Source organism: Cetorhinus maximus, chromosome 1 (assembly GCF_964194155.1).
Source record: "Cetorhinus maximus chromosome 1, sCetMax3.hap1.1, whole genome shotgun sequence".
NCBI classification, from domain to species: domain Eukaryota; kingdom Metazoa; phylum Chordata; class Chondrichthyes; order Lamniformes; family Cetorhinidae; genus Cetorhinus; species Cetorhinus maximus.
Genome location: NC_135879.1, coordinates 74,416,336 through 74,560,514, shown reverse-complemented (window position 1 = coordinate 74,560,514; position 144,179 = coordinate 74,416,336). Strand labels below are relative to the sequence as shown.

The 144,179-nt window shown below is 43.0% G+C and overlaps 2 protein-coding genes and 1 long non-coding RNA gene across 3 annotated transcripts; 1 reads left to right on the top strand and 2 right to left on the bottom strand.

Annotated features, from left to right (window-relative positions):
- Window positions 1-46,669: 46,669 nt before the first annotated feature.
- Window positions 46,670-50,887, bottom strand: hmx4 (H6 family homeobox 4). The gene is made up of 2 exons (XM_078542499.1): window positions 50,508-50,887; window positions 46,670-50,130 (listed from the first exon to the last, which is right to left on the bottom strand). The coding sequence occupies exons 1-2, from the start codon at window positions 50,710-50,712 to the stop codon at window positions 49,586-49,588; spliced, it is 750 nt and encodes a 249-aa protein (XP_078398625.1). The 5' UTR covers window positions 50,713-50,887; the 3' UTR covers window positions 46,670-49,585.
- Window positions 50,888-67,033: 16,146 nt separating this feature from the next.
- LOC144680915 (homeobox protein HMX1-like) lies at window positions 67,034-70,380 on the bottom strand. The gene is made up of 2 exons (XM_078542465.1): window positions 69,833-70,380; window positions 67,034-68,717 (listed from the first exon to the last, which is right to left on the bottom strand). The coding sequence occupies exons 1-2, from the start codon at window positions 70,134-70,136 to the stop codon at window positions 68,110-68,112; spliced, it is 912 nt and encodes a 303-aa protein (XP_078398591.1). The 5' UTR covers window positions 70,137-70,380; the 3' UTR covers window positions 67,034-68,109.
- A 428-nt stretch (window positions 70,381-70,808) lies between these two features.
- LOC144680928 (uncharacterized) lies at window positions 70,809-136,613 on the top strand. The gene is made up of 4 exons (XR_013576647.1): window positions 70,809-70,939; window positions 71,505-71,569; window positions 81,530-81,683; window positions 136,490-136,613. It is a non-coding gene; the product is annotated as an uncharacterized LOC144680928 (long non-coding RNA).
- The last annotated feature ends 7,566 nt before the right edge of the window (window positions 136,614-144,179 follow it).

Below are 144,179 nucleotides of genomic sequence, written 5' to 3'. Positions count from 1 at the left end.
TGTAGGTGGGTCTTTTTCTGGTTGGCAGGATGTGATGGATGGTGTGCCACAGGGATCAGTGCTGGGGCCTCAATTTTTTACAATTCATAAAAATGACTCGGATGAAGGGTCCGAAGGAATGTTTGCTAAATTTGCTGATGACACAAAAATAGGTAGGAAAGTAAATTGTGAAGAGGACATAAGGAGGCTACAAAGTGACATAGATAGGTTAAGTGAGTGGGCAAAGATCTGGCAAAATGGAGTATAATGTGGGCAAATGTGAAATTGTTCATTTTCGCAGGAAGAATTAAAAAGAAGCTTATTATCCAAATGGTAAGAGATTCAGGAGCTCTGGAATTCAGAGGGATCTGGGTGTTCTAATGCATGAATCATAAAAGGTTAGCATGCAGGTACAGCAGGTAATTAAGAAAGCTAATAGAATTATCATTTATTGATAATATTGATAATATAATATGGTTTATTGTGAGGGGAATTTATTACAAAAGTCTGAAGGTTATGTTTCAGTTGTACAGGGCATTAATGAGACCAAATCTGGAATATTGTGTACAGTGCTGGTCTCCTTACTTAAAGAAAGATTTAAATGCGTTAGAAGCAGTTCAGGGAAGGTTTACTAGACTAATACCAGGAATGGGAAGGTTGCCTTATGAGGAAAGGCTGGACAGGTTAGGCTTGTATTGATTGGAATTTAGAAGAGTAAGAAGTGACTTAACTGAAACCTTTAAACTCCTGAGCGGTGTTGACAGGGTGGATGTGCAGAGGATGTTTCCTCTCCTGAGAGAATCTAGAACTAGGCACCACTGTTTAAAAATAAGGGGTGGCTTGTTTAAGACAGAGATGATGAAAAAAATTTTCTCTCAGAGGGTTGTGGGTCTTTGTAACTCTCTTCTTCAAAAGACGGTGGAAGCAGAGGCTTTGAATACTTTTAAGGCAGCTCTAGATAGATTCTTGATTAACAAGGAGCTGAAAGGTTATCAGGCGTAGGCAGGAATGTGGGGTTGAGGTTACATTCATATCAGCCACAATCCTATTGAATGGTGGACTAAGCTCGAGGGGCCGAGTAACCTACTTCTGCTCCTAATTCATATTTTCATTTGAAATATCTTGGGGGTGCCTCCGATGGGCATAGATAGCCGACCAGAAGGCACCCCACCCCCGCCCCCTCACTCCAGCCAGCCACAAGGCTCGTCAGGTTTCACTGGGCGGTCTGGACACTTAACGCCAGCCTCTCTCACCACAAGTAAAATACCTGCAGTGAAGGGAAGCGGCTCTTAAGTGGCCATTAATTGGTCACTAAAGGGCGTCAATTAACCCACAGGCAAGCTGGTCACCCAATGCCTCTCCCGTCATGGGTAAAATACTCATGGGAGATGGGTGGATAAAATCCTGACCTATGATTCTATAAAGACCAAAACAATGATGAACAGTCAAATCAAAAGGAAAAGGGGATGTTTTATTCCCAGTCACACCTGAGTTTAAAAAAGATGAAACATCAAGGGACAGTGCTTATTATTCTCATCATTTCTCCTTACTTCAGAGGGAAACCTTCAATTTGGCATAAATGGTTTACAGTTCTTTTGCCACACTAGACAATAGACTGGCTCCATTGTAAACAGCAGGAGGACTTCAATTCAAAGTAGCTTCAGAATCATTCTACAACCACCCAATCCCAAGAACTTGCTTACATTCCCTCAGAACATCCCAAAGTGATTTACAGCCAGTTAAGTTTTTTTGAAGTCGAGTCACAGTTGTTATGTAGACAAATACAGCAATACAGAGGACCCAATTTGTGCACAGCAAGATGCCACAAATAACAATGAGATAAATGACTGTTAATTTGTTTTGGTGGTGTGAGCTTGGACAACCACATGCTCTTCTTTTGTATGGGATCTGTTAAATCCACCTAAACAGCCAACTGGGTCTTCAATTTAGTGCCTCATCAAATCGTCTCTAACAATGCAGCATTCCCTCAGTAGTGTACTGAAATATCAACTTAGATTAAACGATCAAATCCTATGAGTGGAGATTGAGCCCACAGTTATCTGATTTAGAGGCCAGACAGCTACAATCAGCCAAGCTGAATATAAATTGCACACTATGACTTCCTGCCGTCTGACTTTCACAGGTGTTGTGTTAGGACCATTTGCAAGAGGCCAGAGACCCTGAGGAGATCCAGTGAAAGGATACGTACATAATCATAACAGCTGACTCTGATCATTTCGTCAACTATTTTTACATTGCTTATTGCAAACATGCCTTTTCATGACCGTACGTGCATGGATTTGACACCTGATTAAGTAGGTAGTATTTACTATTGTTATCTAGTGAAATGTAGGGGCCCTAGAACCAAACCTTTGCACCGGTCCCCCACAAGGCTTTCACACCAGTTTGCAGTTTTGTGCCCTACAGTTTTTAATGAATAATTGATGTCATTAAAGCAGTTGAGTAAGGAGAGAGACCCACATGAAATTTTCCATGTTTGCAGAAAAATTAATGTTTCAAACAAATACAAGTTTGTGTTACAATTTCCCTCTATAAAAAGACTCTCCCCAGGTTGTGGAAATAAATGCATAAATCACTCACTTCATTAGGGATGTTGAAATATTCACCTTGTGGAGGGTACAGAACTATTAATAATGTGGAATTCTTGTGAAAGGTTCAGATATGCAACATGGAGGCCCAACCACTCAGAAGACTTCAATGATGTGTCAGTAAAAATAGACTCCTTCAAGTAAAGGATCCTGGCCCATGTGTATGGAGCATCCACTACATTTGGCTCTGAGATGAACAACATGAAAGAAAGGATGCACATTATAAAATAGTATGTGGCACATTTTTGTTTAATTGCATTTGGCTGTAAAAGATGGTTCGGGTATCATACATAGAAGAAAATTGAATGGGAGAGATCATCTGTACAAAATAGACCCCATCTGATTTTTCTTCAATTTAAATGAATGGTTGGAAAAAAAAAGATGGGTTCTGTTGCTGGTGAGCAATCCTTCCATTAAATTTTCCTTCATCAGCAGCATCCACATGATCTTTTACACTGGAGTGCAACAAGAGGAATAACTGTCCCTCTGTGATGCACATCTTGAACAACCTGAATAAGACGCATTTCCAACAGATCCAATTTTTGCCAGCCTGGGGAAGGGGGCGGGATATGAACCACATAGGTAAGAAACCCAAACTCAGCAGGGCCATTTGAACTTAATGCTGAATTCAGACAGACCCCATTTTTGTTGGTCCAAGGACTTTAGTCCATATTATGGGAGTGCTAAATTGATGGAGCAGGCATAAATGTTCTTAAAGGATGGATAAGGTCTGTTTAAGGGTCATGATCTGAAGTTTTTTTTAAATCCCCCGCTCTTTAAGCATGAAAAAAAGAGTTAAGCTGTCAGTGAGAGTTTTAAAAAGCCCTCTGTTGGATTGCTTTGATTGACAGGCCATTTTTTTTATTCTTTCACGGGATGTGGGCTTCGCTGGCTGGGCCAGCATTTATTGCCCATCCCTATTTGCACTTGAGAAGGTGGTGGTGAGCTGCCTTCTTGAACCGCTGCAGTCCATGTGGCATAGGTACACCCACAGTGCTGTTAGGAAGGAAGTTCCAGGATTTTGACCGAGTGACATTGAAAGAACAGCAATATAGTTCCAAGTCAGGATGGTGTATGGTTTGGAGGGAAACTTGCAGTGGTAATGCTCCTATGCATCTGTTGCCCTTGTCCTTCTAGGTGGTAGAGATCATGAGTTTGGAAAGTGCTGTCAAATGAGCCTTGGTGAGTTGCTGCAGTGCATCTTGTAGTTGGTACACACTGCTGCTACTGTGCATCGGTGATAGAGGGAGTGGATATTGAAGGTGGTGGAAGGGGTGCCAATCAAGCAGCTGCCTTGTCCTGAATGGTGCCAAGCTGCTTGAGTGTTGCTGGAGCTGCACTCATCCAGACAAGTGGAGAGTGTTCCATCACACTCCTGACATGTGCCTTGCAGGTGGTGGACAGGTTTTGGGGAGTCAGAAGGTGAGATACTCTCCACAGAATTCCCAGCCTCTCACCTGCTCTTGTAACCACAGTATTTATATGGCTAGTCCAGTTCAGTTTCTGATCAATGGTAACCCCCAGGATGTTGATAGTGGGGAGTTCAATGTTGGTAATGACATTGAATGGCAAGGGGAGATGGTTGGATTCTCTCTTTTTGGAGATGGTCATTGCCTGGCACTTGTGTGGCACAAATGTTACTTGCTACTTGTCAGCCCAAGCCTGGATATTGTCCAGGTCTTGCTGCATTTGAACATGGACTGCTTTAGTATCTGAGGAGTTGTGAATGGCGCTGAACATCGTGCAATCATCAGCAAACATCCCCACTTCTGACCTTATGATGGAAGGAGGGTCACCAATGAAGCAGCTGAAGATCGTTGGGCTGAGGACACTACCCTGCGGAACTCCTGCAGTGATGTCCTGGAGCTGAGATGATCGACCTCCAACAGCCATCTTCCTTTGTGCTAGGTGTGACTCCAACCAGCTGAGAGTTTTCCCCCTGATTCCCATTGACTCCAGTTTTGCTAGGGCCGCTTGATGCCACACTCGGTCAAATGTTGCCTTGATGGCAATCATTCTCACCTCACCTCTTGTTTGGACTAAAGTTATAATGAGGTCAGGAGTTGCATGGCCTTGGTGGAATCAGGGATCAGGTTATTTTTTTTATTCCTCCATGCGATATTGCCCATCCCTAATTGCCTTGAGAACTGAGTGGCTTGCTTGGCCATTTCAGAGGGCATTTAAGAGCTGTGGGTCTGAAGTCACATGTTGAATTTCCTTCCTTAAAGGGCATTACTAAACCAGATGGGTTTTTACAACCATCGAGAATGGTTTCACGGTTAATTCAGATTTTTTTTATTGCTGTGGTGGGATTTGAACCCTGGTCCCCAGAGCATTATCCTGGGTCTTTGGATTACTAGTCCAGTAACAATACCATACACCACTGCCTCTGCACTTAGTGCCACTTGATAGCACTGTCGCCAACACTTTACATCATTTTGCTGATGATCGAGAGTAGAATGATGGGGTGTAATTGGCCGGGTTGGATTTGTCCTGCTTTTTGTAGACAGGACATACCTGGGCAATTTTCCACATTGCCAGGTAGATGCCAGCGTTGTAGCTGTTCTGGAACAGCTTGGCTAAGGAGAAACAGCTCGTTCTGGAACACAAGTCTTCAGTCCCATTGTCAGAATGTTGTCATGGCCCATAGTCTTTACCATATCCAGTGCCTTCAGCTATTTCTTGATATCACATGGAGCGGATTGTATAAGCTGAAGACTGGCATCTGTGATGCCTGGGAACTCCAGAGGGGGCTGAGATGGATCATCCATGCAGCACTTCCGACTGAAGATTGTTGCAAATGCTTGAGCCTTATCTTTTGCACTGATGTACTGGGCTCCCCCATCATTGAGGATAGGGATATTTGTGGAGCCTCCTCCTCCAGTGAGTTGTTTAATTGTCCACCACCATTCACGACTGGATGTGGCAGGACTGCAGAACCTAGATCTGATCCGTTTATTGTGGAATCGCTTAGCTCTGTCTATCGCATGCTGCTTTTGCTGTTTAGCATGCAAGTAGTCCTGTGTGTAGCTTCACCACATTGACACCTCATTTTTAGGTATGTCTGGTGCTGCTCCTGGCATGTCCTCCCTGCACTCTTCATTGAACTAGGGTTGATCCCCTGGCTTGATTGTAATAGTAGATTGGGGGATGTGCAGAGCCATGAGCTACAGATTGTGTTTGAGTATAATCCTGCTGCAGCTGATAGTCCTCAGCGCCTCATGGATGCTCAGTTTTGAGTTGCTAGATCTGTTTGAAATCTATCCCATTTAGCATGGTGATAGTGCCACACAACACAATGGAGGGTTTCCTCAATGTGAAGGTGGGTCTCGTCTCCACGAGGACTGTGAAGTGTTCACTCCTTCCGATATTGTCATGGACAGATGCATCTGCAACTGGTAAATTGGTGAGGACAAGGTCAAGTATGTTTTTTCCTCTTGTTGGTTCACTCACCACTTCCAGCAGAGCCAGTCTAGCAACTATGTCATTTAGGACTCAGCCAGCTCAGTCAGTAGTGGTGTTACTGAGCCACTCTTTGTGATAGACATTGAAGTTCCCCACCCAGAGTACATTCTGTGCCCTTTCCATCCTCAATGCTTCCTCAAAGTGATGTTCAACAATGGAGGAGCACTGATTCATCAGCTGAGAGGTGGTGCGGTACATGGTAATCAGCAGGAGGTTTCCTTGGCTTTGTTTGACCTGATACCATGAGACTTCATGGGATCCAGAGTCGATGTTCAGGACTCCCAGTGCAACTCCATCTCGACTGTATACCGCTGTGCCGCCTCCTCTTCTGGGTCTGTCCTGTCCGTAGGACAGGAACTATCCAGGGATGGTGATGGTGGCATCTGGGACATTGTCTGTTAAATAGGTTTCTGTGAGTATGACTATGTCAGGCTGTTGCTTGACTAGTCTGTGAGACAGCTATCCCAATTTTGGCACAAGCTCCCAAATGCAAATAAGGAAGGACTTTGCAGGGTCAACAGTGCTGGCCATTGTCATTTCCACTATCTAGATCGATGCTGGGTGATCCATCCATTTTTGTTTCTTTTTGTAGACTTTGTAGCAGTTTTTGATACAACTGAGCGGCTTGCTAGGCTATTTCAGGGGGAATTTAAGAGTCAAACATATTGCTGTGGGCTTGGAGTCACATGTAAGCCAGACCAGGTAAGGACAACAGATTTCCTTCCCTCAAGGGCATTAGTGAACCAGATGGATTTTTACAACAATCAACAATGATTTCATAGTCACTATTACCTAGACCAGCTTTTAAATTCCAGATTTATTAACTGAATTTAAATTCTGCCAACTGCTATAGTGGGATTCATATCCATGCCCCCAGAGTATTAGCCTGGACTTTTGGATTATTCTGGTGTAAGTTACAAAAAAATTATCATCAGATTGTTAGGTTTTAATAGAAGTCCTTGTGGACATTTCCCCAAAGGCAATTAATTATATCATTGGGAATGCTGGGCTGAGTTTCAAGAGCCAACATTATGTCAGTGGGGGTTCTAAGTTGAAACTGTGAAGTTTGATTGCCAGTTTAAAAAGGCTATTAAAGGATTAGATGTCTTTGATAGAATAGAAGTTTGTATGTTTTTATAAGAGGTTAACCACTTGAAGAGATTTAACAGCTTTGAATGGGTTTCTTGAAAATGAGTTGTTTTTCTCTATAAAGTATGTATGAGTGAGAGCTGTGTCAGATTGTTAGAAGAGTTTTTTTTCATTTCCACATGGCTCCTGAGGTCTGCCCATGGTGGATACTGGGTGGGTGGTTATGGAAGTAGCATAGGAGTATGAGGGGTGATGGGGTGTAAATGATGGGCATGAGTTGACATCAATGTGGCATGGGGATATGAGAGTGTATGGTGTGGGTGGGGGCATGAGTTGGCATGGGGGTGGCATGGAGAGTATGAGGGCCATGAGAGGTGGGTGGGAGGTGAGGGGGTGTGAGGGCTAGAGGGCCTAACATTGTCTAAGACAATTGGGAAAAATTCCAAGTTAAAAGAGACAGGCCTCCTAACCAGCCTGACTTGGCACTCACCCTATGTCTGACATGTGCTTCTGGGTTGGTAGGCCCGATTTGATCCCACCCCCACCTCCCATTGTGATAATTTGTCCCAAAGGGGCAGTTTAAACTAAAGTGGATCTGTCAGGTCAGGAAATTTCCTGTCTTGTGCTACCTGCCTCGGTAGCAAAAATCCAGCCCTTCTTGTTTTTTGAAGAAAATTAAAAATCAGACCTGAAATTAAAGAGACTAAAGGGACGAGATAGTCCAAAGGAATTTTATTCACTTATTTTTCAAGATATTTTCTCTTTTTATAGAAATGTCAAATCTTCCACAGCACGCTTGAAAATACATTCCACACCTATTCCAACTGCAAAGCACCTCCTCTTTAAGTAGCACTAGGCTCTAGCATTGAGTAGCACTAGATACTCACAATATTGGGTCTGCCGCTGATGCATGCAGCCAATGAACAACATAGGGAATGCTGGCTGCCTGCAGCAATCATTTCAAACAGCAGGCAGCACAATTTAACATTTAATACATCTATTTTCGGATATTAGTCAATTTAACCCCAGATCATCTTGCCTCCAGATCGTCGTAGGTGGGAAGTAAATTGGGAGATCCCCCTCAGGATGCTGTAGAGGTCCTGACACACACACATACGTGGAAACTGCCTGGGAAGTTTAAACTCCCAATGGGCTGATTTCCACTGCCCTGGAGCCTCCATGAATTTTTCCGACACTGAGCTCAAGGCAGAAACTTTGGTTAGATATTCAGGACTTAACTGCATACTACCCTGGAAACATTACACATGGTCTAACTCAGAAGTTAGCCAGCATAACTCAACTGAGCACCACAACTAACCCAACCCTGCACCCCCCCCACCCCCCGCCCACCTCATGAACCCATCAGCCTCCCAACCGGACAAAACACCCCGAACTACCTGACTACCCCCAACCCTATCCAAATACCCCCCGACCAGCCAACTATCCCCCAACCCAATCACACCCTGACCACTTGAATACCATTTGACCATTCTACACTTCCCCCGACAACCCAACTACCCTCCAACCACCCAACCACCACCCTCACCCACTCACCCATTCACCCACTCACCCATTCACCCACTCTCTACACCCACAATCACCTGAAAAGCCCCTGATCACATGACTACACACTGACCACATCCCGACCACCCAACTATCTTCCTGACCAGCCAACTAGGCCCCCACCCAACTACCCTCACTGCCCTGACTACCCTCCAGACCCAAGTAGCCACTCAGCCACTCATCCATTCACCCACTCTCCCATTCACTAACTTACTCATGTGTGGAAAGAATCAAACCTTTAAAAACTTACCTGAATATGACATCTACAATCGTGAAAAGGGGGCTTGGTCTCCTTTATTCTGTCCCTTCTTGCGACCGGTGACCTTCTCCGGGTTCTCTGCACTGACTCTTCGATGCTTCAGGCTGGATCGAAAGATACGGCTAAAAATCGTAAAAGGATTGTGTTGCAGAAATCTTCGCAGGCAGCATCAATGCACTCAGCATCAACACTGACTGGAAGATCCGGGCCTAATGTTCTACTTTTTAAACTCTCTTCATCTGCAATGGAGCCTCCACCTGAAATATTAACTCATCTGTTTTTACTTCAGATGCTGCCTGACCTATTGAATGCTTCTACCATTTTCAGCTTTTGTTCTAGATTTCCAACATCTGAAGTTTCTTTTTGCTTTTTATTTATACTAGCAGTGCCAGGTCAAGTATCACTTTTGTACATTAATATGACCAAGAACAAGATGCAGCAAATTGTAGTCATGGATAATGTTGCTGACAATGAAAGGTAATGAAAGGATAAAGCTAGTTATAAGTGCAGAATTCATTTTACATGTTTCCTCTACTTTGCCCCGACAACAAGCCTACACTCTAGTTTTGGAACTTTTTTAACTTCAGACTGTGGAGATGACCAATTTGGGCCAAATGATGGGAACTTTTGTGTTGTGAGTTCATGCCCACAAAGAACTGTATTGCACTAACGCAGCAAAAAGAGAGTCATTTGATCAGTGTGCTTTAAATTTGTGGTTGGAATGTAAAGACTGTGTGCGAACTCAATTTATTACCCAGTCCTCATCCCACACCGAAAGTCTACCCTCTTACCCCAGTGAAACACGCCTATAGGAAAAAAATGGCATGAGTTAATTTGTTTTGATCTATCTCACCTCCCTCACTAACGAGGTCAATCAGAGGCATTGCAAGCTGTGGAGTGGAGAGATTATCCTTCTCCTTGACACTAATTAGACTTTGCACATAATGACCACAGAAACAATAGCTAGTCAAATTTTTCTCCAGCATAGGAAAGAAAATCAAATTATTTCATGATAAATCTGTTTTTTTCCATTGCTGATTGCTATGGCACTATAATTATAACTATCATCTGTTAAAAGAAAGAACTTCAAAGAAAGAAATAGAGAGGAACTCAGGAGACAGCTGAGATGTTTAGTCAGTAGACTCCAAAGATAGATTAGGTTTCACTAGGTTCACTGCCAGAACCTGACAGAATGTAAAAACTAATCATGTAGTTTTTGAAAATGTAACAATGTAGCATTTCAATGTTTTCAAAATGAAAGAACATGAAGAGCCACATGATGGTGTAGCCTTGTGAAATTCTATAAAATCCTCAATTAAATTCAATGCAATTGTGCATTTATTGCACTTATTAAATGATATAGTGATAAGTTAGAGTGAAGTAAGGTTGGAGGAGACATAGAGCATAAACATGAGCATAGACCTACCTGCTAGGCCAAACGGCCTCTTTCTGTGCTGTGAATTCTATGTAATTCTATGTATGCCAAACCTCATAAATAACATTGCAGACGGCGGCAACTATTTATCATAATAGTGCGGTTATCCTGGAAATCAAAGGCAGCAATGGCTAAACGTCAAACTGTTAGTATGATCTTCACTGGTAATCTGATGGATAAAACAGAAATATTAGTGCAGCGGTGTTATGGGTGACCTCAACTAGGTTCAAGGACGCAACCTGATGAATTGGATCACTCCTCCACTGCAAGAGACCTAGGTGAAATGAATCTTTGACAACAACGACTGCTGCAACAATTAGAACAACTTGGTTTCTGTAGTGTTTCTCACATAATAAAAAACATATCAATTCAGGACAGTTGGACATAAAGCAGGAAAAACAAGGAACAATTTAGGACATAGATACTGAAGGCTTGGTCAGTGAGAAAGGTTTTAAGTAGGGTTTTGAAGGCATGGTGGAAGGAAGCAAGGCTAATGGTTTTGGGAGAGAATTGTAGGAGGAAGGAGTGTAGTGACTGAAGGTGTGACCTTCACTGGAACAGTGTGTGTGGAAAGTAAAGAGTAATCCTGTGCCAATGGAAAATAATGGAGGGATGTACAGCTGGAAAATATTGTTAAAGTAAGTTGAAGTCCATGGAGTGATTTGAAGATGAGAACCAGAATCTCAAAGTTGATACTGCACAGATTGAACAAGTGTAGTTTAGCAGTGAGCATATACGTCATCCAGATTCATTCATCTGGAGGTCACTAAAAACAAACACTTCAGGAAGCAAGGCAGAAAGTTGGAATGAAAGACTCCGCAGAGATTATGAAGTGAGAAAAAAAAAGCATTGGGTGTGCAGTATCTTTATTACAGCAAGCCCCAATCTGCCACTGGAAAGAAAATCTGAAGTCTAACATCACAGTTTTTCTGCCCTATAAAGTGTTGGTTAACTGGGTGTTTCAGTCAGTGAATCGATTTTCCATGTCAATATAGAATAATCCTTTCTTTCCATGAGTTTCTTCCTTTAAATATCACTAAATATGTGCTATGTCTTTAATTTAAATACATTTTTACCCCCCCAACCCATCTTGATCACAACAAAGTGACCCTGCAGAAAGTGCAGTGACCTTGCTGCAGAAGACAATTCATTTTACCAAAATCTTAAATTGCTTGTGTTGTACACTGCTGAATTGTTTGTGTGGAATCTGATGATGGCTGCAAAGTGACTGCTGATGTTGTTAGGCTTCCTTCTCAGCAGAAACGGATTTGAACCCACGTTGCCTCCACAAAGGGAAATGAGGAAACTTACTTCACAAACTGAGGCGATGCATGAAGACATCAACAACAACAACTTGTATTCAGCTGGTATTTCTGACATCTTAAAACAACCCAAAGAACTTCACCAAAGGATTATAGAATAAAATTTGACAATGGGACTCATAAAAAGATACTAGGGCAAATGACAAAAAGCATAGTAAAAGAGGTACATTTTAAAGACAGTCTTAAAGGAGGAGAATAAGATTTTTTAAAAAGGTGGAGAGGTTTAGGGAGTGAATTCTAGAGCTTGGGGCCTAGGCAGCTGAAGGCACCGCCACCAATGGTGGAGCAATTAAAATCAGGGATGCTCAAGGGGCCAGAGTTACAGGAACGCAGCTATCTTGAAGGGCTGTGGGGCTGGAAGCAATTACACAGAGGGTGAGACCATAGAAGAATTAAAAATACGGATCAGAATTTTAAAATCATTCAAAGTGCCTCCCGTGGTCCAGATTAAAAATTAATGAGGCTTAAGTCGTTATGCCAACTGATTCCCAACTATGACGGTGCTGCAAGCAACAGCTTGGCTTCGATGGTAGCACTCACACTTGAAGGATTAGATTCCATCCTCAATTCCAGGACTTGAGACGGGAGCTTACATTAATGTTTCAATACAGGTCTGAGCATTTTCAGAGGCTGGGGGTAATTTTCACTTTGGGCACGAGTGCAAAACTGGCAAGAAGGGTCGGACAGTGTAGATAATGGGTAGCCAATTTGTAACCAGCCTGTTCCCAAAGTTAAAATTATTCTTGCTACCTGCTTATTCAGCTGAATATTAATGATCCCATGGCTGTACTCAGGGAAGGGATTTTTTACAGTGTACTGGGCCACATTTCTCTCACCAGCAAAACTGATCATTAATCTCATTTACTTTTTACAGACCCCACTATGTGCAAAATGGTGACTACTTTTTAACAAGGAATTCATTGTGTGTAATACAAATTGCGATAGCCTTAGGACCTATTAGGGTACTATGTATATGCAAGTCCTGTTTTCACTGACAGTGCCCAAGAGGTAAAGAGAAAGAAGGGTTAATTTTAACTTACTGTGGGAGCATAAATCCAGTTAGCGATCCAAGTCAAGAGGTTATTATAGAAACTGCCTGATTTTATTTCTGTTGAAAGCGATGGGAAAGAAAATCAGAAGTTTATTGTAACACCCAGGCACCCAGCCCACATCATTGCTTTTACACTGTGGTGATAAGTTGAAAATGACCTCCAGAGAATCTTCCACAGGCATCATTTTCCTCAGAGTCAAGTTTAAACTTGTAGGAAGCTGTAGCCCTTTAGTTTAGCTTCGTTTGAATGTGTACAAAATGGATAAAGAAGCAGTCAGTGCCAAAATTATCAAGGCTGGTAATGTATCACAATGAAACAGGAAGAACAGTTCGTGCTGTTCAGTTAAAATCAATATTTTGTAACAATTTGGAAGTTTCCTGAAGTTGTGCATTTGTAGAAAACATGTGGTTGTCTAAAAGCTTCTGTGGAAACCAAGTGAGATCATTGTCTCCAGAGCAGAATGCACAGCTACCCAACTGGGCAGGCTTTACAAAGAGGATATATTGTAGGCCAACGCAGTCTGAATTTGAGTATTTGTGGAACACAATAGGTCATACAATTTGATCCACAAGGGTGTGATATCCAGACAGCAGTGAGTGAGAATTTGGCTAGTTGGAGGGGAAGGCAAAGAAAGAAAAATCTGGCTTCAGAAACCTTGAACAAATATAATCTTTAAATAGGCAGAAAATGTCTAATTTTTGGAGACTTTAACGCAAGTGCTTTTTGCGATGGAGACAATAATATCATTTAAAAGAAATTGAATAAACAATTGAAAATGTAGAGGTAAAAGGATAAGGGGAAAGGCAGGGTATGAGATTTGGAGTACTTTTTAGCACTGAAACAGGCGGAATGGCCTGCTCTGCTTTAATTTCTATGATACAAAACAGCTTTGAACCTATTTGGACTGAAACAGGCTTCAGATCAAATACATTTCAAGTGAGAGTAAAAAAAAATGCAGCAGCCTCAATTTTCACTCAGCACAGGTTGGCAGATCGGAGTGGGGTGGTTCAGAGAGGGAAGAGAGCGACAAAGTGACAAAATCACATGCCAAGGCCAGGAAAAAATTTAACTTCTGGGCCTTATTTCCATAGTCAGGCTCTGACTCCTGCCTGAACTGATGGAAATCATTGCCTAGCAGCTCGGCAAGAGCAGAAATTCAGGCAGCAGAAGCTGCCACTGTTGACCTCCAGACTCCATCAGTCAGATAAATAGTGAGTGATTGTGCAGAGAGGATTACGAACAGGGACGTTGGGGAGAAGGCCAAAACAATGGAGGCCACTCTTACTTCTTTTGGTCCATGAGAAAAAAATTAAAACTTACCTTTCTTGACCTCCCCTGGCCCTAAATCCAGTTCCCAAAGGTTTTGCCCTGATAGATAAACTGCCACTGCTCCCACGTTCAGGCCTTGCAGTGAAATAAAAAATAAGGCCCTGGTCATATAATTTAAAAGAGTGTCCTCTGGCTTTCGGTGGGTGACCTTTCTTAATTTAAAACCGCAGCCAGTCAGAATGGGGCAGGAAAGGAGTGGGTAAGTTCCCCAGCCCATTTTAACTGTCCTCCCCCCACGTAGTTTCTGCCAAGCATGGGGAGTAAGAATGGAAATCATTGGGTGGAATTTAACAGTACCTGGCGAATTTGAAGACAGGATGGCTCGTAAACTGCAGTGCGTGGCCTGCCAGCTGCTTCCCCACCCACCCCAAGCTGTTTCCCATTTTACCAGGGGAGTTGGAGGTATCGGGTTATCTGCATGCCCTTGGGCTTATTGAAGACCAATTAATGGCCACTTAAGTGCCTCATCCCACCCCCACCACTCTTTTACCCACAACAGTGGGGGGCCCACACCAGGTTGGTAGCCTGACAGCTTTAGCTAGGTGGGCTAGTGCTCAAGGGAGGGAAACCTCCTTTCGGGGTCCCCTGGGCCCATTGGAGGCAGCCCCACCAACAGGCTCATACCATCCCCTCCAACTTTAACCCTCTCCTCCAAGATCTGAAACTCGGCTCCCCAACCCCCTCCCAGGGGCCTGCCAGCCAGGCCCTGCCATTACCCCAGACTTACTTGAAGTCCAGCCTCCATTAGCTCCTTTTCTTCGAGGACTGCCTGTGCTTCCAGCAGTGGTCACCATTTGAACCTGACGCCACTGGCAGTACACAGCCGCCAGCCAATCCGATTGCCTGGCAGCTGAAAAATCCTGCCCAATGTTTCTTACATGCAGCAGTCGCAGAACACACACATTGATGGCTAAATTTTTCTGGAGCAACAACTACAAATCTAAACCTTATTGAAATGTTGTGGAGACTGTTTGCTCCACAGTCATAAACAATTGTGAGGAAAGCAGATAACTGGTCCCGTAGCTAATTTTAAGAAGCTATCTATTATGTTTAAATTTGGACCTTTCTTAAATAATGTAGTTTGGGACAGACTGGTATGTTGTACACAAACCAGAAACTTTCGAGGTGATTATTCCATGCAGCATGCAATTAACATTGGGAAAGCAGAGTTCATTCTGATATTGCTGGAAAGGGCGCATAGAAAACACTGTTGTTTTTTGATGTTTATTTTAAATGGTCAGGTGTTTCTTCAACTTCCGCTACAAAGCAAACCAATTTATTATAAACCTGAATTCATTTCCATGGATTCCCTGAAGAAGCTGTGTCAGATAATGAGCCACAATCTAATTCTGAAGAATCGGGACCACTCCATAAACTGAGTGGTATGAAGCATTGTAAATTAACCTCAGAATGTGGCACTGGTTGGCTTCATCAAAGTTTTGCAATAATCCTTTCTTATAGAGTTGATTTCCCAGGCAACTTTTCTTGGTGGACACATTTAACTTTATTTACAAGACAGTAGCAGCACAACTATATGTGTGCATCAAACTCTATAACTAAAGAAGAACTCTCTCCTAGAGGTTCCCTGCACTGCTAACTCATTGGTTGACACAGATCATGTGAACTTACAGCACAGGATTATTCTTAAAGCTACAGTCCTACGTTTATCAAAACTATAATTACTACATTCCTCCCCCTTTAACTTTCCCATACATTTTGTATTTACAAGGATAATTATCTCATGACATTACAATATTTACACAGGTCATGAAATTACAAGTTCAGTCTTTTGGGTGGTTTCCTGATCTGTGTGGAACGTCGTAGCTCCACAACTTCTGGTTCTTTAGTAGGAAACACATTCTCTGGAACCGCGTTAACATCAGATACCGCATTAGGCACATGCACTTCAGTGTCTTCCACTCCGACAGAGACATCGGGTATGTCTGTCCTTGGTTGAGCAACTTCAACAGGAACCATTGGTTCAGAAATGGTTACAGGTGGAACATCATTTTGTTGGGGTGTCTCCATTTTTCTTAAATGATCCACTTGCTTATGGGTGATCTGGCCCTCCGCTTCCACGTGGTATGACAATGGTCCGGTCACAGATTTTACATTACCAGGTAACCACCTCGGTCCTCCACTGAAATTCCTTACGTATACAGCTTCTCCAACAGTAACTTGTCTCTCACGACTATGCAAATCATGAGTCACTTTTTGGTTCCCTTGACTTATATCCCCCTACCAAATTGGAAACTATCAGGCTTAGTCTTATTCAAAGACGGCACCTCATCAGTAATTCAGCAGGTGTTGCTCCTGTCGTAGTGTGGGGGTTGTTCTGTAGTGAAATAGGAAACAAGCAAGTCTACCTTCCAACAATTCACCTGTTAACTTTCTCATTCCCGCCTTAAAAGTTTGCACTGCTCTTTCTGCCAGTCCGTTAGATGACGGATGGTACAGTGCAGTCTTCACATGGTTGATACCATTGATGCTGACAAATCGTTGAAATTCAGTGCTCGTAAACGCAGTATCATTATCTGAGACAATTACCTCTGGCAATCCGTGGATGGCGAAGCTCTGATGTAATTTTTCAATAGTAGCGCCTGACGTTGGTGACTTTACCTCATAAACATCTAACCACTTGAAAAGAGCATCTATATTCAGTAGAAACATGGTTCCAAGAAAAGGACCGACATAATCAATGTGCAATCTCACCCAGGATTTATCAGGCCACTCCCACGGGTGTAATAGGGCTGCCACCGGCGACTTTTGTAATTGTTGACATTGCACACAGTGTTTTACCACCTTTTCAATATCGCCGTCCATTCCTGGCCACCAAAGATAACATCGCACTATCGTCTTCATTTGTGAGATTCGTGGATGGGTACTGTGTAGCTGTAATAAGAGTGGTTCCCTTCCCTGTGAAGGTACTACTACCTGTGCACCCCATAACAGAATACCATCTTGACTGCTCATCTCGTGTCTTCGGTTGAAAAACAACTTCAAATCATCAGAGGCTGGTTCCCGGGACCAACCATGTAACACTTTGGTCTCTCACTCGAAACTACTGGATCACAATTTGTCCAGTTTCTTCTCTGCCTGGCACAGACTGCTGAGGAATCCAGGAAATTCATCACTAACACGAGTTCTTGGGGAATTGGGACATGGGGGTCATTGTTCTCTTGCAAAGGAAGGCACCTTAGGGCATCAGCATTGGCTATATGAATCCCTGGTCTATGTACAAAGGTGTATTCATATGCTGCTAAAATTAGGGCCCATCTTTGAATTCGTGCGGAAGCTATGGGAGGTATAGCCTTTCCCTCACTAAACAGACCCAAACGTGGTTTGTGGTCTGAAACTATCGTGAAATGTCACCCATGCACGTATTTGTAGAATTGTTTTACACCAAAAATAATTGAACAACCTTTCTTTTCGATCTAAGAATATCCTTTTTCAGCTGTGGTAAGTGTCCTGGATACATAGCCTATTGGCCTCGCTGTACCATCATCCATCCTGTGAGATAGCACCACTCCCACTCCATACGGGGGCACATCACAGGTTAGCACCAATTCCTTAGTCGGGTAATAATGCACTAACAAGTTTGAAGAGCGCAAGAGCTGTTTTACTTTCATGAAGGCTTCTTCTTGGGGTGACTTCCAAACCCAATGCTGTTTTATCTTTAGCAGTGAATGTAAGGGGATTAGAACTGTTGAGAAAGTTGGTAGAAATCAGCCATAATAATTTACCATCCCTAAAAATGATTTAAGTTCAGAGATGTTTTTAGGTGCAGGCGCCTCTCTGACAGCTTTAACCTTCTCTTCAACATGACCCTTGGGCATCGACCCAGTGGTCCAAATAAATGACTTCATCTGCCTGAAAAGTACATTTTTCCTTCTTCAGGTGCACTCCTGCTTCTAAAAATTATTTCAGGATTTCCTCTAGGTTAGCCAAGTGTTCCTTTTCTGTGAATCCAGTTATCAATACATTGTCCAGGTAGACCACAACTTGAGGTAGTCCCTGTAGCAAGCTCTCCATCATCCTCTGAAAAATGGCACAGTCAGAGGAAGCACCAAAGGGCAGGCGTGTGTATTGATATAACCCTTTGTGGGTATTTATGGTCACGAATTCCTGGGAGGCATCATCCAGTTCCAGTTGCTGATATGCATGACTCATGTCGAACTTTGTATACGTTGTCCCTCTTGCGAGTTTGGCATAGAGGTCTTCAATCTTGGGAATAGGATACCTGTCCAGTTTGGCTGCTTTATTGACCATTAGTTTATAGTCCCCACAGAACCGGATGGTTTGGTCTGGTTTAAGGACAGGGACTACGGGTGCTACCTACTCTGAGATCTGAACCGCTTTTATGACACCCAGCAACTCTAGCCGGTTCAACCCAGCGTCAACCTTCTCTCTCAGGGCGTATGGTACTGGTCTTGCTTTCAAGAAGCGAGGAGTTGCTTCTGGTTCCACGGAAATCTTGGCCTGTAGGCCTTGGATTTTTCCCAGTTCATCCTTGAAGAGGGTGTCATTTTTTTTAACAACTCTGGCAGTCCCCCTGCTCACAACTGGAAGATTTCAGACAGTTTAATTTTATCTCTTTCAACCAATCACGGCCTAGAAGACTTGGTCCTTCACCTTCTACCACAATCACCGGTAGCTGTGCTGTTTGGTGTCTATAATGAACAGTTATTCTGGTGATACCTTTTACCTGGATTTCTTTGCCCTGTGTACGTTTTCAACTTGGCAGATGTTTGTTCCAAATTTAATTGTTAATCACCTTTATTTAAATATCTGAAAGTGTGTTCTCCTATTACAGTGATAGAAGCACCCATGTCTACTTCCATTTTTAAGGGTTTACCATTCACTTGCACTGTAACAAATATTGGCTCTGTCTTCCCAACTTTCATGTTGAATAATGAATAAGTGTCAGAATTGGTTGTTCCTGGCTCTTCTACAATATAGACGGCATTGGACTTCGATTGTTGTCTGGAAGCCTGTTCAAATCTCAATTTGCAATTTTTCATTATCTGTCCACTACTGTGACAAAAATAATACTCTACTTTTTTAAATTGCTAGTTGTTAGGAGTATGATTGTTTCCACGTCAATAAAAATTAGTTTTTTACTTTGTTGCTAAGTTGTTTCCTCTCAATTTTCGGTTAGTGGGGGCTGTTTCCCACTTTACGGCAGAGTCCAGGTTTTTCACACCACTTTCGGCTGACTGTTCTCACCCAACTAGGAGAACGGCGCCATTTTGCACCTCTTGAATCGCTTGTGAATCCCTTACAGCGCTTTCCATTGCCAACGCTGTTTCTAACGCTTTCTTAAAATCAAGATCCACTTCAGCCAGCAATCTTCGCTGAATAGCATCTTCCTGCATGCCGCATACCAAATTATCCCTGAGCATGTCATCCAGGGTTTCACCAAAATCACAATATTCCATTAGTTGTTTTAATTTCACCATGTAGGTAGCAATGGTCTCCCCAGGGGCCCTATTTCACGAATTGAACCTGAACCTCTGCCATGGGACTGAGGGCTTGAGTTGAAAATGTCCCTTACCAAGGTCTACTAATTCAATGAAAGTCTTCAAACCTTCAAGCTTTAAATTAAACTGTAGGTCTTGCTCCCACAAACACTCAGGAGAATTGCTCTCCTCTTTTTCTCCCCATGATTTCATTGGCTTCAAAGAAGAATGCAAGGCATTCTATATATTGAGACTGTGGCTGGTTCAAAGGGATGAATTCTGCCAAACTGTGGCATCTCCGATGAGTATACTTTCCTTTCTTTTTAATTAACTTAGATACTCACAATCACTGGGCGAAGTGCAGCAACAGATCTGATTTATCCTTATCGCCAGTTTGTTATAGAGTTGACTTTCCAGGCAACTTTTCTTGGTGGACACATTTAGCTTTATTTATAAGACAGCAACAGCAACTACATATGTGCATCAAACTCTACATGCAGAAATTTTCACTCGGTGGGCGGGCACATGCCCAACCTGCTTGAGCATAAAATGGCGCGTGTTGACATCGGCCGAGTGTGCCGATGTCAACATGCAGTTGTGCGATAGTTCAGTTGGCAGGCGCACACTAGAGTCGGCACCACGCCCGCCGACAATTAAAAGGCCTGTTAAGGCCACTAAATAATCAATTAACGGTTGGTGGGCAGGTGACAAGGCTAAGTGGCCTTTGCATTTTTTTGGAAACCTCATCTGTGGGCAGGATGAGTTTTCCAAAAGCAAATAATAATAAAATGAAAGTTTTAAAATTTAATTAATAACATGCCCCTGCTCATGTGACAGAGTCACATGATGGAACATGTTTTATTACATTTTTATTTTTTTCATTTTCTCAGGGAGTTTATACATGTGTGCATGCGCCAAGTTCACGATCGGTCCATTCACCCTCCTCCCCCCGCCCGTACAGGCAGTGCTCAGTGCTGCTGCTCACGTTTCACGCTGGACGCGCCTTAATTGGCCCGCCAGCATGAAATCACAGTCCTGTGGCGATCGCGGGCATAGGTCGGCCTCCCAACCACCCCGCCCGCCCCCGTCCAGGGCAAAATTCTGCCCGACAAGTAAAGAACTCTCCCCCAGAGGTTCCCCGCGCTGCTAACTCATTGGTTTACACAGATCATGTGATCTTACAGCACAGGATTATTCTTAAAGCTACATTCATCAAAACTATAACTACTACATCCTTACAGCAATCCAACTTGCTGGAGAAACTTCCCTTATCATTGGCTGTTCTAGTTAATACTAACGTTCCCTGGAAGAGGAAACTACAGAAAAAAATCAGAAAAAATGGCACTCAAGTGCTATCTGACTGGTATAAATAAATAAAGTCAATCTGAGCCACCATAGAATCTTTACTATACTAAAAAGGGTGGATTGTCATGAAAAGATAAGTAAGCTGTTAAATTGATTCCATTTCCTACAATGTTGCAGACAGTTAGATTCCTTTCCTAAAAGAGACATACATGGGAGAATACTGGAAATATTCTCCAAGTTTCTCCTTCAAGTACCAACATTTCCTGCCTTTAATTCTGTGCTAGAATTCTGTAGTTAAATATTCCAAATGGCATATCAAGCTATCCAGTATGTCACATCATGGCAATAAAGAAACCTTAATTTTCCTTTACAAACATGAATCTGACATTTGCGTTGGTCTCATTGTAACTCACCCTGTTGGTAAGTTGGGAAAATGGAGAGTCACATGAAAATCTTTTACGGAATTCAAGCTATTGACAACAAAATCAAAATGTGTCAGGAGCTTTAAGAGAAATTAATTGATATCCAACTGCTACAATTTAAAAGTATCAAGCATTAATTTTCTTTACTTGTCTAAAATCCAGTCTTGCTGAGAGTTGTCTTATATCAATTGATTACACTATACAATGGAAGACTCTTGTGCTGTCAAGCATGTAAGTCACAACATTGTGCGGCTTAGCTTTGTCATCAAAAACTATTTGATATTTAGAAAATGGCAGTTTTCTGTTGTTAATGTTCGGATTTTATTTGTCAGTATTCTCTCCTTGCTTGAAATTGCTGATTATTGCTTGTTTACAAGTTCACAGAAACCAGCAATGTTCCAACATAGTACAAATGACCTATTTTCACCTGTGAGTCCCAAGAGTGAATACCAGTTCCCTATTTCACATGTGGTTTGTCACAACCAAGTCTAATCCTGCCCTTCTCTAATAGCCATGCTCTGGAATTTCCCAGCAAGGTCAGAATTAGCAGCCATGACGGATTTCTTTTCCTCACCATAGTAAAGTCAAGGTCACAAAATAATTACAATTCAATTCACCTTTGTTCATTCATCCATAAAAACCCTAATGTCCACCAGTTGCAGCCTCCAATTGTTTCTTACTTTACCTAGGAACCTATTCCATGTATTGAACACTTTACGTGAAGAACTTCGAGAGACCAGTCCTAAATTTGCCTTTCATTAGTTTAAATATGTGTTCTCTTGTTCTGATTTAACTATTTATTTTGTATTAATTTTCCAGAATTACCATTTACTGTGATAATCTCCTTGCAAATTGAAAAGTTGCTATCTCCAGTCTTCTCTTATAACTCAGATCTCTAATACTGGTTATCACCCTTGTTTGAACTGCTGACATTTATCCTGCACACAGCAATAAATCTAATATTATTTTTTACCCTCAGGTGAATCTCCCTTTATTAAACAATCCATAGATCAGATGTAGATTATATTTAGTACTGGCAGTGATATAGGTTTTCTGCACCTGTGTTACAGCAGCTGACATATCAGCTGTAAATTACAATATTTTTGCCACACAATGAGTGATTTTATGAGCATCACTGCAATACTGCCCATGCCTTCAAGAATCCTGTTACCTTTTTAATATAAGCTTGACCAGGGCAATAGCGTATTGTAACAAAATGTAAACAACTTTTATTTAAAAACAGCTTTATATTCTAAGAGCATATCCTACTGTTCAATTTAGGAACATAGGAAGATTACGAATGGAAGTGCTGGCCATTCAGCCCTTAGGGCTTGCTTTGCTATTCAATTAGATCATGGATGATCTGCAACTTAACTCCATTTTCCTGCCTTTGCTCCATATCCCTTGATACCCTTACCTAACAAAAATCTATTGATCTCAGTCTCAACAGTTCCAACTGACCCAGGATCCACAACCTACTTGGGAAGAGAACTCTAAATTTCCACTGCACTTTGTGTGAAAAAGTGTTAACAGATTTCACTCCAGAATGAATTAATTCTAATTTTAAGATAATGTCCCCTTGTCCTGGATTCCTCCAGTAGAGCAAATAGTTTTTCCATACCTACCACATGAAATCCTTCTAACATTTTAAACACCGAGGATAGGATGTTTAGGTTGGCTTGCGGGCATGATCGGTGGGCCCGGCAGTGACTGGGGAATGGACTACCATCCATGATTGTCCCCCGACCGCGACTTCGCACTGGCTGGCCAATTAACAGCCAGCCAGCGTGAAGCACGCGCTGATATGATCAGAGCTGCCTGGGTTGGGGGCGGGAGGAGGGCGAGCGCTGAAGTTAGCTCGGGCGCAGGGGAGTGCTCACAGAAAGCTCTCTGAAGCCAGAAAGCTGCCTCAGGGAGCTGAAGACTTCAAAAGTATCAAATAAAGATTTTTAAATCCGGAAAGAAATGTCCATGCAGCACAAGCAGTCACCTGAGCATAGACATTATAAAAATTCTGTGCTTAGGTTTTTTAAATTTAGTAACAGAAACCTCATCCCACCCTTGGATGAGGTTTCCTGAAAAATGCAAATGCTGGCTGATTCGCCCGCCCATCAACTGTAGCATTGGGCGGGCAGCCAAAAATCCCAGTTAATTGCGCCATTAATGGGCTTAATAGCCCTCATAATTGTCCACAGATGTGCTTCCAAGTTTAGCAGCTCGCCCACTGACCGAAATATCACGCGAGTGCATAATGACGTTGTGACGCTTGCCCAACGTCATCACGCGCTATTTTACACTCGAGCGGGTCAGGCATGTGCCCGCCCAGCGAAAAATTCTGGCCATAGATCAGATCATCCCTCACTCTCCTAGAACTCATGGAAATACAAGCCAAGTTTATGCAACCTGCCCTCCTAATTTAGCCCCCTAAGCCTCAATACCAATGTGGTGAATCTGTGCTACACCCCTTACAAATTATTTTAATTAACATAAAACAATTAAGAGTTGTGTCAAGTTATGGCATGGCTATAGATTTACAATATGAATGTCGTAAATGATAATGAAAGTATTATCTTTTTTTAAATTATCATGAAGTTGTGACAGAACAAAAAGCTACCAGAACAAGATTTTTTGAATGATTAATCACCAAAAATCCTTCTATTTCAAAAGCTTAATTTTCACCATAAAGCTATCAGCATTAATACAGCACCACTACATATTTGCACTGCAATGTAATTATAACCTCGGAGTGGTGAGGAGAGAAGTTGATGGTTTAGAACTCAAACCCAACATGTCGGTGCTCCCAATATGTATGGTCAATATATTCAAGTAAGGGTAACCATGGTGATCAAGACATCAGGCAGTACGTAACACTTGCAAAACAAACCTTCACAAAAATGTCAGACCTCTTTTGAAATGAGAACATCTCTATGGAAAGCAGAATGAGGTTGCTAAAATGTTACATCTGCTACTTACTATGTGGATGCGAAAGTTGGAATATAAGCAAGTCAATGGAAGGTGAATTAAAGGCAATAATATGATGAGGATTAGTTGGACAATACGCACAACTCAGGAAGTTTTGAGAAAAGTAGGCACACAAGAAGAACTTTTGCAAATGATCACTCAGAGACAACTACAATTCCTTGGGCACATTCTTAGGAGGGAGAGAAAGTAGAATATCTGGTAGTGACTGGTAAATTGAGGGCAGCAGAGCAAGAGGGAGATAAATGAGGAAATACACCAACAGTTTAAGAAGCAGAAAGGTACATGGTTTGAGAACAATACCAAGATGTTGGCTGTTATTGAACTCTGAGAAAGTTGGAGAGTTATGATCGCCAACATTGCAAAACATGGCAACAAAGAAGAATCATGGTGACACATATGATGAGGAATTTCGGCTGTGTGTACTGACTTTAGTCATAGGTCACTGAGGTAAAATAGGCTGAATTCTAATCTTCTTTCCATAATCTTTAAATCTGAGAAAAGTGTGTCATTGTTATGGTCTGCATTTAGGTGAGAAGCACTGATGCATTATACTGGAACAAGTACTGGTAATCAAAGCTATTTTCTTGGGGAGATGACATGTTCAGGTTCTGCGTGAATTGGATGATTAACAATTTAATAGCAAATAAAACCTTCCAAAGGTTTCCTTAGAAACAAGTGTAGTACAATCCCCAAACTGTGACGAATTATCTGATCTCAGCGAGGACAGCAGTATGGGTGGTGCAATGGGCCTCAGCACCGCAGAGTTAGAAATGGGTGCGATCAGCTCAGATACATACTCCTGATCACTATACAGTGACTCCAGCTGAAGGTCTGTGTGGATAAATGTTGAATGAAGATAACATCGTGCTTGGTTGTGGTGACTGCAGTAATTAAAAAGCCCACCAACACTGATTGTCAGCCTCATGACTGATTGATGGTCACTTAGATGGGGTGCCAGAGTGTGAGCAGTGCCAATGGAACTAGACCCAAGTAAGGAATCAATATCTTCAGGACCAAAGGGGAACAAATCAGTGGAAAAAATTTGTAGAGGACAAAAAGCAATGCAAATCTGCTTGGTTATAAAAAGATAGAGCAGAAGTGCTGGAAAAACTCAGCAGGCCTGGCAGCATCTTCTTCTAGGAGTCACATTGGACTCAAAATGTTAATTCTGTTTCTCCCTCCACAGGTACTGCCAGGCCTGTTGAATATTTCCTGCCCTTTCTGTTTTTATTTCAGATTTCCAGCATCCATAAAATGCTTTTATTTTGGTGGACCAGAGCTAAACCTTGTTTTTCAAGATTTAGTTCAGGCATGTATGTGAATTTTCCACAAGATTCTGGATTATCTCATAAAACTACATCAGCAATATCACTCTGGAAACATTGTGGCAACTCAACAGCAGTTAAATAATATGAGTAACAGTTTCTTTCTCTACTGAGTGTGTAACATTGGAGTGCACATGTGCTGCACCCTGGCTTAGAATCTCCAAATGTCTGTTTTCAAATAAAACTTCCATCTGGAAAATCTTCAGTCATCTTCAGAGAGGACAGCCTAGAGACTTGCCTATGATTCAACTGCCTGGCACATCTATCATTGAGTGAACAATATAAGGAACTGGAACAATCTGTCCAGAATGACTGACAGCCATTTGTGAAACGTGGGCTGTTTATTTGGGGAAACTTGGGTTGGGATTTTTCGTGCCCGCCAGCATTGGGCATGTTCGGTCGCATGAGCAGACAATATGTCGCGATCGGTTTCACGACAGTATTCACGATCGTCCGTTCTCTGCCATCATACGTCAGGAACCTCATTCTAATACATCAGCATATCATTATTAGGCCTGCCTGCCAGAATTGTTCCCTCCTACCCCTCCCCCCACCCCACTGGATGGTCTGCCCATGTTAACGTGTTTCACAACAGCATATAAGCAACACGCACTTGGCAGGCTACACATCGCTCGGGACTTCAAGGTTTGTTTGCCTACCTTACTTCGGGCAGCACTCACAGTCATCAGTGCCAGGCTTCACAGGCAGCACCACATCACTTTTAGAGGGCTCGCAACAGGTCTCTACCTACCAAATCAGCCATATGTGGCTTTTCAACAGCTGCAGGGCTAGGGCTTGCTTGGCGAAGGTAGAGAAGTGGTCTCAGGCAAGGGAACAAAGCTGCAGTGAATGTGTGATGGACTTGAGTGTGTGAGTTTAGAGTGGTGAGATGGTTGCCTTATCCCGGCTGCATAGATGAGATCATTCATCCTCTATGTGCATTGGATGGCCAACCTCTTCTGTGCAGATTTGGCACTGATCACCACTGCCATTGCCGACCAAGCCATAGTGGTAATGTAGCTGCCCCTCCTGCGGCCAGAGTTGAGGTAGAGGATATCTACAGCATGCAAAGGGTGCTCGAGGGCTGCAGTCTTCTTGCCTTTTGGGGCCATGTCTTCTTTATTGCAGTCCTGGACTGGAAGCACTGAGCACGGCTGTACTATAAATACAGCACCCGGCGTGAAGAAGTGGCAAGGTGACAGCTTGGCAGGCAAATTTGAGCCTGTCCACCAAGGAAATGGTGTGTTTCCTGCAAATGCATAAATAATATGGCAGGTTTGGGACGATACTGCGTGAAAATCCACCATCGCGACCAGTGGATAAAATGTCGTTTTACCTACCTGCTACTGCACTTAGTGCAAATCTGGGACAATTCCGCCCTTGAGTTTCAATTGATAAAGCCTAGAGTAAGAATCAATATCGGAGGAGCTAAGAGCAGAAAGCTTTAACCAGGATGCCCTGGAAAATGGTATGATTGTGCAGGAGTTAAATATGCTTTTGGGTAAAAAAAATAATTTTATGACTGAAGTTCATTAGTGTCCATTACAATTCTTTCTTTGTGATAGTGCTGGAAGTAGTACATTAGAATTGTAGTCCATTGAATAAATTACTATAGATTACTTTATCAATTTACTTTGGGCTTGGGTTGATTTGAATTCATTAATTCAAGCAATTAGTTGCCTTATTTCCATTGTTAATCTGTAAACACTGAATTAGTGGGATCAACATTAATCACTTAAATTTTCATTATCTGTCCTGTGCCCAGAATAAAAGCACTATATACCATGCAAAATTATTGTGTACTCTAGAATAAACTTCTCTGCTGTATAATTCTACATTAAAAAATGTGTTGCAAGCTCTCATAATCCAACTTTAATGTTTAGAGAGAAATTAATATCAAGCTCTTACCAGTTGTTGTTCAAGCTGCATCAAGCTCTCTTAAAATATTAAACAATTAGTTTAAATGAGTAGGGTAAAAAAAAAATGTTTTCCTATGTAATATCCTTTTAGTTGTTCACAAATTTCAATTTACCATTTTCTTTCTGTAGCTCCAATAAGTAGCACAAGTAATTGTTATCAAGTGTCTGTCCAAATTAACCAGGATTCAACATTTCTTTTCTCATAAGGTTTGTTCTTTTGGTCAGATCTATTAGTTAATACATTGGTTCAGTTGATTTGCTCCAATGATTTTTTAATGTTAATTAACAGTAGCTACTTGGGGTTAATAAATTGACTTCAAATACATATTTCTTTCAATTTATGAAATCAAAATGAGCTCATAAAGAATACAAATGATTTCCCATTGATTGGTAGCTTATATTCCAATTCATTAGGTTACACACCAAGCAACTCGGTGTAATACCTCTATATCATATAATTGTTTTCTTTACAGCATTGACTGCGTAGAATATATAGGTGCCTCAAAAATGATACTTCTAGAAGCCTGTTCAATAGTAGTTCCTATTTGTTGATGGCACTTGAAAATTGATTTTGCATAAATGTTCCCCAGTCAAAAACATTTATTTGACCTAAAGTAAATTTGAATTTAATGTTCATCTTTCATTATTATTTTCCAACGTATTCAAATGCCTGAAAGACTATAAACTAGAAGTTATTGAACAACGTGATACAATTCTTCATCTAAAGTAATGTTTTCATGGGTAAGTGTCCTATCCAAATTTATGTGTATGATATACAGGTACCAAAACTTGCTTGACAGCCTTAAATTTACCTCAAGGTGTTGATGTCTGAAATTGTTCCTACCCAGCAGTTTGCATATCTGCTGTTGGGTTTGCACTATTTGAACCTCCTGTTACAATGGCCTAGAAACTGATCTGCGTAGCATCCATTTTTTAAGCACTACTTGGAATACTAAGGATCCAAAATGGCAGACAAGAAGTGTGTGCACATTTCTGGCCGGAAATGTGCCACCTGCCGTATTGGATTAGAACAAAATCATGCATCCTTTACCCAACTCTGAAATAGAGGTTAGGCATTTTCTCAAGGAAGCAAGCGGCCGAATGCTTGTTTGAGGCCCCTATCCAAGACTGGTTTGCCCTAATGCACTGACAGAAACTAAGCATAGGGGTTGCCTACTAGGCCCAACCAAGAAGATAAATAACTTATTTGAATGCGGAGTCAGGAAAGGCAGGACTGCCAGATTAAAGGCATTGATTGCTATCACTCTCACCCCCTCTCCTTCTAAACCCATAACTTGAAATTCTGTGCTCATGTTCCTGATCACTGATCCACAATGCTCCCAGCTCTGGGTCGCACTCCTGCTCCCTATCTTGATCTGCCCCACTCCAGCCCTGATCCTAGTTAACCCCTGTTCCCGACCCTCATCTCCACTACTCCTAGTTCCAACCCCTGCTGCCCCATCACCAATTCTGGCAATCACAATTCATTCCCATCCCCCATGATCCCCAATCCCCACTTTCCTAATTGACGTTGGAAATCTGGTATTGGTCCAATTTTGCACTCGGGATCCTTAAATTGCCACACTGGCTGCATTATAATGGGGCCTGTGGCCCAATATCTGGGAACCTTGGACCTCACCATTTAGGTGCTGGGAACATACCATAAAATGGACACATCCTAATTTCTGGGCCAATATGTCTCAAATCTCCTTCTTTTTCAATGAATGTAGCATCATGTTTCATGGCTACTCATCTTCTATTTTTTTCTGTGCTGCTGCTTCCTCTGAATGTCATTGTTGTAACATCAGTAAACACTAGAGTAGAGTATCCCGTATAGTTAAGAAAATAGGAAGTATGGTGTTTGTGCAAATATTAAAAATGTTGGGATAACTCTGTCTTTGCACTGCTCCTTGTCTCACTGTCAGAGCAATGGCAGATAAATGGCATGCAAGAGAGTCATTCCTATTAAGAAACTAAAGTGAAAATCTATTATCTTCATGAATACTCAATCAAGTTTGGGGATCAGAAAGATAGGACCAAGTAAACTAGGGAGGAAGAATTAGGTGACAGCTAGCTTTGTGTGATGAAAATAGAGGCCTTGTACACTGAGATGTTACAATAAAGATTTGCATTTATATTGTGCTTCTCATGCCCTCAGGATGTCCCAAAGTGCTTTACAACCAATGATGTACTTTTTGAAGAGTAGTCACTATTGTAATGTAGAAAATGTGATGGTCAATTTGTGCACAGCAGGTGCCCATAAACAGCAATGTGATAATGACCAAATAATCTGTTTTAATGGTGTTGATGGAGGGATTAATATTGATCAAGACACCAAGGAGAACTCTCCTGCTATTTTTTGAAAAGTGTCGTGGGATCTTTAACATCCACCTAAGAGGATTTTTTAACATATCATTTTAGTGCGGTATCACCTTGAGATTATTTATTTGACAGATTGTACATTAAAAAGAAAAAAACTGAAATTTCTAGAAATCTAAATTTTAAAAAATGCTGCAAATGTAGAACTAAGCAGCCATCACCATAGTGAAAAGACAGGGTATTAATTTTTGTGTGTGCCCTTTATTGGAATTGAAGACTGAGGTATAAACAAGCATTTTTGTAAAGTTGGATAAAAGGAGAAAAGAAGACAGGTGTAGAGAAGAACCAACAGAAAGGGCATCCATGTAAGGATGTTAATTGACCTACACCCTATTGAACAGAAAGCTGATAGATGTAAAGAAAATCTTTGATGAAAAGATGCAGAAATATAACAATGACACTGGTGTCTTCAGCTCTGTACTTGCCTTGTCACCATATGAACCAATGGGGATTCCTTGAGGATCTGTTCTCATGGAACTCACCGCTAAAGGCTTTAGGGCAGATAAAATTAAGTTTCTTGAGGCAGTTTTAGTGATGGGAGACATGCAAAAGTAGCACTTGATGTGCAAGGAAATAGTGGGATGAAGCATATTCACGTGTGAAAAAGAATGGAACTACCAATAGCAGCACATAGGAAGGAATAGGTTAATTTTGTGAAACACGTGAGGAAATGTTTTTTGAAGAATTGAAAAAAGCAAGATTTTTACTCCCCCTAGCAGAGCACCTATCGGACATCAAGATTCAGTTTTCAGTTTTATAAAAGAAAGAGGCTAAATGTATTGAAGAAGGTAAATTTGAGGTTAATTAATGCAGACTGGTAGAATCAGCATTAATTACAACTGAGTTGGATAATGAGGCAAAGAAATTATTGATAGAAAGAAAGAAGAGTGACAAGGCCTGGATGTGCCCTGATTTAATGAAAAAGAATCAGATAAAGTCCATCAATTGCAGTACAGATAGAAATAATTTTGAAAAGACAAGTAAGATGACCCTGAACATTTATCCTGGGGGAGAATATTTGACTGTTACTTATTTAGAATTATTTATTTAGTCTAAGATGTTAGAGGTGCCCAAGGTAATCATAAATGACACACCAAAGACTTCAAAAACATAATTCCAAAGGTACATCATAGGCAACACAACTTTATATTTATACTGCATGTCAAATGTAGAAAAATATCTCAAAGTGCTTCACAATGGCATAATAAGCAAAATTGCATACTGAAATCGTAGATTAGGCTAGCACTTTCAAAGTGATGAATGTCGGACAGCTAACAACCTCCAAAAGGGTAAATAAGAACAATAAAGAATAGTTGAACGGGTAAGATGTGTTGACTTTCTTAGGTGTAAGGTGAATTCCAATTCTGGTCTTTTGTGAATCCCCTATTTTAATTGCTTTCCCATTGGCAGCCATGTTTCCAGCTGCCTAGGCCACAAGCTCTGGAATTTCTTCCCTAAATCTTTTTCTCTACCTCTCTCCTCCTTTAAGGCAGTCTTTAAAGTCAACCTCATTGACCAAGCATTTTGTCAATCAACCTAAAATCTACTTATGTGTTTTGGTGTCACACTCCTGCAAAATGCCTTGATGTTTTGCGACATTAAAAGTTATATAATTAAGTGCAAGTTATTAAATATAAGAAAATTCCCAAAGGAAAGAGGAACTGAGAATAAGAAACATTGCAGACATGGCAAAGGTAGGTGCTAAATTCAGAGACAACATTATGATGATGGTGGAAAGGATATTATCAGGATGATAGGTCTTATTGGTGCCAGGCAATTGAGAATCCGATAGGTCTACAATAGATGAGCCTTAACATCAGTCAAAATGATACAACAGAGTAAAACAATCGAAAACATTTCTTTACCAAGATTTGAGTTGAAGAAAAATGAGGCAGAAAGATATTTTTTCTCTTTTGCTGGAAGAACTGGTAAGGTGGTTCATAGAAATTTTGAGAGTGCTAAAGCATTGAGCCAATAATAACATTTACTCCAGGAGGAAAATATAGTTTCTGCTTCTTATCAATAAAATTGTATCTGGTAACTTTAAAAGTGAGTTTGTAAAGGTTACGAGAGCAGAAAGGTTTGTAAAGGCTATATCAAATTGATAAAGATGATTGATGGGATAAGAAAATTTTTTTTTACAAATGATAGAAAAATAGCAGGCATATTACAAGATACAGTACAAGTTTTTTTTATTCATTCCCAGGATATGGGCATCACTGGCTAGGCCAGCATTTACTGCCCATCCCTAATTGCCCTTGAAAAGGTGGTGGTGAGCTGCCTTCTTGAACCGCTGCAGTCCATGTGGCGTAGGTACATCCACAGTGCTGTTAGGAACGGAGTTCTAGGATTTGACCCAGCAACAGTGAAGGAACAGCAATATATTTCCAAGTCAGAATGGTGAATGTCTTGGAGACGAACTTCCAGGTGGTGTGTGTTCCCATCTATCTGCTGCCCTTGTCCTTCTAAATGCTAGTGGTCATGGGTTTGGAAGGTGCTGTCTAAGAAGCCTTGGTGAGTTCCTACAGTGCATCTTGTAGACGGTACACACTGCTGTCACTGTGCATCGGCGGTTGAGGGAGTGAATGTTTGTGGATGTGGTGCCAATCAATTGGGCTGCTTTGTCCTCTATGGTGTCAAGCTTCTTGAGTGTTCTTGGAGCTGCACTCATCCAGGCAAGTGGAGAGTATTCCATCACACTCCTGACTTGTGCCTTGTAGATGGTGGACAGGCTTTGGGGAGTCAGGAGGTGAGTTACTTGTCGCACTATTCCTAGTCTCTGACCTGCTCTTGTAGCCACAGTATTTATATGGCTAGTCCAGTTCAGTTTTTGGTCAATGGTAGCCCCCAGGATGTTGATAGTGGGGATTCAGTGATGGTAATGCCATTGAATATCAAGGGGAAACAGTTAGATTCTCTCTTGTTGGAGATGGTCATTGCCTGGCACTTGTGTGGCGTGAATGTTACCTACCACCTGTCAGCCCAAACCTGGATATTGTCCAGGTCTTGCTGCATTTGGACATGGACTGCTTCAGTATCTGAGGAGTCACGTACGATGCAATCACCAGTAAACATCCCTACTTCTGACCTTATGATGGAAGGAAGGTCATTGGTGAAGCAGCTGAAGATGATTCGGCCTAGGACACTACCCTAAGGAACTCCTGCAGTGATGTCCTGGAACTGAAACGATTGACCTCCACCAACCACATCCACCTTCCTTTGTGCAAAGTAAGAATCAGATATAAAACCTTCCAAACCAGACTAAAGTGTCAGGAGAATGGAAGCAGTGGTTTGACTGTATTTTGGAAATAAAACTTCCAATGTTATTTATCCTATCAAACAAGTTGTTGCAGAACATTCAGTAGAACCCAAGTTGTGAGGAGGATATGAAGAGTCTGCAAAGGGATATAGATAGGTTAAGTGAGTGGGTAAAAATTTGGCTGATGGATTATAATGTGGGAAAATTAGATGTTGTCCACTTTCACAGGAAGAATAGAAAAGAGGAATATTATTTAAATGGAGAAAGACTACAGAATGTTGCAGTACAGAGAGATCTGGGTGTCCTTATACATGAATCAGAAAAAGTTAGCATGCAGGTACTGCAAGTAATTAGGAAGACAAATGTTGGCCATTATTGCATGGGGGATGGAGTATAAAAGTAGAGAAGTCATGCTACATTTGTACATTGGTGAGACAGCAACTAAAGTGATATGTACAGTTTTGATCTCTTTATATACTTGCATTGGATGCATTTCAGAGCAGGTTCACTAGGCTGGTCCCTGGGATGTAGGGTTAGTCTTTTGAGGAAAGGGTGAGCAGGCTGGGTCTATGCTCATTCAAGTTTAGAAGACTGAGAGGTAATCTTATTCAAACATATAAAATTCTTAGGTGGCTTAGCAGGATAGGTGCTGAGAGGAGGTTTTTCCTTGTGGGGAATCTAGAACTAGGGGACACTGTTTAAAAATAAGGAGTGTCTCATTTAAGATGGAGATGAGGAAGAATTTCTTCTCAGAGGATCATTAGTCTTTGGAATTCTCTTCCACAGAGAGCAGTGGAGGTTGGGTCTATAAAGGAAGCCAAGGGTTAAGTGAGACGGGCAGGAATGTAGGGTTAAGGCCACAATCTGACCAACTATGATCTTAATGAATGGTGGATCATGTTTGATTGACCAAATAGCCTACTCATGCTCCTTGTTCTTATGATCTTATGACCATATAAAGGAGGAAAGCAAGATAGAGTAGCAGGGCGATGTAAGGAGGGTATTGCAGAGCCTGGGCCTAGGCAACTGAGGGTATGGCCACCAATGGTGCTCTTCAGATTAGGTACACTGTCAGTATCTAGCGGATGTGAGTGTGAAATTGTGTGCCGGTGCATTTTCATTCTCACTGTCTTCTTCCTATTGCTCCACTGCCTGGCCAGATTGCAATTCTTTGTTATATGAAAGGGGAAAGGTACAGGGGTACAGCTGTGTTGCAGTAAGGCTGAGAGAAAGAGATGCATGCTTACACCATATGCGTTTGTAAATCAAAACAAATTTTGGGAAGGTGGGATGTGAGAAGCAGGATTAGGTATTATCATACCAGCATCTTCATTGCCCCACAGCTGGCTACAGCCTCAGGCATAACCACTCCCCATTGATAGCCCTGTCTCCTCCACAGGAAAAGGAGATGAACCAGTTAGGTGCTGCTGCCTCCAATTACACACCAGTGTCATGCAATCTGTTTGGGTGACATGGCTGTCAAGCTAAATAACTGGCAGTGTGCGAAAGCTGTGAGATATGGGTGTGAGGTTTGCTGTGTGTGTGAGAGTGCGGTGGAGCATCCAAATGTTGGGTATAAGTTCTGATTGATTGAGGTTGTTGGTAGATAAGTGATGAGGTGTGGAGAATTATGCAGTGATAGAGGTTACTGGTGGAGCCAGTAGCTGATGCTACTGGTGCAGCCAGAACTGCCGAGTAGATGATCTATCTTGGCTTCCTCCTGAGGTCCCCAGCATCACAAATACAAGTGTTTAGCCAATTCAGTTCACTCCATGTGATATCAAGAAATGCTGTGTACAGCAAAGGCTACAGGCCCTGACAACATCCCGGTTATTATACTGAAAACTTGTGCTCCTGAACTAGCCATGCCTCCAGACAAGATGTTCCAATATAGCTACAATACTACATTCACCTGGTAATGTGGAAAATTGCTCAGAAAGGTCCTGTCCACAATAAGCAGGAAATATTGAATATGGCCCGTTACCAACCCATCAATCTACTCTGAGTCACCGGCAGAGTGATGGAAGGTGTCATTGACTGTGGTATCAAGCAGGACTTACACAGCAATAACCTGCTTAATAATGCTCAGTTTGGATTCTGCCAGGGGCACATTTCCAGACCTTATCATGGACAAAAGTGCTGAATTCAAAGGAGGTGAGAGTGAGTGCCCTGACATCAGGGCAGCATTTGACTGTGTGTGGCATCAAGGAGCCCGAGCAAAGCTGAATTCAATAAAATCAGGGAGCTATCTCACCAGTTGTTGGAGCCGTACCAAACACAGAAAAAGATGGCTGTTGAAGGTCAACCATCTCAACCCCAGGATATTGCTGCAGGAGTTCCTCAGGGTAATGTCCTGGGCCCAACCATCTTCAGCTGCTTCATCAATGAGACTTTCCTTCCAACATAAACTCAGAAGTGTGGATGTTCGCTGATGATTGCAGCGTTAAATAATGCTCAATACTCCTCAGATACTGAAGTATTTCATGCCTGCATGCAGCAAGACATGGACAACGTTCAGGCTAGGGCTAATTAGTGGCAAGTAATATTTGTGCCACTTAAGTGCCAGGCAATGACCATCTCCAACAAGGGAGAATCCAACCATCTCCCTGCAACATTCAATGGGCATTACCATTGCTGAATCCCCCACTATCAACATCCTGGAGGTTACCATTGACCAGAAACATAACTGGATGAACCATTTAAATCCTGCGTCTACAAGAACAAGTCAGAGGCTGGGAATTCAGCAGCGAGAAACTCCTGACTTCCATAAAGCCCATAGTGTACATGATTCACAAGTCAGGACTGTGATGGAACACTCTCCACTTGCCTGGATGAGTTCAGTTCCAGCAACATTCAAGAAGCTCAACACCATCCAGGACAAAGCAGCCCACTTGGTCAGCAAATAGTCCACCAATTTAATATTCAACCCCACGAGTACACAATGGCACTAGTGTGTACCTCCATAAGGTAGATTGCAGCAACTCCCCTCCTTCCAAACTGGCGACTTCTACAACCTCAGAGATCAAGGGCAACAGATGCATGGGGAATCATCACAATCAAGTTCGCCAGCAAGCCACACACCCATCCTGACTAAATCACCATTCCTTCACTATCGCTGGATCAAAAACCTGGACCTCACTTCCTAACTGCACAGGGGGTGAAGCTAGGTTAAGTCTGCAGCAGATGTTGAGGAAACCACAAGAGGGAAAAACATACTTGACCTCATCCTCACCAACCTGTTGCAGATGCATCTGCCCATGACAGTATCAGTAGGAGTGACAACCGCAGAGTCCTTGTGGAGACAAAGTCCTAACTTCACATTGACGGTACCTTCTATCATTTTGTGTGGCGTTACCACCATGCCAAATGGGATAGGTTTCAAACAGATCTAGCAACTCAAGACTGCCTCAACCATGAGGGCCACTGTAGGCCATCAGCTGCAGCAGAATTGTACTTGAACACAATCTGTAACCTCATGACCCGGCATATTCCCGACTCTATCATTCCTATCAAGCCAGAGGATCAACCCTCGTTCAATGAAGAGTGCAGGAGGGCATGCCAGGAGCAGCACCAGGCATACCTAAAAATGAGGTGTCAACCTGGTGAAACTATAAAACAGGGCTACTTGCATGCCCAACAGCAAAAGCAGCAAGCGATTGACAGAGTTAAGCAATTCCACAACCACTGGATCAGTTCTAGACTCTGCAGTCCTGCCACATCCAGTCGTGAATGCTGGTGGACAATTAAACAACTCACTAGAGGAGGAGGCTCCACAAATATCCCCATCCTCAATGATGGGAGAGACCAGCACTAGAGTGCAAAAGATAAGGCTGAAGCATTTGCAACAATCTTCAGCCAGAATTACTGAGTGAACGATCCATCTCGGCCTCCTCTGGAGGTCCCCAGCATCACAGATGCCAAACTGCAGCCAATTTGATTCACTCCACATGGTATAAAGAAATGGCTGAAAGCACTGGATACTACAAAGGCTATGGGCCTTGACAATATTCCAGTAATAGTACTGAAGACTTGTGCTCCAGAATTTGCCGCACTCATAACCAAGCTGTTCCAGCATAGCTACAACATTGGCATCTACCTGGCAATGTAGAAAATTGCCCAGTTGTCCTATACACAAAAAGCAGGGCAAATCTAACCTGGCTATTTACTGCCCCATCAGTCCACTCTTGACCATCAGTAAAGTGATGGAAGGGATAAAGTGGCACTTGCTTAGCAATAACCTGCTCACTGACACCCAGTTTGGGTTCCACCTGGGCCACTTAGCTCCTGATCTCATTACAGCCTTGGTTCAAACATGGACAATAGAGCTGAACTCCAAAGCTCAGGTGAGAGTGACTGTCCTTGACATGTGATAAAACGCCACATCAAAGGTTATTGAAGAAAATAAGATCTCATGGTATAGGAAGGTAACATTTTGGCATGGATAGAAGATTGGCTAGCTATCGGGAAGCAGAGAGTTGGCATAAATGAGTCTTTTTCTCATTGGCAGGATGTGAGAAGTAGTGTGCCACAGGGATCAGTGCTGTGGCCTCAGCTTTTAACAATTTATATAAATGACTAGGAGACACCTAAGAAATGGTAGCCAAATTTGCTGATGACACCAAGATAGGTAGGAAAGTAAGTTGTGAAGAGGATGTAAGGAGGCTACGAAGTGACATAGATAGGTTAAGTGAGTGGGCAAAGATCTGTCAAATGGAGTATAATGTGGGCAAATGTGAAATCGTTCATTTTGGCAGGAAGAATAAAAAAAAAGCTTATTATCTAAATGATGAGAGATTGCAGAGCTCTAAGATTCAGAGGGAACTGGGTGTCCTAGTGCATGAATCACAAAAGGTTAGTATACAGGTACAGCAAGTAATTAGGAAAGCTAATAGAATGTTATCATTTATTTTGAGGGAAATTGATTACAAAAGTAGAGAGGTTATGCTTCAGTTGTACAGGGCATTGGTGAGACCACATCTGAAGTATTTTGTACAGCACTGGTCTCCTTATTTAAAGAAAGATGTAAATGTGTTAGAAGCCGTTTAGAGAAGGTTTACTAGACTAATACCAGGAATGGGCCGATTGCCTTATGAGAAAAGGTTGGACAGGTTAGGCTTGTATCTACTGGAATTTAGAAGACTTAATTGAGATTCTGAAGGGTCTTGACAGGGCAGATGTGGAGAGAATGTTTCCTCTTGTGGGAGAATCTAGAACTAGGGGTCACTGTTCAAAAACAAGACGTTGTTAACCTTTTGTGATTCATGCACTAGGACACCCAGATCTCTCTGAATCTCAGTGCTCTGCGATCTCTCACCATTTAATTTTAATAAGCTTCTTTTTTATTCTTCATGCCAAAATGAACAGTTTCACATTTGCCCACATTACACTCCATTTTCCAGATCTTTAAGACAGAGATGAGGAGAAATTCTTTCCCTCAGAGGGTTGTTTGTCTTTGGAACTCTCTTCCTCAAAAGGCAGTGGGAGCAGTGCATTTGAACATTTTTAAGGCAGAGCTAGATAAATTCTTGATTAACAAGAGGATGAAAGGTTATCGGCAGTAGGCAGGAATGTGGAGTCAAGGTTACATTCAGATCAGCCATAATCTTATTGAATGGCGGGGCAGGCTTGATGGGCCGAGTGGCCTATTCCTGCTCCTGATTCATAAATTAATTTATATGTACGTATTAAGCATTTGACCAAGTGTGGCATCAGGGCACCATAGCAAAACTGGAGTCAATGGAAATCAGGGGGAAAGGTGTCCGATAGTTGGAGTCATACCTAACACAAAGGAAGATGGTCGTGATTGTTGGAGGTCAATCATCCCAGCTCCAGGACATCACTGCAGGAGTTCCTCAGGGTAGTGTCCTAGGCCCAACCACCTTCAGTTCCTTCATTAATGACCTTCTCCTATCATAAGGTCAGAAGTGGGGATGTTCACTGATGATTGCGTAACTTTCAGAACCATTCGTGACTTCTCAGATACTAAAGCAGTCCATGTCCAAATGCAGCAAGATCTGGACAATATCCAGGCTTGGGCAGGCAAGTGGCAAGTAGCTTTTGCACCCCACAACTGCCAGGCAATGATCATCTCCAACAAGAGAGAATCTAACCATCATCCCTTGACATTCAATGGCTTTATCTTCGCTGAATCCCCCACTATCAACACCCTGGGGGTTACCATTGACCGGGAACTGAACTGGACTAGCCATATAAATACTGTGGCTACAAGAGCAGGTCAGGGACTAGGGATCTGCGGCAAGTAACTCACCTCCTGCCTCCCCAAAGCCTATCTACTGACTACAAGGCACAAGTCAGGAGTGCGATGGAATACTCCCCACTTGCCTGGATGAGTGCAGCTCCAAGAACATTCAAGAAATTCAACACCATCCAGGACAAAGCAGTCCGCTTGATTGGCACCCCATGAACAAACATTCACTCCCTCCACCACCAACGCACAGTGACAGCAGTGTGTACCATTTACAAGATGCACTGCAGGAACTCACCAAGGCTCCTTAGACAGCACCTTCCAAACCCATGACCACTACCATCTGGAAGGACAAGGGCAGCTGACACATGGGAACACCACCACCTGGAAGTTCCACTCCAAGCCACTCACCATCCTGGCTTAGAAATATATCGCCGTTCCTTCACTGTCGCTGGGTCAATATCCTGGGATTCCCTCCCTAACAGCACTGTGGGTGCACCTACACCACATGGACTGCAGCAGTTCAAGAAGACAGCTCACCACCACCTTCTCAAGGGTAGTCAGGGGTGGACAATCAATGCTGGCCTAGCCAGCAACGCCCACATCCCATGAATGAATAAAAAAAAACACATGGACTGCAGTGGTTAAAGAAGACAGCTCACCACCACCTTCTCAAGGGCAATTGGAGATGTGCAACAAATGCTGACTTTGCCAGTGACACTCAAATCCCATGAAAGAATAATTTTAAAAAATGCTAGTGGGATATGGCATTTGAAGATTCATCATTGACTTTGAGGTCACTGACCTTCTTGTGGCTCTACATGAAAGTCTTTGGGACTCAACTCCTGGCATTGATCTCCATGATTATCTGCTCCCTGCCTTCTGAGAAGAGCCTCATGCCCTCTCCCCACACCCCCCTCCGCCGGTTACAGGAATCTTTCCTCCTTTTCAATTCCTCCACCAAGATCCATTGCAGCAAAAAAAAACATAGAACTCACTCTCTCCTATGTTTTGCCGTTCTTCACTGTTTCCCATGTTTAGAATCCTGACTGCCAGCACCTAATCCAGCAACCATGGACCTCGCCTTTAAGCGGTGCCGGTGAGCTTTAAACAGCGCAGGTTAGCTTTAAATGGTGCTGGCCAATCAACAGCACAGTTAGATAAAAACAAAAAACTACTGCGGATGCTGGAAATCCAAAACAAAAACAGAATTACCTGGAAAAACTCAGCAGGTCTGGCAGCATCGGCAGAGAAGAAAAGAGTCGACATTTCGGGTCCACATAACCCTTCAACAGAACTGAAGTATAGTTAGGAGAGGGGTGAAATACAAGCTGGTTTAAGGTGGGGGGCGGGGGGGAGGAGAAGTTGAGGGTGGGGTGGTTGTAGGGACAAGCAAGCAATGATAGGAGCAGATAATCAAAAGATGTCACAGACAAAAGGATCAAAGAAGTGTTGAAGGTGGTGATATTATCTAAGAAAAGTGCTAATTAAGAATGGATGGCAGGACACTCAAGGTACAGCTCTAGTGGGGGTGGGGTGGAAAGATTGACAAGGTATTAGTTGTAGATTTAAAAATAATGGAAATAGGTGGGAAAAGAAAAATCTATATAAATTATTGAAAACAAAAAAAAAGGGAGGGGGAGGAAACCGGGTGGCGATGGGGGGAGGGGGAGTTTAAGATCTAAAGTTGTTGAATTCAATATTCAGCCCGGAAGGCTGTAAAGTGCCAAGTCGGAAGATGAGGTGCTGTTCCTCCAGTTTGCGTTGGGCTTCACTGGAACAATGCAGCAAGCCAAGGACAGACATGTGGGCAGGAGAGCAGGGTGGAGTGTTAAAATGGCAAGCGACAGGGAGGTTTGGGTCTTTCTTGCAGACAGACCGCAGGTGTTCTGCAAAGCGGTCGCCCAGTTTGCGTTTGGTCTCTCCAATGTAGAGGAGACCGCACAGTTAGCCCTGGTTTGGCGCTGAAATCATCGAAATGAATTAGCAGCACGTATTAGTGAATGAGCGCGAGTTAATCTCACGTCACCAACCCACGCACCCACTTTGGAGAGGGGGGGAGGTGCTATTGAATTTAACCCCCAAAGTGTATCAGATTTTTACTATAATGGAAGAAAGTAGATGTTGTCCAATTCCTCAGCAGCTCAATATTATTATCATTAAATAAAGGAATCAGTCAAATATATATCTGTTATGCTTCTCCCTAATCCAGATGTGAATATTAGATCTTGATAGAAACTCAACTGAAGACTACATCAAGGATCATATTTTAGTTTTACACGGTTACATTTTACATCGTGGTGTGATCCCCTTGCATATTGTTGCTACTTGTTTCTATGCATGTGAAGGAATATCCAGTACAGCCACTTTTAATACGCTGACGTCTTATTCTCGGTTGTGGAGTTGATGCTGTTGGTTCATTTCACCAGACTGAGGCAGGGCGGACCACTTAGCAGAACACACATCTTACTGGAAACTGCTGGGTTCAGTCCCAAGTTTAACAGTGTCAAGTGTCGGAATCACCGTGTTTAAGGTCTCGGCATGTCGTGTGCTTTGTTGCCAGTCTCCCGTAATTAGGCGTAAAATTTCCCAACACAAAATTAAAATATCTCAATTGTTCTGAAAGTCGACAGAACACCATGATATATTCTGTTACTCTTTTGATTCTGGTAGTCATAATCTGCTTTGTTCTTTCGATCATTTTACTGATTTTCGAACGATTAGAGGTGTGATTTGAATCTCGCCTTTAAAGCCCACGTCGTTTCGAGAAACAACTTTGCATCCGCAATGTTAGTTGTGTGGGAAACACAAAGGCTTATCAGAAACTTAAGTGCATTCGCTAAAGCTGTATTTCGAATAACGTTGGCACAGCGAGAAACTGCAAAGCTATATGAAGACCAACTAATGTTGCAATTATGCTTGAAAGTATAATGACCATTCACAGCAGCCCATACACATTAACTTAACCCTTATCGTCCACTATTAGCATTATATCAACTGCATTTGTTTTGTCTCCATTTTTTTCAAAATGATTATGGTGAAAGATTGTTCAAAGTTGTACGCAGGTTGATACTTTACATATTTCACAATATTCTCCGCGATAACTGTGATTAGTGAATAAATAAACTACTCAGTACAGAGAATTTAGATCAGCAAAGAGAAGTACTTGAAAAACCATGTTTAAAATAGCTAGAATTCCTGGAAGACAGAACACAGACAAATATAAAGGAATGGATTTCGTACAGCATTTCTTAACGTAATCGTGTTGTTATGAAACCTAGCTAACTCTATTATGTGTTAGGAATAAGTTTAAATTACGTACTGTTTCACTAAACAACATGGCTGGAATTTCTCAGTTTCTCTATCCGTTAAGAAACAGAAATAATGATTTTCCACATCCTATCTGATAAATATTCTCCACTTTTCATTGCATTGTAAATGGAGTACGTCATGGAATCCTGTGCAGCTCATACAAGCTTTTCGAAAGCTTTTAACAAAGGTCCATATGAAACACTCTCAATTTGATTAAATATTACAAGAGATCCAAGTCAAATACGTGAGTGAAAAGCTGGTCTCTCTCACCCGAAAGGTTATTTGTGCAGGCAACATTTTATGGATGTGTGTGTAATTGAAAGAAAGTGACTCCAAGGTCTACCCTTTAAAGTAGCTAAAGGATCAAAATACAACACGGAATAAATGATTTCGCTTTTAAAGATGAACTAATGACCAATAACATATAATAAAACTATCATCAAATAGAGACTCCGAAAATGCGGGGAGAATAGATTTCTTTGTATGCCATATTATTAACCAGGGGAAGAATCTGGCGGCTTTATTACCAGAACTAACTGGTTATATGAATCTGCTGTAATTTAATAGGTTTATTTTCGCATGTGAGTAACCCAGCCACAAGGCAATGCATTTAGGTTGCAGAATAAGTTGCTTTACAGTTGTAACTCTTCGCCACTTCCTGGAGTGTAATTAAGAAGAAAACATTTTCTTTCAAAGTCAAGCTTGTTCTCCCAAATGAAACGAGACCACATAACCAAGAGGAAAATTAGAGTCAACAACAGCAACTTTTATTTATATAGCGCCTTGAAGACAATAAAACACTCGCATGAGTGCGTGTGTACAGGTCAATGGAAACAAATTATCAGCTATCAAACTTAAATTTATGTTGAATGTTTGAAAGGCCGACGATTTGTACATTGTTTATTGAACCTTGTTCTGATTTGTTACTTCATTTTATTTCTTGTGTTATTATTAGTGTTTATTAGTAAAACGGTAATTGCCGCGCTGCCCTTGAGCTCAACCCCGTTCCATCCACGTTTAATTGAAAAAATGTGTAAAGCAAGCTCTTTTTCAGATTTCCCTGTAATGTATCAACAATTTGTACAATGGATTATGATTCCTGTAGTTGTTTAGAGAAAGAACACAACTGAGCTGGGAATCTGATTCTGTTTTGCCCCATTTCCTGCCGGCCGGTTTCCACACACAGAAACACGAATGCAGAGTGTTTCAAACTTTTCCAACTACATTAGCACTTGGCGTGCGGGTTCAGACATTATTGGGTAAGGTAACATTCACCTCAAAGGGAAACTGTCGCAGGATCAATGCTAAGGTTATTTCAATGATTCCAACCATTTCTGGCGTAACAAGGTGCAGTGCAATTCTACTTTCTGTTATAGTCAGCCGACTGTTTGCTGTCTGTTTAGTCATGAGACTCAGCACCTGAGACATCCCAACAGGTTAATTTCCCTTTTTTTGTCCGTTTCGCTTTAGCGCCCCTCTCCGCCTACTAAACCAAACCCACAAAGCGTAATTGCAGAAGGTTTAACAGCCCATCTGGGTATCAGGGCAATGTTGGGAGTCAATCCACACACAGGCAAATAAAAATGCTGCTCAGCAGCTCGGTGTACTGAGAAGCTTCCCGCTGCTGGGAAACCCGGAATACCTTACACGTTGGAGCATGGAGATAAATAAGGAAAATTCTGCGGTGAATGCTTGGCCTGTCCTTCCCGTTTTGACCAAAGATCAACCAGCTCGGTCATTTAGCAGGGACCGGAGCATAGCAATCTCGGAGCCAAGAGGTCCGTTTAATAAGTCTACCACAGAAAATCTATCAAATCTATCTCTTCATAAGACATGTCAGCCAGGAGTCAAATCAACGTTGTCAACACCCTTCTTCTGTCGTATAGATCCACTCTCAATAGCTTTGGTCACACATTTCCCCATTATACCTGGCCGACTATGATCATAAAAGGCATTAAAAAATCGGTGAGTTAAAACTAATATGCACCTTAAATAACGCGGCATTAGACATTCGCCTCTGCAAGATGCTGAGGAATAAACAATTTTGCATACTGATTTGTGAAAGTGGATTATTCAATAAATATTGTAACCGAAGTACATTTGCACTTAAGAAACCATATTTTATACATTTGCACGGTGTAGTTCAATCAATTACATTTATATCGATAATACTGTGCATTTGTGTGTGAAAATGTGTGGCAGGAAGTCACGCTGTTACCCGTCTTCATTTCAAAATGCAGTTTATTACTAAACCAAAAGGAGAATTACCTGGAAAAACTCAGCAGGTCTGGCAGCATCGGCGGAGAAGAAAAGAGTCGACGTTCCGAGTCCTCATGACCCTTCAGCAGAACTGAGTATAGTTAGGAGAGGGGTGAAATATACAGTTTATTACTGTTTGATGTAACAAGGCAAACTGATAAAATGGAAAATATTACGAGGAAGCAGTGGCCTGCATTAAACTCCCTCGGCTATCGAGTTGCTTCATTCCTTTAGTGTCGAATGCAAGTCCTAGTACCGGGAATAATCTTACGTGTGTTACTGCTGCATGGTGTAACATTCAGAAATGTTGATTCAACCTCTAAATATGTGCGCGTATACAGTTTGTTAGAAAAGAGAGAATTGCATAGAGAATAGTACAAAATAAAATGTTCTGGCAAAACATTTTCGATTATCCTTTTGATTAACAATGCTGACGTTTAAAAATAAATCACGTTCTGCCGCTCTCTATAAATAAATGTTACTTTGAGTATTTATCAATTTATGATAAGTCATCGCTCACGACAAGTGACCCAAGTAATGTTTTCATAAACTGTAGTTGTTTATATAATGATTTATTTATGAAAATGGAGGATATTATTTAACAGGAAGCAAGGATGGGCAGACAATTTTGTTGGCCCATCCCGCCAGTTTTAAGCAATTACGACTTCAGCTTCACTCAATTCATTGAATATGTCAGAGGCCACCGTTCCCTGTTGTGACATTGAAGGCCAAAGGTTATTCCAATGTGATATCACATGGTACGGTCACCGCCTCCCTTCTTTTCGTTTACTCCCTTTAATATTGGCACCCTACGTGTCCACCGCGTGTTTAGAATACGGCTGGAGTATTGAAATATTTGTATATAGCTAGGAACTCCTGTTATTATATTGGAATATATTTACATAACCAGGAACTCCTGTTATCAATCATTGCACGTATTGTAGTTTTGGTTTAATATACTGCTAATGGGGCCTCGTTCGATCCTGTATTGCGCGATGCATCCATTATCTGTTTTCTTATATTTAAAAAATCCCTTCAATCTCAAAATCAATGGAAGCGCTTTCTTCGTGCAATACAACTATTGATTTTGAGTTGTACTTGATATAAATCGTAACGTATCTATATATGCATTGCACCATACAACTGAACACTTCCCTCTCCCCAAACACCTCTAACATCATATACATACACACCCTTGCACCTGGAGCTGCTGTTGTCCACACTACATCTGAATATTCGCTTAACTATCCTGCCTCGCTAATGATGATTGGAATCAGCTGTCGATTATATCCTGGGGCGGAAACAACTTCTGCGCGGAAACATATCCATGTATTGGGATATGAAATGGTTTTTTTTAAAAATCAGTGTGCGATAATATCCGAGGGAGCATTTTCCGCCTTTAACATTTTGATAAATCAGTCAGCTGCAAGTCTGAGTGTATCCTCAAAGCACTGGCATTGCTCTTCCTCAATAACCATTTTACTTCATATTTCACTGTTCGGCATCTTTCGTCAGCTTTCGTGGGATTACTATAGAAGTCAGCCAGCCTTTACAATGCAATAAGGACTGTAACCCACTAAGTAGCTTGTTGTGATGCTTACCGCTTTTTCCAGAAACCAGGACAAACTCAACTCAAGACTGAAATGGTTATCTGACCGAAACCTATCATTTCTTCTAGAGACTGCAGCGTTGACTTATCCATTTTCAATAAGGACGGCTTAACATTAATAATTCATCGGGATTCGAAACGTTAAGGATCCTTTAATATCAAAATAGTAACGGTACTGTACATCAAATGGGTCAGCTATCTCTGAAATACGTACACATACATGCCGAGAGTATTCCTGAACCTAACACATAATTTAACCAGATAATTTTAAACAATAACAAGATTAAGCTTAGTAGAAGCGTGAATGTTTCAATATGTAAACCCTGAATATAAGTGGCTTTCTTGTAAAGCAAAGTTCAGACATAGCGATAGAAACAGCCAAGTGCAATGCAAATTCTGTCATCTGGGTTGCCATTCAGCGTTATTGGGCCACCATATCCGTGCGTTGTACTTCACCCTAGAGAACTGCTTATTTTTTTGTCCTAAGTGATAAAACGTGCCCTTACTCTAAGTTACTTAACGAAGTATCTAACTGGTGCCAAAGCTGATTACAAACAGGACATTGTGAACGTTTGGCCAGAGCTTGTAGCCATCAACACTCCTGGCCTCTGATTTATTTACATTTGAAAAATGTCTTATTGTACACACATTTACATCAACCAAGACATCGCCATTTCGTTGAAAGGCCCTCAAAAGTTGGCTATGAATAGTTGTCTCTCCATTGGGTAAGGAACGGCTTGACAGAATGACAGTATTAGAAAGTGGCCACGATAAATATCCGGGTCACTGAAGTGAGCAGGTATCAAAAACAAAACAGGTTAGCGGGAGTGGTACATAAGGCCCATGTCTGCAGCCTAGCCGTATCCAAGTTGTCTTTTTTTTTAAAGAAACAGAGAACACAAGGCCGGAAACATAAGGAAATAGGTGCAATTACTGAACGGTCTGTCTACAGTGCTCGCAAACATTTCCACTCAGGCAAATGTCGCTTCAAGATAACTAAACGTGCCTACTAAATTTGCAGTGCGATTCTTACCAGCAGGCCTTCTGGCTGAACGAGTTAAAATGGAAACACGCATTAATCTCGTGCATTACACGAAACAGCTGGGTGCACACCGTTTTTAAATTTAAAAAATAGCAATATGAATACATCTAACAATTCCTCTAACCTGTACTTGCCAAGAAGCTACTGTTTATCAGTGAAAGTGTAACAAGTGCATCCTCGTCCATCAAATCCATTTCGCCTCCAGACCTAGATTCTATTCGGAGTTAACTGACTGGTTTTAAGAAGCGTTCTGAAAAAGCATGTTTACTGCAATGATTGTAAACTGTTAACATGCACGACTAGTCTGGGTAAACTCTGGGCACACGTAACCCAACACGCTAGGTCTTGTATAAACTGGTGTAAATTCCAGTTTACGACATTAATATTAAACGTGTTCTGTACCACGCTTGTAAAATGGATTCCGTGCACCACCCATCTCGCCTGCTCGGTATTGATACACTCCCGTCACATAAATGTCAGAAAACTGACCTACTTTATTAAAATCGAGTTTCCGTGTAGATGTCAAACAATTAATGGTCTACTTTATATCTATTGGTTCTTTTATTCCTGGGCCGATAGCAATTTCATCTTCAATTTAGCAACAAACACTGTATTAATGAAGTTGGGAATCCCAACCGGGGGTATATGAAGCGTGAATAAATTCCAGTGTGGAATTATAACGCCATTGCCTGAGAGACGTAATGTGGAATAATCCCTTTAAATTCAACTGTGGGGCCGCATATTAGTAATGCCGAACGTGCAGGCATCTGAGCACTAGACTGCATTGTAATTTTAATGTTCACATTTAATAACAAACCAGTAACATATAAAGATGTATAAATATGATGTGCTATTCAGGTTTTATCACTGAAACAGATGGTGCACGGGTATTTACAAACATTCCCAGTAAAGAAATCGGATTATCACTGATCTAATGGACTCCACACAGCGAAAGCTGGATAAATACCAGGCTGGAAATAAATCGAGAGCGATAAATGCAGACAAAACAAACGCCCTGGTCCGAGGAAGGAGCTTTTTAAAGGGATCTTCCTTTGGAATTTCGCATATTGCAAGTTGGATGTGCTTTTTAACAGGAGAAATGGCTGGTCGTCTAATTCTCCTTTATATCGAATTTGAGAGGCAGGGGGTGGGAGAGGGGGGAACGACGCACACATTCGGGGTGAAGCTACGGTCAGACACACTGCCGATTACGTGTAGTCTGTCATTTGTGGTCCTTTTTTAAGTCAACGTTAAAAAAAATACAACAAATGACATGTGTGACGTGGGAAGCGCGAGGAAAGAGATAAAATCGATTTGGAGAGAAACGCAGATGGGCAGAAAGGTGCGAGATTAAGAGATGGGGAGGACGAAAAGATCGCGAGAGGCCGTAAATTTATTTCAGATGGAGCATCAAATTCAGGTCGTGCGATTGCCTTATTCTCGGCATATTCTAGATAGAACTTTTTAAAGAGTCAGCAGTGCGTTCTTTATGTACGAACCATATCGGGTACAAATATGACTGTGGGTGAACAGTCCTAAACAATAGTGGAAACAGTGAATTTGAATTAAAATCTTAAAAGGTATGCGAACTATTAAACCGTCAGCTCCACCGTAAGTACCCCCACGTACGTAAAAATGAAGGGTCAAGAATACAAATAAAGATTGCACTTAAACTGGAAATTCTTTTTTTAAGCAAATCACGTGTCCAACAAAACACTGTACAGTGACTGAATTCATTCAGTGGTTAAAAAAAACATAACTGTCTTACTGAAATATAAATCCTCATCCAGAATTGGAAAGCCTTGAAGCAAAATCAGGTACATGTACATTTAAAAGACGGGTGGAGGGTATAGAAATAAAGTCAAATAGGGAAAAGGCAATGGAGGGACAAAAGGAGGTTTTTAACAAATTACATACCATATATGTTTTCCCAGTTAAACAGTATAAACAATGACTAAACGACCACTAAAAGTTCCTCGGATACAGTCAGGCACTGCTTTAAGCGATTATAGATCCCCATCCAGGACATGGAGATATTTGCTGGCATCGGGAAAGCAGAGATAAGGCGTGCTGCTCCCCGGGTAGAGGACGGGGAAAGATACTGGTAACAAACATCTGCGCAGAAAACTGCTCTCTTTGTACATTGCTGGCATCTGGACTATCTTAGGGGCATTTTCGGTCGTGTTTGTGACCTCCAGTTCGGCGGAGAGCTGCCTCTTCAGTTTATTTCTGCGGTTCTGGAACCAGATTTTAACCTGGGTTTCGGTGAGTTGCAGAGAGTTCGCCAGGCACGCCCGCTCGGCGCTGCTCAGATACCTCTTCATGTCAAACGTCGACTCGAGCTGGAAGATCTGACTCTTGGAAAATATCGTGCGCGTCTTCTTTTTTGCCAGTACTTTGGCTTTTTTGCTGTGTTTGGCTCGGGCAGGATCGTCGCTGTGATCCGCCGTGTCTAACGATCCGTAAGATTCCGGGCTTCTTACCGGATGGTTTGCATCCATGGCGGATTCGAGTGAAGAGGTGGTGGTGAGATAGCCAGCGTTCATTGTCTCTGCATCACAAAACCCAGCAAAGTCAGTTTTCTCCTGCGGTATCACTGTACAAAGCATTGCAACATTACAAAGGTGCATTACAGCATAATTGCCGGATATATAGACCGTGAAAAGATTGATCTAAAACCGGGTAACTGAGCAGTCCTGAGCCAAAACCTCTCATGCAAAAAAAACCCCTTCAGTTTGCTCATTCCTAACCCCACCGCCACAAAAGATTGTCGTGTCAAAGGATCAGGTTAGAATTTCCAATCGAATGTAGATTCTGCAAATCATATTAACAGCCAGGGCATGGTTTACAGCGGCTACAACGAGGAGATTACCATATTCCCGCGGTACCTACAAAGCCGAAGCTGCATCTGCCTAATGTTTACAATACCTTGAACTGTTTTCCTGTAGTCCTTCGCGTGTCTCATGTCTGCTCTTGTGGCTTCATTCCGGGATTTTAATTCTGACGTCGATGTGACTTGCTGTTTTGCACGGTCGTGTTTGAGCTCTTTGCATTTGGGGCTGGGTTTCAGAATGCTGTCGATGGTAAATTTCAGCGACAGCGGCTGACACTGAAGGCTCCCTTCCTTGTCCATCACTCCCCAGTGTGATCGGCCCCAGCTGATGCAGCCTGATCGCTAATCGTCTCACTGAATTGTCCTGAAGCTCTCTGAGATGATCTCCGTCCCGCCAGCACCATTCCTGCCCGATCAGAGCCGCACTCGCTCATTTCACCCAAAGTTATTCATTCAGCGGGAAGATGGCGGTTCCTGGACGCTTTCATTGGTCCAAATGTTACCAGCCGGACTCATCCAATGGGAGGACGGAGGCGGGCTGTGCCGCTGGGCGGCATCTGCTCCACTCTACAGTGAGGTGACTTTGCACTTAGTGTCTGCCAGAGTCGAATTCTCCAAGCACAGCAGTGTTAATAGAGGCTTTTTTTTTAAATCCACATTTATATGTGGCTTAAGAGCCACCTACGCCAAACAATTGTTTGCCAGCCACATCGCCATTAACTCGACAATCTAGAAATGCAGAAAGGTCTAAAATCAAAATATATCTGTGCCTGTTTGCTCCAGTGGTCAGGTGCGGGCAAGTTGCCGCAGTCCCAGCTCATCCCACGTTCTAATTCCTGCAGCCTGAACCTGCTTGGCTTATTTATTTATCTGTTATTTATTTATTTTTAATTTGCGCCTATATTCACAGCCCTGGCATTCTGAAGTAACACACGATCAGCTCTCCCTCCCCTCAGCTTTGTTTAAATCATCCTCTTTTACTGTAGCAGAGAGGAGAGCAAGTGACTCGGAACATGAAACAGTCAAGAAACTTGACGCTTTGACTTGTTAACTTAATTAATAATGTCCATAATATTTGGAGGTTGCCATTTTACCCCATCCCCAGTGCCTGAACTTGGCCTATGGCTTCTCGCAGGGAATGTTCTCCCTGTCATTGGTGTAGGTTAAAACGGCCCTGCTTCATTCCGTCATGTTGGCTCTTCGTCCTTTACCTTTGTTTTTCGCTACTGGTTACAATGAAGATCCAGAGAAGAAAAGCAGTTTGGTCAAAAAAAAAACCAGTTATGTTGTCTATGCAGGCTCCGGCAACATAAACTCCAACACTCCTCTCCCACAATTAGCCCATCACCGAAAACCTGCAAAAACATTCAAGCTGCTGGGCACAGAACTTGGACCAAAGGACAGAGCTAGACTTCAGGACTGGAACCACGTGTACTACATGCATATATATAACTTATGTATGCACATGTGTACTCAAAATAATTAGATCTCCTGTATGTGCACTGGCTGTGTTGTTAACTCCCTGTTATGTTGCAGGGAAAGATTGGTTGTTGAGAGCTCGGCCGTTTCAGCAATAATATTCCGCATTGTCCCATTCATATTTGTCCCCTCATGCTTGCCGTGTTTTACCCTTCCCTCTTGAATGAAAGAATGGCCGCCTGGTAAAGTCACCCATGGACGGGATGCCCTGGGGTGCGCGGGATGAAGGGCTTTACCCTTCAGCTTCTAGTGGTGCTCAGTTTATTTTCGCCACAAGCCCGCCAAGGTCCGTTCAATTTTCCAGCTTGATGGTCAGATGAGTTCTCATAGGTTTAGCTTCGATTACAAAGGTAAAGCCATATTTTACGCATACCACTACCCGGGGTTATTGAAAACAAATCTTCATCGTTTATGCCTCCCAAATATTATACTCGCATAGTGCCCTGACTTCCTTAAAGCCACTAATCCACCACCAGTGTGCATCAAAGACTGTGTTTAGCTGTGTCAATAAAATCCCCTTTGTCAGTATAGAACATTCAAAAAATAATTAAGTTGAAGTTTTATATTTGAGTTTTAACAAGTTTATTTCTGCAATTTAATTTATTTCAACTTTTAATTGTCAATGTGCATAGACCAGTTCGAAAATCTTTAAACATGTGACAGAAATGGGATGGGATACACAGAACACTAGTAACTTTCTTCATATACACTACACAAATGTGGGGAGTGTGAGCCGCACAAAGTGTCCTGTTGCTTAGGTGACAATTGAAATAAAAGTGTGCAGAGTTGTAGATCATTCCTTTAACATGCCAGCCACAACTGAAAAGCAAAATTGTAAGTTATTAACTGTAGTGTGGTCTTCTATTCAACAAACTAGGTTTCTAAATTCATGGCTTTTTTTTTCTACCGTTGTCCATTTCAATGTGAAGGTGGGCTGCAATGTCTCTACTTCATCACCATTTGCTAATTTCAAATCAGAGAGCAGACAAGCCACACCTGTCAGAATATTCCATCTAGTATTTAGTTATTAAAACCATTTTAATATCTCACCTGATCCCAAAGCTTGCTTTTTTAAAATTTTGACTTATACTCCTCTGTTCGTTAAGGTGGGAGATGGAAGACTTTCCATTTCAGACACTTATTATAAACATAGTCCTGACCCAGGTCAACTATAATTAACTACATGTAGAGTAAAGCTCCCTCCATCTGGTCCAACCATACACCTCAGCTTTAACTTCAGAAAAGCACCTCTTAATGCTCCAGTGTGCTATATTTTATCCATTTTATCCACCACCTGAGAGTCTGATGGAAATAAATACAAGCATGCCTTTCAAAATGGAATTGGATAAGCACCTGATGAAAACTAAAATGCAGAGCCACAAGAAAGGGCAGGAGAGTGGGACTGGCTAATTTGCTCCAGCAACGTGCCAGCACAGAATGATGCGCTGAATAGTTCCCCTTCTATTCTGTAACTGTACCATGATTCTGTTATTTACTATAGTTGCATGTCATGGTCTAAGTGAATGAGATTGCCAGCTAGGCCCAGGATTGAAGTTGTGCAAATTGGCTTTACAAAGGACATTCTGTACCAACATGTGACAATACATTCAAGCCATCAACCTGAGCTAGATTTGAATGTGAGCAGCTGAAGTGAATTACCGATGTTTCACCATACAGTTCCTCAAGGTACACAAATTGAAGAATATGTTTTAGCATTTTGTGTTTTAAAACAAGATAGGTAGGAGGAGAAGGCTATTATTCATAACAATTTAATGTTGTGGGGACCAAATTTTCAAGGGTGTTAATGGCAGCTCAGTTGGTAACACTCTTTCTTCCAGGCCACAAGTCCTGTTCAAGTCCCACTCCTGAACTTGATTGCAAAAATCAAGGCTGACACTCGAGTGCTAAACTGTTGGAGGTGCTGCCTTTTGGGTGAGTCATTAAACTGGGGCTCTGTCTGCCCTCTCATATGAATGCAAAAAATCCGTAGCACCATTTTAAAGAAGAGCAGGGGAGTTAACCCCAACATCCTAGCCAATAATTATCCCTTAATCAACATCACAAAAACTGATTATCTGGTCAACCAGGCTGGTGTTTGTGGAAAGCAAAAAACTGCGGATGCTGGAAATCCAAAACAAAAACAAAAATACCTGGAAAAACTCAGCAGGTCTGACAGCATCTGTGGAGAGGAACACAGTTAACATTTTGAGTCCGTATGACTCTTCAACAGAACTAAGGAAAAATAGAAAAGAGGTGAAATATAAGCTGGTTTAAGGGGGGGGGGGGGGGGGGGTGGTGTGGTGGGACAGGTAGAGCTGGATAGAGGGCCAGTGATAGGTGGAGATAACCAAAAGATGTCACAGACAAAAGGACAAAGGGGTGTTGAAGCTGGTAATATTATCTAAGGAATGTGATGATAAAGGTACAGATAGCCCTAGTGGGGGTGGGGTAGGGGGAAGGGATCGAAATAGGCTAAAATGTAGAGATAAAACAATGGATGGAAATACATTTAAAAATAATGGAAATAGCTGGGAAAAGAAAAATCTATATAAATATTTGGAAAAAGGGGAGATCAGAAAGGGGGTGGGGATGGAGGGGAGAGTTCATGATCTGAAATTGTTGAACTCAATATTCAGTCTGGAAGGCTGTAAAGTGCCTTGTCAGAAGATGAGGTGCTGTTCCTCCAGTTTGTGTTGAGCTTCACTGGAACAATGCAGTGAAGCTCAACGCAAACTGGATGAACAGCACCTCATCTTCCGACTAGGCACTTTACAGCCTTCCGGACTGAATATTGAGTTCGACAATTTTAGATCATGAACTCTCCCCTCCATCCCCACCCCCTTTCCGATCCCCCTTTTTTCCAAATATTTATATAGTTTTTTCTTTTCCCACCTATTTCCATTATTTTTAAGTGTATTTCCATCCATTGTTTTAACTCTGCATTTTAGCCTATTTCAATCCCTTCCCCCCACTCCACCCCCACTAGGGCTATCTGTACCTTTATTATCACATTCCTTAGATAATATTACCAGCTTCAACACCTCTTTGCCCTTTTGGCTGTGACATCTTTTGGTTATCTCCACCTATCACTGGCCCTCTATCCAGCTCTACCTGTCCCACCCCCCCTTAAACCAGCTTATATTTCACCTCTTTTCTATTTTTCCTTAGTTCTGTTGAAGAGTCATACGGACTCGAAATGTTAACTGTGTTCCTCTCTGCAGATGCTGACAGACCTGCTGAGTTTTTCCAGCTATTTTTGTTTTTGTTTTGTGCTGTTTGTAGGAGTTTGCTGTGCACAATTGGCTGCTGTGTTTCCTAAATGGCAACAGTTACCACACTTAAAAAAAGAACTGCATTGGAGTAAAGCAATTTGAGACATCCAGTGGTGGTGAAAACTGCAAGTCCTTTCTTTTTTAAGAATTTTCAATTTTAAAATATTAATAAATTTTACACCGACTTTCCTGTTTAAAGCTCCCTCCCGAAGCAATGATGTCACCAGTAATTGTCTGTGACATCTTAAAGGCTTATTGTCTTCTAAGATTGTCATTGGTCAAATCTGATTTGTGTGGGATGTCAACAACCTGATGTTGCTTCATTCAGCTGATCAATGGGAACTGGCAGTGTGTGCTGACCACCATATGCTATAGTTTATGTTTAATGATTTACAGTTGCATCATACCCAAGAACCCTAAAGTGTAATCCAAATTAAAAGTGTCGATCAGTCACAGGAAAATGAAGCTTTAAAGTCTTCAAATGATGTGACTTTCAGTAGCTCATCAAGGAAAGTTTTATTCTCACACTCACTTGGAAATTTTCATGTTAAGACCATTTGCTCAATTACCAAGCACCAACAAGTCTTGCCTAAGCAGTCAACCATCCACTTTGTTCTTAAAGCTAACTAACACAACAATGGCCTCCAATTAATATTCTCAACATGCTGTTCAAATCCCTACATGGCATCATCCTTCCCTGGTAGAAATAACATTAGGAAGCAATTATAACTTTAGACTCTGCCAAGTGATAGAAGTTTGGAATTCTCCTCCGCAAACAGCAATTGATCATCACTGTGAAGCGACTGACAGAAGTGTGATGCAGGTCAGCATCACTGTGAGGAGACTGGGAGGACTGTGAAGCAGGTCAGCATCACTGTGAGGAAACAGGGAGGAGTGTGAAGCAGGTCAGCATCACTGTGAGGAGACAGGGAGGAGTGTAAAGCAGGTCAACATCACTGTGAGGAGACAGGGAGGAGTGTGAAGCAGGTCAGCATCAACTGTGAGGAGACAGGGAGGAGTGTGAAGCAGGTCAGCATCACTGTGAGGAGACAGGGAGGAGTGTGAAGCAGGTCAGCATCACTGTGAGGAGACAGGGAGCAGTGTGAAGCAGGTCAGCAACACTGAAGTCAGAGACAAAAAAAAAATCAAACTGTGACATCACTGGAAAACCAAGAGTTGATTGGTTGGTGAGTATTGCTGCTGCTTTTTCTTTCTCCAAAGTTAGACTTGGTGAATGGCAGGTAATAGCAAAGACTTAAAACAGCACGGAGAGTGAGACTTCATTTGGTGAACAACGGGAAAGAGTGAGAATGGAGTGGCGCTATCCACAACCACCAGGAGCTAGTCTGTGGGTTCAGAGCCCTTGATCAGAAAGAAAAAAATGAGGTATGACACCACAGGGAAGCAAGTAGGTGGTTGGCTGGTGAGTATTTCCTATTTATCTTAGCTAAACTAGGGATATATCTGGTGATTTCTAACTTTCTTTTTTTGAAAGTAACATTTACTACTACTAGTAAGCTGTATTAAGTATTATTAGGGTTTATCAGCACTAGTAAGGTTTAATCATATTGGTAAGGATTATTAATAGCAGGAAGGTTTACTGGTATGGGTAAAGGTTTATTAGAGGTAATAAGGTTATTAACTAGCAGATAGAGGAATGGCAGGGCTGCTCCAACTTCTAGAGTGCATATCTTGTGCTTTGTGGGAACTCCAGGATACTTCCTGTATCCTGGATAACCATTTGTGCAGCAAGTGTCATCAGGTAGAGCAGCTTGAGCTCCAGTTTTCCAAACTTGAGCAACAGTTGGTGTCCCTGTGGTGTATCCATGAGGCTGAGATCTTTGTAGATAGCATGTTTATAGATCTGCTCACCCCACAGTTTAAGAGTATACAGGGAGGGATGGAATGGGTGACCACCAGATGGGCAAGTAGAAACAGGTAGATAGTGCAGGAGTCCCCTGAGTGCATCTCGCTCTCTAAAAAGTATTCCATTCTTCATACTGATTAGAGTGATGGTTCATCTGGGTGCACCCAGAGCCAAGTCCATGACACCATGGGTGGCTCAGCTATATAGGGTATATGAGGAAGACTGGAAGTGCAATAGTGATAGGTGATTCAATAGTTGGGGGAATACACAGGAGCTTCTTCGGCCAGGATAGTGTGTTGCCTCTCTGGTGCCAGGATCAATGGTGTCGCTGAATGGCTGCAGAGCACCCTGAGGGTTGTGGGGCAGGAGAGAATGAACAGCCAGCAGTCATGGTCGACAATGGAATGAAAATTGCAAAGGCAGAAAGAGAGATGTGATCCTACAGTCAAAATTTATGGTGCTAGGTTGGAAATTAGCAAGCTGGACCACCAAAATAATTATCTCTGGATTACTCCTAGCGCTACATGCAAATGAATATAAAAATAAGATGACAAAGCTGATGATTGTGTGGCTGGATAGATGGTTCAAGAGGGAGGTCTTTAGATTCATGGGACATTGGGTCCAGTTCTGGAGAAGATGGGCCCTGTACAAGTCAATGGGTTGCACCTAAATAGAGTCAGGACTGAGTTCCTTGCAGGGCATTTGCTAGTGTTATTGGGTAAATTAGCTTGGCAAGAGTGTGGGAGCCAGGAGGAAATATCAGTGGGGAATACCAAGGTTCACAGTATACTGGGAGATATAGATAGCACTAGAGTGGGGAATAGTAAGTTATTAAGTGGGGTCATAGTAAGCAAGAAAGTAATAAAGTCTAAATCGGGGTTAATGTGCATTTTATGTGAAGGCATGGAGTTTAGTTAATAAGATTGGTGAGTTACAGGCACTGATTGACTTGTGGTAATATGATGTTGTGGCTGCAACAGAAACCTGGCTCAAAGAACAGAAGGACTGGGTGTTAAATATTCCTGGATCCAAGGTGTTTAGTTAAGATAGGAAAGGAAGAAAAGGGGAGGAGTGGTGGTATTGATTAAGGAGAGGGTATCCCAGAGGAGTCAAGTTCAGAATCTATTTGGCTAGAGCTAAGGAACTTTGCTCAGTGTAGTCTATAGACCGCCAACTAGTGGAAAGGTTGTAGAGGAACAATTTTCAAGGAAATTGAAGATAGGTGAAAGAATTATAAAGTAGTTATAATGCGGGATTTTAATTATTCAAATATAGACTTGGACGTAGTAGTGTGAAGGGCAGAGAGGGACAAGAGTTCCTGAAGTGTGTTCAGAAACATTTCTTACAGCAGTATGTTCCATTCCAATGAGAGGAGAGGCACTGCTGAACCTGGTTCTTGGGAATGAGGTGAGCCCAGTGGATCAAATACCACATTTAGCGAACAACGATCATTGTATCATAAAGTTTAAGTTGGCTATGGAAAAGGACAAAGAACAATCCTGAGTGCAAATAATTAACTGGGGGAAAGCCAACTTCAGTGAGGTAAGAATGAATCTGGGCAGAATAAATTAGAATCAAAGATTGGCAGGAAAAATGGTAGCTGAACAGTGTGCTACCTTCAAAGAAGAGATAGTTTGGGCACATTTAAGGTATAGTCCCTAGAAAGTGAACGGTATGGTAAACAAATCCAGAGCTCCTTGGATGACAAAACAGCTAGAGATTTAGATGAAGAAGAAAAAGTGTTCTTATCACAGATGTCAGGTGGATAATACAATGGAGAATCAGGCTGAATATAGAAGGTTCAGAGGGAAAGTGAAAAAGAAATTAAGAGAAGCAAAGAGAGAGTATGAAAAGAAACTGGGAGCTAACATAAAAGGTGATCCCAAGATTTTCTACAGATATATAAATTGTAAAAGGGTGGTAAAAGAAGGAGTAGGAACCAAAAAGGGGATTTGCACATGGAGGCAGGAGAAATAGCTGAGGTATTAATATTTTGCATCTATCTTTACCATGGAAGAGGATACTACCCAGGCCAAGGTGAAAGAGGAGGTAATTAATGCACTAGAAAGAGCTATTAGATAGGCTGCCTTCACTTAAATTTGATAAAGCACCAGGACTGGATGAGGTGCATCCAAGGATACTGAGGGAAGTGAGAGTGGAAATCGCAGAGGCACTGGCCATAATTTTCCAGCCTTCAATAGACTCAAGGGTGGTTCCAGAAGGCAAGAGAATTGCAAATGTTACACCCTGATTCAAAAAAAGGTGTAAAGATAAGCCCAGCAACTACAGGCCACCAATTTAATCTCAGTGCTGGGGAAACTTCTAGAAACAATAAGTCAAAAGAAAATTAATAATCCAATGGACTAATGCAGATTAATTAAGGAATGACAACACAGATATATTAAGGAAAAAATATGTTTAACTAATTTGCTGGAGTTTTTTGAAGAGGTAACAGCGAGGGCTGATGAGGACCATGCTATTGATGTGGTGTACGTGGGCTTCAAAAAGGCATTTGATACAGTGTCGCACAACAGACTTGTGATCAAAGTTAAAGCTCATGGAATAAAGGGGAAAGTAGCAACATGCATAGGAAATTGGCTGAGTGATAGGAGGCAGAGGCTACTAGCTAATGAATGTTTATTGGGCTGGAGGAAGGTTTGTAGTGGAGTTCCCCAGGGGTCAGTATTGGGACCCTTCCTCTTCCTGACATATATTAATGAACTAGACCTTGCTGTACAAGGCATAATTTCAAAAGCTGCAGATGATATGAAGCTTGGAAGCATTATAAATTCTGAGAAGGATAGTGTAGAACTTCAAAAGGACATAGACAAGCTTTTGGAATGGGCAGACAGGTGGCCGATGAAGTTCAATGAGGAGAAATGTAATGTGATTCATTTTGGTGGGCAGAACATAGAGAGACAATATAAAATAAAGGATGCAATTCTGAAAGGGGTGCAGGAGCAGATTGCATATGTGCACAAGGCATTGAAGGTGGCAGGACAAGCTGAGAGAGTGGTTAATAAAGCATCCAGTACCCTAGGCTTTATTAATGGGGGCATAGAATACACAAAAAAGGAGGTTATGTTGAATTTGTCACAGACACTAGTTCTGCCTCAGCTGAAGTATTGCATCCAGTTCTGAGCACCACACTTTAGGAAAGTTGTGAAGGCTTTAGAGAGAGTGCAGAAAGGATTCACAGGAAAGGTTCCAAGGATGAGGAATTTCAGTTATGAAGATAGATTTGAGAAGTTAGGACTGTTTTCCTTAGAGCAGAGAAGGCTGAGAGGCGATTTGATAGAGGTATTCAAAATCATGAGGGGTCTGGATGGAGTGGATAGGGAGAAATTGTTCCCTCTTGTGAAATGATCGAGAATGAGATGGCCCAGAATTTAAGTATTTGGAAAAAGAAGCAAAAGTGATATGAGGATAAATCTTTTCACACAGCGAATGGTTAAGGTTTGGAAAGCACTGCCTGATTGTATGGCGGAAGGAGGTTCAGTCAAGGCATTCAAAAGGGAATTAGGTTGCTAACTGAAAAGGGAGAATGTGTGGGGTTACAGGGAGAAGGCAAGAAAATGACGCTACGTGAAATGCTCATTCAGAGAGCTGGTGCAGACACAATGGGCCAAATAGCCTCCTGCACTGTAACAATCCTGTGATTCTGTGATACTAGGTCAATTGTTAATTTTAAATTTGAGATTGATACACGTTTGTTAACCAAAGGTATTAAGGGATGTGAAGCAAAGGTGGGTATATGGAGTTGGGTCACAGATCAACCATGAACTCATGAAAGGTTGGAAGAGGTTCGAAGAGGACAGTCGCTTCTACCTTCCCTTTCTCTGAAACCTCCTTCAGCTGTAAAACCCTCTGACAGCATTAATAATAGAGTTAAAAGATCATAGCTTCCAAGTGTGTCATCTTACCTGGCATCACCTACAGCCATTGAAGCCCAGAATTTCCTTCCTAAATCTCTCCAACCTTGCTCTCTCCCTCTCCTCTTTAAAGTCTGCCCTTAACACCTGCCTTTTTGACCAAACTTTTTCTCACCAGTCCTAATATTTCACAAGAACACAAAAACACAAGAAATAGGAGCAGGAGTAGACCATATGGCCCATCGAGCCTGCTCCACCATTCAGTACAATCATGGCTAATCTTAGGGTTCAACTCCACTTTCCCCCTCACTCTCCAGATCCCTTGGTTCACTGAGAGACCAAAAATCTGTCCATCTCAGACTTAAATGCATCCAACAATGGAGCATCCACAACCCTCTGGTGTAGAAAATTCCAAAGATTAACAACCCTTTGAGTGAAGTAACTTCCCCTCAACTCAGTCCTAAATGATCAGCCCCTTATCCTGAGACAGTGTGCCCATGTTCCAGCTTCCCCATCCATGGGAAACAATCTCTCAGTGGCTACCCTGTCAAACCCATTCGCCCTTTGGTTCGTATCAATTTCAGTCTGACTTCATCCTGTGAGGTGCCAGGGGACGTGTGACTAAGTAACACAGTTTGTTGATGTTAGTATATCATATTAAAAGATTGTTTTCAGCTAGACGATGAACTCCAGTTAATGTTGTAGGTTTCCATCTACACTTTTGCCATTGGGCTATCAACTAACTGCCATATATTCTGTGGATGTAAAGCCTCTCTATGATTAATCTTGGAACTGTAAAACTCTGGATAAGTTGTTCCATCTTTTTCTGACTGTTATAAAGTTCATTTCCATTGGTATCTCTTTAAATGACGTGATTAATTTACACACTTCACAACCTAGCACTGCTGACACGTAATGAACAAATCAGGAGACATGCGCAGTCGACTGGGAACTGCACTGGGCCAAATGGCATTTGATGGATGGTGCGGCTTATTGGTCTGTATTCGTGCGAAAAAGCAATTATTTAACTCGCCAGTGTCAGCTAGGCCTAGTTATACATTTGCGGCAAGCATGTCTGGGGAGCACTTAAGTCATTATGAACTGGGTTGAGAATAGGACAGTATGCGATTCTCACTGAAATACCTGCTACAATGCAAAATGAAAATCTGTCAGTCACCATCAACAAGTGTCAGTGTGAATTTATATGGTTCTGTTGAAAAATGTGCAGATAGCTCTAACGATATGTGTCACTAAATAGATGTTTTTTTCTTGCCAACACTACAACTATGGTGCTCCATTTCGCTCGTTCAGAGTAAAAGTTATGAAATCGAAATCTCAAAAATGTTTAATAAATAAACTTCTGAAGGATCGAAATGTTTTATATCATTAGCGATGGTTTCATTCTATATTCCGCCTATTCTTTCTACTGTTTTACTGTAATTGCGCATACCTCTCCCATTCAGTAAAAGACAGGAAATCCAGTTTGTTCCTACAAAAACAGGTATTACAGATTGGAACTGGCGCAATGCAATGTTTCATGAATGGCGTTGTGGAAAGTAGGATAAGAGAAAAATGAATCGCTGTGCGGATTTGCTATTTAGCATTAAGGGCCCCATAGACCGCTAGCCCATTCCGTTAATTTTAACGAGACGGGTGCTAGGGCAATCCATGTACAGCTTCCCATTTTTGTGTATGAAATAGGAATGTCAAATGTTGTGATATCCTTGTTTCCTCTAGTCAGACTATTTGCAGAGGTATTACAATGAAGTTAGCCTAACTTTGAAAAAAATATAAAACTCTTCTGCTACCTCTCTTTGTCTCGCTGTAATTACTTTTAACTCAAAGCCTGATTTTTTTGTCGTAGAAAGATAAAGAGCGGTATTACATAATTACATAAGGTTTAATGATCAGAAACAGACCCTTGGGCTTCACTGCTCTAGTGTTTATGGTCCATATCAACCTCCTCCCATCTTCTTCTATCGGTATCAGCATACCCTTCTATTCCTTTCTGCTTTATTTTCTTATCAAGCTTTCCCCTTAAATGTGTCAGCTTCCGCTTAAATCATCAGATATGTTCGTGAATAGTTAAGCTACGTCCCTGCATTTACCAGTTCCAAGAAAATACTACTGGGGCGAATGCTTTCAGCGGTATGCCAGTTCACCATGAAAAGAGCCTCTTCCACAGTAACGCACGTACCATGAAACTGCCTTAAGCCCAACAATCATATTTTAGTAAATATCAATTTCAATTCACAAGTACACAATATTTTTCAATGTGCTTTAGAGAAAGAATTCCCCCTCCCAACACCCCACCCCCCCCCCCCCCCCCCCACCCATCCCTCACCCCAGTTAATGTCTTTCATGAACTCACTAAGTCCCAAAAGGCTTTAAAACCAATTAAAAACGTTTGGAATTGTATTCACTGTCGTTTTGTGAAATGCAGCAAGGTCCCACAGGCAGCAATGAGATAGTAACCAGATAATCGGTTTTAATGGTGGTGATTGAGAGATAAATGTCAATGCAATTATATTTGGCAATGCGTTGCTAACACACTTGGAGAATTCCACTCTCTGACTGGTGCCCTGGGATCTCTTATGTTCACATGAGAGAGTGGATGGGCCTCGGTTTACCGTCTCATCTGGAAGACCACACCTGGGACAGTCCAGCAATCCCTCAAGTACCGCACTGAAGTGTCAGCTTAGAATTTGTATTCAAGTCTCTGGAGTGGAACTCAATTGTGTGAATGCTACCCTGAGCCAAGGCTGAAACAAAGGCTGAAAAGTTACAACAAGCTGGCCTAAATTATCTAGTGAGAGAAAAATGACTACTGCCAGAGACACCGAGCAACAGGTGGTGGAGAAAAAGGTGCCTGTCCATTGAAACTTCAGCATCAAAATTCCCACAGAGCCGAGGATCTGTAGAATCATAGAAAAGTTACGACACAGGGTGAGGTCATTCAGCCCATCGTGTCTGCGCCGGCCGAAAAAGAAAGAATAAAAAACTAGCCGCCCATTCTAATCCCACCTTCCAGTGTCTGGCCCCTAGCCTTGCAGGTGTCACAGCACTTCAGGCGCAGATCCAGGTACCTTTTAAATGAGCCGAGGATCTATATCAAATTTATCAATCAGCTCCTAATTTTATGCATATGAACTTAATGGCAAGTAGCCATGCTATGTTCTTTTTCCCCAGAAATTAAAACTGCATTGCCAATATTCCTTAGATTCATTCACCCCTTCTTCTTGGGCTAGAGTAATCCAACAAGTCAGACAGTTGCAGTACTCTCACATACTTATTTAGTCAGAGTCCAATCCAATCGTCAACAATGAAATATGAGTCCCAGATGTTAGATATGGTTTGGTTATAGTTAAAATACGTTTATATTCTTTTATCCATTTTAAATCTCAGGCCACCTACTCTGTGCACGTTTTATTACGGCGGCTGGGGGAAGCAGTAAGATGCTTGAGTATCAAGTGTATTTTCCTTTGTGTTTACGTTGCGCAGATTTCTATATTTAAGAGGATGGGAATTTCGATAGTAGTTGGGCAGGAAAACAAGTTTTTTAAAAATTCTAGCAGCTTTCGAACGCCTTGGCAGTAAAGCTGCTTAAATTCAAATTAGTTTATTTACTTCCGTGCCAAAGCTAACTGCTTTCACGTCTATCTAATTTTCTTATTCGTTGACACCATAATCTTGTATTAGGAAATTAAATTGCTACCCCATACAGAGCTGAAAGGTGAGGTAATTTTCCATCCCTCTGCTGTAAACTATCTGAGTACATTCTGTCCATTAGTCATTTCAGAAGAACGAGCAATTGTGGCAAGACATGTAATTTGTGCAGATTTCAAATCCTGAAAGCTAAATTTCAACACAACTCTTGGTCATTATAAATAAAAGTTTCTAATTTATTACATTTTCCATTCAGTTGGCGTTACCCCGGCTCACCCTAATGTATTCTCATTCTGACTGTTCTTGTCACCCGAGTACCTTTGATCTTATACATGGACCGGAGCATCTAGTTAGTGTAGTCCTAATTGTGTGAAAAAATCTACAAATTGGAAGCTCATTTATGGGATTTTTATACCTTTTACGCTTCTAATTTTAGAGGTGAGATCTGAAAGAAATATATATATTTGCACTATTGTGGCTTGAAATAAGACGGCTTCAGACCAACATTTTCAGTTTAACTGCTGGGCTAGTTAATAGTTACTAAATCTGAAAATGTAGATTAATAAATATTTAACTGCAGCTGTGTAACAAACGTGTTACTCCATTTTGCCATATTACCCCAAACCTTTCTCTTCCTTAGTATTTGCACAGTTTTGTATCTTTCATGATCTATTGCTCCATTCCACTCATGATTCATGTACATACATTTCCCTTTTTACTGACTGTACCAATCTACCTCTTATTTTTCAGCCCATGAGGAAGGGCCCATAACTTCATTTTAAGCATCTAAGTTCGCCTTTGAGGCGGACTGGCCTTTCTATCCAATATTTTCTGTTTTTACTCTCAGCGTGGACGATGTTTCATACCCATATCAGTTCTGTGACTAATAATGTCACCAAATCGTTGACTATGAATCGGAAGGTAACTGCTTCACGGAAGTGAACTCTGGGATATGGTGGCTGGGTACAAGTTAACCAGTATCGCTCCATTATTGTAAAACAAAAACAGAATTACCTGGAAAAACTCAGCAGGTCTGGCAGCATCGGCGGAGAAGAAAAGAGTTGACGTTTCGAGTCCTCATGACCCTTCAACAGAACTGAGAAACATTAGGAGAGGGGTGAAATATATTGAAAATTTTTGTTTTTATCGCTCCATTATTGTGTTCGGTGTCCCTGCTCGACTGAACTCACTTTCTATCAGAAACCAGTGAAACTTTCCGTTCACTCCTTCGCAACATAGTGTTTTCAAAACCTTCGGAACTACAAGTCTGCGGCCTAGCATAAAACATGAGGTACATCAGGCCTGGGAAATACATATCGCGCACATTCGAGCTATCCAGTTCAACAGTCCTCCATCTGAGACAGCAATCTGAACAGTTTATAAGTATAGATAAAACCATATAGTTTATAATAGGTTGGTACAGGAATCAATTAATATAGAAGTGAAACGAGGCAAATGTTTTGATTGGTATGTTCTGACAGATATACACCATCGATTTTACAGAATCTCAAAATGTGTTTAATGACTTGTATTCTGTTGAGGGTTACCTTGTTGTAGATCTGAAGCATATACATGATTTAGTAAGCATTACTACTCTCGGTTATATCTAATCCCCAATTCATTGGAATCCCACAGACAATAACTTGGGCGGTGGATTTTTTAAGAGGCTTTTTATGGTGTACTTTTGTCAAGACACCTCATTGTTTAAAAATCGTGTCAGTAATAATCACCCTTTGCCCCCGTTTCCTAGAATGTTTTAATTGCTATAGATGTTAATTTAGGCCACATAGCCTATTGCTTCGTCATTTTGCATGTTTTTACAAAATTAAACTCAGTCAAAAGATGGCTTTTGAATAGCAGACAATACGCTCTCACAGTTTTTAATATGTTGCAGAAACCATGGGCAGCGCAAATCGCGCAATTTAAGTCGCAGCTAACGGCACATTGTACATTAAATGAGTAGAATGAGAACGGTCCATTCATGAGCAGTATATTGATGAGCAGTGATCGACGTTTGCCGAAACATGTGGCAAACGCTCTGACAGTCAGCCTTGACACGATGCGAATTAAACGGGCGATCGTTTATTCCATAAGTTTATCTCACGGCAGCACGTAAATTCAGGCATCGCAATGTTTGGAAATTGCAAACAATGAAAACTGCAACCGTTACAAGTTCTCTCGGGAGCTTTCAGAAAATCGAAGCTAGTTGGTCTGTGCCAAATAGTTTAGTGTGATTCATTGAACAAGATACGAATATTGACACCATTGCAAAACGGAAACTAAGGGAAACAAGTTGGAGTTGATTAAGTATAACTTTTAATGTCATGTCGGTCCTATTTTATTAACAGTATCTACATTTTTGATATCAACCATGCATTATGTATAAAAAGTCTTAACTTACTATTTGAATTTCCACAACAAAACCTGGAACGGAAGAGTCATGACTAGGACTGAGACAATTTTGGTTTTCGTGAAAAGGATCCACTGCTATGCTTCAATGTATAGCAGTGTATGCGTTGCCTTATTGAGAATGAACAGTCCCAAATAAATGATTTGGCAAATGCGTGTAACGTTATCTCTTCGGACTTTAGTGCAAAGCACAGTTTCGGCGTTACTGTACTAAACATTAAGAATGTTGCATAGTTGAAGCTCAGCATTGGGTTTTGTAAAATGCGTCTTAATACCTTGTAAAGCTACAAAGTAACATTCTTCCACCTTATTGCATCACGTGAGGATAAATGTTTATTGTATCGTGTGGACGAGGCCATAGCTCACTCGAACATGGGCGATCTTTATATGCAAAGGGTTAAATATTAAAAAAAACACAATGCAGAACAAAATGAAGAACAATAAGCACCAAAAGCGTATCAGCATTCGGTGTCCCAATTGTCCTGTAACAAACCACACCATCAGTGGGGTCGATATGAAATCAAATGATTTGCAATGATGGATGATGCGCTGATTCAAAGAGGATTGCTTGATTTCTTTTAGGTTGGACCAGGGTTTATTGCAATAATTTTTCCTCCGATAATATAAATGAGGTTAGCTACAACGAGTTAAAAGAATGAAATCAAGGAGAGCTCCCAGTAACTAATGTTTATAATACGTACTAAAATCCCATCGAGCACTTTGAACTTGCTCTGCAGTCCTCCCATGCTCATTCTAACAAGACCTATGAAGTAAAAAAAAAATTCTAATGCTTTAACACCGCAATATATTGAGTAAGCAAAGGAGACTTTATAGAAATTACCTATAAAGTTATTTTATTCATGTTGTAAGTCCATAGCGTGGTGGAATATTATGTCGCCGGAGCAGTGAACATGTTCTCATTCTGTCATCATGTCTTTGGGTGTAAAAACGCACACATGTCCTGTTCGGTTCTTCAGCCACAGCAACCCAAAGTCAATTATTGCACATTTGCACCAACTAAAAGTGTTAGAGGCAAAACAAAAGCGTTGAAGTTAACCAAAAGTCTTTTGCTTCATTTTGTTTGTTTGTTTTATTTTCGTATCGTGGAACAGTTTCACCTTTAATGTAGGATTTAGACAAGTCCACTCATCTGTGACCTTAGGAAAGACATGGAAGGGAATGTCGTGACAGGATAGTTTACAGAGCTGGAGAAGCTAACCAGAGAAGGGGATACTTGCGGTAGACTGAAGCTTAAGGCGCCAGCTGGTGTGTTTTCGTGATATAAAATGGGAACTCTCACAATCCTCTGGGCATTGTGAGAAAGATTGACCGCTTCCAGGTCTGCGGCCAACTGCCTTTTCCATTTGTTTCTCCGATTTTGAAACCAGATTTTGACCTGGGTCTCGGTCAGGTGAAGGGAAGCGGCAAGGCCCGCCCTCTCGGAGCTGCTAAGGTAACGTTTCATGTCAAAAGTGGACTCCAGCTGGAAAACTTGACTCCTGCTGAACACGGTGCGAGTTTTCTTTTTGCGACCGGATTTCTGGTCAGAGTCCGCCTGGCTCTTGACAGCCGGGTTGCTCTCCGCCTCTGACCTCCTCCCCTCCAGTAGCTCGTCCCCTTCTTGGCTGCAGACCTCCTTGTGGTTGTCTCCTTTGTCCGAAGCTGGCGGGGAGTCCAGATCACTGGCTGTGAGAGAAAAACAGTGCTCTTCCTCGGAGCTGGGGCTCCCTTGTTTCGGACCTGTGGGCACGAACAGAAATGGCAGTTACAGGTCAACTCCCGGATTATTTCAGGGGCCGAGGCGAATGTATTAAACAAAGGGAAGTGAACAGTAAAGGTTGTTAGTATTGTGACTGCCTGGTACTGTGTGAAATAATCTCTTCAGCAAGGACTGTGTGCTGCTCTACCTATTATCACCAAGGTTACATTAGCTGTAACATTACTAGCAAAAGGCATGACTCTGGGATCATTATCATTCGGATAAATCCAACAAAATCACCTTTATTTCGATCATTACTTCTTGATAGCAACCTATAAAATTAAAGAACTGACAGATTGGTTCCAATCTCACACACAGTGGGACGTATTTTTCAATAGGAAATTGGGGTGGGGGGGTGGGGGGGGTGGATTATTTGCAGTTTGGAAACAATGAAAGCAGCAGCAGGTTCGGGCCCTGAACGAGCACAGTACCGTTAAAGACACGAGGCTGGGTGGGAGGGAACTGGAACACAAAATGTAGAGAAAATGCATCCAAACGGGAAGGATTCTCGCCGAAGCATCAGTCGTGCTTGTTTTCCAAGCTGTAACCGGTCAGCCACGTTAACACCGTGGCTAATAGTAGAAGATACTTATAAAAATGGGGAGGGATTTGCAGTGCCTATTGCCTAGGTATTGTGTTAGCCTACCTGCGGCCCGTTTTTGATTTCAAATTTCTAAACCATGTTCGCAGGTCGGCCTCACTGTTTTATTTTGGAGTGGGATTAGTGGGGAACACCGGCCCACACGATTCTCACCGTTAACCCAGGCCATCAGCCGGGCGGCGGAATCAGACTACAATGAGGCTCATGTCATCAGCATGATAGCCTCGGATAGGTTTTTGTCTGAATGTAAAAAGCTTCCACGAGGGCAACCGGCCTCCCAGCCCGCGGGACGTTGACAAATTAACTGCCCCAGTGTTTACAGCACTGACATCGAAAGCAAGCGAAAAACTCATCGTCTAAACCCCGAAGCCATTTCTTGTCAGCATTCGGCTAGCGGGGGACCCATACCAAGGCCGGGGGGGGCGGGGGGAGGGGGTGAAGCGCTGCGGCCCTCCTGCTGTTTAATGATTCCCAGCAAGAAGAGAATGAACTTACTGTGTGGACTGGGGCAGCCGGCACATCGGGGCTGAGCCCCCGTGTACCACTCTAACATGCTTTCCCTGAGTGGAGAGGTCTGTGCACAGAAGCCCAGGCTGGAGATCTGACAGCAGAGCTGGTTGCAATGCTCCCCCGCTGTCCCGTTATGGAAAAGGCTCGATCTGGGAGGCACCTGCCCCGCGTTCTCCTCCTTTCTGTCCGCCGCCTTCCCTTTGCTGCTCTTCCGCAGCAGGTTCTCTATGAAGAAGGAAGAAACCTGGGCAGGCGGCGTGCCCTGAGCCCCCGTCACTTTGTCCGGCATGGTGTCCTTTCTATCGGCGAGTGGATGGACGGGGTCTATCTCCTCAAAGCCCGGGCGGCGGCTCCTTCCCCCGTTAAACGAGGAAGACCGAGTTTTCCTCTGGCGGGAGAGCGATTCCCCGAGCGATCATCGCAATCGGCAGCGAAAAGCAGCACCCCAGCGAACGGCTCCTCTCCCTCTCCGCAAACCATCAGCACATCGTCCACTCGGCGCCAGTCAGTGAGGAGAAGTGGGGGAGGGGAGTGAGAGGTGGTTTGGGGTGTGGGGGGGGAGGATTGTAAATGATGAAATTAAAATGTCAGCCGAGTTAAATGCTTAACATGCAAAGAGTATACCCACGGATTGGACGGGCACAAAGGCAAATGGGATTACTCAAGAAAATAAGAGAATTGCTTGCAATGAGTTCACTGCTCTGTGTTCAGACCGTGTGCCTGCGGCTACAGAGGCTTGTCAGTCAGTGCCTTTATTTAGGTCAATTAGGGAACAAATCACAAATCAGAATCCAGATCTAGGTCTCGCATTCCACACAGTGAGAGAAAGAGTGGGGCGGGTGTGTGTTTGGAGGGGGTGGTGGGGGCGGTTTAAGGAGGGAGGGGGGGAGAGCTTCTGCAAACACGATAAGCTATTTCCTATTGGTTGACACTAGGAATTCACTTCCTGTCAGTCCCCCCCCAAAAAATGGTCCTCCTGTCACACTCTAGTTAGTGGCAGACCGCTGAATGCTTTCTGAGGTGCATTTTGCCGGCTTCGGTACTTTGGCTTGTTCCCGTTGCAAACTTTATCAGTGTGGGCTAAGACGAAAAGTAAGATGTTCTGTTTGCCTATTGACTGATTTATCTTGTCCGGGGACTTAATGATGTTGTTCGTGGGACCAATACTGGGCAGGGTTTCCAAAACGATTATCCATTCGCAGACCCAGTTAACATCGGTGCTTTTGATTTAGAATTGATTTGCATTGTCTATTCGAAATCTCCATTATTCCAGTAAAATTAAATGTGATTTTGCACTTTGCCTGGCGGCGAAAATTTAAAAAAAAGCCTTTCTTTCTCCCGGAGTCGCTGTGTCGTAAAAAAAAGTGTTGAATGAAGCGTATCCACATTGTGTGTTCCGCAGTGCCATCCAATTTAAAACATGGGCAGAATTTATTGAGGGATAATTGCCCATCCTTGCATAAAGTGAATTGAACTTGACTGTACATTTACTGTGAAGCCGCCTCTTACTGCGCATTTTATCCAGTAATCGGTTTTAAACTCCCTCTCATTGTTGTTGTCTTGTAGTTTTAAGCCTGATCATGCTCGGTTCAAAGGACGACCAGTCACTGCAAATGTCAGCTTAACTCGGCGTCTTTGTGTGTTTTTTTTTATTCAGCCAGGTTCATTGCAATTCAATATATTGAGCTGATTTTCAGAACCAGACATGAGCACTTTGTATAGGTGAGTGACTTCTATTAAAACATTGAACCAGAACAAAAAACGTACAAATGGTATTAAATCATTTTTTTCACGATGCCGCTGATACATTGCCTATTAAAAGAAACAAAACAATTTCAAAGGAAAACTAAAGTGGCAATATGATTGCAACAAAGCACCATATTGGTTGGGGTACTTGTCTTTCACTGTTTGTGCGCATTGTACTTTTGAGTTGTATAATTTGTATACTTTCTACTGTATGAAGCGCATGCATGTAACTGGGTTGCTATGCAGTAAATGGCGATGTTTCAAGTGAAGGATCACTTTGCTGTATCAAGGAGCACAATATAATCATAAACCAACCCCTACAACTCATACCTCTGACCAGAAGGTACCTACAATATCGGCTGGAACTGTGCAGAGTGTGCGTGCTACAGATCGAAATGAGGCATCCTCTGCGTCCCTGCTGCATTATCTCTGCTGAAAATTAACCCATTTTTCATGCTTTAATTGCAAGTGGTCGCAATGTAATCATTCTACCTTTAATAGCCCAAGGAGTTCATTTGACTAACTGAGCTGCCTGCAACCAGTAGGAGCAGCTAAATAGCCCGAGTATAAATACATTATTCGCCTTAAAATCACTGGCCTTGATAAAATCGAGCTTGTGTAAATTCAAGTCGACGATTAATAGGATTTACACGTCGAATTTTAATTGTTTTAAAATACAGCATAGATGGGACCAGAAGAGAGTCACTGGCGTAGGTTTCCGTTATTGGGGCTTGTAGGCCTTAAAGATAAATATGGAACAGCGGAAACCTTTCCTAACCTATTGAGAGCTTGAATAGGACCGTGGCAGGCTCTACATCCAAGATTTCTATTTAATTTTATTGGTAATTGTAGGTGTGAGTAAAATACAAAATGGGATATTTTAATATTAAAAGTAACTTAGATAAATAATAGCCAATGACATTAGGTGCCAGTTTTCAAAACTTGTTTTTCCAAAGCAAATCTTCTTGGCATGACCTACGCAATATTTTTCCAGATTGTTGAAAGGAGAGGAAAAATCCCACTGCTCAGAGATAGGGTCGATGTAACATTAACCCCAAATATAATTCACCAATTCAGAGCGGAATCTTTGTTATCAATACACCGATGGTACCTGTAAACAGTCATTCTCCAATTGGTCGCTGTCCTGGATCATATATTTGGGCTTCTGAAATGTTCCAGTGAGGATATTTTTATCAATAATATGGTCATATTACCGCGTAATAGAAACAGCAGTTTGCAAAGTGATCGAATATGTTCTATTTGAACATTCACGATTAAAGTCCACGTCTGGTGCTGCATATTTCTGTTTAATTGTATTCTATCCATTGGGTCCTTTCAGCTGAGTCAACAGTTGTCTTGTAAATGACACGGCAGAAACAGCAACTGACTAACGTGTTAGGAAACCAACCACGCAAGCTGCTATTTTTCCCCAAAACCAGTGGCAGTGTCACAATTTTAAATTTCACTTGATTTTTTTTTGTACTGATGAGGCTTAAATGTTATTTCGTAACCTTGGTGACAGCCAAGCACATATCACTTGCCTTAGCTATACACAACTCTTTAACGTGGCCAGTTGTCTCCTGTTATAAACGATGCGCGGTATTTTCAGATTTCGGTTGGTCGTAACAAATCCGTGGTTATATTTTCCGTCCGGGCTCTTTTTGCGCTCGTACGAAATTCCTCTGGGCATTTTTTTAAACGCAGACATTGACCTATGAACATGTATCACTTCATTGGGAATGTTGGAACATTTTCTATCTGAAATGTACACTTGCCAACATTTGAAGGATCTGTCAGAGACATTTACTGTTAAAATAGTAACAGATTGTGTGTTGATTTTTAGGCTGGCTGATTGGCGTTTCTTCAAAGAGTTGAGGATTGAAATAAATGATTCGGATCCTGTATCCAAACATGTTGGATAATTGTTTGGCTCTTCCAGGTAAACATACGTTGTTGTATGTTTTTGGTACCATTTTTTAAAATGAACAATAACTGCAATGACAGAATACTTAAACAATACACACGAGGTATATGACAAAACCCTGCAATTATACTGTCAGCAATAATGGTTAACTTGCAATTGAACCTAGTAAGTGGGTGAAAAGTTCACTCGATCGTATGTTGTAGAGATTGCACTGTATTCTAATATAAAAGCAAAATACTGCGGATGCTGGAAATCTGAAATAAAAACAGAACATGCTGGGAAAACCCCAGTAGGCCTGACAGCATCTGCGGAGAGAGAAACCTGGTTAACGTTTCGAGTCCGTTTGACCCTTCCTCTTCCAGCTCTTCATACAGAATCGAAACGTTAATTCTGTTTCTCTCTCCACAGATGCTGTCAGACCTGCTGAGTTTTTCCAGCATTTTCTGTTTTTATTGTACTGTATTCATAGTCCTGTGACGAAACATATGTTCAGCTCACATCATTGCAAACTAAGAGAACGAGCACAGAGGACGTGGTAAAGGCAAAATACTGCGGATGCTGGAAATCTGAAACAAAAACAGAAAATGCTGGAAAAACTCAGCAGGTCTGACTGCATCTGTGGAGAGAAAAACAAGAGTTAACGTTTCGAGTCCGTATGACTCTTCTTCAGAGCAGACTCCTTCTTCTTCTGTGGTGTCGCTCTGAGATAGACCTATGTTAGTTGACCGGTTCACTTTATGTGGACTTTTTGTTCTGAGCAGATCTGGTTTCTTTTGACAATGACTTTCCATATATTAATGCGCTGAAGGATGACAGTGCCTGGGATGGAAGCCTTTTTTTTGTTGCAGGGAATTATTTTAATTTATATTTGTTACGGTCAGGCAATCATGCTGAGTCTTTGCATTTATGATTTTTGAGAAAGCTCCCAATGTAATACAGCTTACACATACACTTCCGCCACTCAAATAATTCTGTGGGTAAAAATACACGGTAGTAAATTCAATCCATTGATGAATTAGTGCTACCAACTGTTTGCATGTTTTTAGATCATTTGCAATTTCCCATTGATTATTATGTACTTGTTCTGGTTATCCTAAACTGGCTGTGATATTCCGTTAGCCAGAGTCAAATGTTCTCTGAATGCAAAGTTTTTTTTAAATTAGTTTTGAGCCTCCAACTATATGCCACAGTTGAACCACCAGCGTTTTAATAGAATACCACATTTTCTGTTTCACCAAAATGTAACTTCCATTCTCGCTGTTCTTCAAGAAACCTGTTAGTGTAGTTATTGTCGTTTTGCCTGGCTTGGAAACGGTCACCGGGTGTCCCGAGAGAATTCCAGAATGTTTCTGTAAATCTGACTGTGTAATTGTCTAATAGTGCCACCCACTTTTCAGCAGATTTCAGAGACATGCAATCCAATAATTGGTTCATTTGGAAGTCATGGCCCCTCCTATATCCAATTAAATTGCTCACAGCGTTTTCGTTTCCATAGCCTGGTGTCGGTTCGTTCCTTTATAACAGCAAGGAAGAGTAGACGGAAAACATACTTTCTAAAGAACAGTTCCCAGTTTTTTTTTTATTCCCAATCCGTTTTAATTATATTAAAGAGCCTACAAGTCTATTTAACTTTGTGGTACTACAAAAGTCCACACAAAATTATATCCTATCACGTGTTCAATAATATTGAATTCTGCATATATAAAGGCGGCAATAGTGTACGATGCAATATTATTTGCAGGCAGCAGCAAGATAATCGTGCAGAATGTCGATATTTGGTTGAATTCTGCTTTTCTACAAATTTAAAATTTTGATGTTAATAAATTATTTTCTTCACATCAGATTAGATTAAATTATATTTTCCGAAAATCTTATTTGAGCAGAATTCATGAATACAATGCCGCCATTGTTTTTTATCCCTTCAGAGCCCCATCCAAAAGCCGAAATTTCATGCATGTTCATAGCTTCCGATGGTTCACATATTTGCCTATTCTTACTTTCTATTAATGAACTACATCAACTATTCGTTCCCAATCTCCCTAACAGCTCCCAATCTGTTAGGTTCCTGGGCCTATCCTGCAATCGCAATTTAATGATCCTTTGCAAGGTGCGATGAGTTTATGCGTTATGCATTCGTTTGTTCAGCGTGCACCCGTCCAAAAACATATTCTCTCCATGTTTACTTAAAATTTCCGAATACTGAAGTATTCTATTCCCCGCCCCCTGCCCCCGCGCCCCGGAGTAATTCTAATTTAGCACCTTCGGTTGACTTACACTCAAATACACATCCAGAAATATTGCTCTCTTGTCAAAGATGTCCTTCCCCAGCGTCCACGCCACCAACTATCCCAAACCCCATTTACTATACAGGCAAACTGAATGTTAACTCTTCCGCCAGGTACGTGCAGGACAACTTGTGGTGCCACAAGAGTATTATTTTTGTCGCAGGTAGGGAAGGACAGGCGCGTATTTATCACGTTTAATTCCTTATACCAATGTAGGACACTACAACGATTGCTTAAAGGCAAACTCAATTTTTGACGAAGTGTGTTAAGCATTTTGTTTGTACTTGAATTGTCACATGGTGGATCTTGTGGTATATTCTGTTCTGACAGGAAATATTTCTACCAATTCCGCCGCGTCAGTTCCCTTACAATCACCAGGTTGATTCTGCTGTTCATCGCGCATTTATTCCTGCTCCAGCTGTCACCTTGCATCAGTTCAACCGCCCACAAGTGGGTGACTTTTCAATTTCCGCCCAGTTAAAACATGTCTCTTTCCAAACGAAGCATTCAGTTTCACACACCTCGGCTCTTACCAGTGCCAATAGGATTAGAGGGATAGTTGTAAAGCTGCCAACATAGAGCCGCATCGGCTGACTGGCGTAGGACCACCAGCACCCCGCCAAACCCCCTTCAAATTCAAGTGGAGTACATAACTTTGCAAATCCTTGCGCATGATTCTGCTTTCGCCAGGTGTTTTTAGGACATTTGCGGGGTGGGGGTTTGGCATACATATTTCATGATCTAAACTCACTGGGGGAAAATATGCAATGCTCTTTGAAATTACAGATGTGCCGACTGAACACTGGACCTTGTTATCCAGTCTCTGTTGCTGGTATAGGTGTGATTTAGTGATAAAACCTTTACACTGGAGCCGGTAAAATTGCAGCTTTGGCTATTTCCCCCTTGCCCTCAGTTAAGGTCGTGGAGCTGTGCTAATGGTAATTTATTAAAACTTATTCCGAGAATAAAAAAGCACAAGTGGACCGTTTCCAACAAAAAAGGACGGTTTTAGAAATGCCCCTCCTTTATTGGACCGTCTGGTTTACAGCATTAAGTGTAGCAGTCTGCCTTCCCGAAGTAACCGAAAGATCATTCCCCTTTACTGGCGAACCAGCTCCCGTGCTAACAGCAAAATCGATCACCTTCCCGGCAGCTCTGTGCTTACAGCTTGTTCAACTTGTCTTTCTCCGTAATTTCAGCAGAAGATTGTCAGCTGATCATCACGCCACCTTTAGACATGGCAATAAAAACCGCAGCTGAGCAGAGCGATGGGTTTTAGCAATCGCTGCCCCCAGCATTCGAGTTCACACTTGGCTCTTTAGTTTCACCCAGTATGAAATGAGTGGCAGTCACTACGGGTGGCAACACTTCAACCGTGCCTTCACCACCGAGGCCTCGCTTTTTTTCTCTGTACGCGAATATGAGATTTGTTGGTTGCTAGATGTATGTATTAAAGTAAGATGCATTAGTGGCCGATCATTTCATAATTTCTGAACATCGATCGAAAGTACATCATAAAAGCAAATTGAGTGGCATGCATACGGGCAATCCCTACGTATTGAATTATCACAGGAGTAGGCCATTCAGCCCCTTTCACTTGTTCCGTCATTCAATTAGATCATGGCTGATCTGTGTCTTAAGTCCAACTACCCGCCTTAATACCCTTACCAATCACAAACTTATAAACCTCAGTTTTGAATGTTGAATTGAGCTAGCTCCAATTGGAGAGTTCCAGATTTGCACTAACCTTTGTGTGAAGAAGTGCTTTCTGATAGGACCCCCAATTACCTAGCTCCAATTGGAAAGTTTATACCCCCTTGTTCTGGGCTCCCCCTCCCCCGCCCCAGAGAAAATAATTTCTCACTATCTACCCTTATCAATTCCTTTGATCATCCTAAGCATCTCAATCAGATTATCCCTTACTCTTCTATACTCAGAGGAAAACAAGCTTAGTCTCAAGCTTAGTCATCATAGAATCATCGAATGGCTATAGCGCGGAAGGAGGCCATTCAGCCTGTCTTGTTCATGCCGGATTTCTTCGAGTGCGATTCACCCAGTCCCACGCTCTGCCTTTTCCCCATAGCCCTGCATTTGTTTCTTTAGATAATTAATTAGTTCCCTTTTGAAAGTCACAATTGAATCTCCACCACACTCTCAGGCTGCGAATTCCAGATTCTAACAGCTCACTGCTTAAAAATGTTTTTCCTCATATTGCCATTGCTTCCTTTGCCAATCACTTTAAAATTTCTGTCCTCTGATTCTCGGACCTTCCACCAATGGGAACAGTTTTTCTCTATCCTATTCTGTCCAGATCCCTTGTGATTTTGAACATGCCTACCAAATCTCCGCTCAACCTTCTCTTCTCCAAACAGCCCCAGTTTCTCCAATCCATCCATGTAATCAAAGTTCTTCATCTCTGGAACCATTCTTGGGAATCTTTCCTACACCCTGTCTGATGTCTTCACATCTTTTCTAAAGTTTGGTTCCCAGAACTAGATACAACGTGACAGTTGAGGCTGAACTAGTATTTTATACAGATTTAACATAACTTCTTTGCTCTTGTGCTCTAAGCCCCATTGTATAAAACTCTGGATTATGTATCCTTTATTAACTACTCTTTCAACCTGCCCTGCCACCTTTGATGATTTGCACACTTATACCTCCAGGTACTGCTGAAACCCCTTTAGAATTATACCCTTTAGCTTACATTGCCTCATCTCACCCTTTCCACCAAAATGAATCACTTGACACTGCCATGAATCAATTTCACCTGCCATGTCCATTCCATCAGCCTGTCTGTCATTTTGAAGTCTATCACTATCCTCCTCACAGTTGACAATACTTCCAAGTCTTGTGTCACCAACAAATTTTGAAATTGCTCCCTGTGCACCCAAGCCCAGGTCATTAATGTATATCAAGAAAAGCAGGCATCCTAACATGGAGCCTGGCAAACTGTACCTTCCTCCAATCCAAAAAAAGGCAACCATTCTTCCCTACTCCCTGTTTCCTGTCACTTGGCCAATTTTGTATCCATGCTGCTATTTTCCTTTTGCAAATCCATGTACACCATATGAACCACACTACCCTCACCTACCCTTTCTGTTGATGGTGGGTTACAGTTTATGCAGGGAGGCTGAGTTGCTGTGGCAGCATGCGCTTTTACATACATGTTGCAGTCTGGAGCTATGGAGAGTGATGGTAGAGGCTCCAACATTCTTTCCATCACATGGTTGACTAGGAATCTCTTCCATTCTTACAAGCTGCCATTGGCATGTGTTGGAAGGATTTGCAGGCTAATTATCATCCCCTTTGGCTGAGTTATGAATGTAACTTCCTTAGACGACAAGCCCTGGGGTAGGACTGGAACTGGCCCAGAGGCAGGGATGCTACCCATGGCTTGACAAGACCTCCCATACCCTCTCCATTACTCAAAACAAAACCTCAAGTGAGTTAGTTAAACAAGATTTTCCTTTATCAAATCAGTTCTGGATTCCCTTAATCCTGTCCTCCTAATATATCCAATTTAGCCCTGGAATAATTCTGGTGAATCTGTGCTTTCACCCATTTGCAGTCCAGCCCTCTTGACATGAAATGGGTAAAAAATATTTCTTCCTTGGAGCAGCAAAGGTTGAGAGGGGACCTGATAGAGGTATATAAGATTATGAGGGACATAGATAGGGTGGATAGGAAGGCACTTTTTCCATTTGTAGAGGGGTCAATAACCAGGGGGCATTAATTTAAGGTAAGAGGTAGAAGGCTAAGAGGGGAGTTGAAGAGAAATTTTTTCACCCAGAGGGTGGTGGGAGTCTGGAACTCACTACCTGAAAGGGTGGCTATGGTAACATTTAAGAAGTATTTAGGTATTCACTTGCGTTGCCATAGCCTCCAGGGCTATGGGCCAATCGCTAGAAAATTGAACAAGTGTAGTCAGATCTTTGTTAACCGGCGCAGACACGGTGGGCTGAATGGCCTCCTTCTGTTCTATTAACGTCTATGATGAGTCTATGAGTATATGAAATAAAGGACAACATTCCAATAGCCTTTTACATTCTTTTTGCTCATGTCCACTCGCTATTTCGATATTCGGACCTCGAAATCCCTCTGTTCCTCCACAGTTATTAGCTTCTCGACATTTACAAAGTGCTGTGATCTATCTTTTTGAGATCCAACATGGATGACCTCACACTTGCCAACATTGACCCCCATCTGCCAGCGTTTTGCGTGCTCACTGCGTCTATTAACGTCCATTTCAAGCTTACTGCTCCCAACTACACCATTTACTGTGCCACCTAACTTAGTGCTGGATGACTTAAGCACTTCAAAATTCCAAGGATAACTAAGTTAAAATCTCTTCAAAATGTATAGTTCAATTAATGTTTTGACATATATACAGAAACAATTAGAGAGGAAAGGACAAGTTACGTGTAAATCTGACTTCAGGTGACTTTCCTAACAACATAAGGAACAGGAGCAGGAGTAGACTATGTGGCCCAGCCAGCCTGTCCCACGTTCAACGGCTGGTCTTGGGATTCAACTCCATTTTCCCGCCCATTCCCCGCATCCCTTAATTTCCTGAGAGACCAAAAATCTGGCTCTTCCCTAGTGGTTATTGGGCATAAAGGAAATAAAAGGATCAGCGAAGCTGGACAGAAATAAAACAAAGGAACAGAAGAGAAGGGGAATGTTGTCCTTTACCCCAGCCCTGGCAATACGCGGGAGCGGACTTTGCAGCCAGTTAGAAATACAGAGCTCCAGCATTACCAAGCGTATCATTGGAGCAATACCGACGGCCAGCTGAGAACACTGTGCTTTCAAAAAGAAACACGCTCTCTATTTGCACAATAATTTCAAAAGGGTAAAGACAGAACATCGAGTTTTTATTTATCAGTCAGACAGGCAGCGCGTTTTGACTGCATTAACACTTGTAGAGAACAATCACAATTGCAGATGAAGTTTAAACCTCCTTGGCAACTAGTTCAATAAACAGTCCGTAGTGTATTTGGTTAAAAAGCACAAAAATTTAAACCCTGTATTTGGGTGAAAATATTGAAACCATGACAATTTATTTTGTAGCATTATTTCAGGAATGAATGAAATCCTGATATTGAATTACCGTTTACCATTTAGTCATTTACTGGGCTATGTTATTAAAATCCAGAGCAGACACGATTTCCAAAATCGAAATAGAATTAATATTCTCCAATGTTCAATCGACAGATACAGCATTGAGTCGAGTGTCCTGCAAGCTTTGTATGAAGCACACTGATCACGTCATTGTGAGAACTAGTTATGAACATTTTCAACTCCGACAGTTTCCTCTGCAAAAAAGAGGGAAGCACAATGTTTAGAAGTTGATTTGTGATTGCATTACACATGATGCAGAGAGAAAATATTCCCAGCCCCAGTCAACCATTCACACTGACATAGCAATGGCATGTTTGGTCATTCTTAGCCGCACGTGGGAGGCACAACTTCCAAGTAAAAGCATTGAAGAATAAAACAAAGGTTTTGTCCACAATATTCAGCTATATCACAGAAATGTAATTTACAGAAGGATGCCATATGGGCATCACAGCCGAAAAAGTTCTTTGAAAGAGCTATTCAAATAGTCATATCCCCCTCCCCCAACTCTTTCCCTGTAGTCTTGCACATTTAAAAAATTTTATTTTCAAGTAAAAAGACAATTCCTTTTTGAAAGTTACTAACCTCCTTCCACCATCCTTTCAGTGGGTTCTAGCCGTCCTGGGATTCTTTTTATACATGTCACCAAGCCATACAACACCATGACGCCTGCATATTGATGGCTTCTGTGTCTCCACATTGAGGGAGAGTGCGCCTTGAACGGGGAGAGCGTGATGAATCTCACTTGGACAAACGCTTGGTAAGTTTTCATTTTGTTATTTTGTGACATCCCAATTCAAATAAGTTCGCCATCACTAGTTCAACTTGTCCTGTGTGGTACTCAGTAGCACACCGCACGTAGCCATTATTATTGCTTAAACATATTTTCAAATAGCCACGTGTTTGAAGAACGACTTTCTGGCAAAGCGTTGTTACTTGCCTGACACATGAGCAAAGTCACGTTTAAAGGCAGATAAATCTGTTTAAAGTGTCTTGATTGTTTAGCAGGCATTTGTTCTGTTGATAAATCATGGGGTGTCCTTTACAGTTTGCGCTTACATAAAATACATTCGGATGGATGGTGATGTAACATGACGACTTATCTGTAGTGCACAAAATTTATAATTTTAGGAAGCCTTTTAGCATTTAACCTTTTCTCTCCTAATATGCTGTTGAGTTATTTATGCTCTTTATCCAGAAGAACACTGTTTAGAAAACAGCTGGCTGACAGCAAAGGTCTGTCGGTCAGCTCAAGATTGATGCGATTAAAAACAAGAAAGACAATGCAATTACCATAGTTAAGGCAGAATATTGCATACTGCATCCATAAGAGCAAAATAAAGTGACGTCCATAACGTGATAAATTACAGTAAGTCTTTTGTTTAAAGGCATCTTTCGACAACATACCAGTTTAAGTGCTAATGGGGTGAAGGTTATTTGATATCGGTGGACCGTGAATGACTAAATTAAAACATTCTGGCAGCAGAAGAAACATAAAGATTGATCATCATACACTTGGAAGGGAACTGGAGTTAGAACAAAGTAAAACTAAGTTCTCTTTTCAGATACTATTCTGGCCCGATGTGCATTTCCAACTCAGCCTGTTCTATTAAAAAAATCAGATTCCCAGCGTGCATATAGGATATGTTTTATTACTTGTAATGAATATACCTATGGTTATTTAATCCGATTATTACCTGGGAGTCCAAACAACAAGTCCTGTACAAGTCATTTTCAAGCTTTTCTTTCTGGGGGTCTATCTACAAATATTGAGGGGGTGGTGGGGGGGCTGGGGAGGTGGTGGTGCTCCTGGAGACCTCCTCCGCATCCTCAAGGATCAGTTCCCAAAGAAAACCCATGTTGTCAATGCAGAAATGGTCTTTTATGAGTAAACAGCATCAGAAATAACGTGCTGGCAGGTCAACAAATAATGAAAAATAAAGGTATCAAATGACAGAAGAACAGAAGTCCTATGACCTCGCAGACCCCATGGGATCCCTCAGGGTCCAGAAGTGCCAATTTATAACACGTTTCAAGTGCTGCATCTCCTTCGTATCCCCTTCCCCCTTTACTATTAGTTACCATGGTTTACATCTGTTGAGTGTCTGCAAATCTGAGGATTATGTACGGAAATGGAAACTATTACTCTCAAAGCACACTATAAAACATGTTTTGTTCGAACCTATCCGCCTCTATATTCGCATTAAATCAAGTTGTGACTTATTGTATTTACTTTACAAGTTTAGCCTCAGTACCAAGTTGAAAATCATTTCATCTACACTTAACTCGCAGTGTTCAATTCGGAGTCACTGCTTCACCTGATTCCGGAATGAAGGTTAACAAGATTTCGTAATCTCACCACATTTGGGTTTGAGACGGAATGTACATTTAATGCATTTTCTAAACCAGATTTTACAAAGTGAGACGGGGATCACCCCCCACGATAATTGCTAAATTGCTCACCCTGATTCCAAGCTGAGAGAGCGGGGTTCCCTCCTAACCCATCTTTCAAACGGGACACAACTCTGGCACGGTGAGACTGCAGTTACGCCCAAAGCTCTCTCTCTCGGGCACGGCAGTTCCGGGCTAGGACTCAAGCGGGGTTCTGTTATTGAGCTAGTGTCTACAGGCCTGGACTGATGGTCTTGAAGTATGAGTTCAAACGCCACCATGACAGCAGAAGAATTAAAATTCAGTTAATGAACGAATCTGGAATTAAAAAGCCAGCATCAGTAATGACGATCATGTGTGCGTTGAATTGTCGTAAAAAAAAATCTGGCTCACTGATGTCATTCAGTGAAGGAAGTCTGCTGTCCTGACTTGGTCTGGTCTATATGTGACTCCAGACCCACAACAGTGTGGCTGACACTTAACTGACTTCTGAAACGGTCTAGCAAGCCCCTGGTTAAGGACAATTGGGGATGAGCAATAAATGCCACTTGTCAGTGACACCCTCATCCTGTGACTGAAATAAAAAGACACTAGAAAGTCAGGCTTTCTCTTGCTGGAGCCCGGACTGCAACTACCCTGAGAGTGAGGGGAATCCAGCACATAGGTTAAAAAAATAGATCGGTCTTCTTTTTTAACCTCAAACGTTATTTCCCTACAAACCGGCGATGTGCTGTTTGAAACAATCTTTAAAAGGTCTGAAAGGTGTAGACTGTTGTTTCGTTTGCAAACTTCATCTAAACTCAAAATCTAAAATCCCAGCCTCCGTATCTTTACGTGTACGTTTCCCCGGACATGTCATCAAACAGGACCTGCTCCCAACACTCGTTCAAACAGCTTAGTTTATTTTTTAAAGACTATTACTTTCCAGGACATGCATGTTTAAGGACATGCCAACGAGCGATTTCCAATCCAGCCGGGATTGACCAATTGGATGTATTAGAAGTAGACTGCTCTTTACCTCCTACTAAATCTAACCCTCCGATTGTTTGTTCGGATGTTTGTTTCTCGCCGTGTGGGTGAACCCAGTAAAGTCGAGTTTAGACCCGATTATCCTGGTTTGCCTTTTTAGAACGTCACCCGAGAATAAATCCACGAGGCAAATATTTCGCTGAACAAAATATTGATTTTCGCCGTCTCTCCTTTCTTCCAGAACTCTTACCCGCATGCATCCCTATTGCCAAATCTTGTAATCTATGCAACACTTAGACCTCATGCGAGTCATTGAAGCTTGGTTTTGTTAAGTGGTTATGTCCGGGAATCCAATCCGAAAGGCAAAAATCCGAAAGTACTGGCCCATTTGGAAAAATGGGTATGCTTACTTCAGCCTGTATCTTGATCTGTCTTGACTGCAGTACAGTGGAAGTTTTTATTTTGAGTAATGCATTATTCTTGCGGTTACATGGCCGATTCATTTAAAAAAAAATCCCGTACAGTGACAGTGGAAAAGAAACTCCCGAATGTTCCCGCAAATCTCCGAGAGAATCTGTCTTATCCTCATCAGGTTCAATACAAGTCGACAAAGCGGTTTACAGGGAGTCGTTTTCCTCAGTTAGCCTGACACGGTTGTCATCATGAATAATCAGTTTTCGTTCTCTAAAGCAGTGTGGGAGATGATCTCTATCGAGCGACAGCTAAGTTCAGTCACTTCTCCCCAACTGCCGCGGTTTGTGAATGTCTTGGCAATATTGTTTGCCATGTTCAATAGAACATCGATTGTGTTTTGGCAGTTTATTTCCGTGCACCCACAGAAAGTAATAAACCTGAAACACAGCTGCGGAATATAACCCACTGCAGAATCATGTCAGCCGTGGCAAGCTCTAGATTCCCTTAGAATGAACTGCATTTCTACTTTGTCTGGCAGCTAAATGTGTTATTAATATCAAAACACGTTACTGGCGCTAATTGGGAATCCACACTGTGCCGCGCGGGGCTAAACTGGCGTTTACTCTCATGTGTTTCCCCAGTGAGCAAATTCCCTGGGCCGCCTGTACCTATACCTTCAGCACGCACTCTCTCAAAACACATGTCGGAAATATTCAACAGACCAGTCGGCTGGCCTGGAAAGAGAAACAAAGCCAACATTTCACGTTGATGACTTTGGTCGGAATTGGAAACGGTTAGGTGTGTTAACAGGTTTTAAGCAAAGTTTAGAGGAGGGAACGAGGAAGGAGAGGAAAGGGCGACAGGGAAGGTCAGCGACAGGCGGAAGGCAGGGGAAGATCAGGCACCAAAGGGATGATGGTGCAAGGCAAAAGGAATGGTTCTGGAGGAGGCACAAATGAGAAGGCAGAATCATCACCAACAACTAACATCTGTAAAAATAGAGGTAGAGGGTTAGAATCTGAAATGATTGAACTCACTGTCGAGTCCGAAAAGTTGTTAAGTGCCGAATCGAAAGATGAGAGTGTTCCTCGAGCTCATATTGAGCTTGACTGGGACAGCAGAGGCGATGGGCAGAGAGGCCAGAGTGGGAGAGGGGCGGGGAATGTAATGGACAGGCGCTAGGAGGCTCACAGTCCATGGCTGTTTCACAAAGTGATCACAAAACTGTGTTTGGGTCTCCCCAGTGTAGGGGAGAGGGCATGGTGAGGAGCCAAGAGTGCACGGTAAATGGAAAGGTGAGTAAATGGCTGCTTCACCTTGAAGGAGTGTTCGGGGCCCTGTACAGTGGAAAGGGAGGGGGTACAAGTGTAGGTACAATTCTCTTAGTGATGATTCTGCTGTTTCTGACTGACGCCTTCCCTCTGGATCCACCTTTTTCCTTCTTGCCCTATTTCCATCTCCTTCTACGTTGCACCTTCATCCCTCTGATCATTTAACCTCTCCAGCCTTCCACCCTGCCCTTTTCTTCGCCCCTCCCCAGCCGCCCGCCTGTGCTCCCTTAAAACCCGTCACATCTTTTACTGTTTTCCAGTTCTGACCAGAGGCCATCAATTTGAGAGGTGAACCCAATTTCCCTCTTCAGGTGCTGCCTCGCCGGCTGAGTATTTCCAATACATTCTGTTTGTTTTATTTTAAAAAGATTTCCCCCATCCAAGGTATTATGTGTTTTTTTTGGATTAATGCTATACATTTACAAACCGTTTACAATAATAGTTTCCGGATTAAAGTGATTCGGGTTAAAAAAAAATTGTGCCTTGGGCAAAGCTTATCAGAGAAGAAATCTGCAGCCCACCATCGAACTATCTGAAGTTCTGCAATTCAAACAGTAGATCTTGCGTCATGGTTTTTAAGACAGAGGCAGCAAGGTCACTTTTGACGGCCTTTCAGCTTTTCAGTCAACCTCTCCCACCCGCTTAGCACGTTTTTAGCTATTGTACCTGTCACTAATAGCAAAAGCGCCCGCCCTCAATCTGGATCGCATTTCTGAAATTGAAAAGACCCCTTCTGTTCAACTTGAAATGCTTAATCTTGCGAGCACAGTCCTGCCGAGTCACGCATTAAGATAATCGTATCCCTCTCCTGAATGTTTTATAGAAAAGGACATAGCAGTGTACTGTGTCCCGAACTTCTGAAATTGTTTCACTTTGGGCTCCACTTTGTTATGTCTATTTAATCTGCTGACTGACAGATTCCGCCCCTAAATAAGATCATATGCACATAAAACACTGGCTGATACAGTTCATAGAATTAAGTGGATAAGGCAGAGTTGGAAATGAGATATGCAACTTTACAAATTGTCCTAGCCACTTATAAGAGAACTCCGGATGCGTGGGTGGATGAGTGGAATAAAATGCACCAAGGGAAAGGAAAACCGTTTGGATATGTCAGTTAGACACGATAATGTAGCCATGGGTTAACACGAACCTGTTTTTTGATTTCTGCCCATCTGGAAGTGTTAAACATTGGCAAATTGAGAAGAAATTTCCAAACCAATAAACTTGCTATAATCCCTAGCAATGGTTGCTAATAACATGTCTCTCTGAATTTAATTATTCCGATTCTGGCATTAATTTAAATCTTTGAAAATGCCTTCTGACTCTAGTTCTGCTTTAAAGACAGTGAATAATAGAATGTTAATAATATCAAAAAATGGTCGCATGAAATATTGCATTACCTGTATGTTTTATTTCTCATCGCAGTACAGGGAAATTTAAGTGAAAATGCGTTTCTTAAAATAACCTTTTTCCAGTCATTGGATGTGATATTTTGAGCGCCGTCCTTTGGCTGAACTATAAATAGCTCACGTTTCTGTGTTTTGTTTAGTTTAATTCTCTGTAACAATCCTTGGAAACATTTAAGGGATGTAATTCCAACCAACTTTTTTTCCAGTTACAACACGCGAAAATGCTACTGGGGACAAATAGAAAAGACAATATTTCGTAATGCTATTTATATGATGTAAGTTCTCTGTGTCATTAATGATTTTTTTCTGAGGCTGAATTAAAAGCACGCTAATGCGCATGTAACTTTAAACGTTGCTCGTATATGTCATAGCCGCTCGTGGTACCAGTTGTTTTCAGATATTTAATAAGTTTTCTGTTGATGTTCAATTAAATAGGACTATGAGAACACAAAATATGTTTAAGACTGTTCAAGTAATATTCTTTTGATAGAATAATATTTCAATGTTAAGGTCATGTAGCCGTATTGCTAAAATGTGCACGACAGTTCCTCTGTTAAAATAACCTGTAATAGGAAGGAAACATTGAAAACATCTTAAGAGTGCACATTGCTTATGGTGTCAGTATCATAAACGACACCAAACGTTGTCATGAATCCATAGGCTTGTTTGTATCTATGATAAATAAACAACTGTATCCCAGTTTTGGTGAACACATCGCTTTACATAACATGTAAACATTCCGTAAATCGAAAAAAAAAACAACTTCAAAAGTGGTTTCATTGTTTGACTTGCCGATATTTCTGTAAGCATGTTCTAACCCGCAGTCTAACAACTCGTACTGGTGCTTGTAATGCTACAGAGCGATGAGCAGGCGGTGCAAGTAGCAAAGCAAATCTGTGATTTCCATCTTTACTCTAGCTATGTCACAGACTCTTGTACAGTGGAAATCTGAGGTGCTAAAAGTACTCTTGTTCAAATAAACTCGCCTTTCAACAGGGATCTAATCTAAACATTTAAAATAAGCCAATTATTTAAATCGCCTGCTTTAGTGATTCCTGAAATAAAGGGCGTCGAGGGTTTCCTATGTCAAGTCGATTCCTTTAACGACATACAAAAGCAAAATACTGCGGATGCTGGACATCTGAAATAAAAACAGGAAATGCTGGAAATACTCAGCAGGCCTGAGGAGTATTTGCAACATTTTCGGTTTTTATGCTTTAATAACATGTAAAGGTAAAAGCTGCTAAAACTCAACTGAAATAAACACCACAAAAAGATATTCGGAGTTGGAAGGTGCCTAGAATTTTAAAGAAAAGTTAGACACCAGGACCAGAAGTCAGTTAAGGAAAATGCTCCGTTTGTCTTGTAATTTTCTGCATGGCCTTTGATCTTGTGCGGCTTACATTTGTTGAGCTCGATCTGGGAACGTTGAAGCACTAAAATGATAGGCAAACGACTATTTACATATATTTAAAGACGCGTTCCTGTATTTTTTAAGTGCATATTGTAATTAATGGTAAGCACTTAGCATATTATTTGATAATAGGAAATGCAAAGGTAGCAGCAATAAAAAAAACACGTCTATCATTAAGGCTTTGCTTGCTTTTAGAAATTCGTGGCATTGATTTTTGTACTAGGTTAAGAAACAGTAGAGAAATGTGGGCTAATGCGTTTTCCCAGGGGACTGGAGCAGACGTTCAGACTCCTACCCGTGAAAGTGCAGCAACCTGAGTCTTCGGTTTGAAACATTGACTTTCTTCTGCTTTCTTCGTTTTCTTTTTCATTTTTCTAACCAAGTAACCACACACACACACACACACACAACCTCCGGAGTGGAAATATAAAACAGCGGGGGCTACAATGAAGACGGGATTATAAAGGCTCCTGTTCTCTGTAAGATTTTTTATTAGTAGAGCAGCGACCTCATCTGGTGATAGTGCAGTGTTACCTTTAGTGGAAAGCGTCCAGTATTTCCTAAATAAAAACAGAAAATGCTGGAAAAACTCAGCAGGTCTAGCAGCATCTGTGGAGAGAGAAACGCAATTAACGTTTAACGCAGGTGCTGCCAGACCTGCCTGAGTTTTTCCAGCATGTTCTGCTTTTATTTCAGATTTCCAGCATCCGCAGTATTTTGCTTTTATCTCAGTGTTTCTTCTCCCCGGATGGGGTGGATTTTTGCTGCAGTGTAGTCCCATTCTCACTGACCTCACAAAGTGGTCATATCTCACCTGGGAGCTGAGACAAAAAGGGAAGAAACAGAAATACATTGCACGTATTTCACGACCTGAGGACTTCTCAGAGTGCATTAGGTCCAATGGTAAGCACTGCTGTAATGTTGGCAATGTCGCAGCCAATTTGTGTACAGAAAAGTCCTTCAAAGTAGCAATGTGATGATGACCAGATAGTCTGTTGAAAACAGAATAGAAAGGGCTGGAGAACACCACGTAGGTTCGGCAGCAAAAGGCCATTCAGAATATTACAAGACAAACAAAGTATTTTCCCCAGAGTTCTGGTCCTGGTGCCTGCCTTTTTAAAATTCCAGTACCATCCAGCTCTTCACTTTGTCTGGTGTTTATTTCAGTTGAGATTTTTTATTTAACACTTTAAAATGTTATGAAGGCATAAAAAACCGAAAATGTGGTGAGGGAGAGAGAGTTGACGTTTCAAGTCGGCGACCTTTCATCAGAACTGGAAAAATGTTATCTGCTCTCAGTGTTGTTGAGGCAGAATATTGTCCAGGAAGAAACTAGGAGAAAATTGTGGTTGTTTTGTCTGTGATCTCACACCCCACCCCCCCCCCCACCCCACCCCTTCATCAAAATTAGAAATTTGTGAAAAAGGCATTGCAGTTTTCTGATAAACCATGTGCTGTGCGGGACCCCCATCACCCAAGCCCAGCAGCTCAGAAGCTCCACCCTCAGTGAGAACAGGCTGTTGGAATGTGGAGGGTGTTGGGTAGCACAGCCAAGTGAAATCTTGTCCCTAACGAATATCCAGGCACACAGACTTTCGGTTATCTGATTTTACCATAAACTTTCCTTAAAGGAGGTTAGTCGCTCACTAATAGCTGTGCTAGATGCTTCATAGAAGGGAGTCACAGGCCCCGACACATAGGAACTGAAACTAATTCGGAAGATTCTCCCTAAAGACTTCTTTCTTCCGTCAGGCTGAAAGTGGCCTGCAAGCAACAGGTGGCCCAGATATCTGCCTACAGCACCAGAAAAAATAGAGTTGAAAATATGAAATATTACAAAGCCCCAAATCTTGTGCACTTTGAAACTTAAAATGAACTCAGGGCACTTCTTTCAGGGTGGGTGGTGGCAGGAGGGGAGGGGTCAGCACCAGTCTCAGCCTGCTTGCTGAAACTTTTGTCAATGTTTGTGTTTTTTTTAAATCTCCATTTGGCCATAAGTTAATTTATCTTCAATTTTCTCCTCTACTATCTGAGGCATCAAGGCAACAGTAAACACAGCATTTCTTTGCTGACTGACCCCAATGCAAAATTGATAAATGGCTGTGCACTGCTGCAAACCCCTGTGGTCAATGTCCCTCACAGTTTCTCAGGCTGCCTCTGATGAATGCTTCACGTGGACACCCAGATCCACTGGTAATCAATGTTTCATACGGCAGGGGTGTCCAACCTGTGCACCCCTGACAAGCACAAGCAATCCAGCCCTCAAAAACCCTGAGCAAGTCAGCCCTATTTGTACTTATACTCCTTAGCTGCTGGTTTTCCTGTTTGGGTTTAGGAGGTTGGAGGCCCGGCAAGGATTAGTTTTAGTGTTATTTCCTGAAGGGTGGACAAGTTCGAAATCAGAACCCCAAGATCCTTTAGTATCAGTTTGTTGAAATGTATGAAAATTAATGAGAACCTGGATTTAAACTTTGAGGATAGAATTTTTGTGGAGGTTCTCCCAAACACCCACTGCGATGTTGGTGGAAGATCTACGAAACGATGAAGACCACTATTGGTACCATTTCTGTGAAGTTTCCAGACAATCAGGAAAAGTTCTATGGAAATTCTAATCATATATGTGGCACCATGCTATGCATCTGGACACTTCTTGAAGAAAAATGTCTGGACACTCCTGTTCTATGGCTCCAGCTGTATTGAATGTTTCCTATAGCTTCCCAAGCCACCCATGATTAATGGATCAGGTGAGAGAAATGGCTCAAAAAGGTGGCTCAGTATGAAGCATCAGCAGACAATGAGCCAAAGACCTTCCTTATTATAAATTTACAATATCTATAAGAGAGAGAGCTGAATAAACAGGACTAAATGATTTCAAGGGAACAGATTATAAAGTAAGTACATTTGTAAGTAAATAAGCTTGTTAATTAACGATTACCACATTTGAATCACTACAATTAGCGATTAATTAGTGATTATAATATTTGAATCACTACAATTGTTATTTATCCAGCATAGTGGACTATTTTCTTTTATATTAATATTGGCAGAAATCAAAGTAACAGAAACATTATTAACATTTATACAGTTAGAAAGAATACTCCAAAATGCTGAAAATGTCAATACCAAAAATTTTGGGGTTTTCACATAAGCCATGAACCTCTACAAGACAGATCTGTTCCTTCTCTGTCAAAATTCATGTTTCAAATCTGTCCAGGTCATGTTAACCTGACAGCATTTTCTTTCAAAAGGCCTTGTCCTCAGCCCTGAGTGCTGCTGAGGCCAATTCAAGCAGCATTATTGGCACTTCACAGTGAGCAACTTCATAAAATCATGGAATGATACCTTATATCTCCTAGTCCACATGGCTGAGTTATACACACTGACCAAGACTTTGTAAATCATTTTCAAACCAAATAAGGAGGAATTCAATACTATTATTTATTTTACTCCATTTCCTCTTAATATTGATATCTTTCCAATCACACACACATTTTCAAAATCAAATTATCCCTCTCATTTCTTGTTTCTTTATTGTTACAGTGCATTCTCACTGCTGTGTTTATGATTATTGTTGTCAATGCTTACTTTATTAGCTTTTTAATAGTTGGAGAATAATAGATTTTATAGTAGTTCATTTCATTTGAAATATTACATTAATGCTGGATTTATGCTGCATCCAACAGCCTTGGAGCTGCAGCTGCATTAAATGCACTTCATTAAAGCTACACCCAGACTGGCAGCTGCAGTTTAAAATCCAGCCTGAAAGTGCTACGTTTGCTTGGCTGCTGCTTGACTGAAACTCTAACCCTTCTACACAAGAACTGGGAATATACGCATATCAGAGTTCTGCAGTAAGGGTTAATCAAGTTTGGAAAGAGAGGGGGTCCTCCTGTCTCCACATTTTCATTGAAGTCAGATAGGCGCAAGAAAATCTCGGGGTTCAGCAATGTTAAGCCCAAGTCAAGTGAAACACCTTCTTCAAGTCATTCCACCACTTTGCTGAAGAACCAGCTTAAACGTTGGATTCACAATATAAATTTGGTCTCACTTCACACTGATGCTAACTTGAGCTTACTGGTTGGAACAACAACGCTATTGCTCAGGAGAGAGCTGCCAATTTATCTCTGTGTCTCGAGTCCAAAAGTTAAATGTAACGCCGGGAATGTCCTCATGGTTCTGACTGACTGACCACCACACTTCAGCTGAAACTCAGCTTACCGAGTTCACACTGGGGTTTCTGCCGATCTTCCATTAGTTACATCAGCCAATTGGGAGAACCCCCAAGAAAATTCAGAACATTAATATTTACTGTGTCTTCGAGTAGGCTTAGAAGATATTCCGGAAATCCAAGGGAGTTCCTGGGCACTGTTTAAACCCGATTTTGACACCACACAGAAGTTCTGCCTTCTCAGAGGTGCTAGGAAATGCTTAAAGTTACCGTCATACTAGAGTTGCAGAGCAAATCCAGAGTGACCTGATCCCAGCCTCATGCTTGGGGTCAACATTGGCAGGGGTATCACTGCAGTGCCTTGTCAAGCTTGATTTTTAAAGAACCCATGAGGTTGTCCTGAACACTCAAACCTTCCTCAACTTAGTTTAATGCAGTGATTACCAAACTTCTTCCTGGTGTGACACCATGTTAATGCCTCAGTGTTCCTATGACGCCCCAGAGTGAAAATCTGGGATGGCGGTGGGTGAGGGAGGGACGGTATGAGAGCTGTTGAGTGGGGGTGGGGTTGACTGGGTGGGCAGGGAGGAGGCAGGGCGGAACAGGAATTGAGCATGGGGTGAGTTGATGAGAAGGAAGGGTTTCTCCAAAAATAACAGATCCCTACCTATTCACCAGCTATTTTTTGCAGCAGCAATGGGGCCTCAACCAGCAGTCCATTAGGCCACGCCCATCAACAAAATAAAACCATGGATGAAAAGGGGCCTTCCAGCTGTCAGAAATCAGCCAGCGCTTGAGGACAGCCATTGCTGCCTCAGAGCTCATGACCCCAAAATCTCATCTCATGATCCCAGTGGTGGTCATGACCCACAATTTGGGAACCCCTAACTTAATGTTTTAAGAGAGCGGAGATGAATGCCTCCACTTTATAACATTTCCCCTTGGGCCTGAAATGCCCTAGTTCTAGATGGAGGGGCAGGGGAGAAAGAGACTGTAAATTGGGCATTTCTGCTCACAGGAATGGAGTTGGGAAATGGAAGGTAAAGTTTGGAACATAATTCAGATCAGCTGTTTTTTTTAGTGGACATTTTCATCCCAACAACCCCAATCTCCTGCCATCAGTCTGGAGATATCTCTGTGGTATCCCTGGGATACCCCATTCATTCCACCCAGATTATCACCTGATTGACCCAGAAGACAGCATCAGTGCCACACTGGGCTTAAAGAAGGCCCCAGTGGTGCTGAAAATGGAAATAAACACTGTGAAGGGGTTGAATTATATTTTAAATCCAGCCCCTTTGTTCCTTGAGGAACACATGGCAAATGTTGGCAGTCAATTTTATTCAACCCTGGATTTTTGGACCCCTGGCAGAGTGGCTGGGTGTCCTCTGGACTGCCCTCACTTAATTGGGGAATCGATCTCTGTTGTGCATCTCCACCCTCATGAGGCAAATGACCCTGCACCACAATTTGGGAGCGGGTCAGTGGCTGGGCGAAGGAGTGGGTGGAGGTGTTGTCTTCTTGCACTTATGATCCAGGTGCGTACAATTTCAGGTGCAACTGCTGGAAGAGGAGTGGTGCAACTGTGATGTGCAGAACGCTATTCAGGACAGGGGAACTGCCATTCCAGCTAGGGAGCATTAGAGATTTGGACTCGGGTAAAACCCATACTGTAGCTTGGTACAACATTGCAATATAAACGGACCCTGGATTTAGTCTGAACTGTGCTCAGCTGCGCTGGAATAAATGACATCTGATCAATCTGAGTCTTTGTCAAATTAATTAGGACCACCCCTTCCCTCCAGTGCCTCGGATTAACTTCCCAGGCAAAATAAAGTTACTAAATTATAAAAATGGATGCTTTCAATTACAAACTTTAAACAAATCGTTCTGAGCAAGCAGCCCATGGTTTAATAATTATCAGTGTCATACAGTTTATAAATGGCAAACTTATATTGAAAAGTTGTGTTATGCATTTATGTCTATATCTAGAGTATGTATAGAGAGTACACAGCAGCAATCAGATCCAATGTTGTGGAAATAGTATTTGAATCCCTTCAAACAGGTTTCCACCCCTGCCACCGTATAGAAAGAGCTCTTATCAAAGTCAAAAGTGACATCCAATGTGACTGTGACAAACGTAAACTTTCCCTCCCTGTCCTTCTTGACCTTTTTGCCTTTGACATGGTTGACCACACCATCCTCCTCCGGTGCCTCCCCACTGTCATCCAACTGGGCAGCCCTCACCTGGTCCATTCTTATCCATCTAATCGTAGCCAAAGAATCACTTGAAACGGCTTCTCTTCCTGTTCCTGCACATTACCCCTGGTGTCACCCAAAGATCTATTCTTGGCACCTCCTATTTCTCATCTAAGTGCTGCCTTAGGTGATGACATCCAAGGGCGCAGTGTTAGTTTTCACATGTCGACTGAGGACACCCAGTTCTACCATATCACCACCTCTCTCAATCCCACCACTGTTTCTAATTTGTTAGACTGCATAATCGACATCCAATACTGGATGAGCAGAAATTTCCTCCAATTAAATATTGGGAAAACTGAAGCCATTGTTTTCAGTCCCTGCTCCAAACTCCATTATCTAGCTACCAACTCCAAACCTCTCCACGACAACTGTCTGAGACTATATCAGTCTGTTTGCAACCTTGGTGTCACATCTGATCTCGAGGCAAGATTTCGACCTGATATTCATGCCATCGCTAAGACTGCCTATTTCCACCTATGTACCATCGCCTGACTTTGCCCCTGTCTCAGTTCATCTGCTGATGAAGCCCTCATTCATGCATTTGTTACTTCTAGACTTGACTATTCCAACGCACTCCTGGCTGGTCTCCCACATTCTACTGTCCATAAACTTGAAGTCATCCATGCAGCAGGACCTCTTCCCCTATCACCCCTGACCCACATTGGCTCTCACTCAAGCAATGTCTTGATTTTCAAATTCTCAACTTGTTTTTAAATCTCTCCATAGCCTTGCCTCTTCCTATCCCTAGAATCTCCTCCAAACCCACAACCTTCTGAGATGCCTGCGCTCCTCTAATTCTGGCCTCTTGTGCATTCCCAATTATAATTTCTCCACCATTGGTGTCCATGCCTTCAGTTGCCTAGGCCCTAAGTTCTGGAACTTCCTCCCTACACCTCTTTGGGGAGAATTTTCATGTCGGTGTGTGGGGGCGGGTCCCGCACACCGACATGTAAAATGATGCACAGTGATGTTGGGCGTGCATCCCGACATCACCTCGCGTCATTCAGATCTTCCGTTCAGTGGGTGCGCGCCGGAGGTGGCTGCGTGCCCACCAAATTGTCAAAGGCCTGTTAAGGCCATTAATACACCAATTAAACTAATTCTCAATGCTGCTTGTCCAACCTTAAGGTTGGCAGGCAGGCAAAGAGCCCAAGCGGCCTTTGCGTTTTTCATGAAACCTCATCCACAGGAGCGATGAGGTTCCATGAAGGTTTTATTAAATTAATAAATAAATTTTGCTCATTTCATAAACATGTCCTAGCTCATGTGATACTGTCACATGAAGGGACATGTGTAAATGATTTTTTGCTTTCTTTAATAAAAATTCTCAATATGAATTTAATGAGCTGCCTCAGGGAGATTTCAGCACTCTTTTGCACACATGCACGAAAGAGTGCAGGCCCCGACTCTCCCTCCTCCCCTTGCCCACACAGGGAGCGCTGAGTTTAGAATAGGTTATGAAAGGCACAGATGTCAGAGACTTGGTCCAACTTTGCATCGTCACAGCACAGTTAACATTCAATTGGATGCTGAACTTGATTGGCGTCTTTCATCATTTATAATCCAATTTACAAATGCATGTTTAAGGTCGTACTGAGATTCTTAAAACCATAGTTTGGATCTCTGATACTTTACTGCTCACATTAACCCATTGGAGAGACTCGCAGTGAATCACACAGAAGCTGTAATCGGATCTTTTTTCTCGTGAATGAAATCGAATGTGAACAGTAACTGTGCGTTACTGTAATTGTTATTTATGTAATATATGGCAGATCACATCACGTGTGCTGTGCCCAAAAACAGGTCCTTGGCTTCATCCTGAGTCGTCTTCTTGGCAGTCTTTTGTCAATGGTGGTTTGCCATTGCCTTTCACTCTCAGGGGCAGGGGGAGTAGGCAAGTCCCAGAATCGACCTCAGCTGAGATGGCAATCAGCTCCGCGCCTGCCCACGCCTGCTCCTGACCGGCCCACCCGACAGGCAGAAGATTCTGCACTTTGCCTTTCAACCTCACTTTCCTCCTTTAAGCCACTCCTTAAAATCTTCCTCTTTGGCCAAGCCTTTGGTCATCTGATCTAATACCTCCTTATAGTGGCTCCATATCATACTTAATTTTGATGTACTTATGTGCAACACCTTGGGCCTTTTCTTTATGGTTAAGGCACTATAAGTTGTTGTTAGATGGAACAAAAGTTTCCGCTTGAAGTTTGTCATGTTTTTTCTTGGAGGCTGGCTAATAAGTTATTCTAAAGTAGTTGGGCTGAGGTGTAGTAATAACACTCAGCCTGAATGAGATATCAGAGGAACAAATTGCTGTGTTAAACTTATTAGAATATAATTTATATGGAGAAAAAATTTTTTTAACCACCCTGTATAATGGTGCATACAATTCGATCATGTTAGAACATTACCGTCTGAATTTATATTGCAGTTTCTCACATTTAATCTTGTGTTTAACTGAAACCTTTAAAGCACATCTTATTTTTGCAAACAAAAGGTTACACACGCGTTATTGTGCATATTACATGGGGCGTTGGTTAGTTTAGATGGCTAGCGCGTGGTTAAGAATAATGCCTATTATTCCAGCTGAGGTCGATTCTGGGACTTGCTTACACCCCCTGCCCCTGAGAGTGGAAGGCAATGGCAAATCACCATTGACCGAAGACCGCCAAGAAGACAGCTCAGGATGAAGCCAAGGACCTGTCTTTGGGCACAGCACACGTGACATGACCTGCCATATATTACATAAATAACAATTACAGTAACGCACAGTTACTGTTCACATTCGATTTCATTCACCAGAAAACAGACCCGATTACAGCTTCTGTGTGATTCACTGCGAGTCCCTCCAACGGGTTAACGTGACGAGTAAACTATCAGAGATCCGAAGTACGGTTTTAAGAATCTCAGTGCGACCTTAAACATGCATTTGTAAATCGGATTATAAATAATGAAAGACGCCAATCGAGTTCAGCATGCAATTGAATGTCAACTGTGCTGTGACGATGCAAAGTTGGACCAAGTCTCCGATATCTGCGCCTTTTATATCCTATTCTAAGCAACACCTTTGCGCCGTCCAGTATTCGATTAGCTGACATTAGCAGGGGGGGTATAAGCTGCTGGACAGACAGGGCGACGCCAGAGGACGGCATTGCGTGTCCTGGAAAAAGCGCCTTAATTGCATGTTGCCCTCCAGCTCGTCAGCTTTGCAAAGCACTCGCGACACCACGAGAAACCCGATCTCCCTCAATAATGTAGCATTTGAGAAAAACATGTCAGCGGAGGCTGGCAGGGATGTTCGAATGGGATATTTGAAGGGTATTACAAATTTTATTGGGGAATAAGGGAGCCTCTGGAGAGGAGTGTGAAGAAGGTTTTATTTTGCAGAATGATGTGGTTGCATATTCTCCAGAGAGCTCGGCGTTTTCTTTCTCCTCGGGAACTTGTTGAGAATAACATGGAAATTAAAAGGATAAAAGACCTCAGATGACAAGTCTCATCAATTAGACGTCTTGCGTTGCATTTCTCTGCATTTGAAATATTGCAAGTAATGTCTGGTCAACTCACGGACACCTGTCCAGATAAAGATGTAAATATTCCGCATTAAAAAGATATAGCTAGATGAATGGGTTGTCTTATACCGGATAGTCTGTTAGTAAAATAGCGCTTGATGATAAAGAACACTATTAATTCTGTAAACTAAAACAAGGCCAGGCCTAGTGAGGGTGCGTGTCATATGAAGCTGAAAAATAATAACCTGTATGTAGAATATGACTTAATAATGGCTTGCTAACAGGGTTGTCAACCTTTACAAACTTCGGTGAGGAAATGAACACTGACCTTGAGAAGGACAAACAACCCTCCAAAAAAGGAGGAACCCTGGGATAGAAACAATGCTTTAGGGCAAAGTAAAATAGCTGCATCGAGAAGCAGTTCACAAGTTTGTTGGTGATCTGATGATAAAAGCAGGAATTATCATAGTATAATACAGAACAGAAAGAGACCATTCGGTCCATCCTGCCTGTGCCAGCTCTTTGGCTGAGCTATGCAATTAGTCTCACTCCCCATAGACCAGTTAATTTTCCCTGTCAAGTATTCATCCGATTCCCTTTTCAAAGTTGAATTTCATCTGCTTCCACCACTCTTTCAGCCTGTGCATTCCAGATCATAACAACTTGTTGAGTGCCATGTTATTTTTACTCAGGTCCCTTCTGGTTTTTCTATCAATTACTTTAAATTCGTGAACTCAACTTATTGATCCTCTGCCACTGGAAATAGTTTCTCCATATTTACTCTATCTTAACCCTTCAAGATTTTAAACCCCTCCATAAGTCTTCCCCCAACTTTCTCTGCTCTAAAGAAAATAACTTTAGTTTCTCTAGTCTCTCCACATATCTGAAGTCCTGCATCCCTGGTGCCATTCTGGTAAATATTGTCTGTATCCTCTCTAAGGCCTTGACATCCTTCCTGTAGAGTGGTATCCAAAATTGTTCACAATATGCCAGGTGGGGCTTAACCAGTGCTTTTTAAAGGTTTCGTGTAACTTCCTTGCTTATGTACTCTATGCCTTTATTCATAAAGACAATGATCCCATGTGTCTTTTACCACCTTCTCAACTTACTCTAACATATTCAGACTTATGTACCTATGCCTCCAGGTCTCTCTGTCCCTGCACTCCCTTTATAATTGTAACATTTAATTTATGTACCTCTTTTCATTCTTCCTAGCAAAATGAATCACTTCAACCTTCTCTGCATTAAATAGCATCCGCCATGTCTGTCCATTTCACTAATCTGTCTGTTACTATTCCCTTCAGTGTTTACTACCAGTATTTTCTGCATATATAAGTTTTGTGTCATCTGCAAACTTTGACATTAAGGCCTATATACCCAGAAGTAGGTGATTAATAAATATCGAAAAGAGCAATGGCCTCAACACTGACTAGGGCTGACAACTGTTATTAAATGTATTCCTGGAGGTTTCGTCACATGACTTGCCCTTATGCTCAGCCAACATGTCTATCCTTGTGACGCACTGCCTTCCTACACCAATGGAAAACAAAAAGACTCATTACCCAATTTGATGATTCTTGACTGTCAGCCAAGCAACCTTTTTTTCCCCTATTTTCAATAAGTTTATATCTGGTAAAGGGAAATGTTCAAAGAAAATGACAGAAAACAACCTATTTTAATGTCCCAGTGATTTTTCTCCAGGGTTGCACACAGCAGTGTCCTGGAGATTGATCTTCCAATTTCTGGAGTTTCCAGGCCAATCCTGGAGAGTTGGCAACTCTAACACTGACCCTTGGGGAATACCACTGCACATTTCCCTCCAGTCAAAAAAAAATAACCTTTCACCACTACTCACTGCATTCTGTCCCATAGCCAATTTTGTATCCACACAGCCATTGCCCCTTTTAGGCTTCACTTTAGGCTTCACTTTTACTAACAAGTCTATTATGTGGTATTTTATAAAATACTTTTGAAAGTCCAAATAACAACATCAAATGCACTACCCTCATCAACCCTTTTTGTTCCTTCATCAAAACTATTAGGAACTGAGATCAAATAAATAGTTACCAGGTGGATCTGGCTGCACTGAGGGAATGGATGTTTTTCAATGTAGACACGTGTAGCATTTTGGGCAGAAGGTTATTCTGCACCCTGCAAGGCTTCTGAGCAAGAAGAAGCCCTGAAGATTGTAGTGTTAGTTCATGAAAGTAAGGTTGAAATGAGGTAGATGGAATGTGAGGAGACTCACTTGGAATATAAACTCCATCCAGACTGTTGGGCTGAATGGTTTGTGTCTACGTTCTAAACTCTATTGCAATTGAAGATGCATGGTCAATGTCACAAGGCTGTTATGAAAGTGAAAAGGTTTGAGGCTGTATAGCTACAAGAATTAAAAATGAACCCAACAGTACAATTCTTACCTTGTGAAATACACTGGTTCAAATATATCTAGAATATTGTACCCAGTGTTGGTTACTTCACATGGAAAAGATTCAGAGGAAGGGTCTTTGATTGATACCTGGTTTATGTGACCTTGGCTTCAAGAGCTGAAGAGATTTTACTCTGGGAAAGTACAGTTTTCAGGGGATATGATTGACCTTTTATAATAATGAAGGAGTTAGATTGCGTCAAAGTGGGCAGTTATGTGAGCTAGATAGACCTGGGAGGACTAGTGAGTGGTGCATCAACACAAATTGAAAATATTAGAGATAGGTTAGCTGCTAAGAAGAATTTATTTTTGCAGGGTCATCAACATCTACCAGAATGGTCACTAACTGTATTCACTGCAGGCCTTCAAGGGGAGGTAAATGACTTCCTGTAAGTTGAGTTGTAGAAAATAGGTTGGGTCTGCTATGACCAATATAACAGTTACTGTAGTCTCCTTAAGATTGCCTATGTCAATCAGAGAAGAATTTACCAGGCCTTTTTTTTAACTGAATTGGCTTTTTTTTTCCCCCTTTTTAAAATTTTCCAAGAGATTGCATGGCTGGAGATGGTGAGGTTAATGGTGGAAGTGGTTTGTTTCATGCAGGATAGAACAGATTTGATAGCCAGTGGGTCCTTCTATTTCATATGTTCATAGTCTATGGGTGGAATTTTATGCTGGCGGGATTTTATGGTCTCGCCGAAGTCGATGGGCTTTTGAATGGCTCGCCGCATTTTATGGCCCTGCCCCTGCCCCTGCCCCTGCCACGACAGGGCCATAAAATTCCAGCCTATGAATGTACAAGTTTTAAACTGAATACGTTGTAAAAAAACAGGGCCTTGCTTATAACATTAGTTTCACACATGCTATGTCGGAGTAGGAACACTCATCGTAGCTTTCCTCAGAAAAATTAAGAAGTGGAGTCTGGTGAGGACCAGTAGGATGGCTGAGAAGCACTCTTGCCATGAAACTGCCTACTACTGTATTCCTCAATACACTGGCTTGTCATATCTAAACCTGATGCAGTCTTGGTTACATTGTTGAGTTTATAAACTGGTTTTCACAGCCATTTGCCATTCATTTATACTGTAAGTTTAGCTATTTGAAAATGGCATTCACTTTGCACCTAGGCTAAACTTGCTGTGAAAATTCAGAGTCAGAGAACCTGATATTACATGGAATGTAATATGGTGTAGTTTCAAACAATGTTTAGAAAGTGCTAAGAGGGTACACTGGCAGACTCTTCACACATATTAACCATCTTGTGGAATTCTCTCCCTTGTTCTCTTAACCTTGTGACCTCTCTGCCTTGAAAAACCTTCCTCACCTGAATACAAAAGCAAAACACTCCAAATGCTGGAAATCAGAAATTAAAACAGAAAATGCTGGAAATACTCAGCAGGTCAGGCAGCATCTGTAGAGGGAGAAACACAGCTAATATTTCAGGTCTGTGACCTTTCATCAGAACTCAGCTCGGACAAAGGGTCATCCAGTTCTGACCTCAAAACGTTGACTCTGTTCTCTCTCCAGAGATGTTGCCTGACCTGCTAAGTATTTCCAGCATCTTTTGCTTTTATTTCATATTTCCAGCACTTGCAGTATTTCGCTCTTGTGCTAAATGTTTAAAGACCTGGCTCCAGTTCTATCCTTCACTACTTGCCCATCTGAGTTGTAACATCCACTGCCCTTGCAATGTACTTTGAGATGTGTCTCTGTACATAATGAGCATTATAGTGGTACACGGCGATGTTGTATCTGGAATTAGTTGAAGTGCTTGGAGTTTGAAGTTTCTACTATCTCCAATCTTTAAACATGTAAAGATTTAACTTTTGCTGAAAGTTATGTGCCCACAGTTATCTGGGCATGTATAGAGCTCTATCCTGAGTGGATCATCAGGCTTCCAATCAAACAGGAGCCAAGAAATGTATGCAGAGTATTACTAACTGTCGAAACCTGAACTGTAGCTAGCATTCTCAGACCAGTAAAAAAATGATCAAATAAAAGAGCGAGCATCAAGCCATGGTGGGAGAGCTTTGACAACTATCCAAAAGCTTGCTGGTGGATGTGTATTTTGTAAAGGTTTTTAAAGATGTGAGAGAAATGGAGAGCAGAAGTGCTAGGGAGGGAAATCTGGAGAGTACAGGCAGGGTAAGTGAAGGCTTTGCGCCAATGGTGTGGTGAAAAGAGAGGGGAATGGCACAGGAGGCTGGAGTTGGAGAACCAAAGATTGTGCCAGGGAATTATACTTTTGGAGGAAGTTACAGAGGTGGGAGGAATTTGAAGAGCAGAACAAGGGTTTTAGATTTAATGCATTAAGGAGCGGGGAGCTAACGTAGATCAATGCAGACAAGAGTGTTGGGAGGGCAGGTTTTCGAACTGGAGAGTTGTGGGAATTTTAGTTTTGAACAAGTTTATTTTAGTGCAAACTCTGTATGTTGTACCTCTCTTTAAACGTTGAATTGAGTATTGGTTTCACTGAGCTCCATTGTGTGGTGCAGAAAGCCAATTGCTTATTGGAGGGTAAACATGGGCAGTCAGTCCCTCTGTTTATGATAACAAACTTTCTGAATCCAATTGCAATTTATAGATCAACATTTTCATAAACGTATGATGGTGTTGATTTACAGAATGTCTTTACTGCAAAATACAGCCACTTTTGTGAGACCCACACATTTTCAGTTGTCTAAAGTCCATAATTATAGAAGTGCTAATAATTCCCTTGTTTTCAGCCAAGACAGTGAAAGATTTGGAAACAACATAAGCACACCTATAAGAATAGCAGGATTCCTAAATTTCCTGCTCTACAAATAACAAAATGGTGGTACATTATTTACCTATCCAGAGATTCCCCAGATTGTCAAGAAATAAACATAAAATAAATTAGTTTGAAAAGGATTTTAAAGAAATATATTGAATATATATTAAATATAATATAATATATATTAAATATAATATAATTTAATATAATATATTAAAAGTACATTCTTCTCTTGCTCTGCAACATCCCCAGTTACTGTGGAAACTTCAGATATGGAGCTCAAACCATGGAGCAACAGGAAAGAACTGTAATGTAGGCACAACTGAAGTTGTCTTAATTGTAAAATACTTCAATATCTCAGGAATTGTTTGCATAATAAGAAACAAGCTCTTTAGTTCCCTACTGCATCAGTGAAAAGAAAACTTCACAACAATGGACACTGTATCATTGAAAATACAAACATGTTCATTCAAGTGAATGGCAGATCTCAGTTAATATCTGTATGGCATGAATATATGTCCACTTAAGATGTTAGGGACAGATGTTGCAGAACTAAGTTCTGCCTATGGAACCACATGCAGGTTTCATACTAATACACATTAATACCTCACAACAAAACAAAATGTGCTGGGAATGCACAGTAGGTTAGTCAGCATCTAAAATAGAAAGCTGAGTCAATGTGTAGGGTGAGAGACTTCTGATGAAAGGTCACACCCAAAATACTGACCTATATCTTTCAGACGCTGACTGAACAGCTGTGAAATTGTAGCATCTTCTGGGGCAGAATTTTCTGGCTGGCAGGCGGGTGGTGCAGGAGTGGGAGCGGGTGCAGTCACCACCTGTGATGGGGTCCACGCCACCACTTTACATGGGCAGGCCAATTAAGGCCCACCTAGTGTGAATTGCGGCTCCTGAGGACAGCGGGAGTGGGTGGGCAGCGGTGGGACTGCAATGACCACCGAGTCCAATGGCGACCCGGCGGTCTGTTTTAAAAAGCTGCTGCAGCCTTTCAAAGGCTGTGAATCATGGCTACTGGAAAGGCTCCCCAGAGCGCTGCTGGTGAGCAGGCCAGGCAGGAGGGTAGAGCAGGGGGGTGCTGTACCCCTCATTTTTGTGACGATTGCCTTGCTGCCCTCCTCGAGTACGGCGGGAGGTCCTCGTACCCCAGGAGAGGAGGAGGAGGTCCCCCCACATGTCCAAATGTGCCTGGGAGGAGGTAGCGGAGATAGTGAGCTCCCACGGCGTGGTGAGACACATGTGGATCCAGTGCCACAAGTGCTTCAACGACCTCTTGTGCTCAGTAAGGGTGAGTACCATGTTGGCATTGGTCACTTAACCCAACAGGTAGGCACCGCTCCCCCCCCCCCCCCCCCCCAACCGCCCCCCCACCCCCAAGTCTCAGTAAGTCTCAGTGCAGTGATGGCATTGAATCATTGAAGGCATGTGTCCTTTGCTGGGTGGGCCAGCAGATATTGCCCATGCTGAGGTCACCCTGAGAGGGTGGTGAAGAGATGGGTTCTGTCCCCGCAGCATGTGGTACACTGAGACTCACATTACTGTTTTGGGGGCAACCTGGAGGCCTGGAGGAGCTGCACCTGGGCGCAGTGCTGGAACTCCAGGACATGTCAAAGTCAGGGTGATGACATGCTGGGAGGGGAGCTTCAAGGTGGCATGGCACCGATCGATCTGCTGTCCTCTGCGCTCCATATGCTTGCACCTCTTTGCTATGGAAGGTTAGACAGTGTGGTGCCAAGTGTTATGTAGGCAGCGTTTGGCCAAGGGGGGAGGTGGGGGGTGCAGGCTTGGCATCTTTGTGTGAGTGTTCGGCAGCAGTGGGTTGAGGAGGTACTGGAGCCCTGCAATGTCCCACTCTGGTTGGGGTGGGCCATCCGTGAAGAGAGTCCAGGTACAAATAGCACTAATCAATGCTCTTCTCTCCTTTTCAGAAGAAGAATGCACGTAATGCCGCCGAACGGGTGAGGACTGGCGGAGGGCCAGCCCAGATGGTGAGGCTTAGCCGGTTTGAGCAGGAGGCCGTAGATCTGGAGAGGCGCCATACGCTCAGGTCCACCTGTGTCGGTGAGGCTGGGGTGCCACTGGCAGGTATATTTGCCCAGCACTGAGGGCACCATTGTTCCCCCTGAATGGGAGTGCTGAATGTTCAGTGATTGAAGTTTGCAACATGGCTTGACCATTGCTTATGGAAGGATGAGCGCATAATGATCCAGGGGGCAGAGGTGTACCTTGACATTGTCTCCATATTAACTGATCTTCCTTTCAGCATCAGCGGAGCAGGGCCGGGAGGAGGAGCAGCAGAGGTCCCCTCTCACACCTGAGGGCCCTGAAGTCTCACCAGCATCACACCATCTCTGCCAGGCAGGCACCAGCGCAGATACTAGCACCTTGGTGGGAATTAGAACATTGCCTAGTGTCCCAGGGTACAGCAGTGAGGGCACTTCACAGTTGGTGGAGGAGCTGGCAGAGACAGAGAGTGCCAATGGTGTCAGCAGTCAGAGGACTGCAGGGGACCAGGCACATGCTCAGTCGGTGGCTGATGATGTGCCTCTGAAGTCGTCCGCAACACAGCAAACATAGGAAATGAGGCCGGGTGTGTGGGAGCATCTGGGGAAGATACACAAAGCTATGCTTGGCTTGGTGTCCATGGTGGAGGGGTCTACGCGGGCCACCGCCAATGCAACGGGCCTCGTGGCCAAGCGCCATGCGTCCTCCATGGAGAAAGTGGCGACTCTTGTGGAGAGGAGACCAATCAGGGCTTCCTGGGGATGTGCTCAGACCAGCAAGCCCTCACATCGGCATTGACCTCAGCTGGTCAGTGCCAATGTGGGAGATGGTCTGGGAACCAAGTTTCCTAGCTCAGTGCCCATCAATCCATGGTGAGCAGGGAGGTCCGAAGCGACCTTATGTTGGTGCAGCAGCTGCCTGTCGTCTCTGCAGGCTCCTCTCAGGGCGCTCTGGATGAGGGCAGCAGCTCCTCTGCCCCTCTGCCAGTGACCATTGCATCCGATGAGGCTGCGACGGCTGGGGAGATGCCAGCTGTGGAACTGGCAGCTGTCTCACAGGCAGGGCCAGCACAGGCTCCATGGGCCAGAGGACGGCCACCAAGGTCATCGAGGCCAACAGGACAGCACAGTGAGCAGGCTGGCTCAGACGCCAGTCCCAGCAAGGGGGCAGCACCAAAACGTAGCACCCGAAAGCATAAACATAAGGCACCTTAGGCACACCACGGGTTTATCATTGGTGCTTTTGTATTGGCCCGCAATGAGGTCCTTATGAGTTGGTGTGATGTTGAACACCTTTGTCATTTTGTTTTCTTAAGTTCCTTTTGTTATAATATTAAATTAAGTCATGTCACCATGGCTGAGGGTGCCTCTTTTCTTCTGCAGGTGGATGGTTACCAATAATGTTATGAATAATTTGTGGGACATTCAGTTTTATTGACAAGGCCCTTAGTTAATGTTCCCATCCAAGCAGATTTTGCACTCAGGTATCGAGTATAGAGCCTGCAGCCCAGGCTTGCCTTGGAGGTCCATCTGTGGTGTGCTAGCTGAAGATTCGTTGGATCAAAGCCTTCCGGGTGTCCCTGCCTCCTTGCAGTATGCCCAGGTCAGCATCTACCCCCTCAGCATTTCCCTGTGCATGCTCATCCTTGGATTCACTGCTGGACTCATCGTGTGCAGCCGCAGCCACTGAGTCTACATCTTCATCATCCATTGCGTCCCCCCTTTCCAGCGCAAGATTGTGGAGAGCGCAGCATGCAACCACTATCAGCGACACACGATCTGGGGGGTACTGGAGTGCGCCCCTGAACAACCCAGGCATCGGAAGTGCATTTTGAGAAGACCAATGGCTCGCTCCACCACAGCCCTTGTGAAGGCATGGCTCCTATCATACCGCTGCTCAGCTTCTGTTCTTGGATGGCAGAGAGGCGTCATGAGCCACCTTCTGAGGGGATAGCCCTTGTCACCCAGCAACCATCCATCCAGCCAGGCTGGAGCACTGAAGAGCCTGTCTGAGGATGTAGGCGTTGTGGGAGCTGCCTGGGTACCTTGCACAGACTTGTAGAATCAGCATCCTGTGATCACACACTATCTGCACGTTCATGGAGTGGAAACCCTTCCTGTTGACGAAGACACCGGGCTCACCTGCTGGCACCTTGACAGCCACATGTGTACAGTCTATAGCACCCTGGACGCAGGGGAAGCCAGCAATCGCCGCGAAGCCTCTGGCTTGCTGTGTCTGGCTTGCCTGGTCCCAATGGTAGTGGATGAAGGTCAATGCACAGCTGAACAGAGCGTCTGTAACCTGCTTGACACAAGTGTGGACAGCTGATTGGGAGACACCGCAAAGATCACCCATCGACCCCTGGAAGGAGCCAGAGGCATAGAAGTTGAGGGCAGCTGTGACCTTCAGAGCCACTGGCATGGGGTGTCCACCCACACAGTTAGCAAGGATCTCAGGCCCAACCATCTGACAGATATAGTTGACTGTTTCCCTTGAGAGATGGAGCCTTCTTTGGCATTGTACCTCAGACATATTAAGGTAGCTGCTTCGTCGCCTGTATACCCTGGCAGCGGGATAGTGGTGTCTTCTGCGGCCCCTTCCTCCTTGGACTACCTCTTGGCCCTACAGCCCTTGTGCCTGCACCTCTCCTCCCAAAGGTGGCTCCCCGGAGGCTGAATGCGCTCTCCTGGCCTCCTCCTCCTCCTTCTATCCCTCCTTTCCTCCTCAGAGGAGGTGCCTCCAGTGGAGAGTTCAACTCCCATTCCCAGGCTAAGGGAAGGCTTCCTGAAACCTGCAGGCCTCAAAAAACATTCTTCACTGCAGAGTGATGACCTAAAGGTTGTGAGTCCAGTCCAAGCAACTGGTATGCGTTTTGAAATATTGCAGCTCACACAGGCAAGTATCAGTAACTTTGAAAAATAACTATTTGACAGAGCACACACGTGATCCCACTGAGCCCTCTTATCCCGCCCGTGAATGAGGTTTATACAAATGTGTCCTACCCGCCTGCCCATTGCGCCTGTGTGACGACCGGAAGATTGCACAGGCGCTGAAAAATCGCCATCGATTGGCACCTCAAGGGCCTTAAGTGGCCCGTTAATTAATGGCAGACGCGCATTGGAGATCATCATGCGCCCGTCCAATGAAATATCGCGATGGTCCCACCCCAGCATACCAACGGGAAAATTCTGCCCCGCTGGTTTTATTTGAGATTTTCAGAATTTGGAGCCTTTCTTTTCCTTTTGCGTGCTGTTGCCAATGGTCACTGGTCACCTTCATCAGGCTGTAACCTGGCAGTGTAGATCAGACAAACACGTATTGTAGGTCCTGCTTGAAATCAGTGGGATGAAAATCAGAAAGGTTCTGTGATGTGTGGATAATCTGTGCTATCAGATCATGACTCAGTCAGTAAAGCTGAAAGTTACCCTCATTATTTCTTACTGTACCAGGCCTTGCATGTGGCACTTAAGAAGAAGATCTGTTCTCCTGAGAAGGATTTATTTTTTGGTTGAGTCTAAGCTCTGTTTTTGATTAACTATAACTTTTTACACCTGATTTACAGCAATCTGAAGCACTGGCATTAACAAGTGTCTATAGCATAAAGACAGGAGCAAGTTTTGAAAACTATATTAGCAATGAAAATCTGATAAGAACATAAGCAACAGGAGCTGGAATAGGCCATTCAGCCCATTGAGCCTGCTCCTCCATTTAAGATCATGGCTGATCTTCTACTTCTACTCCACTTTCCTGTACGAACCCTATATCAATCCATGCCCTTAGTATTCAAAAGTCTATCGATCTCTGCCTTGAATATACTCAATGGTAGAGGATTCACAGCTCTCTGGGGTAAAGAATTCCAAAGATTCAAAACCCTTTGAGTGAAGAAATGTATCCTCATCTCAGGTCTAAATGACCAAGCCCTTATTCTGAGAATGTGACCCCTAGACTTCCTAGCTAGGGAAACAATTGTGCTGTCAAGCCCCTTAAGAATTTTATATGTTTCAATGAGATGACCTCTTATTCTTCTAAATTCCAGGGAATATAGGCTTGGTTCACTCCAGTTCTCCTCAGAGGACAATACTCATTGAAGGAACCCAAAGAAGAGTCATATTGGACTCAAAACATTAACTTTATTTCTCTCACCACAGACGCTGGCAGACCTGCTGGGTTTTTCCAGCACTTTCTGTTTTTATTTCAGATCCCCAGCATCCATAGTATTTTGCTTTTATTTTAGGATAATCTAACATGTGGATTTTAACTCTGATGAAAAAACAGTCATTGATATTTGAAATGGTGTTCAAATAGTCGTTTGGTAATACAGAACTAGAGTATCGCTGAAAAAAGCCACATGTTGAAGCTTTTCATCTTGCACTCATCAGGACATTCACAAGAAGACCAAATGCAAATGTTGTTACCTTGCAACCAATGCAAGGTTGGAGCTTCTCCTTTATCCAGATTTCTCTTACTTCCCAGTCTTGTGATCTGATATCATTATTACATCAGCATCATGCATCTGATGTTAACCCTTTACAGAAATCTGCCAACCTTATCTGATCTGGCCAACATGTAACTCCAGACCCAGAGCAATGTGGTTAACTCTTAACCTCTTTCTGAATTAGCCTTGCAAGGCAATTCTTGTATCAAAGTACAGAAAAGTCTAATAAGAATAAAACTGGATGAGCCACCTAACATCAAGCTAGGCATTGACTACAACAAAGGCATATTGAGTTCAATTGACTGCAAAGTCCTCCTTGCTAATATCTGGGAACTTATGCCAAAATTGGAAGAGCTGTCCCACAGATTAATCAAGAAACAACCTACACAGACATATTGACAGCATCGTACCTACCAGGCAATGTCCCAGTCTCTTCCATCGCCATCCCTGAGCATGACCTGTCCACTGGCAGTAGAGAAAGTGGTTCTGGGATTCCTTGACATTAACTCCAGAACTCATCTCATGGCATCAGGTCAAACATGGGCAAGGAAACCTCTTGCCAGTTATCACCTGCCGCCCTCCCTTAGCTGATGAATCAGTACTCCTCCACATGGAACAAAGTTGGAAGAGGGACTGAGTGGAGGGGAACTTCAATTACCCCCACCAAGAGTGGTTCAGTAGCAGCACTACTGATTCAGCTGGCCGAGTTCTGAAGAGCAGATCTTCCAGACTGGGCCTGAGGCAGGTGCTGAAAGAACCAGCACAAAGGGTAGATTTAGATAGGATGTTTCCCCTAGCTGGTGAGTTAAGTCCTGGGGAACACAGTTTTAGAATATGGGGCAGGCCATTTAAGACTGAGATGAGGAGTAATTTCTTCACTCAGATGGTGGTAAGTCTTTGGAATTCTCTTCCCCAGAGGGCTGTGAAAGCTCAATCCTTGGGCATGTTCAAGTTAGAAATCATTATATTTCTGGATACAAATGACATCAAGGGAATATGGGGATAGTAAAGAAAAATGGCATAGAGGTAGATGATCAGCCATGATCTGTTGAATGACAGAGCAGACTAGACGGGCTGAATGGCGTACTCCTGCTCCAATTTTCCATGTTCCTATGAAGGGAAATCCTATTTCACCACCTCCTCACCAATCTGCCTACCACAGATGCATCTATTCGTAACATTAGAAGTGACCACTGAAATCCTTGTGGGGATGAAATCCTGTCTTTAAACAGAGAACACCCTTATTATGCATGGCACAACCACTATGCTAAATGTGATAAATTCAGAACAGACCTAGCAGCTCAAAACTGGGCACCCATGAGACATTATGAGTCAGCATTAGCAGCAGAAATGTACTCAGTCAAAATCTGTATCCACATGGTCCAGCATGTCACTCACTCTACCCTTACCATCAAGAAAGGGGATTAACATTAGTTTAGTGAGAAGTGTAGGAGAGCATGCCAAGAGCAGCAAGCACAACAAAAATGAGGTAGAAATGTGGTGAAGCTACAAAACAGGACTTATTAAACAGTGGAATCAGCACACTATAAACAGAGCTAAATGACCCCACAACCAATGGATCAGATGAAAGCTCTACAGTCCTGCAACATCCAATTGTGAAAGGTGGTGGTCAATGAAAGAAATAATGTCAGAAGTAGGCTCCACAAACATCCTTATCATGAATGATGGTGGAGCCTAGCAAAAGACAAGACTGAAGCATTTGCAACTATCTTCAGCCAGCAGTGTCAAGTTGGTGATCCATCTTGGCCTCCTCCTGAGGTTCACAGCTTGCCAGCCTTCAGCCAATTGGATTCACTGCGCATGATATCAAGTTACAGCTAAGCGCTGTAGGCCCTGACCATATCCCAGCTATAGTACTGAAGACCTGTGTTCCAGAACAAGCTGCACCTTTATTCAAGTTGTTCCAGTACAACATTGCATCTACCCAACAGCATGAAAATTGCCCAGCTATGTCCTGTCCACAAAAAGCAGCACAAATTCAATTTGGCAATTACCATCACAATATCTACTCTCAATCGCCCACAAAGTGATGGAAGGTGTCATCCACGGTGTTGTAAAGGGGCACTCACCCATCAAAAACCTGCTCACCAATGTTCAGTTCTGCTGTGTGGCAGCAGGAAATAACCACAACACTACCAGCAACAACTCAATGACTGAATGAAATCAGAGATGAACAGAAATCTGACAAAGAAGGTGCTCAGATCAGAGAGTACTGTGTCAAAGGATGGCCAGCATAAATGCCACACATTCACATTTTCAGAGAGTACTATGAACAGAGAGGACACCTCAAAGTAATTGATGATTTACTCATCTATGAGGAGAGAGTGGTCATTCTGAGAGCTCTGAGACTCAGTCTACTGCAACAATTGCACCAAGGACATTTGAGCATCACAAAATGTTGAGCCAGAGCAAAATATTCTGTTTGATGCTCAGTCTCTTAAAATCATTGGAAGAGATATCAAACTATATTACTTGCGCTATTCAGCATCAGGAGATTTTCACCTTTCTTTGCATCAAGACCATAGCAATGTCTTGGGATGGATCTCTTTGAACACAGAGGTACGATGTTCTTGATAATAGTAGACTTCTACTCAAGATGGTTAGAAATCAAGCAACTGCAGGGTCACACTTCTGAAGAAGTGATTACATCGCTGAATGAGATAATCACAACACATGGGAATCTAGACCTTGTAATCTCAGACAATGGGGTGCCGTTTCCAATGAATACTTTAAAGAGCTAACGGTATCGCATGGATTTGTCCATGCTACCAGCTCACCAAGCCTGTGGTGAAGCTGAAAGAGGAGTGCATACAGTGAAATCATTGCTGAAGAAAAACGATGACATCCAACTTAGACTTCTGAGCGATTTTTCAACTTCACTCCAAAATGGTTTAGCACCATGTGAACTCCTCATGGGAAGATGACTGAAGACTCAACTTCCTGCTCTCCCACACACACTCATGCCATGAATAAAAGCTGATGACTTGGACAAAGTGAGTGAGAAAGAGAACAAAGAACAAAGAAAGAAAAGACCAAAGAAAAGTACAGCACAGGAACAGGCCCATCGGCCCTCCAAGCCTGCACCGATCATATTGCCCGTCAACTAAAACATTTTGCACTTCTGGGGTCCGTATCCCTCTAGTCCCATTCTATTCATGTATTTGTCAAGCTGCCTCTTAAACACCACTATCGTACCCGCTTCCACCACCTCCTCTGGCAGCGAATTCCAGACACTCACTACCCTCTGTGTAAAAAACTTGCCCCGCACATCTCCTTTAAAGTTTTCTCCTCTCACCTTAAATCTATGTCCCCTAGTAATTGACTCTTCCACCCTGGGAAAAAGCTTCTGACTATCTACTCTGTCCATGCCACTCATAATTTTGTAAACTTCTATCAAGTCGCCCCTCAATCTCCGTCGCTCTAGTGAGAACAATCCGAATTTCTCCAACCTCTCCTCATAGCTAATAACCTCCAGACCAGGCAATATCCTGGTAAACCTCCTCTGCACCCTCTCCAATGCCTCCACATCCTTCTGGTAATGTGGTGACCAGAATTGCACGCAATATTCCAAACATGGCCTAACCAAGGTTCTATACAGCTGCAGCATGACTTCCCAGCTTTTATACTCAATACCTCTGCCAATGAAGGCAAGCATGCCATATGCCTTCCTGACTACCTTATCCACTTGCATTGCCACTTTCAGTGACCTGTGGACCTGTACACCCAGATCCCTCTGCCCGTCGATGTACTTAAGGGTTCTGCCATTTACTGTATAATTCCTGCCTGTAGTAGACCTTCCAAAATGCATTACCTCGCGTTTGTCCGGATTAAACTCCATCTGCCATTTCTCCGCCCAAGTCTCCAATCGATCTATATCCCGTTGTATCCTTTGACAATCCTCTTCACTATCTGCAACTCCTCCAACCTTAGTGTCATCTGCAAACTTACTAATTAGCCCAGTTACATTTTCCTCCAAATCATTTATGTATACCACAAACAGCAAAGGTCCCAGCACTGATCCCTGTGGAACTCTACTAGTCACAGCTCTCCATTCAGAAAAGCACCCTTCCACTGCTACCCTCTGTCTTCTATGACCAAGCCAATTCTGTATCCATCCTGTCAGCTCACCTCTGATCCCGTGCGACTTTACCTTCTGTACCAGTCTGCCATGAGGGACCTTGTCAAAGGCCTTACTGAAATCCATGTATATAACATCCACTGACCTTCCATCGTCGATCATCTTTGTCACTTCCTCAAAAAACTCGATCAAGTTAGTGAGACACGACCTCCCCTTCACAAAACCATGCTGCCTCTCACTAATACGCCCATTTGCTTCCAAATGGTAATAAATCCTGTCACGAAGAAACTTCTCCAATAATTTCCCTACCACTGACGTAAGGCTCACCAGCCTGTAATTTCCTGGATTATCCCTGCTACCCCTCTTAAACAATGGAACAACATTGGCCATTCTCCAGTCCTCTGGGACCTCACCCGTAGCCAGTGAGGATACAAAGATTTCTGTCAAGGCCCCAACAATCTCCTCCCTTGCCTCCCTCAGTACTCTGGGGTAGATCCCATCTGGCCCTGGGGACTTATCCACCTTAATATTCTTCAAGACGCCTAACACCTCCTCTTTTTTGATCTCAACATGATCCAGGCTATCTACACACTCTTCCCTAGACAAATCGACTGCTATGTCCTTCTCTTTGGTGAATACTGATGAGAAGTATTCATTTAGTATCTCTCCCATTTCTTCTGGCTCCACACACAGATTTCCACCTCTGTCCCTGAGTGGGTCTACCCTTTCCCTGGCTACCCTCTTGCTTTTTACATATGTATAAAAGGCCTTGGGATTTTCCTTAATCCTGGTTGCCAGTGACTTTTCATGACCCTTTTAGCCCTCCTGACTCCTTGCTTAAGTTTCTTCCTACTTTCTTTGTATTCTCCACGGGCTTCATCTGTTCCCAGCCTTCTAGCCCTTACGAATGCTTCCCTTTTCTTTTTGACTAATCTCACAATATCCTTCATTATCCAAGGTTCCTGAAACTTGCCATGCTTAACCTTCATCCTAGCAGGAACATGCCGGTCCTGAATTCTTATCAACTGACGTTTGAAAGCCCCCACATGTCAGTTGTTGATTTGCCCTGAAATATCCGCCTCCAGTCTAGATTCCTCAGTTCCTGCCTAATATTGTTATAATTAGCCTTCCCCCAATTAAGCACCTTAACCCGAGGACTCCTGTTATCCTTATCCACCAGTACCTTGAAACTTACTGAATTATGGTCACTTTTCCCGAAATGCTCTCCTACTGAAACTTCGACCATCTAGCCGGGTTCATTCCCTAATACCAGGTCCGGTATTGCCCCTTCCCTAGTTGGACTATCCACATATTGTCTCAGGAAGCCCTCCTGGATGCACCTTACAAATTCTGCACCATCCAAACCCCTAGCACTAAGTGATTCCCAGTCAATATAGGGAAAGTTAAAATCACCCACCACAACAACCCTATTGCTTTTACATCTTTCCAAAATCTGCCTACATAACTGTTCCTCAATCTCCCGTCGGCAATTGGGAGGCCTATAGTAAACCTCCAACATTGTGACTGCACCCTTCCTATTCCGGAGCTCTACCCATATTGCCTCACTGCATGAGCCCAACGAGGTGTCCTCCTGTCGTACAGCTGTGATATTCCCCTTAACCAGCAGTGCAACTCCCCCACCTCTTCTACATCCCTCTCAATCCTGCCTGAAACATCTAAATCCTGGAACGTTTATCTGCCAATCCTGTCCATTCTTCAACCAAGTCTCTGTAATAGCAATAACATCATAGTCCCAAGTACTAATCCAAGCTCTAAGCTCATCTGCCTTGCCTGTTATATTTCTTGCATTGAAACAAATGCATTTCAGACCCCCAGTCCCACTGTGTTCTGTAATTTCTCCCTGCCTGCCCTTCCTCTTAGTCCTACTGGCCATATTCACTGGTTCCCAGTCCTTTATTTCATCTGCTGACCTATCGCTCTGGTTCCCACCCCCCTGCCATACTAGTTTAAACCCTCCCGAGTGACACTAGCAAACCTCGCAGCCAGGATATTGGTGCCCCTCCAGTTTAGATGCAACCCGTCCTTCTTGTACAGATCCCACATCCCCAGAAGAGATCCCAATGATCCAGATATCGGAAACCCTGCCTCCTACACCATCTGTTCAGCCACGTGTTCAGCTGCACTATCTTCCTATTTCTAGCCTCACTGGCACGTGGCACAGGGGGTAATCCTGAGATTACAACCCTAGAGGTCCTGTTTTTTCACTTTCTGCCTAACTCCCTGAACTCCCACTGCAGGACCTCGTCACTCTTCCTGCCTATGTCGTTAGTACCAATATGTACCACAACCTCTGGCTGTTCTCCCTCCCCCTTCAGAATGTCCCGTACCCAATCAGAGACATCCTGGACCCTGGCACCAGGGAGGCAACATACCACCCTGGTATCTCTTTCACGACCACAGAAGCACCTATCTGAGCCCCTGACTATAGAGTCCCCTATGACAATTGCTCTTCTATGCTTTGACACCCCCCCCCCACCCCACCCCTCTGAACAACAGAGACAGCCGTGGTGCCACTACTCTGACTACTGCTGTTGTTTTCCCCTGATAGGCCATCCCCCCCAACAGTATCCAAAATGGTATACCTGTTAGAGAGGGGGACAGCCAGAGGGGATTTCTGCACTGACTGCCTGCCCCTTCTAGCGGTCACCCATCTATCTGTCTGTACCTTGGGTGTGACCACATCTGTAAAACTCCGTGCCTCAGGGAGATTGCTGCGCTCTTTCACACACATGCGCGAAAGAGTGCTGGCCCCAACTTTCCCTCCTCCCTCCGCCCACACAGGTAGTGCTGAGTGCTCCTGGCCGCATATTACGCTGAGCGGGCCTTAATTGGCCCACCCACGTAAATTGGCTGTACGGAGTCGATCGTGGGCGGCGATCGGCTCCATGCCTACTCCCGCCCAGACCGTCCGCCATAGGAAAAGTCCTGGCCCTGGGGTGGAACTTGAACCTAGAACTTCTGGCTCAGAGACAGGGATGCTACCCTAGTTGATACATTGGGTTTAATTTTCTGAAACTTCCTAGATTTGGGGAAGGTCCCATTAGGTTGGAAGGTAGCAAATATAACTCCATTATTCAAAAAGGAGGGGAGGCAGAAAGCAGGAACCTACAGGCCAGTTATCTTAACATCTGTCATAAGGAAACGTTAGAAGCTATTATTAAAGAAGCTGTAGCAAGACACTTCAAAGGTAATCAAGATAAGTTCAAGGTAATCAGGCAGAGTCAACATGGTTTTGTGAAACGGAAATCCTGTTTAACCAACTTATTGAAGTCCTTTGAGGAAGCAACATGTGCTGTGAATAAAGGGGAACTGGTGGATGTACTGTACTTAGATTTCCAGAAGGCATTTGATAAAGTGCCACATCAAAGGTTATTGCAAAAATAAAAGCTCATGGTATAGGGGGGTAACATATTGGTATAGAAAGAAGATTAGCTGGCTAACAGGAAGCAGAGAGTAGGCATAAATGGATCTTTTTCAGGTTGCCAAGATGTAATAAGTGGCCTGCCACAGGGACCAGTGCTGGGACCTGAACTGTTTATAATTGGTATAAATGACTTGGCTGAAGGGATGGATGGGATGTTGCCAAATTTGCTGATGACACAAAGATAGGTAGGAAAGTAATTTGTGAAAGTAATTTATGAAGAGGACAAAAGAAGGCTACAAAGGGATATAGATAGGTTAGGTGAGTGGGCAAAGATCTGGCAAATAGAGTATAATGTGGGAAAATGTGAAATTGTCCATTTTGGCAGGAAGAACAAAAGATAAGCATATTATCTAAATGGTGAGAGATTGCTGAGCTCTGGAATACAGAGGGACCTGGGTGTCTTAGTGCATGAATCGCAAAAGGCTAGTATGCAAATACAGCGAGTAATTAGCAAAACTAATAGAATGTTACCATTTAATTGCGAGGGGAATTGAATACAAAATTAGGAAGGTTATGCTTCAGTTATACAGAGCACTAGTGAAACCACATCTGGAGTACTGTGTACAGTATTGGTTACCTTATTTAAGGAAGGACATTGGAAGCAGTTCAGAGAAGGTTTACCAGACTAATATCTGAAATGGGCAGATTGTCTTATGAGGAAAGGTTGGACAGGCTAGGCTTGCATCCTTTGGAGTTTAGAAGTGTAAGAGACAACTTGATTGAAACATATAAGGTCCTGAGAGGTCTTGACAGGGTGGATGTGGGGAGGATGTTTCCTCTTGTAGGAGAATCTAGAACTAGGGGTCGCTGTTTAAAAATAAGGGATCGCCCATTTAAAACGGAGATGAGGTGAAATTTTTTCCCTCAGAGGGTCGTGAGTCTTTGGAAATCTCTTCCTGAAAAGGCTGTGGAAGCAGAGCCTTTGAACATTTTTAAGGCAGGGGTGGATAGATTCTTGGTGAGCAAGAGGGTGATGGGTTATTAGGGGTAGACGAGATGCAGATTTGAGATTACTGTTAGATCAACCATGATCTTATTAAATGGTGGAACAGGCTTGAGGGGCTGAATGGGCTATTCTGCTCCTTGTTTGTATGTTCGTATGTACCCACTGTGCCACAAAGTCTCCACTCGGGCAGAATCTTCTGCTCTCTCTGTGGTGAACATGGAGGCGGAAAGGGCATTTACTTAGGCAGGATGGTGGTGTATCTGAACTTCGCTGCCTTTCCACCTCCACCTGAATTAAGTCCCATGGTCGACCTTCTCGCCCCAATGCCACTTGAGGCCCTTAAATGGCCAATTAATGACCATTTAAGGGCCTCATCCTGCCACTCCTGGGATTAACCCAGCTGTAAGCGGGCCTGTCGCCATGCAGCATGCATGACACTGAACCTGTCCAAGCTGCTTAACAACTCGGCAGGATGCGGTGCCCTCGATAAAAGGCAATCAGTGCCTGATTCAGGGACTAGACATCAGGAAGGGTGGGGGGCCCGCTGAGAGCCACACTCCTGCCGCTGCTTCTGACATCCCTGTCCTCCTCTCCCCACAACCCTCACCCTGCGAACCCCCCCACCACCCCGCCTCCCTCACATAGCTTACCTGTAGCCTCTTGTAATATGCCTTTAAGGGATTTCTGAATGACATCACTGGAAGGGAAGTGTGTCATGCAATCAGTTTTAGTTTCACTTTTTTTTAAGCAGATCACAGCACACACAGCTCTGCTGCTGATGTCTGCAAGATTTCCACCTATGTATAAATGTTCCCACATGCCTAATCTCAATAAATGAACCCACAACATGTTTGCACAATCACTTATGAGTGATTGGTGACTTTATATCATAATAACAACAAAACATGGTGCTCAGTGGTGGTAAAACAGCCTGGCAGCAAGATTAAGTACAGTTACAATATGGTGAACAGCCTTGGATCATGCTACATGCTATGAGACAATCGTCAACGTTCTAGTCAGACTGTAATAGAGTCGCAGCCTCCGAGAGTGTTGAAATCGCAGTATTGTGACAGCACAGAAAAGCTTTGCAGAGATAATGCTCAAATCAAGAGCTGATAAGCAGACGGATCCCTCAGAATGAGATTGCAGCGCAAAGCCTGACAGTTCCATGAGTGGGACAGCACATCAAGCGGACCAGCACGAGGTTAGCTCAGTCATGAAAGGCGAGTGACCAGGGTGTGGGCTGGATCGATAGTGAGCGAGGGAGAGTCAAACAAGAAAAAACATACAAAACCATCATACTATCAGGCCAGAGAAGGTTGAGATTATAATGGGTGGTGCTTCGAAAAAGTGCATAAAATCGGCTACAGTGACACTCATCCCAGGTACTGTAGGAGAAGGAAGGTCAAAGTGATATTGTCAAAATGTTCACAAAATTCCCAGTTTGAATTGGGGGAATCCAGGGGTGACTTTCTGGCAGCAGCCACAGTCTCCTCAGTGGTACTGCTGATTGCAAGGGTTGCCAGCTTCTGATTGGCTGGCAGCACTCGCTAGGCGGGGCTTCTGCCCCCAAAGTCTTGATTCCAGGTTCAGTCCCGGTGATGGCCTTGGCATGTGGTTTGGCAGGTCTTACTGAAAAGAAGCAGCGTGGATTTCTCTTCGACTGTCCAGCCTGCAGGTGAGACCACCAACACCACACCAAGATTTCATCGATAGCGTCATTAGATATGAATGAATTTTGCACCCACAGTTTCACAAACAAAAGGCTATCCAACCTGAAGCTGCAATCAATATCCGAAACTGTACGTTCAAGTCTTCCCTGAAGAGGTAGAAATTTCTGACAAACTTGCTTTTAGCTATTTGCATTTATTGGGAGCAACATACTTTCCAAAGCCCATTGAAAGGATTTATTTTAAATGTTACAATTCTCATTTTTTAAAAATCTACAATGCAATACCGTGCAGTGACACACAGGTGAGGATTTGAGGGCAACGAGAATTCTGAATCTTGCAGCATTGTTAACATTAGTCAGCTTGTCTTCCAAATGAAATCAATTTTTCCATCATTAAATGCTGCTGATGTGCAGTTAATATATTTTCCTTGCTTTCTGATTCTTTCTAAAGCCTTTATTGTGCTGTTAGCTGCTGCCAGTTAACAGAAGCACCTCTGTAGCCTGGAGTTTTACTGATAACATTGGTGTAGATCTTGGTCTTGTTTGACAGTGAGATGGCAGTCTGTTGTACATCTCTCCAGATTAATACTTCAGTAGAAACAGAAATCAGAAATGCGGCAAAATAGGCTGCTGATTTGCTTCTAGTGTTCATATAAGGGTGAATTTATGTGTTGTCTGCAATAACTTTGGCAGAAGATCTGCAGAAGCCCTAGCAGAACAGCATATACATAATTTCTCCAAGGTATCCATAGATCTTCTGCTGAAGTGACGGTGGACAATTTCTATGGAAATTCAACCCCGTAGTGCCTTATCATTTCCTCAGATGTCCCAAAGTCCTTCAAAACAAACTGATTATTTTTTAAGGTGCAGTCACTATTGTTGTGTGAGCAAACACATTGGGCAATCTGTGCACAACAAAGTCCCAGACCCAGCAAATGAATGAATGAACTGATAATGTTTTTTGTGGTGTTGGTTAAGGAAGAAGTATTGGAAGCGGCATTGGTGGAAGCTAAAAGAATGCACAGTTGAAATCCCTTTGCATTGGTGCCAGATAGGGAACATATGGAGAGACTTTCTTGGAAAGGGCCTGATATCGGCGGTACCCACAGAACCTGCTAGTGTGACAGCTGGGAGGACTGAACCACTTTCAAGCTCAAGGTTTATTAACACTTTGTCAGGGAGCTGCAGGTGTAAACAGGTACTCCAGTGCAGCTTGCCAATCTGGAAAGGAGGAAAATCGACCAGGCTCTGCATGCTGGTGCTGAGGCCTGTTGGGGCGGGTGCAGATGCTAGAGTTGGAATTATGAGTGAACCAGCCAGAAGGGTTTTATAAGCCCCCACGAAGCGCTTTCCCTCTTCTGAGCCTCACAAAAATCATTTAAAAAAACACAAAGAAATTTACCTGTTCGGAGAAGCCTCTCTTAGTTCCTTTAAGGATCAAATGTTAGTCCTAACAATACTTGAAGAAAGTAGGGCAGACATGCATCATGTTTGCTTCTCCCATTCCTCCTCAGAAGTTGTAATCATGGTCCTACACTCGTATACCAGGTCCCTGGTTTGCACATTTAATCAGTCTCAGGTACCTCGATTTCAAAATTCTCATCCTTGTGCTCAAGTCCCTCCATAGTCTCGCCCTTTCCCGATCTGTGTAAACCTCTCCAGCCTGCAAACCCCTGAGATCTCTGTATTCCTCCAATTCTGGCCCTTGTGCTTCCCACACTTCCTTCTTCCCTAAGGTGGCCGTGTCTTCAAGTGCCTAGGCCTTGGCTCTGGAATTGCCTCCCCTCTGCCTCTCTCTCCTCCTTTATGACAATCCTTAAAAAATATCTCTTTGGTCAAGCTTTTGTTCATTTGTCCTAATGCCAAACGTTTTGTTTGATTATGTTCCTGTGAAGCACCTTGGGACCTGAAAAGCAATGTATGAATGCGAATGTTATTGTTGTTTTGTGTGCAGCTATTGGGTGTTCATTTAGAGGCCTGTGTAAAGGTTAATTCAGGTGGGAAAATGAGTACGCAAGACCTCACCAAATCTTTAATTGCCAGTTAGCCTTTTTTTTAGTGAGAAATGGATGGCCAGCCATTGAAAGCCATAAATTCAACCTGATCTTCATCTTCCTAGTACTACTTCTAAGGTTCCTTCAAGCTTTAAGTTTGCTGCTTTGCTACATTATGGGGTGAAATATGACAGGAGCCCCCTGTAAAAAAAGTCAGTCGGCAGCTCGCCAACTTTAAAAAGGGCTGCCCCACAGCAATAATATGGTGGGGGTGGCCTTAACAAGGTGAGAATGGGACTTACTCTCCTCAGGGACAGGAAGTTCCAGCCTTGAGAGCTGCCGCCCAATCTGATTGGCTGGAAGCTGTGTACTCCCAGCAGTGCCAGAACACCATAGTGGCCACTGCTAGGATTATCAGGGAGTCCTGAGAAGAAGACTCTGGATACCGAACTTTAAGGTAAGTTCGGGATTTTGGTCGGGGAGGGATCGAGGACCCTAGCAAGGGGAGGGGGAGAAGTTTGAAAGGTTGGGGGACTTTACAAAGAGCGGGGGGGGGGTCATTATCGAGGAACTGGGTGCCACAGATGGGCACAGGGAACCCCCCCCCCACCAAAAGAGATACCCCCCCACCACTTCCTTCTGCCTTTTACCCCGAGTTGGGAATGTAGCAGGCTGGCCACTTTCATATCACCTTCCCCCACCCACCATATTATGGGAGCGGAGGCAGAAAGAGGCCCTTAATTGACCTTTAATTGGCAACTTAAGGGCCTCAATAGGCCTAAGGGCAGTGGGCTGGGGGATGTGGGCTAGCTGACGCCTTACCTGCCCACCATATCACTCGGGGGTGGGCAGGGAGGTAATGAGCCAGTCATCCATTTTATTTTATGTGCCCCCATATGTGTCAACAGGAAGCCACAAAACTCCCCCTGCGGTTCTATTATGGCCCCATAGTTCTCACTATTTTTCCAGTCATTACCTTCTTCGGTTTTTTTCAAATTTCAATTTTCTGAATTTTGTTAATGACAGTATTTTCACTTCTCCCTTCCTGCCTGGTGTACGATTTTCTATTTTTGGCTTGTTTGCCTTCTCATCTCCTGCCCTTTAAAATGTATCTCCAAAAGTGCTGAAAACATCACTGACTGACAATAAGCACCAATTAAGGGCACCTATTGGTCATATCCTGAGAGCCATGCATTTGCAGAGCACGAAGAAATCGTGCATGTGAAGCGGCTCCAAGATCATCAGGGAAGAAGACCATGGCCGGGATTTTCCAGCATCGCCATGGTGGTTGGGTTGCGGCAGCCCAGCCAAAAGTCCGGCAGGACCAGACAACCCCAGAGGCAAGCGGGGCCGGAAAATCCTGCCCTATGTCAACAGCATAAGCTGTGGGAAGCAAACATAAGGCTGAGGGTGATAAGGAAGGAAAGCATATGATTGAGGACCAGTGTGAGATGTTGAAGAAATCAAAGCAAGGGACAGTTGGGGCGGTGTAGGCCAGGAATCAGCATTCTACTGTCCCAGGAGTCGCTAAAACGGTGAAGGTGCGAGAATCAAGTCAGCATGAAATTGAAATCTGGCATGTTGTCATGTTCAAAAGCTTTTTCATGCCTGTTTATTCAATGGATATGTTTGGTTCCTTTTTTGTGAATTGGATTTTTTTGGGAGACAGTGAAGTATGCTGAATGGTTTGTGTCTAATTATTTTTTTAAACTGCCTGCTTTTAAAAAAAATATTCATTCGCAGGATGTGAAAATCAGTAACAAGGCCAGAATTTATTGTCCATCCCTAGTTGCCCTTGAGAAGGTGGTGATGAGCCAACTTTTTGATTCACTGCAGTGCTTGTGGTGAAGGTAATAAATTAGCAGTGTGTCTTAGATAAGTGATCAAAATATAACCACAGCTTTTTGAGTATGAACAGGAACTTAAAATGCATTTTGTGTACAAAATGCAAAATTAAAAACTATGTAAGCTCATACACAAACAAACAACTGCATTGTATTAAGAGCAAAACACTTAATGAATTTCTGTTACCTACCTCTTTAAGATCAAGTCAGACTTTGCACCATCACAAGAGACAAAACTTAAATTTTGTGGAATTGAAATAATGTTTTTTTGTTTTCACTTATGAAATATTATTTACCATCCTCTTGTTGCAGAACTGGTGTGGATTAAGCTATGTGGTTGCTTTCTTGAAATCTGTTTGATTGGGGGTAATATTTTATGCAAATATAAATCATATCATTGGGATACATGAATCCATTGACCGTGTAAATCACTTGTGCAAAGTATGATAACAATAGCAGCAACAATACTTGACATTATATGCTGTAATTTTAAGATGAAAAAAAATCGAAGTGTTACAGAGCTATTATGGCACAAAAGGAGGCTATTCAGCCCATCGAGTCCATGGTGACTCTCTGTGGAGCAATCAAATCAATCTCATTCCCCCGCTCTAACCCCATAGCCCTGAAAGTTTATTTCACTCAAGTGATCATCTAATTTGCTTTTGAAATCAGTCATCATCTCCACTTCCACCATTCTCATTGGTCAGAGAGCTTCAGGCCATTATCCCTCTCTATCTATCTCTCTCTCTCTCTCTCTCTCTCTCTCTCTAGCAGTCTTTCTAAGCTAGGAGGACACTTGTCATGGAGCCCATGGCAAGAGCTTGCACATGGAGTCTTTTAACGTGGGGAGATTGTTGCACTGCAGCTACCACATGGTTCTGGCTGACCGGAAAACTCTCCCGTTCTTGCTGTTTGCCATAAGTGTATCGAAAGGACTTACAGGTGACAGTCAATCTAGGTCATTACCACTTAGTGCATAAAAAAGTTCTTCCTCACATTCCCTGAATTTCTTGCCCAAAGCCTTAAATCTTGGTCACTCAGTCCTTTTATGATCAGCTAATGGGAACAACTTTTCTTTGTCTACCTAGAGTCATAGAGGTCTACAGCACAGATAAAGGCCCTTCGGCTCATCAAATCTGCACCAGTCAAACAAGCACCTAACTATTCTAATCCCATTTTCCAGCACTAGACCCATAGCCTTGTATGCCATGGCATCGCAAGTGCACATCCAAATATTTCTTAAATGTTATGAGGGGTTCTGCCTCTACCAGCCTTTCAGGCAGTGAGTTCCAGATTCCCACCATCCTCTGGGTGAAAAAATTTGTCCTCACATCCCCTCTAAATCTCCTGCCACTTACCTTAAATCTATGCCCCCTGGTTATTGATGCCTCCACCAAGGGGAAAGGTTCCTTCCTGTCAACCCTATCTATGCCCCTCATAATTTTATACACCTCAATCATGTCCCCCTCAATCTCCTCTGCTCCAGGGAAAATAACCCCAGTCTATCCAATCTCTCCTCATAACTAAAACTCTCCAGCCCAGGCAGCATCCTGATAAATCTCCTCTGTACTCTCTCTAGTGCAATCATATCCTTCTTATAATGCGGATTCCAAAACTGCACGCAATACTCTAGCTGTGGCCTAACCAGCGTTTTATACAGTTCCAGCATAACCTCCCTGCTCTTATATTCTATGCTTTGGCTAATAAAGGCAAGTATCCCATATGCCTTCTTAACCTACCTGTCCTGCTACCTCAAGGGACTGGTGGACATGTACGCCAAGGTCCCTCTGATCCTCGGTACTTCCCAGGGTCCTACCATTCATTGTGTATTCCCGTATCTTGTTTGTTCTGCCCAAGTGCATCACCTCACACTTATCCAGATTAAATTTCATTTGTCACTGATCAGCCCATCTAACCAGCCCATCTATATCCTCCTGTAATCTAAGGCTATCCTCCTCACTATTTACCACCCCACCAATTTTTGTGTCATCCATGAACCTACTGATCAACCCTCCTACATTCAAGTCTAAATTGTTTATATATACCGCAAACTGCAAGGGACCCAAAACCGATCCCTGTGGAACCCCACTGGACACAGGCATCCTGTCACAAAAACACCCCTCAACCATCACCCTCTGCTTCCTGCCACTCAGCCAATTCTAGATCCAATTTGCCAAATTGCCTTGGATCCCATGGGCTCTTACCTTCATTATCAGTCTCCCATGCGGGACCTTATCAAAAATCTTGCTGAAGTCCAAGTAGACTACGTCAAATGCATTGCCTTCATCTACACACCTGGTCACCGCTTTGAAAAATTCAATCAAATTGATCAGACATGACCTCCCCTTAACAAAACCATGCTGACTGTCCTTGATTAACCCCTGCCTCTCCAAGTGTAGATTAATTCTGACCCTCAGAATTGCTTCCAATAGTTTCCCCACCACAGGTTAGACTGACTGGTCTGTAGTTCCATGGTTTAACCTTTCCTCCCTTCTTGAATAATGGTACCACAATGGCTGTCCTCCAGTCCTCTGGCACCACTCCTGTGGCCAGAGAAGTATTGAAAATTATTGCCAGTGCCCCTGTTATCTCCTCCCTTGCCTCACTCAACAGCCAGGGATACATTTCATCCGGGCGTGGAGATTCATCTACTTTTAAGCCTGTCAGACCACTTAGAACCTCTTCCCTTTCTATGCTAATTTCTTTAATTATATCACAGTCCCTCTGCCTTATTTCCATATCCACGTTGTCCCTCTCATTTGTGAACACCGACACAAAGTATTCATTTAGAACCCTACCTACGTCTTCCGGCTCCACACACAAAATACCACTATGATCCTTAATGGGCCCTATTCTTTCCTTAGTTATCCTCTTACTCTTAATGTACTTGTAAAATAACTTTGGATTTTCCTTTATTTTACCTGCCAATGTTTTTTCATGCCCCCTTTTTGTTCTCCTAATTTCCTTTTTAAGTCCCCCCTACACATTCTATACTCCTCTAGGGCTTCCGCTGTTTTGAGCCCTTGGTATCTGCCATAATCTTCCCTTTTTCGCTTTATCCAGTCCTGTATATCCCTTGACATCCAGGGTTCCCTGGATTTATTGGTCCCACCCTTTGTCTTTACTGGAATATGTTGGCCTTGTACTCTCCCTATTTCCTTCTTGAATGAGTCCCACTGCTGTGCTGCAGGCTTACCTAAAAGTAGCTGCTCCCAGTCCACTCTGGCCAAATCATATCTGATCTTATTAAAATCAGCCTTCCCCCAATTTAGAACTCTGATTTATGGCCCATCCTTGTCCTTTTCCATAACAACCTTGAATCTAACAGAGTTATTATCGCTATCTGAAAAATGCTCCCCCATTGATACCTCTACTAATTGCCCGGCTTCATTCCCTAAAATTAAGTCCAGGACCGCCCCTTCTCTTGTAGGACCTTCTACATGCTGGCTTAAAAATCTGTCCTGGATGCATTTTAAGAACTCTGCTCTCTCTAAACCTGTCACACTATGACTAACCCAGTTAATGTTGGGGAAGTTGAAATCCCCCACTATTACTACCCTATTATTTTTACACTTCTCTGAAATTTGCCTACATACCTGCTCTTCTATTTCTCTCTGACTGTTTGGGGGCCTATAGCACACTCCTAGCAACGTGATTGCTCCTTTTTTGTTTTTCAGTTCTACCCATATGGCTTCGTTTGAGGAGCCTTCTAAGATACCATCAGTCCTTACTGTTGTAATTGATTCCTTGATCAATATTGTGATACCCCCTCCTCATTTACCTACTTCCCTGTCTCGCCTGAAGACCCTATATCCTGGAATATTGAGCTGCCAATCCTGCCCCTCTCTCAACCATGTCTCTATGACAGCAATGATATCATACTTCCATGTGTTAATTTGTGTCCTCAATTTATCTGCCTTATTTGTCAGACTCCTTGCATTAAAATAAATACCATCCAACCTTGCCAAACTCCCTTGTGCCTTAGCTGGCCTATAATTTCTATGCCTTCCAGATTCACTTGCTCCCTCTTCTAATTTTGGATGTGCATCTCCCCCTGCTGAACTTCCTCTCAGGATCCCATCCCCCTGCCAAGTTAGTTTAAACCCTCCCCAACAGCACTAGCAAACCTCCCTGCAAGGATGTTGATCCCATTCTGGTTCGGGTGCAACGTGTCCACCTTGTACAGGTCCCACCGCCCCCAGAAACGGGCCCAATGTCCCAGAAATCTAAAGCCTTCCCTCCTGCACCAGCTCTCCAGCCACGCATTCATCTGGACTAACCTCCTATTTCTATACTCACTAGGGCATGGCACTGGAAGTAATCCAGAGATTACTACCTTTGAGGTCCTGTTTTTTAATCTGTTTCCTAGCTCCCTAAATTCTGCTTGCAGGACCTCATCCCTCTTTCTACCTATGTCGTTGGTACCAATATGTACCACGATCTCTGTCTGTTTGCCCTCCCCCTTTAGAATGCCCTGTAGTCGTTCAGTGACATCCTTGACCCTGGCACCAGGGAGGCAACATACCATCCTGGAGACACATCTACGGCCGCAGGAACGCCTGTCTGTTACCCTTACTATCGAGCCTCCTACCACTGTTGCTCTTACCCTCTTTTTCCTTCTCCCCTGTGCAGCTGAGACACTCACAGTGCCATGAGCGTGGCTGCACTCTCTAGAGGAACGGTCACTTTCACCATTTTCCAACACAGAAAAACAGTTTCTCGAGCAAGATGCACCCTGGGGATTTCCTGACTACCTGCCTGACACCTTTCTTCTGACTGATGGTCACCCATTCCCTCTCTGCCTGCACTTCTGTAAGCTGTGGGGTGACCACATCTGAAAACGTGCTATCCACGTTTATCTAAACCTGTCATAATCTTGTACATCTCTATCAAATCTCCTCTCAATCTCCTTTGCTCTGAGGAGACCAACTCCAGATTCTCCAGCCTAATCCTGTAATTTAAATCCTTCAGCTCTGAAATCATTCTGGTAAATTTCCTCTGCACTCTCTCAAAGACATTCATATCCTTCCTAAAGTGTGGTGACCAGAATTGAACCCAATAGTCTAGTTGTGCCCTACTCAGAGCTTTATAAAGGTTCAGCAAAACTCCCCTGCTTTTGTACTTAATACCTCTATTTATGAAGCCAAAGTGTTGCTAATTACTCTCTCAATGTCTCCTGCCACATTTAAAGATCTATGCACATGAACCTCAGGTCCCTCTAGACTTTTTAGAACTGTGCCATTAAGTCTATATTGCCTCTCCTTCTTCCTTCTGCCAAAGTGCATCACATACATTTCTTTGTAGTAAATTCCATCTGCCACTTGTCTGCCCATTCCGCTAGACTATCTATATCCTGTTGCAGTCGATTGGTATCATCTTCACTGTCAACCATGCCTCCAAGTTTGGAATCATCGGCAAATTTTGAAATGTTACTTTGTATTCCAGTATCCAAGTCACATTGTGTGCACCCTGTAGCCTGAAAAACAGCCATTTACCACGACTGGCTGTTTTTCTCTCCTTAAGTCAATTTTTATCCAAGTTGACATTAACACTCCTATTCAATGAGCTTCAATTTTGTTAACCAGCCTTTTCTTTGGTACTTTGTCAAAGGCTTTCTTGAAATCCATTGACATCCATTGCTTTCCCTTCATCAACTTTCTCTGTTACTTCATCAAAAAACTTCATTAGATTAGTCAAGCACAGTCTGCCTTTTACAAATCCATGCTGACAATGCTTAATTAACTCAAACCTTCCCAAGTGATTGCTGATTTTTTTTTTCCTGATCATTGTTTCTAAAATCTTACACACCACTGATATTAAACTGATTGGCTTGTAGTCACTAGGAATGTTCTTACTTTCAAAGTTTCAAAGGTTCAAAGTACTAATGAAGTCAGGCAACATTGAGGAACAGTGGGAAATCTTCAAAACAGGGATTTAAGAGAGTACATAAGTCACTATCGGGCAGTGGAGAGGAACCAACAAAGAACAATGGATCATTGACCCAATGTGGAAGTTGACTAAAGAAAGAAAACTGGTTAAGAGCAAGAAGGACCAGGAAAAGAACGTTAAACCAAGACAGGAAGATGATGTGAAGTACAGAAAACTGGATAAAGCCCTGAAGAAGAGCTGCCGGAGAGACAAACAAGAATGGATGGAGTTAACAGGCAAGGAGAACAAGGAGCGGCAAATCAGAGTGACTCCAAGATGCTGCACAGTATGGGAACTGACTGATACGAGAAGCAACACCACTCTACCAATCAAGGGCAAGGGTGGTATGACATTATTGATGGATGAGGAGCAGGAGGCAAGTTGGGTGGAACATTTTCAGGTGATCCTCAACCAGCCCAGCCCCAGCTTCACGTTTGAGTCTGATGGCAGCACCGCACCTCAGCAGCTGAATGTCAGCTGGGAGAAATTGCCAGATTAGAGGTCCAAAGAGCCATCAAGAGCATAAAGTACCACAAGGTACCTGGGATCATTGAGATACCAGCAGAGCTATTGAACCATGGCAAGAACACTGTCACAACAGAGCTCATGGACCTGTTCAACAAGTTCTGGACTGTGGAAGACATCCCAGACGACTGGAGGTGAGGATTAATAGTCAAGCTGCCAAAGAAAGGGAACCTCAGCAACTGCAAGAACTGGAGGGCCATAACACTGCTGTCAATATCTGGCAAGGTCTTCAGCATGGTTCTCCTTGGCTGATTGAAAGCAGATGTAGACAGTAACCTTCCTGAAGAACAGGCAGGTTTCTGGGGTGGCTGATCATGCAACAAGCTCCAGAACATCATAGAGCAGAGCTCAGAATCAAAATCAACTTCATTGATTTCAAGACTTTTGATAAAATCCATTGGCAGTCACTCTGGTACATCACAAGATAGTACAGCCTCCCAGAGTGACATATTAACATCTTCAGAGCCTTATACCGTGACTCCAGCTGCTGCATTCAGATTCTCACAGGCACCACGGATTCCTTCAACATCATCACAGGAGTACGGCAAGGCTGCATACTCTCCCCATTCCTTTTCCTCTTCGTTATTGATTTCATCATGAGGAAGGCGATGGTTGGTACAGACTTTTGCATCCCGTAGCAAAGACACCAGTTGATGGACATGGATTTCACATTGCCTTGCTGGTGGAAGAACCACACATACTCCAAGACATGACCAGCAGTCTTGTGAGCAGCAGCACCAAGGTTGATCTATGCATCAGCTACGAGAAGGCCAAGACAGTGATGGCTGGAAGGCAACAGCAACCTGCCATCACCATCGGGCAACAGAACAACGAGGATGTCAACCACTTCCCCTACCTAGGAAGCAACGCCTCCAGAGAGGGCAATGCAGAGATTGACGTCCACACAATAATCAGAAAAGCAACATTGGTCTTCCAGCGGCCCCACGTGGTCTGGGCTTTCAACACTATCAATACAGCCATGAAGCTGTGACTCAACATGTCCATAGTAGTACTAAGCACAATCTGTGCCAGCGAGACATGGAAGAGAACAGTATTGGTGTCACGTAAGTTGGACATCTTTCACCAGCATTGTCTGTATAAGATCCTGCATATCACACAGAGAGACAAAATCACCAACAAAGAAGTACTACAGAGAACTGATCAGAAGTGGCAGCGGGACATTGTGACGGAGAGATGACTGAGACAAGCCAGACATCTATTTCATCTCCCGACATATGTCCCACCAGAGCGGCAGTAGAATGGACACCACCAGTGGCAAAATACAACGGAGCCAGTCAAAGAAGACCTGGTGAAGTACAGTTAAGGACAACTTTCAAGAGTGGGGCACCACCTGGGCTAGAGCAAAAGAAATTGCAATGGACCAGGTGTAATCTCACTGCTCATTGTCCCACATGAGACATGGGGAACTAAATCAAATCCAAGTAAGTCTTACTTTCTTGAATAAGGGTGTCAAATTTGCCACTCTCCAATTCTCTGGCACCTTCCTGTATTTAGGGAAGATTGGAAGATTATGACAAGCCCTTCCATTATCTCCACTCCCACTTCCTTTAGCAACCTGGGATGCAAGCCAGGTGATTTACCCACTCTAAGCATAGCCAGCCTTTCCAGTATATCCTTCCTATTAATCTTAATTCCATACATTTTTTCAAACATCTCTGCTTCTACCGATATATTGTCAGCATCCTCTTCTTTAGTAAACATCAATACAAAGTACCCATTAAGTATTCTAGCTTTGGTCTGTGACTCTAAGCATTTCACCCTTTTCGCCCCTAATAGGCCACACCCCACCTCTTACCACAAGCTTATTTTTACATGCTGGTAAGGAGATTTTTGAGTTCCCTTTTATATGAATTCCCATTATATTCTTATATTCTCTCTTTGCCAGTCAGAGTTTCCTCTTCATTTCTCTCTTAACTGATTTTATGTTACCTGAGGAATTGAAGAATTCACTTGAAGAATTCATCTGACATGTATGATACACCCCCTTTTTTTTGTTTTGTCATATCCCCTATCTCCCTTGTCATCAATTCTTCTATTTTCCTTGTCATCCAATGAGGCTTGGTTTTGATTCCCCTACCTTTCACCCCTGTTGAAGTGTACCTAGCCTGTACCTGAAACATCACTTCCTTAAAGATCACCCATTGTTCAATTACAGTTTTTCCTGTCAATCTTTCATTTCATTTCACCCTGGCTAGATCGCCTTTCATCCCATTAAAGCTAGCTCTGTTCCAATTTAGAAGTTCTACTTTAGATTGCTAATCTAAACCTTATGGTACAATGATCACTCTCATCACTGTGTTCTCCCACAGACACTTGGTCCACTTGGCCCACCTCATTCCCCAGCACCAGATCCAACAGTGCCTCCTTCCTCGTTGGACTGAGAACATACTGGTCAAGGAAGTTCTTCTGAACACATTTCAGAAATTCCTCATCCTCTTTATCCTTTACTCTAACATTATTCCAATTGATATTTGGGTAATTAAAGTCCCCTGGTCCGCATTCCCCCTTCAATCATCACCAACAAAACTACATCAACTGGTCATTTGCTGTTTGTGGTATCTCATGCACAAAATGGCAGCCATTTTTGCCCATATAGCAAACGTCATTACTCTCAGTAGTTTTTTTGTGAGTAAAGCACTTGGAGACATTTCTGAGCGATGTTGATTAGATGCCATGTAATGCTTGTCTGCCTTTGCAAAAGGTAGTTTTGCTTATTTGAGGTCTTTCTAGCCATCATGTGTATTTACAGGGAATGTGTATATTCATAACAAAATATGTTTTGACACTTACAGGAAAATGATATTTGTAGCATTTATCAGCACACATAGATTAACTGACCATCCATCAGATGTACATTCAAAAATCTCCACAGATAAACCTAACTTACAAATAGCACTTAAGAGATCATGAGGATGGTTGGTATAGGCAATGGAGTAATCAATGACAAATAGTCAGAATAATATATTACATCTGGTTATTAAGATACAAACTGCCCCAGTCCCACTCAGATCGTGCCCATTAGTGCACTTCTGTTATATTGTCAGCTGCATTATTTTCTCAATTTTTATTGAAAGTCAAAGTGTCAATCAGATTACTTGTCAGAGCCACACAGGGGAAAGCCACCCATTGAGATGGTTCTTCATGCTACCAGTGGCATAAGAGCCATGTCATCGCATTATACCACTGTAGCCAAACATAGAGCTCCCACCTGGGACACTGCAAAACAAAATCAAGCGGGAGAGTATGGAAAGAAATACTCACTCTGCTATTTCCTTGGTGCATTTGTGCTCCAGATGTGTTAAGTATCAGGTGCTGAGCCAGCTACTTAATGAATTCACATTAAACTGAATAGCAAACAAAGTCTGAAAATGCATACTTGGGTGCATGTGAAGACTTCCACTCCCTGTGCAGTTAATTTTGGATGTTATGAGTAAATTGATGAAAATTACTGCATTTTTCTACATAGTAATTGCAACATAGAAATAAGCCCTTTGATCCAACCAGCCTAAATCAGAGCTTATCCTCCACTAAAACAGTATCCTAATCCCATTGCCTGTCCCACCTGTTACCATTTCCCTTTATCCTTCTCTCTTTCAGCCATCTATCTAACCTATAGTTAAATGTTGACAAGCTCTCTGCTTCAATCACTAACTCTGATAGTGAATTCCACAGTCTTACAACCATCTATGTAAAAAGTTTTTCTCCTGCTTTTTGTCCTACATTTCTTACATTTAATCTTAAGTGTATGTCCTCACATTCTGAGTGCCTCAACCACTGACAACAGTCTGTTTCTGTTTCCACATTCTATCCCTTCATAAATGTCAATCATCATTATCAAATCACCCTTTAATCTTGTCTGTTCTAACTAATTGTCAAGTAAATAAACTTTGTCCCCTATCTAGCCAGGTTGGAAAACAATTCCAGAGATGAAGCTACAATGGGTCACACTTTAAAATCAGTGTCACATCAGGTTGGAGTTCAGTTTACTCAATGCAAACTCTAAGGGGAATGACACTATATGCTAGAAATCACCTTTGATTTTAGACCACTCAGATGTGTTACTAGAATGACTTTTCAGTTATACTGTCAACTTTTCATCAACGCACACCCAAAATTACTTGAATTGATTAAGGAGTGGCAATATAACTGTTGAAACCAGTGATAACATTATTCTTTAAATTTGGCTATGTTGGTATCTCTGGAGTGGATTTCTTGACACAAAAGGAGCAAATCTGAATCCTGTTCTCACTCTCACACTCTAATATAAATTAGCAGCTACTCAAAGATCTAGAAAAGCAACACCAAAGGAGGTATTGGCCTGAACTTTACGCACATTGTGCGCGGATAATCAGTGGGCCTGGAAGCGGATGTGTTATCTGCTTCCGCCTGTGATCGCAACCCAGATGCAATTTCACACTGGCTGGCCAATTAAGGGCTGGCCAGCGTGAAACATGCCCAGACATTGGCTGAGCATTGCCAGCGGGGGCGGGAGCGTGGCAGGCGCTGGGTGCAATAGTGACCCAGTGGAGGAGGGGGTGGGGGGGGCGGGGTTTGGATTTAAAAGAGCACAGGCAGCTCCCTGAAGAATGCCAGGAGTTGTGGAAGAGCCTCATGGAGCTGTCAACGAGGGAGTGCAAGTTTATATGCTCGGTAGGTGTGATGGCCTCAGCACCCTCTGGGCATGCCAGGTGGGACGGCAAAGCCAGTGGGCACTCTGCCCCGCACTCCACCCCCTGCCCCCGGATCTCTGATGAGTGCCTGTGCACTCTAGTGGAGACAGTGAGTGTCCATCGTGACATACTGATGTCGCAGGATGGCAAGAGGAGTCCACCCCACAGGACAAAGAAGGCTGTCCAGGTGAGCAGACATGTTTTGCGCCGCACATGGATCCAGTGCTAGAAACAGTTCAATGATCTTCTGCCCTCCACAAGGGTGAGTACCAATTTGGCATAGAACTGCGCATAGATGTCTTGGAGGGTGAACGTTCTTCATGGTGCTCAGAGGTGTGAGATGCAGAGTGCCGAATAGCACATATCCCTGTGCATGCCAAGGCTGGGAGATGTGCCCGCTTGCCTCGTGTGTATAGAAGAGTGAGGCATGCTAATCTGACAGGCACCTCAAGCTGCATCTCCTTAGTTTGGGGGCATGAGGCTGGAATGATGTGGCAGGCAGGCAGAGGGTGCACTAACGAATGCACTTTTGCCCGTACAGTAGAAGAAAAGCCATGATGTGCTGGAGCACGCACAAATGGGCGGTGGGGTCTCCAACATACTGATACTTTACAAGTTCAAGATAGATGCCTTGGACATGGAATGCAAGTGTGGAGCAAGACCCACAGGTCACAGAGAGGAAGGGGTCTCAGATGAAGGTAACAGTCCAGGGGACATGTGAGAGACTGTGGAAGTGTGTAAGAGCTGTAGGATCGTGGCATCTCCAATGAGAAGTTCCAACCAACAGTCCCCATTGCTCATCCAATCACAGTGCCTCAGTGGGGCAGTTGTCCATTCTGACAAACAACTGTAGTTCATGCACAGTCACTTTGTTACAATGTAATCAAATGACATATTCTCTTCCTCCCTCAGAAGCGCCATTGTCATGATGCCCAGTAAACCTTGAGGACCTCCCTTGGCACCTGAGAAGGGGCCGCGGACAGATGCAACCGCATCACATCATCTGTCCGAACCAAGCACCAGTGCAGATACAGGCAAGTTGGTGGGCAATAACGCATTGGATCAGTAGGTAGTCTACAGTGACGAGGGCACATCACCCTCACTTGAGGAGCTCATGGAGGCAAAGAGTGTCTAGGGTGCCAGCTACAGAGGACTGCTGGAGACCAGGAGCATGCTAAGTCTGGGGCAGATGATAAGCCTCTGGAGTTGTCCTTCAGGCTGCAGATGCTGGATGTCCAGTGGGATGCACGGGAGGATCTGGCAGAGATCCCTGAGGGTCTGCATGCCATGGTCTCTGCCTTGAAGGAGTCCATGTGGGCTGTGAGTGCTGCGTTGACCCTGAGCACCGAGTGCACAGCCTCCTCCATTGAGAGAGTATTGACTCTCAGAAGAAGCAGCCCCAGGAACAGAATCAGGGGTTCCTGGGGTCGCACTCGGACCCACAAACCTACACACTGGCTGTGTCCTCAGGAGGCCACTGCCAGTGTGAGGGATGGATGAGGCACCTAGTCTCTCCGCCTAGGTGCCCATTCATCAGTGGTGAGCAGGGAGGTTCAAACCAACCTCACACTGGTGGACCAGCTGCATGTCACATCTGCGGGCTCCTCTCAGGGCGCTCCAGACGAAGGCAGCAGCTCCTCCGTCTCTCTGCCAATGCCTGGGTATCTGATGAAGCTGCAACGATTGAGGAGTGCCCAGCCATGGTGCTGGACACTCCCTCCCAGGCTGTCACAGGTGATATTACTTCAGCTGAAACATGTTCTATGTTCAAATTATGTAAACATGACCACCATTTAAAGATGTTATGATGTTTCATGGTCTGAATGTGCTTTATGGTCAGGGTTTTCGCCTTGTCGGGCGGGCGCAGCAGGTGGACGCGGGAGCGGCCACAAAGTCAACCATCGCTCTCAATGGGGCTCCAACAGGAATTTCACGCTGGCTGGCCAATTAACAGCCAGCGTGAATCGCGCGCTGTGGTGCTCAGCGCTGCTGGGGTTGGGGGTGGGGGAGGAGGGCAAGCGCAAAAGTTCTGAGGCACAGAGCTGTCTCAGGAGCTGAAGATTTATAAACTCAAAAATTAAAAACTTAAGCAATGTTAAAAACATGTCCCGCTCATCTGACTCTGTCAAATGAGCAGGGACATGTTATGAATGAAGTTTAAAAATTTTTAATGTAATTTTTATTTGCTGTTGGAAGCCTCATCCCACCCATGGATGAGGTTCCCTAAAAAAGCCAAAGGCCGCTTGGTCTTTTCGCCTGCCCACCAACCGTAAGGTTGGACGGGCAGCGAAAAGTTTCATTTAATTATTACTTTAATGGCCTTAATAAGCCTGTCAATTGTTGGCTGTCACGCTGCTGACTCCCGCAAGCGCATGCTGACTGAAATATCATGCGTCATTTTACGCTTGTTTGAGCCAGCAACGACCCTGCCCGACAAGCACCATATTCTGCCCTATGTTTCTCAAAGGTGTTGAGTACGGGAGTGGCTTGTGACAGGCAGGAAGGGCTGCAAACTTCATTTCAGAGGTAGTTAGTTGACATAGGAGTAGTTAGTTGTCACAGAGTGGCCTCATCAAGAATGTTCAGTAAAGAGGTGTCACCCTTGCCCTCACTTTCAAGCCATGCATTGGATGCCTAGCAGAATGAACGGAGAATCAAGGCCTCCCTGGTCTCCCTGCCTCCCACAAGGTTCCTCACTTCTGCAGCCACGTCCTCACCCTGGGCCCCCTCTGGATATTCATCAAACCCATTATTTGAGTCATCCTCTGCAGCCTGGGGAGCTGCCTCACTGTCTTCATCCTCCAAAAGGCCCCCCCTTGACAGAGCCAAATTCTGCAGAGCGCAACACACAACGAGAGTAAGCAAGATGTGATCTGGAGGATATTGCTCCCCCTGATCGGTCCAGGCAGCAGAACCTCATCCTGAGCAGGCCAATGGTCCTCTCAATTACTGCCCCATGTGCAGCAGATTTGGAAACACCACATAAGATCATGACTTCGATTGGACCTCTCCTCCTCTCCTGCCCTTGGTTGTCGAAGTGGCATCATGAGTTACCTTTTCAGCAAATAGCCTTTGTCACCCAGGAGCCAATCATCCAACTGAGCTGCAGCGATGAAAAGCCTTGGCATCTTGGAGTGCCACAGGTTGTACACATCATGGGAGCTGCCTGGCTACCTGATGCAGACCTGCAAAACTTGTGTCCTGTGTCACAAACCATCTGGTCATTGATGGTGTGGAAGCCCTTTCTGTTGACAAAGGCACTCAGCTCACCTGCCGGCACTTTTATGGCCACATGAGTGCAGTCTATGGCTCCCTGGTTGCGGGGAAACCCAACAATTGCAGCGAGGCCTCTGGCTCACTCAGCTAGGCTGGCTTTGTCGGTCCGGAAATGAATGAAGTTCATCACCCGTCTGAACGGAGCGTCACCGACCAGCTTGAAGAAACTGTGCGCAGCAGATTTGGAAACACCACATAAGATCTCCCGCTGAACCTGGGAAGGAACCAGAGGTCAAAAGTTAAGGGCTGCTATCACCTTAAGAGTTACTGGCACTGGGTGACCACCGACACAGTTTGAGACAATCTCTGGGCCAATCATGTGGCAAATGGAGGTCACAGTCTCCCTAGAGAGGCAGAGCCTCCTTTGGCACTGGACCTCTGACATGTCCAGGTATCTGGAGCACTGCCTGTAGACTCTTGCTGCAGGATAACAGTATCTTCTGCGGACCCTTCCACCTTGCACTTCACGCTGGCCCTGCACCCAATGTGGCTGCGCCTCTCTTTCCACAGGTCACTCTCCGGAATGCTACCTGCGGACACCAGCCCCACTCTCCCTTCTAGCCCTGTCCTCCTCAGAGGAGGAGCTCCCCTCAGTGGAGTAGACAACCTCCATTTGCTGGAATACAGATGGCACAGGATAGTGCCCTGAAGCATGCACTCGGCAGAAAGCCTGTAAGAAAGCTTGTAAGCCACAGAGTCCTCCAGAAAACACAGAAAATGAACTGTCAAAAAAGCACCTACAACCAACTATCACCTAAACTCCTACCTATTCACACAGCCCTGTCTCTGGTCAACTTTTATCCCGCCTGGATTGAGTTTCACTAAAAACGAGATGGCCGCCTGACCGTGTGGCCTGTGCGCCGACTGCAAAACCGCACCGGCCACATAAAATTTCACTTGATTGCCTTTTAATAGGCTTAATTGCCCGTTTAATTGTCAGCGGGCATGCTTCCCACTCCCGCATGTGCCCACCAACCGTAATATGGCGCAAAGGCGTGATGACATCGGGACTTGCGCCCAACGTTTTCATGCACGATTTCACGCGGGGTCAGGTCGGCCGCCTGCCCAATCCTGCAACGTAAAATTCTGGCCATTGTCACCAGCACCAGTATCAACTAGTATCCACCCACCCCACCACCCTGTACAGATAATGAAGTAGGTTCGACGTTATTCACCTGTGAGAACATCCCTACCAACAGAGGAAGCTGATGGAGCAAACTGACCACTGTAAAGACATTTTAAAATCTAGCTGCGGTTTTGAACACATGGTTTATATATATTAAAAAGTAAAGCTTTTTCTTCTAGTGATTCAAAGAATTTCAATTTATTTAGAACCTTATCATATTTGTCAAATATCCCAAATCACCTCACTGGACCAAAATTTGCTTTCAAAATAACAGCAAGGTTAATGTGCTCACCGTTATATATGTATAAATGGTACAACCACCTAAGGCAAGGAGCAGATGCACAGTTAAATGTGAATATCCAAATTTTGCTTTTCAAGTTGCATTTCTCCCTCATTAGCTTTGTGAAAACAGTGTCTTGCTCTCAGCTTCCCCTTTGTGTAGGAGCTTGCTGCTTTTTCCCCATTAAATGTTTATTAAACACATCACAGAAAGTTGAGTCCTCTCATTCCAACAACCATAGCTTGCATTTATATAGCACCTTTCACATAATAAAACACACTAAGGTGCTTCATAGTGTGATCAAACAAAATTTGACACCAAGCCATATAAAGAGATATTAAGACAGATGACCAAAAGCTTGGTCCAAGAGATAGGTTTTAAGGAACATCTTACAGGAGGAGGGAAAGAGGTAAAGAGAAGGAGAGGTTTCGGAGGGAATTCCAGAGCATAGGATCAAGGTCAATTAAAACACAGCCATCAATGGTGTAGTGATGAAAATCAGAGATGGGCAAGAGGCCAGAGCAAGTGTAGGAACTCTTCTAATAATGTGATAAGTGTTAGTGACTGCCAATCAATCTCTCTGGCATCAAACATTAACTATTACAAGTGTGGAGTCTTAGTCCTTCCGGTTTTGAATTTTTTAGAGAGATGTTAAAAATAACAAATGATAAACATTTTTCCTATCTTTCCTCTGTGCCTTTTTTTGTCCTCGATCTTAATCCAATCTTTCTTTTCCTCTCTTTCTTTCTATTTCTGTTCCTGATTTGACGTTGAATTCACCCATTTTAATTCACCCCCTTCTCAGTCCTTGCTGTCTTTATTTCTCAATCATTAAACCTAATTGATTTAGGAGATACCTTGTTGTTTGCCCTGTTTCTCTCACTGTGCTACTATCAGCTTGCACCTTCAGCAATTTGGTGGACAAACCTTTTTAGAGCTGAAGGATGCAGGGGCACTAATCTGACTAATGACAGATACTGCTACAGCAAATTCCTCTAGCAAAATTGAAGTCACTGAGAATTGGCAGAAAACTCTCCACAAGCTGGAGTCATACCTAGCATAAAGGATTTTGGTTGTGGTTGTTGGAGGTCAATCATCTCAGTTTGAGGACATTATTACAGTAGTTCCTCAGGGTAGCGCCCAAAGCTCAACCATCTTCAGCTGCTTCATCAATGACCTTAAGGTCAGAAGTGGAGATGTTCATTGATGATTGCACAATGTTCAGCACCATTCAAAATTCTTCAGATACTTAAAAAGCCTGTGTCTGCATGCAGCAAGACCTGAATAATATTCAGACTTGGGCTGTTAAGTGCAAGTGGCAGTAGCACCACATAAGTACCAGGCAATGACCATCTCCAAGAGATGGTCGAGAGAGAATCTAACCATCCTTCCCTTGCCATTCAACAGCATTACCATTGCTGAGTCCCCACCATCAATATCCTGGGGGTTACCATTGACTAGAATACAAGAAATAGGAGCAGGAGTAGACGACACAGCCCATCAAGCCTGCTCCGCCAATCAATATGATCATGGCTGATCTTGGGCTTCAACTCCACTTTCCTGCCAGCTCCCCATATCCCTTGATTCCCTGGGAGACCAAAAATGTATCTGTCTCAGCCTAAAATGTATTCAACGATAGAGTATCCATAAGGGGGAGGTGATGGTGCAGTGGTATTGTCGCTGGACTAGTAATCCAGAGACCCTGGGTAATGCTCTGGGGACCCAGATGGTGGAATTTAAATTCAATAAAAATTTGGAATTAAAAGTCTAATCATGACCATGAAAGCATTGTCATTTTTAAAAAAAATCTGGATCACTGTTGTCCTTTAAGGAAGGAAATCTACTGTCTTCACCTGGTCTGGCCGACATGTGACTTCAGACCCACAGCAATGTCGTTGACTTTTAAATGGTCTAGCAAGCCACTCAGTTGTATCAAGCAGCTACAAAGGCTCAAAAAAGGAATGAAACTGGATGGATCACCTGGCATCAACCTACAGACCGGAAACAACAATGGCAAACTCTGCCCTGTCGAACCTACAAAGTCCTCCTTACTGACACCCGGGGGCTAGTGCCAAAATTGGGAGAGCTGTCTCACAGACTAGTCAAGTAACAGTCCGACATAGTCATCCTCACGGAATCATACCTTACAGATAATGTTCCAGACACCACCATCACCATTCCTGGGTATGTCCCACTGACAGGAGAGACCCAGCAGAGGTGGAGGAACAGTGGTATACAGTCAGGAGGGATAAAAGCAAAATATTGCTCTGAGGAAGGGTCATACAGACTTGAAACATTAACTCTGTTTCTCTCTCCACAGATGCTGCTAGACCTGCTGAGTTTTTCAAGCATTTTCTGTTTTTGTTACAGTCGGGAGGAAGTTGCCATGGGAGTCCTCAACATCGACTCTGGACCCCATGAAGTCTCATGCTATCAGGTCAAACATAGGCAAGGTAGCCCCCTACTGATTACCACGTACTGCACTCCCTCAGCTGATGAATCAGTGTTCCTCCATGTTGAACATCACTTGGAGGAAGCACTGAGGGTGGCAAGGGCTCAGAATGTACTCTGGGTGGGGGACTTCAATGTCCATTACCAAGAGTTGCTGGGCACCACTACTGACTGAGCTGACTGAGTCCTAAAGGACATAGCTGCTAGACTGGGTCTGCGGCAGGTGGTGAGGGAACCAACAAGAGGAAAAATATACTTGACCTCGTCCTCACCAACCTGCCTGTCCATGACAGTATCGGTAGGAGTGACCACTGTTGTTGTGGAGATGAAGTCGCACCTTCACATTGAGGATGCCCTCCATCGTGTTGTGTGGCACTACCACCTCGCTAAATGGGATGGATTTCAAACAGATCTAGCAACTCAAGACTGGGCTTCCATGAGGCAGTAGCAGAATTGAACTCAAACACAATCTGTAATCTCATGGCCGGCATATCCCAATCTACCATTATCATCAAGCCAGGGGATCAACCCTGGTTCAATGAAGAATGCGGGAGGGCATGCCAGGAGCAGCACCAGGCATACGTAAAAATGAGGTGTCAACCTGGTGAAGCTATAACACAGGACTACTTATGTGCCAGACAGCATAAGCAGCAAGTGATAGACAGAGCTAAGCGATCCCACAATCAATGTATGATATCTAAGCTCTACAGTCCTGCCACATCCAGTCATGAATGCTGGTGGACAATTAAACAATTCACTGGAGGAGAAGGCTCCACAAATATCCCCATCCTCAATGATGGGGGCACATCAGTGTAAAAGATAAGGCTGAAACATTTGCTACAATCTTCAGCCAGAAGTGCCGAATGAATGATCCATCTCGGCCTTCTCCAGAAGTCCCAGGCTTCACAGATGCCAATCTTCATCCAATTCAATACACTCCATGTGACGTCAAGAAACTGCTGAAAACACTGGACAATGCAAAGGCTATGGGACCTGACAATATCCCGGCAATAGTATTGAAGACAAAAACAGAAAATGCTGGAAAAACTCAGCAGGTCTGACAGCATCTGTGTGTTGAAATAGTACTGAATACTTGTGCTCTGGAACTTGCTGCACTCCAGGCCAAGCTATTCCAGTACAGCTACAATACTGGCACGCACCCGGCTATGTGGAAAATTGCCCAGGTTTGTCCTGTACACAAAAAGCAGGACAAATCCAACCCAGCCAATTACCGCCCCATCAGTCTACTCTTGATCATCAGTAAAGTAATGGAAGGGGTCATCAACAGTGCTATCAAGCAGCACTTGCTTAGCAATAACCTGCTCACTGATGCCCAGTTTGGATTCTGCCAGGGCCAGTCAGCTCCTGACCTCATCACAGCCCTGGTTCAAACATGAACAAAAGAGCTGAACTCCCGAGGTGAGGTGACAGTGACTGCCCTTGACATCAAGGCAGCATTTGACAGAGTG

Excerpts from the sequence above, each read along its gene's own strand:
- hmx4 (XM_078542499.1), bottom strand. The coding sequence starts at position 50,712 with ATGGACAAGGAAGGGAGCCTTCAGTGTCAGCCGCTGTCGCTGAAATTT. Across the intron at positions 50,131-50,507 it reads CTACAGGAAAACAGTTCAAG|AGACAATGAACGCTGGCTAT; the intron begins GTATTGTAAACA and ends TTTGTGATGCAG.
- LOC144680915 (XM_078542465.1), bottom strand. The coding sequence starts at position 70,136 with ATGCCGGACAAAGTGACGGGGGCTCAGGGCACGCCGCCTGCCCAGGTT. Across the intron at positions 68,718-69,832 it reads CGGCTGCCCCAGTCCACACA|GTCCGAAACAAGGGAGCCCC; the intron begins GTAAGTTCATTC and ends TCGTGCCCACAG.